The sequence below is a fragment of the Falco peregrinus genome, chromosome 5 (assembly GCF_023634155.1).
Source record: "Falco peregrinus isolate bFalPer1 chromosome 5, bFalPer1.pri, whole genome shotgun sequence".
Classification (NCBI taxonomy): Eukaryota; Metazoa; Chordata; class Aves; order Falconiformes; family Falconidae; genus Falco; species Falco peregrinus.
Genome location: NC_073725.1, coordinates 109,700,486 through 109,842,750, shown reverse-complemented (window position 1 = coordinate 109,842,750; position 142,265 = coordinate 109,700,486). Strand labels below are relative to the sequence as shown.

The window sequence follows — 142,265 nt, the reverse complement described above, 5'->3', positions numbered from 1 at the left end:
TACCCCTTTAAAAGCATTAATGTTAGTTTTCATACATGTTTGCTACTAAAACTGAAAACAGCTTTTTGTGTTGCCTTGAATAAGGCATGAGGACACCTTGAACCCTTAAGAGTAAGCTGATGATATTCTTCACCATAAATGCAGTTCTTCATATTAATGCAGGAACCCTTTAAAATGGTATTACATTTCTAAAGCAAATGCAGATAACCTCAAGCAGCCTCAGTTTTCCACCAAAGTTCAGTCGCAAGAGTGCTTTTATAATGGTAATATATAGGAAAGCTGTCATCTTGTCATCTCAAGAGCTGTGGGTCCATCACTTTATAAGCCATTCTGACATTGGCTGACAAGAAATATCAATTTTTAAAATTATTTTTATTTTTTTTTTTAGAACAGATTAGCTATCTGGTCTCTTGAACCAATACACTTAAAATTTTGTATCCAGCCTGAGAGTTTACAAATAGTAATTTGATGGATTGTCCGTAAGGAATAGAAAAGCTAAATTTATGACAGTGCCATATTGCCTCCCCACGCTGACATTTCCACTTGGCTCCCACTAAGCTCATTCTTGGCCTGGGTCAGTGAAAGACTCCAAGGGTCACCATATCTTGTTCAGATTTCTGGAAAAAAAACTTCAGAGCATCTTACTTTGGAAGACCCATAGCATTTAGTACCTGGGTCAACATCCTGGCTCCCGCTACTGGCCCTAGCACCTGCCGTTATGAGATTCTGGTTTTACCTACCTAAAACTTGTCCAGCTATAGAGTCCAGATGAAGTTTCTCCTCAAGGTGAAAACTAGGTTTAGTTTTCTCAAAGTCTTAACCAAAGTATTGTTCCAATGTTAGGATACAGAAATAATTTTTTTTTTTTTTTTTTACATCCTGTCTTTCATATAAGAATCTTTTTTTTTTTTTTTTTTTTTACAAATTTTACTCTGTGTTGGGGAGGTGTCTGGAAGAGCTAAAGGTGACACATGAGCAACTTGCTGCAATAGCAAGTAAGTTACTCTGATTTCAAAGGAATACCATTCACTTAGTGGAACCTGCTTCATCTCTGGCCAAGTCTGGGCCAAACCATGGCACCAGGGTAACGTTTGTGTAATGAAGTCGCAGTCGTGCAACTCCAAGTCCCTAGGTCAAACAAGTCTTGGGGATATTGATCTGCGTAGCTCAGAAGAGGTTTGACCCCATGTGATACCAGTGACTGCTTTAGAAACTTTCGCAAGATGCGCACTGGGATTGCTTCATCCTTTCAAAGCAGCCACAGGAAGTAATGTGTAAGAAACGTAGTAAAGCATTAGTTTACTGTTCCTAAGTGCTGGCTCCATTACAGACTTACAGTAATGCATTATTATCCTAAGCCTAGTGCTTACTTTGGATATCAGGGAAGATGTGCTAATATGCCACAAATCTTATACAAAAATTATCTCACAGACAAAAAAGTAGTGGCTATTGCAACAATACCGTAGCATCTGGTTGCCTCTGTGCTAATGGAAATTGGGAAAATTCACTGAAGAGGGAGAAAATTAATTAAAGAGATACTTGTGGGCAAGGGCCGGTGGAAATCTGATGAAACTGGGTCTCTGACTGACTCTTTGGGGAGTGGGCATCCTCCTTGCTGAGGGGCAGCTGTGGCTGCCAGCAGCCCCCCCATGCCAAGGAGGATGGGGAGCAGGGGGACGCCTACTCCTGCCCAGCAGGCACCTCCATGTCCAGCTCCCACCTGCCTTCTCCCCTTTGGAGAGCAAGGTACAACTGAAGTGACCCCCCTGCCTCCACCCTATAAAACCCCCATGGGCCACAAGTACATAATTTCTTTGATTATTATTCCCAACTTAAAACTAAAGCTCTCTTTGAGAAGAAAAAGAGAAATTCAGTCATGGTGCTGGCTGATTTTTTTTTTTTTTCCCCCCCTGCTAAGACAAAATTTGCTAAGCCCTACAAGCATATTGCAGTGCTGTTTGACCTCAGCTTGACTTTGGCTCAGTTTGGTCCCAAAAGCTTCCTTTCCAAGGGCTCAGCCAGCTGGTTGAGTGCCATCCTCCTGGGGGTAACCATGTCCCTAATCTTTCATCTGAACTGCTGAAAGACCCTGAAGCTGCCTCAGTTTCTCATTCTGGGAGTCCTCAAACCTAACCTTGAATACCAACTTTTCCTGTCCCAGGTGCCAACTTGAACTAAAATACTTCTTTTCTTGGCAACATTTTTTGCCACCCTCCTGGACTGTGTATGCTGTGAACAGTCCAATTCACACTCACCCCTAGCCACAGCAAGGCAGCTAGCTCAAGCCTTTACCAGCATCTGATGATCTGACAACCAGAACATCATCTCTTTTTTTAACTACATCTTTCTGATCTGAATGCCACAAATACCACGAATCAATCACTAACATTTTGGAGAAAAAAAAAAAGTTTAACGAAGTAATAATTTTTACAAACTTTTTTTATTAGTATCCAGGTACTATTCCTTTCCCCCACAGCTTTACTTAACACACCATTACACTCAACATGAGAAGCAAAGTGCAATAGCCACGATTTCACTGTCCAGGCTATGTGATGCAATCCTCCCTCGCCTTACGATAGTTTGGCAGACTGATGTCAGCTTTAGCAAGACAAAACCAACATCCATGTAGATTAAAAACATGCAAAAGTCTCTCACATCAGCTAGCAATTTCTGTGAGATTATAGAGTTGGTTGTTGGGTTTTTTTTTTTCTTTCAGAAGATTCCCATCTCTGTTTTTTCACACCCTGGCTCAGCCTTCCATCCTCCTGTGGCCATTGGGGGCTGTGGGAGCACCAGCCCACCGTGCCAGCCACCTGAGCGCAGCTCACTTGGACCCCACAGACAGCACTGCTGCCACCACAGAATCTCCCCACAGCTACTTGTGAAGAAAAAAAAAAAAACAAGGACAAATTTTTGAGCCCCAGCTTGAAAGGCTTCAAAAGTGGTAGCTGCATTTGGCGACATGGATGTGGTGGTTTGGCGTTTTTGTTTTTTCTGCAAGCTTGTTGTGGTGGCTGAGAAGATTAACCCAGACATTGCATCCCACCCCCCGACCTTCTTAGTCCATGCCAGGGCTGATCTCAGCTGCAACCTGCCTGCCCACCGCCAAGCCAGCTCACCAGCTCTCCGTGCTTCTGGAAGCCTCAGCACACAGTGCATGGGGCCACCGAGCCAAAGCACGACTACGGCAGCATGTGTTTTAACTGAAACTGGTGAGAACACGACTGTCCACCTCAGAGCTCGTACAGGGTGGGAGAAACTGCTGCTTCAATCCATGCATCCATATTGACTCCAGCACTGATGGGCCCCAGCCGAGGTCCCTGCTCGGGGCTGCTCACCCCAGCTAGAACGGGGTGGAGTTTCACATTTGTTTTTTGCAGGGAAGAAATCTGAAAGTATGGAGTGTCATAGGCTTTGCTGTATGAGGGGAAACAGTATCATGAAACTGAACAACTGCAGAAGTCTCCCGTACACTGAGGGACAGTGGAGACCACGAACGATTTAAATCCCCGATTGCCTAAGGCTTAGCAGGAGGCAGAAAATATCTCGTGCTTAAAGATCAAAGTTATATGGTCAGATCCACAGCTAATTTAACAGAGTTGTAACGATCCATCTGTTTGTACCAGACAAGGAGCTGCCCACTGTCCATTTTTACAAATAAATATTTTTTACATGGTGAATGCTCAGTCTTTTTCACAGTGCTGCATTTCCCCTTGCACAGTTTTAAACTGATTATTGCAATAATTTTATTAAGCCATTTTTATTTTACCCTTCTGCCCTTTTCACTTCATGCAATGGATTTGTCACAGTCTCCAAGTGATGTATTCAAACATAATGCAGATGCTCGGCAACATTATCAATTTGTTCATTTAGCAATGGGCAGCGCTTGAAGGATACACAAGTACAAGTCTAGTATCAACTTCAGAATGGCCTGAAGCTGATGCTGGTTAATACCTTCTATCTTGTCAGAGGGACAGAACAAAGGAAATAATGCCAGCCAGCAGAGTGCTGACGCATCACTATTGATCAAGACAGTCAAAACAGCATGAGATGCTGAAGAGGGAAAATATTCTTTGCCCCAGACACAAGCAGTCTGGGACAGAGACACAAGAATAAAAAGTCACCCAGGCCACCCAGCAGTCAGCTGGCAGGGAACCAGACTGCTGCACCCCTTGGGCTCTCAGGCAGCAGGCTGCTTGCAGCGGTCATGGAGGTGCGAGCATCTCCCCCTCCACCCTCCTGACAAACACAGGTGCCCGCCCTGAATTGTGTAACAGAGGTCAGACTAGAAACGCTGAGAAACCTTGAGGAGGTTACATATATAAACAGAGTACAAGAAATCATCTCGAAAGGAGGGGAAAACAAACCAGAACGAGGTATTATGCCACAGTGGCGAGCCACCTAAAAAACCATGCTGCTGCCCTTGCCCTCGATCCTGCTCCTACTCCACACGGTGCCAAAAAGAGCATTATGGAACTGTGGCAGCTTCAAAGAAAGGAGATCCAAAGAAGGGATGCAAATATGATCAAAGCTTCCCAGCTAGGTGCAAGACTCTTCAGCCTCAAAAAGAAACACCTGGAAAGATCTGAGAGCTCTGTACGACCTCAGGGTCTGGGGGCAGTTAGGGTGGGTGCTGTGCTGCTCCCCAGGCAGGACCTAGAAGCTGCCAGTGCAGCAGCCATAAAAAGTGGAGTTTAGCTATAGGGTTCTTTGACACAGGATATTGTTGATATAAAAAATAATAATAATAATAAAAATTGTACAGTGAACCCCCTCCCATCAGCTAAGTTCTAGGACAAAAATCTTCTAAGGCACTATATCAAAGGCCAAGTACAACTTCTAGCTTGAGATGTCTTTGAGCATCAGGTGGCTGGCAGTCACACTAAGGTGTATCCAGATTAGCCGGTGCCGGTGGTCCCCAGCAGGCACAGCAGACAAACACCATCCATCTTATCATTTCCTTATTTCTATTTAGATTTGTACCTGCCTGAGCCCCACAGGACCCCACACACAAAGTGTCAGATCACGTGGATACCCTCAGGTAATTCAGGGCCAGAGGCATTAAAAGGTCACACATCACTTTGCAAAAACAACTCCTACCCTGACCATTTCTCATTCATCACTTTAAGTGGCTGTTGCAGCACAAACAAACTAGCAGGCCACAACAAGGCTTTTACCTTCAGTCAGATTCCACCGTCCATCCATGCCATTTCTCCCTCCTCCAGAGGTCAGACCACACTACTCCTCCCCCCCATCCTCGGAGCTATTTAACCACTTTGCAGAACGAGCTACAGCTGCACATCGTCCATGTCAATCAACCCACTGCCTTTGAAGCAAGGCCACAGCTGCGTGTTATCAATGCTAACCAACCCACTGCCTCCATTCCTCTACAAGTAGCAACAAGGATTTGGAAAAAAAAACACCTCTTCAGTGCTTTTCTGCAGTCTCGGGCTGATGGTGGGCCTTGCCCAAGCTGCAAAGGTCACAGCGTGGCTATGAAGAGCCGGGTTCTCACTCGCGCAGCGCTCAAAGCCCAAGTGCAGGTAGAGGAGAGAGCTTCCAGTTGCAGGTGGCTCGCTCCCAGCAACCTCTCAGCCGCGGGTGCATGTTGGTGCTCACCCTCATCGCCGTGCTTCCCAGCACCCAGCAAATTAGACACCTGCCAAAGTCCGTCCACGCCTGGGGAAGGGACTGAACACTGGAAGACCGGCCACGGCGCTCGTGCCGCGCGTCCTTCCGCCCCGGCGCTGGCAGCTCCCTTGCTCACGGGTTTGCCTCTGCCAAGTCGTCTTTCTGCCGGCCTAACGCTACGTTTTAGCAGATTAGGAAAATGATTAGAAAAGCATGCAGACTGAAAACCGCACCGGGATGATATTGAGTACATCTAATTGATTTGTTAATGAATGTCTCCTGAAACAAAACCAGTTTTGTTCCAACCCCTTAATCTGTGATTCTCAATTAAAAAAAAAAAAACCAAAAAAAAAAAAAAACCAAAAAAGACCACAATGACAGCCACCGGTTCAGTTGGGTGCAGAGGAGGGATGATGTGCACCTCAGAACGAGCAGCCGGCCCGAGGAGAGCCTGACCTCACTGCTGCCGGGGGCACGCAGCGGGCTGGCACAGACCCAGGCGGCTCAGCTCCCAGGTGCAGCAGTGCTTTGGGATCCTGCAGTGTTTGAGAGGCCAGCACGCCGCAGCTTGGTTTCATTCTGCACGCACCATGCTCAGAAAAGGTATTTTATGGCTCCGAGGCAGGTAGGAAGTGATGGCCTTGGTCTGGCAGCTGGTATCACAAGACCTGATGTATTTTACTTCATGGTTGCAACCAGCAAAGTGGAATCAGTTTGTTGGTGCAGCTCAACAGCCCATGTACCTCATGCGCAGAGGGGGTTGTTGACTTATTGCCTAGTTTTGGCATTATTTCTGAAACACGCTTAGTATCAGGACATCTCAGTTATGGCTATCACACTTCTAATTTCCACTTCATTTAAATTCAGTCCTCTATTTAAATCTGACTGCTGCTGCCACAACTGTGTATTTTTTCTCTAGTCTTATCATGGCCAGCACATAAAATTCAGCTCTGTGCAGAGAGCTAGAAAGGGGCTATTAGCAGCTTAAATCTTATTTATGCAGTAATACGAAAGCATATTAGCATTATGGGACGCTTAATCCCTGTGCTACCCCTCTGCACAGAAGCAAGCTATACTCAGAAGGACGGATTTTAGGACAAAGGGAAGTCTTAGGCTTACAACTTTTGTAACAAATACTGCCAGGGACTCCTATTTCTTCAGCTTTGGAAGCTCCCACTTCCTTCCAAATGACAGAAGATGAAGAAAGAGAATGAAACTAAGGTCCTGACCCGACACCCTTTTATCCGGACAAAATGAGATGCTGCTGTAGGTTTCTGACAAGCCTCCAGAGAGCTGCAGCGATGTCCTCAGAGGAATGCAGCACGGTGCTTGGGGCCCCTTGCGCTGGTCTCTTTGGTACAGGAAACCGATGCAGACCGAGATAGACCCTGCTACAAAACTATTTTGTAGTGCATCCTTTCTTTGAGGATGCTGTGCTATTGCATTTTTGTATGTTTCTTTGTTAATGTGTTCATTTTCATCAAGTATATTTTCCTTGATTTGTTTAGAATGCACCTCCCTGAAGGATTTATAGTAATGAAACTAAATGAGATCCAGTTCTGCTGCTGCATTTCTTGGTGTGTCTTGGTTGCAAGAACAACAACGCTAAGCAAGGAAACCTCATAGGAAATAAGTTTTGCCTACTAGAAAATGACTGGTGTGGTTCATTATAAGACTAAAAGAAAAAAGAAGGAAACCATAAAAAGTTTTTGTAAAGTAGGGTTTGTCATTTGGGTATTTTCAGAGTCAATTGACATGGTTTCCACAGTTCTTCAGTGAGATAAACAGACGACTCCCTGTCTTCTTTCTGTAAACACAGAGCAAAGCTCCTCTCCCACCTTTAAATGGACTGCCAGCACTCTTAGTAGGACATACAGTGTATTACACATCCCCTACATTAGTGACTTAACCTGAATTTACGGCTAGATTTGAATTTATATGCACTAGCACCAAAAGACCCTACCCAAGAGTCTAGACCAGGCATGCTTGGTGCTGTTGAGGCACGTACATAAGGGTAGACAGCCCAGCGACAGAGGCAAACCAGAGGGTCCGTGTTCAAAAACAAAGAGGTGAAAGAGAAGTAAAGACTAGAAGAGTTGTCATAAGTCACCGAGCAGGCTGGAAACATGCAGAGAAACTGGCACTCTCTGGCCTCTTTCTCCAACCTCCTCCACTACACCACGCCAACTCTCCAGTTGAGCAACACCTGCTTAGACCCACCTTAAGGCTTTGTGCTGTTACCAGAGTGATTTGTTTCCAAAGACGTTGCCTAAACCAAAGTTAACTCATAATCAAGTACTTCCCTTTCCAAAATGCTTTGAATACTTATTCCAACTGAAAAATCTACATATTAAAAAAAGCTGTTTCTTCGAGCTTGCAATTATAAAATGAATGGGGTTTCTGCATCAGCAAAGCAGCACAAATGATGCTCTACCTTGGTCAACTCCTGTGAAAACTGGTGAAACTCATCTTCTTTCTTTGGAGTAGTTTTCTGAAAAGATACAACTACCCTCACAAAAATACCTGACAGTGCAGTAGGCTGTAGGAAAGCTTAATGAAAAAGGCACTGCCTGTTCTTCTTAGCTGGAGTCATACTGACATGAGATATATTTGGTGATAGAGTTCAATTTCAGTAGCATGGTTTTGAGATAAGAAGAGACATTATTAACAACGGTGAAGATAATAACATAAGGGAAACCAAATCTCTTGTCTAACAGTTTGCCACAATGTCCTGAATATTTAGTATTTATTTTAAATATGTATGCGTTGCTTCAGTTCAAGTTTACCCCAAAGAAAAGAATTGCTTTAATCCTGTAATTTCAAATGCAGATGTCTTAGAGCCAGCTATAGAAATAAAAGTCATAAAATAAACAAATAAAAATCAGATGCAAAAGTTCTGTAGTTTAGGACTTGGGTTTATATGAAGAAAACCTCAGCAATATTGTTCCTATCACATTTATCCCGCTGTAACTTCTTCACAGTCTTCCACACTGGCACGCAGTGCAAATGGTAGATGGAACTGGGTTTTCCTGCAGGTCTAAATGTAGCAGATGCTGTTAGGAGGAACCGCTCTTTGCTTGATTAGAGGACACAGAAAGATCTTCCTTTTTGCGGTGGTGTTCAGATAAATATTATAAAGAAAGAGAAAGGCATGCAGCGGTGGGGAGGGCTGGACCCGCTGGAGCTCTGCTGTGCCGCAGCCCCCTCCTGCTAGTGCTGCAGCCCCGGCTCTGCTGAGGAGAGGGAATGAGGAGCAGATGCAGTAACACTGCACTTGAGTTGCTACAGCCAGAAGTTTGAGTTCATACATGGGGAGCAGACATGCCGAGAAAGAGGAGGCAATACATCCCCTACCCCCCCCATTAATTTTTCAGAGTACAGCTGCACTGTCAAGGAAAGAAAAATGACATGAAAAAGAACCCAAGTTTCGTTGTGCCCACCACTACAACGTCTGCTCTGCTGCTGAAGGTCTGAGATGAGTGCTGCGTTCACCAACTTGTTCTTCAAGCCCGGGGGGCCACGAACACTGGATGCGGAAGCACCATTCCTATCGCTTGGCTGTGCCCAACAGAGTGGGGGTGAATTCAGGCAGAGATCATGGTGTGGTGCTCTGTAACCCACCACCTGAGCTGGGCCGGGGCACCTCCAAAACACCTCCAGAGGTACCTGAGAATAAGGTTGCTCGGGTTCAACCCAAAGGCACAAGCCAGGGGCAACCTCTGGAGGGCAATTCACCGTCCTTCCTGCACCTCGGTGCTGGGGGGCCGCTGCGGGAGGGGGGCTGCCGGCAGAAGGCTGTCGTGTACGACACGAAGAGGTAGAGTTGACAAGATTTACTCCCCTGCATTTCTCTAGATCCAGCTGACCCAGTTTTCTTCCTGAAAAAAAACTGGCATTATAGAATTGTTGAATCAGAATCATTTGGGTTGGAAAGGACCTTGAAGATCGAGTCCAACCGTTAACCCAGCACTGCCAAGGCCACCACTGAACCACGTCCCTCAGCACCGCATCTACACAGGCTTTAAACACCCCCAGGGATGGTGACCCCGCCGCCTCCCTGGGCAGCCAGTTATCATTCGAACAAACCTGGGCAGCAGATGTCTACTGCAAGTGCTGGTGAGGACGTCACAAAATGCCCATTTCAGTGCTGCAGAGAAGAAACGAAGCTTAAAATCCATAACCCCTCCCCAGCTACAGAAGAACACTGGAGATGAGTTCCTGTTGGTCATTTCATAGAGTTTTAACTCCAGAGTTGCACAGAAGCACCTTTGTAAAACAATGAATTGTATTATTAATTTACCCATCAGCACTTTTTTCCCCTTTTGATCATATGCTTCCCCCTTGGGCTTGTTCAGTCGAACAAACTCCTGTTCCCCATGGGACAAAACCGAACTTTCTTCCTTACTGGGCAAGTCAAAAGCACACTTGGAAGGCTGCGTGCTGAGGAAGGCTGCTGACCCAAGGCCGGGTCGCACAGCCCAGAGCCGTGCCGTGTGAAGGCACGGGAGGACGCACACCGTGTCCGACCCTGCTGCGTGACCACGGGGTCTGCCATCGTGTCGTTCCCACCCCGCGGTGCCAACTGCCTTGCTCCTGTGAACGCACCCTCTTATTTCTAGTGGAGATAAGAGGGAAGGGGACAGCTGGGGGTCTTTTGGAGGGGCTGCTAGATAGCCGCTGGAGAGAGTATCTCTGAGGTTTTGTTTCTATATTTTTGTTTGAACTGGTAATAAATTCAGTCCCAAAGGGTGGTGTAAATCTGTGGGATGTACAACGCTCAGATCAGGGCTTGTGCTTCGTATGTGAAAGAAACATGAAAGGCAAATTGTCCAAGGATCTCAGCTTCAGCCTCACGCTGCATTTCATACATCTCACAGGTTATTACAGGCACATACAGAATATGCAGGATTATTTGGGCTGCTCTTACTGCAACTGTGAATTTTCCAGATTTGCAGGCAACCAGCTGAGTACATGGCTAGCTCTATGTTTCAATTCTGGCTCTGAAAGACCACCTGGGAAAATATCTACAAGTTTTTATTTTATGCTTTTATGTATGAGGAAAAAGCACCAGAACCTGCCAATGAGGAAAGTGAGGTGTTTTTTTATCTTTTCAAAAGGGAAGGGGGGAAAAAAAAATAGTGTTCCCAGCTTACCCCATCAGAACAGAAATCTGGAATTGATGAGGGAAAGCTATATGCGGTTTTCTGCATTTATTTAACCCACACTTCACCCCCCCTGCTTGGCTCTGACCATCCCCAAGCAGACTCTCACCTATCTCCCTGGGGATGGGAAGGTGGTGGGAGCAGCCAGGGGGACTCAGCACCCCACGTCTGCTCTCCCCGTGCCAGCTCACTGGGTTTGCAAGGGAACAAATTAACATGGGATTCACTCTAAAGTTGTATGAGGGATTGAAAAGGGTAGAGAGAGAAGTTTGGGCTGTTCTTAAGGCTTGCTCATGGGCAAAACTGGCACACGGACTACTCCACAGATACTCTGAATTGTATGTTTATTCCTGTGCAGGTTAGTAGTTCTACTGCCTGAGAACATTTACCCTTACAGTTAGGCATCCACTTTGCTGGGCTGCAGAATTTAAAAGGTGCGATGAAAAAAAGAAAAAAAACCCCAAACCCAACTCTATAAAACTAGGGAAGAAAAAAATTGTATTTGACAAAAGAAAAATAGGTCCAAAGGGAGGTCAATGAGAATTTTACCACTAGATTTCTAAGCAGCCAGGGTATGGTTTCAAACTGTGAAAACATAAGTAAGGGAAATACCTCTATTTCCCCCTATTTCAGAAAACAAAGCCATTATTTTAACCTGAACCACAGGGTTCATAGTGACTGCTTCCTCTCCCAGGCCGGTCTGTTATCACTGTGAGCAGCCTGCACAACCCCCTGCATTCTGCATTAACCAAAAGCAGCGTTACATTGATGCATTTCTTAATAATAGGCAATTGGGTCTATTGGAAATGTTATTAAACATACTATTTGCAGCATTCTCCGGAAGAATACCAACTATTTGTGATTAAAGCAGCCTGTATAGATCTTATTCAAACTTTACTGTAGTTGTGACCTAATCCACCCAAGCCCAAATCTCCCTGCAACAACCTTCATGCACAAAAGGAAACTTGAACAGAGACATGGAATACTGAATTCAAGGTCTTACTGTGGACAAGATCAGCATGTTCTTTGCACAAATGCAAAAACACTACAAAACTGGTGAGGCTAAACTACAGACTGAATCCTAGCTCTGTTCATGAAAATATGGTACTCATTTCTTCTAGGCTACTGAAAATAAATTCAACCTAAATTGCATTCTAAATTAGTGTTTCATTATGCACAGTGTATACAGCAAACTCTTCTAGAAAAAGAATGTAATGAAGAGCTTCACGCTTCTCAATTATGGCTATTATCCTTCCATTGCTAGCTCTTTCCTTTCTTTCTTTCTTTTTTTTTTTTTTAAATATATCTGATGCTTGTGCAGAACTCTCTACTAAGTCTGCCATTACAGAAAGTGCTAATGCTGGCAATTAAACCTAAAGATTGTTGACAGTTACTAGAAATCACCGTTTAGATTCTTGGCAATTCCTGTACTGAGATATCATTATTGGTGAGCTCGTAAGACGGCAACATTCAAGAACATAGCCTGGTAGAAAACGAAGAAAATACCAGCACCTGAAACAACTTTATGACTCATAAATAAGTAATACGCTGGATATCTTACACTTGTTCATTTATTATTCACTTCTGTGATGATTCTCCTCTCCCTAGTACAGCACACCAAAGATGAGCACTACAACAAGCTGCGCAGAGGGTGCCCAAGTGCTCGCTGCCCCTCTGGTGACAGAGGTGGTGGCCGAGGGACACGGCAAGGATGGCAGTGCCAGCTCCCCAGCTTGGTCCAGTCCTGTCGGCGGCGCTCCCGGTACGCACCAAGAGCATCATAGCCTGCATCCAAGGCTGGTTTAATTAGTGGACCAAATCGTATACAATTTTAGGACATAAGCCAAGTGAGTGAGCTTATATAAACGGTGTCACCAATCGGGCGTGTGAATTTGCAGGAGCTGCAGGAAATGCTCCAGGCAGACAGAAGGGAGATGCACACACTCACCCCTACACATCCCACTGTCTCCCACACCGCTCCCAGCTGCAGCCAGGATTTCTCATTTTCTCTTTATTCATTGTCCCTTCAGCCCCCACCAGGGTTTAGTAACTGGCTGAACTGCAGCCAGTTGCTTTCAACTTGACTATGTAGAAACGGCACGCGTATGATGTATTTTCATAGGCATTGGTGATTGAAACAACAATAAAAGAGGTTGAGCTTAAACAGCCTGTCACAGTCTGTATGGTGGGTTGGTTGTGATTAATATCCAAACAACGTGTTGTTGGTTCTCACTAGATAAAAGTAGGATAAATCCATAAGTTCGAAAAAATAAATCCACTGTCAAAACACAAACCCAGCAACTACTCATTTTCAAGGATGACACTGCTGAATAATAAATGACTTACAGGCATCCAGTGGGAATTCTTCAGAGTTACTGTAATTATGGGTGTGAATATCACAGCACTGAGATGGGGAGTACCACTTAGCACCAGTTAAAAGCTGCCAGCTTCACAAGCACATCTTGCTTTTGGCCACAGGTACCCAAGTCAAGTACACCGTCAAGGTTCTTCCTTCAGCCAGGTGCTGCCAAGCAGCTCAGTCTTCCAGGGCGAGTTCATTAACAATCTCTTATCAATTTGCAAGCGATTATTTTGTGGGTGTAGACACAAAAGATGTGGGAAGGGAACCAGCATGGCATTTAAGGCTCTGGAGACAGACCTCAGGAAGATGCACGTGGTTGCAGCAGATGAAGTTACGGCCACTGCCCACCCCAGCGGAAGGTTACCATCTCCACAGCCTATTCAAGGTAGCAGAGAAAAAAGCCCCAAAGTACAAAACCCCAAAGCTTTCTGCCCTCCTTTCAGCCTGTGTCTGAAGTGTGCTGGCTCAGCTGTGCCAGGGATGGGCACAGGTTTTATCTAACTGCTGGCTTTTGCATCACTGTGGCTGCAAGGTGGTTAATAGCTCCCTGCTGGCAAGTAAAACTTTCAGATGTTGCGCTACGATCCACAACAGCTCAGCTGCCTATGGCCCATAAAACACTAACACCCTGCAGAGCTCAGCCACATGTTCCTCCTTCCTATGCAGCGTTGCTGGGAGAGCAGGAGTCAATAGAAGAATGCTTGGTGGCAGCATCAGGCGCAAAGTAACACAGGTCAAAAGAGAAAAAAGGTATTTTTCAACGGGAAGAGTTCCCGTTTTACAACACGGTTAAGCATTTGTGTTGGCATGAGGCAGGGAGCAGCATCATGTATTTGTCACCAGGATGTTGATTTGAGACCTCATTAGCAGTGACAGAGCACGTTTAATGAACAGGGGTTCATTTCTTATTTAAGATGCTAAAGCAGCACTTTACCGTTTGAATCTATCACCCTGAGGAGCAGTCACTGCCCCATGGGGGGCAGCTCTGGAAGATCTCTGAGGACATTCACTTGTCAGCAAGTGCAGGAGCGGTAAACGAGCGACTCGCTGATGGGGAGAGGGTAGACAAAAAGAAAGGAGGCTTGGTAAGCAGTTAGCAGCAATGAGGGAAAGAACTGAGACAAAGCAGATGGAAAATAAAAGTGAGGAAAAGCGGGTGGCCGGAAGGGGATAGAAGCATTCTTCTCTTTCTGTGTGCTCCTGCTTATCCTGAAGATGTTTATTGCGTCTTCTCCACTGATTTGTTGCTAGAATGCTGTTTTCTTCTCCACTTGGCAGCCTAGCAAGAATGTGGCATGGTTTAGGGACCTCTTTGTCATCATCTTTGTTTCCTTTTTTGTCTCATCAGCAAGTTTACATTTTTTTATATTTGTTCAGATTGCTGTGACTGACTTATTTTTAAAGGAACCAAGTTTTGCCTAGGGAAGCACCAGTTTTATCAGTCTCTGCACAGACAATCTTGCCCTTCAGAGAGGGCTCCAGCTCTTAGCTCAGCAAGGCGCCATCTTCCTCGTTTGCCTTCACTTTATATTTAGAAAGATCTTCTTAAAAGTCAGTCACCATCACCACATGTGGCCCCTATTTAGGCAACAATAGCAAAGGGCAGCAAAGGATAAACAGGAAAGGGCAGATGGGGAAAGGTGAAGGAGGAGTAAGATCAGAGGCTGCTTTTGAGGAACCCAGTGAACACCAGTCCCTGAAAGCTGGCCCCTGGGCACAGAAATCCAACAGATCCCAGCCCCTGGGCACAGAAATCAAACAGATCCCAGCACCAGCTGCCACACGTGCCTGAGCCGATGGCAGTGTATTTAAGGAGGTGATTAAAATTGTGCTGCTCCACCAGAAGACAGGTTGCATCTCCCTGCACAACGCTGCAGTCACAGAGTCCAGGCACATTCTGATGTGACTTTGTGCACCCACTGCACGTCAAACGCTACTTTGTGAGTGAGTGTTTTAATGTGGGTACACTTCTGAAGGCTTAAATTCAGCCCCAGCTCCGAGTAAATATGTCTTGCTCCCACTTCCAGCCGGTATTTTTCCCTTCAACCCAACAGGCAAATAAGGTGACACAACTTATTTCCTTTAAAATAGAATTTTTAAGGGAGGAAAGGCAATCCAAAGATGTAGGAGAAAGGATGAGCTGGAAAAACACAAAAACTATTAAGTGCATCCAAAGGATGGGACAGGAAAGGTGGCAGGAAAATGGAAATTCTTCAGGAATTGCCATGTTCCTCTAAATGGTTTTGTGTGTCTAATTAACCTTCAACTGCATTACTTGGTGCCTACCACCTTAATGCCCACTCCCCCAATGAAAACAGCTAGTAAAACACACCTTAGGAGATTGCGGTGAGATTTACAATTTGCTCGGGGCCAGACTTGCCCCCCCTTTCCCCAGGGCACCACCGGGCTGAAGCAGCTCTTCCCAACGCCTTTCAACAAAGAGGAAAAGCTTCTTCATGGGCAAATACACTCTTTGTATTTTTCAGTAAGCATCTGTCCTCAGGAGCACTCTCTCTCTTTTTTTTTTTTTCTTTTCCTTCCCCGTTCAACTTAACTCAGTTCTTCTGTAGCTCTTTCTTTCCGTGAGTATTATTTATTGACCCTTCTTTCACATCCCCCGGGACTTGCTGCTTTAAAAGTCACGCGTGGTTCTAGTAATGGCAGATGATCACCAGACTACAGGAAAGGACACAGTCATGGTGTGGTTTCTTACCCTGCATTATATTCTCTAACGTTACGCTCAAACGTGTGCCTGGGGACTCGGGCTGTGCGTTAGCACCAGCTCGCGCACCCTCCCTCCTCTGACTGCCTTGAAGCCCCAACTGTGGGCACAACGGCTCCATGAAGACTCTTTCCTTCTGGTTTATTTAGGCACCGACTACTGCAGCAGCTCCAGACGCAGTGTGACAATTGGCAAAAGTAAGGACAGGGGAAGGACAGCTGCTAGTGCAGAGTTATCGCAGCGAGCCTGCTCCTGCTTGTGCCCTGTGAATTGCAGCCACAGTCCTGCATGGGCATGGATTTGGGAATTCCTCCGCGGGCCGTGTGTTACCAGGTCCCGATCCCTCCTCAGTTCTGGAGTCACGCACAAGTACACAACCAGTAATTCAGCAAAACCACTTGCCTACTCCCCTCTCTCAAATCCCTACCTGCAATTTATTTGATTACATCCTATAACAACTCCATTTATTAGCTTACAGCAGAACTCTTTGCTGCTGAAACTCTTTGGGTAACCAAAGTGGGAGCAAGACAATACTTTTTTTTTTTTTTTTAGTTTTAAAATGAAATTACCTTTTCAAGCCAAAACCATTCAACCTTCTCCCACTCTCCTGAAACTACCTCAAAAAATATTACACTGCAAAACTAAAGACTTAAGAATTGGGCCATGTTCAGAATACCCATTGTCTGTAGATGTTTAATTTGATCTCCTTCCCTGCAAGTGGTGCGATACATATTCAGTGCACAGGATGAAGCCGCTCCAGGGAGGATGAGATCCATGTAACTGATGGAAGTTCCTCCCTACTTTCTCATTTTGTACGACCGTAAGATGATTACAGGTGTGTCCTATCTGCCTTGCACCAGAAACTCTTCCATTAACAGCAACAACACAGACCGGTTGCTTCTGTACAAAACGGACGCACAGGTCCCACCGCCTCACTCGCTCTCAGGCGAGCAGAGCACCATCCACTTACCTTTACGCACAAGAGCAATACGGCAAGTCCCCTTCCTACCGGTACACAACAGCACACGTGGACACAGCACTGCCGTACGCCACGACAAACCTAGGCAGACATGCCTCTTACGGCTGATTAAATCAATCCGATCTCACCCTGTCACTCAACATGAATTCAAGGAGAGCTTTTATCGCCCAACTCCAAGAATCTGATGCATCTTGACACTGGTTAACAGAGGGATTTGGAGCTTAATTACCAAAAGGGATTTCCTCACATGAATTGATGAGCACGTAGTCCGTACTCTCGCTCTGGGCACTCAGATTCTAGAAACAGGACTAGCTCCTCCCAGGTGAATTGGATGTGTGCAGGAACAGTAATTTTTTTAGCAGTGGGCATATCTCTGGCACAGCCTAAGGAACAAGCTTCAGGTTTTCTCTCTTCTGCAGTACACAATTTGACTATCCAAACCAGTACTTATTGCTCCATCTCCCCAGCTGCTGAAACACTACCCACCTAGCTCTGAGTTGTACAACAGATGCAATGAGTTTATTTCCCTTTCATGTTGTTTTCAGTACAAAAGTTTTCCTGTTTTAATTCTGTTGCTGAGTTATTCCCTTTTTCCATGACGTGGTTTCAACAGCATTTATTGTCATTAAAAGAGACTTCTAAAACCTCAATGTACAGTTTTCCTTGGGGAAAAAAATTAAGTGAACAATGCAATGGCACTGGAGTTCCTAAGACACCTTCCTATCTACGGATGCCTGTGGAAACATCCCAATGACTCCAGACTTGCCCAAAGCACCCAGACAACTATAACTTAACACCACAGGCAACTTGAAAGTGTTGAAAAGTAAAACTTCCTGAGATCCCTTTACAGCTCCAGTATAATCTGAGTCAATACTAGGACTTTTATCAAAGCAAAAACGTGCTGCCCAATGTGGAGAGTGACATTAACAATGCATGCACAAGGCCAATACGCAATGTTTAATTACTCTTACCCAATTCAGAAGTCAGTTGGTACTTGCTATCACCAGTTTCACACCAAACACTGCTATCTTCAGCTTGGAATCTGAGAGCACCTTCTCCAATAGAAGTGGGACAACACTGTATTTTCCAATTTAACCTCTTTTTGAAAGTTATAGAGCACTATGGCACAAGACCAATACCTGATAGAGCAAACGGCTAATTCTTGTAACACAGTGTAAATGCCTTGACGGATTCTTGCCCATTCGGAGATGCTGGAATAACTGATTATTCCTTTTCAGACTTAAATACACCAGCTACAGATCGTATGAGATCTTGATCTGACTAGACAACTAAGATACTCCCATGTCTGTAGAGTGTCTGCCTGAAACATAAGGAAGTTACTCGACATTTGCAAGGAAAACAGGTCCACCGGACAAACACATTTTGAGACTTGCAAATTAAAGCTTTCCAAAGCAGCAAGCACAGTCTAGACATAGGAACACGGAGCCTCTTTAAATTGCTGGGATTTCCATTTGCTTCCTCACCAAGCTGAACATAACTCACCACTGATCAGTGCACACTGCATGCACACGCTGCTCTGAAACAAGCTTTTAAATAAGCTTTCTTTGGGGTGGGACACCCTTGCGGTGTAGGGGGGCAAAAATACTGGGAAGAGAGAAGGCTTTTTTGAAATCTACTGTCAGTCAAACCCAAACCAACACTGTAGGCCAGATCTAGGTTCATTTAAATGCATCCGTGAAGTTAATACAATTTATTCCAGGTGAGGATTTGTGGTTTTGAATTTTGAACCACTTTGATAAGACCTGTCTGAGTAACAGTCTTTTACACTGTTGATACTAGCAGCAGTTCTAAGAAGGCTAAGTTTATTTTGCTGCATTTGAGCAAGTCATGCACATAAGCTGGTTACAGCTTCCCAAAACCCTATTTCAGAGACACCAAACAGAATTCTTCCTCTAGTCTAATCTCCTGTGATCACAGATCACGGAGTATCTGCAAGGACAGACAGCAACTGCTTTCTGAAAAGCCTCTTTTATTGCTATTTCATTTTACAGCAAAATGCAATTGCTCTACTCCACCAAGCTCCCCTGGGCCGCAGAGTGCCCAGCCAAGTGAAAACCCAGACAAAAGCACCAGCCCAGCGAAAGCCCTGGCCATGCTGCACATGGATTGAAGAACAGAAAAAGAGAAACGGTAGGTGTGTGAAAAGGGAAGGTGCTTGTTTACAGGATATGCAGTCATTTATATTTAGCAGCTAAACGCTCCATCCTGCTGGTGAAAGACAATGAGGGAAGTAAAGCCACAGCCAGATCGGTTAACCACCAGCTTTAATCTACACTTTCAGTATTGCGGGGCAGCTGTTTCTGGGAAACGATGCTAGGATTCATTTAAATGAAGAAGGCAAGAAACCCCCTCGTCGTTTGTTACCTCATCCCAAAGAACAAGAAACAAATACTGCTGTCTTTCGTCTGAATAAGATCTACTAAAGGAAATAGTTGTGTCTTGGAGCTCACTTTATGCCTTGAAAAGCACCTGCTAAACTGATGACTGGACTTTTTTCAAACAAACCAGATAAATGAAGAGAGATACTCTATTGATTTCAGAGCTGGATCAAAAACAAGATAACACAGTTCTTTCAGAATAAAATAACACTTTCAGCTTTATCATTTGACATTAAATTCTTTCCCATTGACAGCCAAAATGCTGGAAATCTGGTGTCCTGTACAAGAAGCAAGAGATCTTCTCCTTTCCTAAACCATTATAAAAAAAATCCTGACATTTACATTGTCCTCCTCCGAGCTACCCAGTTACATATGATTGAGCCATTCATGTTATTGATTTACTGGAAGGATGACCGGAGCAACAAAACTTTGTAGACATAAGAAACCTTTCTTTATATTTCATGTGGCGCTCTCTCAGAGAGAAATACACCAGATGCACCTCTGAGTTCATGAAAAACATGTTTGTATAGGAAGTTGGTCCAAACTGACATGTTAATTTCAAAACCTATGCAAATTCAACAAAAACCCCATGCGATGATCAGAGAAAGTGCTGGGAGGCTTCTGTACTATATTTGTTCTACGTTAACTCAATAGCTAAGACACAATAGAAGTTTCCCATTTTTTTGCATATGCAATTATTTGTGGGAGTAAGTACACATTAATAGATCTCTAAGATATTACAGACAGAAATGATAGTAGAAAAAGTAAAGGTTAAAGCTATGAAGCTCTTTATAGCCACATGCTTGTAAAGTTTATTTTAATTGTTTCTTATACTAGTCCCCATACTGTGTAGGCTTTCACGCAGGCTTTGCGTTGTTCTATAGGCAGCAATGGAGATACTCCCCTAAGTTAGGTGTATGCATCCAGCTTTGCAAGATCTTTGGCTTTCCATCACTAAAGACTGATCGCCACCTCTGTCATCCCACTGACCAACATAACAAGTTTCTCAGTTGCAACCCTTCATTCAACAGGTCATTTAAGTAAAATATTCTAGTTTCATCAACAGAAACTAAGAATGAGGCTTGACTACAGCTTCATATAACCAGCACCCTGATTCTGGCAGTAATCAAACCCATGTGCTCAGGGAAGAGCATTGCGTGAGAGAAAACATTTACTGATGCTTTCCCCAGAGCACTCCAAAGCCATATCAATTTGCCAGCCAGGGACCAACTGAGGTTTAGAATTTGAGTGCACAGCTATAAAATTAAATAGGGAGAATGCAGATTTTGGAAGCTCGGGGACCCCTGCCTGGCCTAGCTGACTGCAATTTTGGCATGCCTGTTTATCATCATGTGAACTAGGCTGCCACTGTCTCAGGCTTTCTTTTGTGTTTATAAGTTAAAAAAAAAAAAAAAAAAAAAAAGGGTGTGGGGGAAAGCAGCTTATTTCCTTGGTGTGGCAGGACACATGAACTAACCAGGATTGAAGGAGGTCTGAAGTGATTATTTCCCGTATTCTTAAAAGATGTGCATTCAGATACTTTGAAAGATTCATCTCCCAGAATCACGTTCTCAGCCTTCATACCGCTGAATTCATTTATATAAATGACACACATGTCCCAAGAACAGGAAAGAATAACCCAAAGCCTGAACAACGCCTCAACACGGATGAGCAGTAACTCACCCCAACACAATGCAGCTTCAGCTGCGGCCAACAGACTGTCCTTCAGCTCCACCGGGAGCTAAATCAGGCTTTGAAAGTTGGAGAAGTACCACTAACGTTGCCAACCATGACCGAGGGAATGAGATCCCAAGCTCTGACACCATCACCCGTTTCCTTTCAGTCTCTAGGCTGGGCATTTTCATGGTGTATCAAACAAGAGCGGACAGAGCTCTGGAATCTTCTGCAAGGGACTTGTATTAGTTTTCTAGACAAGGTTTAAGTTGCTGGCTTGAAACTATAAAAGCTCTTGATTGTTTGGGGCTTAGTCATAAAGCAGAGATTCCCCAGGCACGTTCCTTGCCACAGCCCCTGAAAGTGGAAAGACAAGCTGGAAACAAGGCTGCTCCGTGAGAACCGTACCGCCAATGCCCACAGGTGCCATCATGTGTTAACACTGCAGGCACACTACAAATTATTTTTTATATTTATTTTTTTTAAAAGAAGGTGAACTGAGGAATATAAAGTCATTACATGTGTATTTTGACATAGTTAAAAAAAAGAATGGAGGAAAATTGCAAAAAATGTATGCTAAAGATTTTTTCTTGGTTAATAAAAATAGAAAATGAAAGATATATTCAGATGCATTAATTTTGTTCTGGTTTACCATTCTCCCTTCCCATTGCTCTCTTGGTAACAAAGAAAAGGAACAAAGCAAGTGGAGTAACAGAGGAAAAACTTCAAAACAAAACAAAAACCCAGCAAACAAACAAAAAACCCCAACCCTGAAAAACAAACAAAACCCAAACACCAACAAAAATCCAAACCAGAAGTATTACAAAATGACTAAATTTTCAAGACAAGCATTCTACATCTTTACACTTTCAGGCAAGCTTGGGGGAGAAAATAACACACACTGAGGTTTTTTTCATAAACTATATGATAAAAATTACTCTGCAAGAAATCTTTCATGCTAACTGATTTGAGAGGGCAGGTAGGGACGAGAGGGAAGATGCAAGTCTCATGAAATTTTACCAGTAGCTAATAAAATACATGGCCTCTGATTTTTAGCATCATGGACTTCAGGCATATGATGTATTTCACCAGCATAAAAAAAACCCCAAACCACCAAAGCCCAAGCAAGGAAGAAAACCAAATTCTTTTCTGTAGGTAAGAACAATACTCACTGATGCAGATCGCTAATTTTCAACAATCCTAACAAACTCTGGCTGTATGAAGCAGTTCTTTCTTTCTACCAATATCAGAAAATGTAGAAGGCTGAAGAGGAAACAAAAGTTAAACCAAACCATTTAAAAATACAGTACTGTGACAGTTTTTATTTAATTTTTATCAGTACTACATGCTTACTATCACTAGGAACAGACATGCCGCTTTTTTTTTTTTCCATGTTTGTTTTTTTTTTTGTTTGCTTTTTTTTGGTAAACCTATATTAAATGTTGACCTAAAGCTTGCTGTGCCTTGGAAATCTGGCTCAGGAGTTACCTGCACGAATGTTTATTTAATTAGATAAGCACTTAAGTCTGAAAATAAGACAAATACAGGTGAACAAAAAAAATTAAATTACAAATTCAGTTCATACAAATATCTCTTATTCTATGCACTAAATCCTGTTAATTAGCCGAGATCTTTTAAAAATTCTTGAAATACTTATGAAACATTATTTACAAATTATATAAATAAATCCTAGGTCACTTTTAAATTAACCAATACAACAAAAAAAGTCGCCTTTTTGTACTGTGTGTACTAAAAATGTTCTTGTTTATTGATCACAACCCAGTTTGCAGTATAAAATGTTTGTTCACTTACATCAAAATGGGTTCAAATAGAAGGAAGGAAGGTATTGGTTTCAAAAGAAAACAAAACAATATTATAAATGCTTAAAATCAATGAGGCTTCTTAATGTTATTTTCTGCACAGTTTGCAGTCATTTTTAGAAGTCCCTTCTACAGTATTTGTCTTGTGAACAGGTCATCTCAAAATAGCAGAGACATAGTTTTAGCAAAGAGAAAATATTCAGTACATTGCTCACATTTCACAAAGACCTTTTACCAGGAGAGAAAGGACAGAGAACGGAATGTCAGTGGCCAGCACAAGCCTTTACAACATTTAACTTAAAGGCAGCATTTATAGAACTAATCACAGACTATACACATCCTGCACTGAACAGCAATCAAAAGGACTGGAAAATATACATTTAGGAAAACAAGAGACTGATGGTTTTCCATTAGCTTTGTTAAAATTAATGCTTTTCTCCTTGTCTTTTGTTTTAAAACCAGCATCGACACCACCAACAACTACAACTACCTTTTCCTTTAACATAACACATGCCAGGTAACTACCGTATGTGAGAAATGTACAATAAAAGGAGAGAAACCACTGAATTTCCTATGCAGACACATGAAAATATAAAGCCATACAGATTCCAAAGTGCCATGAATACCAAATTCAAGTGATGGTTTATAGCGTGTAGCAAAGAAACTAAACAGAACTTGCTCTATGGGTTGCCAAGCCCTTCAGTTACATCTTCAGTTTCCCCTTTGGCTGCTTTGGTGAGAATTTCCATCCATTTCATCTGCAGTTCTTCATCTTCCGCACTGAAATACAGAGTTTGCTGGGACTGGCAAAGCTTAAAAACATGCTTCACTTCAAACTTCTCACCAGAACTTGGTAAACTGACTTCGTATCCCAGCAAAGGAATAGGACGTAGGCTCCGTCCATCCTAAAGAAGAACAAATACAAAAAGTCAGCAACAAGCAGTATTTGAAATGGGAGAAGCAGGGGTATGCTGTGCAGGAAAAAAGATTTCCTCTCCGGGGGATAAAAAAACCACCTGTTTCAAACAGTTTAGAACTACCTTCGAAGTAGTAAGACATGTCTGGAGATGCATTACCCTACACCTGGGACATGGCCAGCAGGCACACACGCTCTGGCTATGCCACAACTCTCACCAAAGTGGGGTGTCTGGGTGCGTGCCCCCGGCTGAGAGCTCCAGCCTGCCACCCTGCCCGCCGGGGGAACACGCGCGCACTTCGATAAGCACATTGATGCAGTTCCAGAGTACGTGTGCATTCAGCTCCTCCTTCAGTACTACAGCACAGAAAACAGAGAAGAGGCAATATTGACTGCTTGACTCAAAACAATAAAAGGCAATGACTTATCGGTGCTTTTTATTCTTCTTATTTAAGAGATTCCCTTTTGCAGTAAGAATACAGATCCAGCAGTGGCATGCATGGATGGGGATTCTCCTATAATTTCACATAACTTATGCATGTTGCCTTTAACAAAAAAAATGTTGCATTAGGTACAGGCAATTCAATCCAGCTGAGAATAGTTCAGTGCAACCCCTCTTGAACCTTGTGGGACATTTGTAAGGTTGATTCAGAGGAGAGAAATAAGCAGAGCTGGACACCGAGAGACACAAAGGCCATGACCAGGGAAGTGACTATGAAATACAGAGTTATTTATGATGCCTTTCAGAGTTGTCAAGGAGGCTGAAGCTCAGATTGTGGAACACACCTCTCTAACAGTCACATCTTGAGCATCAGCCAGCCTCTACTGAGTTCTCGGGGAAGATGTACTTTAGCAAGGCAAGGTGTGCCATCACCAAGCCACTCGTTCCAACTGATGCCAGCAAAGCATTTTCAAAGGCGGGTCTCCAAACTCAAGTTTAAACCACACAGACATCAAGCATCTGTCAGAAGCTGTCGCCTGTCATAGCAGCTACTTGTGTAGCAGCCTCATACCGAAGCTAACGAGGCATCCCACAAAGAGGTGACAAAGTCGCTCTTGTCGCCCCAGACCGAATTCAGATGATTTAGTAATCTGGAAGGGGACCACAGCTCTGAGAACAATGGCAAACCCCTCTACTTTTCTAACACGTCAGCTAAAGTAATTCATGTTTCAGAGCTGCTCACATCAATGCAAACACATACATTAACTAAAGGGGCAAAAAAATACACAGTCAAAAATATGTCTACAACGTTTTATGAAATCAATGCAGGGTTCCTGATTTATTAATCTATTACTTGTTATTATTATGCAAAAAATGCCAGAGTCCATCTGCTTGAAGACCAAGCACTATTCAAGGAGATTTCTGGTGGCTTTAGGTCAAACACTAAAGAATTCAGTTCCTATTTGAGTGTAAGCAGTTGTTTTAAAAGTAGTATACAAGTTCTAGATCCTGCCACCACAGCCGCATCCATATAAACAGGGAGGTCTTGCACATGCAGAAGTTTGAACTGGCATGTACAGAGTGGCTCTAGACCTGCATACATGGCAGTGCTGAAGCAAGCAAATATGGGACTGATGAACGCAAAATGCACAAGAGCACATGCAAGCTCAACCATGCCTGCTTCACCAATCTTCTTTTAGAAAAAGACACTACGACTTGTCACATGTGAAACTGGAGGCTGCCCATGACGATGAAAAATGGTATCATTTGTAGCCAAGAAGTGCAGTGCAAGAGCAAACTGATGTTTGAATTGTACACGTTACACCTACCCAACGTGTGCAGACACAGGCAAATTAAGCAGACTGCCTTTGGTCTTGCTTCCTCCCTTTTCTTAATATGATGCCTTTGCCACTTTCTCTGTACCTGCCTGATCCAAAAGGAAGGCATTTAAATTATTTCTGAAAAGCTCCACTACTGACAAATTCAGGTGAAGAACTCGGCCTCAAGTCATAGCACACACCCAAACCAGGTCACCCTGTGTGACCAGGAGCATCTCTGGACTGCCTCTGCCACCGAGCCCTTCCCCTCCTACTTGGAGTTTAGCAAATCCAGAGGCTATGCCGCACCCACAAGGAACCCAGGCCCTACGTCGAGCACATAAGTAGGATTTACAGGCCTTACGGAGAGGTAAATTTCATGTTCCATTTTCAAGAGCCTACTGGATTTGGCTGGTTGAATTGGTGGATGTTTTTTAAAAATACTTCTGTATGCAACATACTAGGGTTGCATGATGTCAGTATTTCATCAAACCAAACTACCCAGCGCTGAAAAGAGCTCCGCTTTATGGTTGATTTCAATCATTTTCTTGAGACACTGAGCGATACACAAAAGTCTACTAGATATGTGACATTGTCAGTAATCACAAGCATTACCGACTCTAAGCAGTATAATACTAATGGGTTATTTATCTAGGTAATTACAGCAGCATTTGTTTATTGCTCTAGTAGAGCCATTCCAATATCCAGGGCTTAAGATTTGGGAACGGACAGCCCAGGTCCACCATACAGGCGGTTCTATTTCATGCACCCCTCCACACAGACATCCCTCTTGCACTGGGTGTCAATTTGAGGCGTATAAGCTCTCTTAGGCAAATATACAGAACAACAGTTACCCACTGATGGACCACTACTATTTTTCCCTCCTACTTTTGAGTAGGTTTAGAAAATCCCTGGGTTTTCCACCAAACTCCCACTCAACCCACTTACGATCTAATCCCAGCCTTGCTCAAATCATTGAGAGACTCCCATGACGCAACGGTGAGCCAAGATGCAAAGCTCTGCAGGACCACGTAGAAGGACAGGCAGAGCTTCGTGCAGGGCCAGCTAAAGCTTCACCTAAATGTGGCCAACAGAGAAGCCACAAAACTCTAAAACCTGAGCTCAACTTCAAACTACCAGCTACTCCCTTACTTTCTAGGAGTAACTCACCTTTACGTGATGAATGAAATATTTTTCTTCAGAATTTATAAAGCAAAATCTTTTCTTGGATCAAACCTGGTAATCATTGTATACACTAGCTCTTGCTGTACTAGATTTACCCTCCGTATTTCTCCAAAATTCATTACTTCTCTAGCTAGCTGGGACTCCTTAATTGTGCCTTTCTCAATTAGGTGTGAGTTCATATCAGAGCTGTGGAGGTAGCTGAGCATTTTACAAGGCCAATGGGGACAGAAGGTCCAGGTGGAGCCCTTGGAAAGACACATTTCTGTAAAACTGCTGAGCCTTAAGCCTGAGGTAGTCTTTGCTTATATGCAAGCTCTTCTAATTCCACTCAGATACATGTGACAAACAGCTGCACAAATTCTGTCTCAGTTTGAGGACAGATAAAATTGGTATGATTTCCATACCTAAATAAGCTGTGAATTTTATCCTCATGCATAAAGCCTTATGCAAGACTTAAACCGTGAACACTCAGGGGATTAATTCATTCTCCTGGAACAAGGATCTAAAGCAAAAAAGCAGTTTTCTTGCTATTTCAAAGCCTGTGAGTCTTACTTATTTCCATCTGCACCGGCATCCCTTCTTTGGTGTGAGGGTTGGGGGTGCAAAGAACAGAAGCTGTGATGGCTTTTACTGTATCAGAAGCTCCAGCTTCAGCTTGGTTTACTCCTTTTTCCCAAGAGGTGCTATTCTTTCTGTTCTTTTTGAAAATAATCTCCCAACTTTCAAACTCCTACAGTCATGCTTCGCTTGGTCTGTGTTTCAAGACCTTTAATACCATTGTTGCCAGTACTTTTCCCAGAAGGCATGTCTTTTTTTAGGCACCGAAATGCTTCTTTGCAGGCCTAAAGATGTCTGTGAGATAACATCGAGGTGGCTGTACAAAACAGAACACCTGGAAAAGTAACATCCGAGCCAGAGTGGTGCCCAACTGATTCCAGATGCTCAACCACTAGGAAAGCAGCTCTGGAAGAGATTTTTCTTGGAAGCCTAGTGTATACTATGCAAACCAGAACTAACAAGAACGTTGCGTTAGTATCAAAGAATGGGATTTACTTCATATTTTTTTTTCCTTCAGTCAGATGCAAATTGAAGAAAGTATCCGAGGGAGAATGGTAGGCCCTTGAAGAAGGGATTAATTTTTGTTGTTTATAGTGTCAGCCTGCAACTGGTGACTCCCAACAGTAAATCCTGGCTTGATTATTGAATGTAAGAGCTCAGTTACTGAATGTAAGATAGATCAACCTTGCCCTGTATGCTTTCTTGCAGCTTTACTGGAAGATTTCTCTCACACCTGGAGGGCGCTAACCACTAAATTTAAGTGTCATAAAAATCAACAATCAGTGCCCAAGGCACTGCTCTCTCCTAAAAAATAGCATCTTACCAGTAATGTCAACAGAGTCTCAAGATCAAATATGGCAGGACATGGAGCAGAGAATGTAGCATCTGAAGCACAGATGCTCCTCCTGCTTCCAGCCCTAGCTTTGCATGACTGTCAGGACGGGGCCCCGGGGAGTTGAGCATCATTCTGCTATGCTCTAAATACAGCTGATCTACGTCCCATGGGTTATTATTTGTGTTGTCCCGAGACAGTTAGTTGGGCACTAGAGAAAATATCTTTCTAGGTCATACTGTGTAAGAGGCATTGCTTCCTCTCAACTCCTTGTTCTGGTCATCTCTTAGATGACACGTTGCTCCTGGGTGAGGAAGACCAAAGAATCTAGACCTCTCCCCGTTCCCACTTGCCTTCCCCAAGCTTGCCTGTGTGAGAGACTCTGCTTTGTACAGGCTACGGAGCCTGCACTAGTCCTTTCCTAAGGCACAGCTTTCACATCAGTTGAAAAGTTAATGCAGCGAAGCCATTCTCTCTGCTTTGCTTTTTGAAGCTTTTTTTCCTTTCCCCAGACTCTTGACTCCAGAGAGATGTAAAGATTGGGTTTGCTGCACTCAGTTTGTGCTTTGTCTGAGGCTGTTTGCTTTTTCAACTTGTAATTTCAGTCATGCATCTCCTGTTGACTAGGAGGAGAGCCAGGCAGCTCGCTGCCTGCAGGAGGAATTGGAAGCTTACCCGAGTGTGGGGTTGGAGTCCTAGATGAAGCCAAGTGGGCTGTGCCTGGAGCTCCAGATTCAGGCTTTCAGTCTCTTTGAACGCTACGCTTAAATCATTACACACGCTTGTTCAAAACCAGAGGTGTTCTTGCTGACAAGCAGCAAAATGAACACACTTCTAAGGACAACGTGTACTTCTTGTTGAACATTTGCAATGGGGTAAGCTTTACTTTGAATAGCTTTATAAAATCATTGGTAATCTTTAGTTCCCAGACTGCCCCTAGCTACAGCCATACAAACTGAGGTTAATAAAAAGCAAACCCTTCACAGCACTACAATTATAGCAGGGTAATGGTAGGCTGAATTTGGACCCGTTTCTTTTTCTGTCTGACCCAGGAGATAAAGCTGTACACAAATGTGTCAAACACCACATAAAAAATTGGATATGGGGGATCTCATTCCAGCATTGTCATTCTTTACCTTCAGCACTGAGGAAGCATGACTGATACTTCTATTTTGCATATTCTGTCATGGAAATGGGCATTTCTGTACTGGACTTTCACCACACACAAATGCTAGTTAGCTTCAACAGCACACTTTAAAAAAAATGCTTAACGCTAATTATTTCAAATAAAGATAAAAAATCACATGATGCTATGACAAGGAGCTTTAGCAAACACAGTCCATTTTTCAGGCCGAAGAACTTCTACATTCCCACAAATTCCTCCATCCCCTTGGCCCAGAACTAGGTTTAAAAAAGAATAAAATCTTGAACCAGCAATTGTAATATTCAGACTGCTTCACAGCTCTATACATTTTAGAGGAAAGTGCTTTCCCTAACGACAAGGTAATAAAACCTTTGACTATACCTGCCTGAAACCTCAAAATAACCCCAAAACATAAGCAAATTATCCTTGTTTTGTCCTTTGTTGTTGAAAAATGGAAAAGCTAAGCTATGAACTTAAATATTTGCTCACAACCATATCAGCAGTAACTACAGATAACAAGGAAATTTGAAATCTCTGAGGCTTTGTGCTATATTCAGAATACCAAGTTAATTTCTGTTGTTGAAACCAAGCCAAATCCTTTGACCTATTTCTCAGTTTGACATATTTAAACTTAGGCTTTTTATTTTCTCTTTTTCCTGTGTGTTAACCCTCATGAATGCCATTTTACCTGGCTACTTCCTTGCAGATACAGAACAAGAGGTTCAGTCTTGGGGATGGTCACCCACATTCTGTACCAAGTCTTCCCTTTTTCAAGGAACTGGAGGTAGCTGCTGAAGAGGCTATTTTCGGCTGCTAAGATGCTTTGCTTCTGGATGAAGAAAAAAAAAAAAAAAGAGGGAAAAGAAAAAAGAAAAAAGAAAAAAGGGCTGTTTCCACTGATGCTTACATGGGCAAAAATACTTAGAATTAAGTATGAAAAATACTTACAAGTTGTCCAGAGTCAATTAATATTGTAGGGCAAATGCTGGATAGCCCATAGCTGAACAAAAGTGTAGTCATTATTATATACCGTCAAGAAATAGCACAATTCCACATAATACAGGCAGATGCTGAGCTACTGTTCCCAGCGGACTTGAAGTTAAATTCCACCTCCACCAAGAAAATTGAGAATAGTAATTAAGATGATGCAGCTAGTTTCTTGCTTAGCAAAGTAGCCTGGGAGATGATTTCAAATTAATGCAAAAGGTGTATTAATGGATACTCTTGTGCATGGATGCAGAGAGATGTGAGCCAAATCAGAGAGCACTAAGGCAAAAAAAAGATTGAAAGAAATTTTTGTATTCTGATAGAAAGCAAAAGAAAAGTAAAACTCCTTTTCATATCAGACTCTACACGGAAGTCTCCTGGGAATTTCTGGCATCTGCTAATAACATTTGTAAAGTGGCAATCTCCTCAGCTGCTGTTAAGCTTGTTAAGAAAGTTTAATGTAAATAGGAGGGAAAGAAAAAGACCAGCTCTCATCTTTCTTTTTTATACACCTAGTTTCTTGCATTTTACCTGATCCTTTGAAGATTTAGCAGAAGGCTAGAAGCCTGAGTGTATGAGGGAAAGATGACTCTTTTCCTTTGGTTTTTGCAGTTTTCTGCTGTAATCTGCTTTCTAAAGTAAAGCCATAGGTCACGTTTCACTGGTTTGCTTTTTGGCTTTTCAGATTAACTCTGGGCTGGGTAGCTGTAGATTTTCACTTTACTGGCAAGCAGCTCTGCTTAAACAGTGCTAGAAAGTTTATTATGAGATACCACAGACTATACTGATGCATTCTAAGCACTCATCATCTGCAGTCATAGCTGTAGTGTGTATCTGCAGTTTTTGATGGTACCAAGCTCCAGATCCAGAATCTTCTCCGCACTCTGCAGATGTGGTAGCTCAGGGAAGGGCAACGTGCATTTCTAGCTTTACCCTACTTTGTATTTCTGAGATTCTGGATGTGTTTGGGTACAAACCTGACAAAGCACTTGAGCAGCAGAGTTCACTCTGGGACACGATGCTAGTATAATTTTACCTGTGTAGGTACATTTAGTAGCCTGGAAAGAAATATAATGTGCTGGGAAGCAGAGCAGGGCAGGGTCTAAAAAGACTATTTGAGGAAGCATTTATTACAGGAGCTCTGATATGCACTGGCAGGTTTACGTTTCTTGCTCAGTCTAGCTCTTTTCCATGCAGTTTTGTTCTCATGAAGGGTATAACAAGGCTGAAGGCAGTCTGATGGCACCTGAGGGGTAGCTTCCAGAAAGATGTTTTTCAAGGTAAGGTGTTTTTCAGTATAGGCCACAACTGTTCCCTAATTTTCCATGCCATGCTCAAAGCAGAATGGTGGTAGGTCAGCACATCAGGGGGAAGGACGATTTGCAATGAAGTTAAGTTCTCTGTGTCTCAGTGTGTCTTTCCAGAATTTGATGTTCCTGTGGGTCCACTTTCAACAGAGATGAATGTCCTCTTTTACATATCTGTGACTTCTGGCTGTATTTCACAGGTAAAATAAATGAAAACCTTTCTTCAAGGTGGTCCATGAAAAGCATGGCACGCAACGATACTCACAGCTCTGCCAACAGTCTAAAAAAAGCATTGGTAAGAGAAGGTTCAGTTGTGGGTGAGGATAAAACAAATCAGTTTGCCAACACGTTTCTTGTTCTTGTAAAAAATAAGGGTAGGATGTGCTGCTATCATGGTATAAAGCTTGTTGACATCTGTGTCAGTTGTGAAGCAGCAGTTTACACAGCATCATTTCTGGAAGTGAAGTCTTGGAGAAAAGAGTCTGCCTTATAGCAGGTTACAGAAAGTTTCTGTGAATCCTGACAGTCTTTCAGAAGGATGCCATACTTTTGCACAATCAACTAGGAAAAAATTCCCTTCAATAATATTTTGACAGGATGTGAAATAAGGAGTGCAAAAGTATCTTCTAGATGGTGTAAAAGTGAAAAAGCAAATCTTATTTTGTCAAGTTCTGCCAGTGGTTATTGCGCACAACTCAAGATTTGAAATGCCCCACAACAAAAACAAACCAGAAGTTTTTCCTCTTTTTTTGGTTACTTTGAAAGCTGAAACCTAGCTGCAAAATCTGTGTGCATCCCTGTCTGATCAGCATCCCACAATGAACGCTTGCCATTTACAAACAGCATTCAGGATGCATGCACATTCCATACAAATTATAGGCCAGAGGGTCAAATATCATGGTGGGGGGAAAAAGGTAATAAATTTTGTTTTAAATAATTACATTTTAAAAAAAAATAATAGAAGAGAGAGACTCACAAGGGCAGCTAGCACACCAAAAATTCTTAGCTAAATACTGTACCTCTGCAGCTAGTCTTTTCTTTTGTTCTCCGACTGCTTCCACTCCAGGGCTGCATGGGCTTGCTGGTAACTGCAGAAAACACTCTTTACACACTCGATTGTGACGGCTGTTATCTGCAAGTGTTTTAAACTCAGAGCATTTTGCACAGATCACCTGTATCAGAAAGATGGTGCTTTATTAGCCATCATTAAGACATAACGCTTCTCCAAAGAAAATGGCTTGCAGAATGGTTGTTATTAAAGTTAAATCCGGAAAACTAATGTAAGCGTAAGATAGAGTGACCAATATAATATTTACTTTCTTTACCTTCATCAATAATTATTTTTTTGTGAACCCATGCTGCATACCAAAATACCTAATTAAAGAAAACATACGCCTTTTGGGAAATACTTTATGATTAACACCACACAAGTATGAATTTCTTTTCTTATAAGCCTCTGTAAGTCAAAAAGGGCTTAGGATGACAAAGCAATTAGTGCTTTCTAAAGCCAATCAAAAAACGGCCTAGGAAGGGCTGATTTCCAGACTAAAGGTGGCTGACTTCCTCATCAATTAGGCATCAAGTTCAGCCTGACAGAACAGAGGAATCCAAAACTGACCGACCATTTTAAAAGCACAGTCTGATATATTATCCATTTAAAACTCTTTGTCTGATGCCAAATTAACAAGTTTTGATTCCTTTCCTCAGCTGCCAAGATCATACAAGGACACATCAGTCCCACGAAACCAGCGCTCGTGAAGAACAATGGATCTGCAGCTTGGGAACATGTTTTCACACTTAAGCTCTGACGCTACCACTCGCTATCGCACCGCTGCTCCAGGGAGAGAAGCTGTTCCCCTGGCATGCAAGGCAGGGGCAGGCAGCCTGGATCAACATCCATTCCAAATTTACTGCACAAGAATACACCTCAAACAGCCTTCAGGTACAAGTACATATAATCATACGCTTCACTGCAAGACGCTAATTACTGTACGAAGGCAACTGCCTTAGTTCAGCAAGTGTTAAGGGAAGCCGGGTTCTATGAACAGAAGCAAGCTACCATTTTTAGAAACATGACAGTCTTTCCTCGAGAAGAATTCACTTCTTTAATTTGAATGCTATTGCCACATCACAGAACATCGCATAACCAACAAGTGTTTAACAATAAATTATTAATAAAGTAATTTTGTTATCTCACCGTCCATGGCAGGAAAGCTATTATGTAATTCCTTTAATAATACTGAGCTTTGCAATGGAATATTTTAAACCTCCAGAAATATATTTCATTATTTTAGTAGTTATTAATAAAAACAAACCCAGAAGGTTGAATAATCCCAACTCCAGTGCAAAAGTATCTCCTCCACAGTCATTTTATTTCAATTGCTGAGACTGAGGTTTCTTTAAACATCTTAACTACATATATTTGCGCCTCTCTTCAGCTGAAAATTTATCTCCACTTCAAATGAATAATGGTATTTAAATAACATTAGTTACATTAGGAACAGTGAACCATGAAACTCAAGCCGTAGAAGGCAAGTTTCACGTCATCTTACAGAAATCAATCTCATCTTGGCTGTGGTTGTGATTTGCAAAAAAACACCTGAGAATTCAGCTCTCAGCACAGGGCACTGGGGAAGAGCGGCCAAGTGCCTTCAGTAACCTGGCCTTCAATCTCTAGGACTGGGTTCTTTTGCCTTTTCAAGGAGGAGGACATCACTTTGGTGCAAGCAATTCTCAACAACTTTGCTTTAGGGAAAGAACCACCCACCCATCTTTAATATTGCATATTCAGCTGTCCACCCTAGAAAGAGCTGCTGTGTGAATGAGGCTGACAGCAGGCCATTCTGTTTCTGCAAACAAAATACAGGGGACAGCTCCCTCCCCAGATACACACACCTTCCCAGGGAAAGTACCACCTTTCTTTTTATCCACTGAGGCACCGTATTTGCCTTTAAAACAGCCCCAGACTAGGCAAAACCAGAATTTTGCTCTTTCTTCCCCTGATTCCCAGGGAGCAGAGCAAGTGGAAATATCTGCTCTGTCAATGACCTGCCACAAATGAGAACATCTTAGTTCCTGCACTGAAAAAAAAGAAATAAATTCTCTTCAACAGTCTCTGCAGAAGAAACTAGAAAGCTCAGTGCATTCTGATACTTACGGCCCCACACTGCTTACAGTGGTGTCGCCTTTTAGTGATGGAGTTGAAGCTTTCGCTGCAGCTCTTGCAGGTCTGTTTCTCCTTGTCTCGCTTGGATTTGGAAGATTTCCTACAGGAATCACTCTGAAATGAAAAGTAAAACTAGGTGATTTTTTTTTTAAAAAAAAGATTACTCAACTATTCAGAGACCTACTGACGAAGGTGGTCTTTGGGTTTCACACCATTTTAGGAAAGGATTGACATTGGTTCTGCTGGCAACCCACAACTGGCCGGCCGGCCGAGCCACCGGAGGTTTCTGGGCTTGCATTATGTGACTGCAGATTGCTAAAGCTGATGCCTCAAGTCCCTCCCTGCCCACTTGTGCCATGGACCGACCTCCCCTCACTGTCTGTTGGTGAGGAGGAGGAGGAACGGGCAACGTGGGCTTCTTCAGTGCTTTCCTTCTGGCCCTCACCTCTTCCTCCCTGCTGCAGCGCGACTTGCTTAAGGTAAACGTTGACTTTGTAAGCGCGCTGTAAACTGCTGTTTGTGGGGAGAGGGTGCGAAGGTTTGGGGGGAAGCAGCTCGGTCGAGGAAGCAAGTGGTGCTGACAGTGGATTTTTGCACGACCCAACTACAAATGCTTAATTTAGGAGTTTCCTCAGGCTCCCTCCCAGCCTGTGATGATAAAGCTCCTCAGGAAGACAGAGACGCCTACGCCAGGGACCTGCTATCAGCTGCTCTTGGCAGAAGACACTTTCCATCAGCTGTCTAGAAAGCCAAGCAAGTTCAGCCTCTGAAGCTATGCACCTGAGCTGTTACATACAAGTCACTCAGTACAGCTAAACAATTGTACAATTTTCTGATAAACTGAAGACCACTAACATGACAACGTGCAGTTCACAAAAATACAGCTTCCCACAGAACTTCAAGCAGACCCTCTGTTTTGTTTTCTTTTTTTTTAAATACATAAATACTGTTCCTCATTCCTTGTCAGCATGGTATGTGCAGCTCCTGGGGGGTAAGCCCGGGCCACCCCCAGCAAGGCAGCATCTGCCGGGACACCCAGCCTGAAGGATGGGGTTGGAACACGTTCCTCTGGCACAGCTCTTCGAACACAGAGGTTCGATAACTCTTCATTTTTGTTTGCTTGACACAATCGTTCAACAGACTAGCGGGACATTTCCTCTAAACCAAAAGTGCAGAGGTATTTTACATTTTTTTCTGAAAAATCAACCAGGCAAAGATCAGGCCCATTGTAGGTTACACAGATTCTGGGCTCCTCAACACCCCCCATCTCCCTTTAAAGCACCCATGCACACTCAGTCACAGCTTAGGCCCACCTAAGACAGAACAATTGGCTCAAATTTCTCTTTTTAAGGCAGATGCAGGCACGTGAGGGTGGGAGGAAAGGCAGCAGCAATTACAATTAGCAGAGGCTGCCCACAGATCACCATGCAGGTGCCACCAGCGCCAGGGAAATGCTGTCATTTGCCCTCAGGTCTCACCTTAGTGATTCCAACTAACCTGCAGAAGTCACTATTACAGGTTTTCAAGGCCAATTAAAAAAGAAAAAAAACACTATCAAATTTTAAAAGCTGACACCACTCCCATCTTTCCTTGGGTCTCTGCCCTGCCATTCCCAGGTTACAGAGGGAAACAATTAAATTGTCTTTCAGCAGAGCAATTGAAACCACCCGGGCTTGTAATGGCATTACACAACAAAACCAGAACTAATTGCTTCTAATTGGATCGGATCTTTTAGTTTTTATTATCTTTTCTATAGCTGCAATAGCAACGTTTCAAACTTGTATACAAGTACATAGGAACGTTTTGCAATTCAACTTGGTGAAGCACAGTCATACAGATTCGTTCATTCAGGAAAATCACTATTATACCACCATACATGTCCATATTAATTGCTCAGCAAAACAGAATGCTTGCAAATCCAAGTCCTCCCACACACATCAGCGGAGTGCTGTATTTCACTTTTCTTGTGAAGAACCAGATGTAACCAGTACAACACTGAATTACACCAACTGAACAATGCCTCAGATGAATCACTGGTAAAAACATTCCTTTCAGACTTTACTAGACCCCTCCAAGTAAGGCGTATAATTAGGGTGATTTGAAAAGCTGTTACTGATCAACAGCAATTTACAGAGTGACTTTTTTATTTGTATCGCATACACTGGCTAAAGTCATCTGTTTTTCACTCTGATCTTGATGCTAAAGCTATTTAATTTTTTAGAAGACTGATCTTCCTTCCACTGGCCAGGGAGGGTTCCCCTTAAGTTGTTAGATCAGAGCACTTCCTCACCAGCCAAGCTTATTTTTTTCTTAATAGTTAAAATTTGCATATAGCATAACCAGTCTTTTGATTCTTATGTTCACAACAATTTCACTAGTGTTCCTGGAATAGCAAGAGCATAAATGAAGGCCTCCTGAGCTGTGACTGGAAAATAATCTTGACAAATGTTAAACAAAACCAGTTTTTGGCTTTCAGTTGATATCTACACATGCCTGCAAAGGAAACATGCTGAAGTTCCTCTAACATGAACTGAATGGACTGCTTGGTGTAGAAATTGGTAAATTTGATTTGTCCTTCGGCAGGAATATCCATCATCACCCATACGCATGTTGCTGTAACACAGATAAGGCTCAAGTTGAATACTTCCTCTAATGGATCTCGTATTTGGCTCCCTCCTCAATGTGAAACAGTCTGGATACTGTTCACTTTCAGAAATACATGACCCATATTTGACAAAGGAAAGAAAGCAGACTGGGTTTATATTGGGCAAGATTTGTTATGACAGTTTTGCATAAGCCGTTATTTTAGATCATTATATTTTAACTTGTGCTGTAGCACACAACAAGCATTTAATACTAACTTCACTAATCAAAAAAGGCCCTGCATAAAGAGGTCTTTAAGTGTTTGAATACCAGCAACATTTCATAATATTTCTCAACATTATGAGAATACAGTGAGAACACAAGAGTTTGAAGGATTGCTATTGCAGCTGTAGAAAAGACAATAAAATGAAAATGTATTTTCCTTATGATTTGGCAAATTCCAATGAGCGATTACAGAAGAAAGACTTATTCAATATTATGTTATTTAACCACTGACACTGGAAAAGAATTAAGTAGCCTTTTTCTTTCCACCCCTGTGAAAACCATGAGACTTCACTGCATGGGCAGTCCCCCCATCCCACCCAGCGATGGCTCAGGAAGCTGACTTTGCCATGTGCTCTTAACTGTACACCATCCGAACAGAGAGGCTTTTGTAGAAAACAAGGACGTGCATTGTAATCCACAAACCTTGTTCGTCAAAGATAAACTTAACAGTCACTTTGCAACCCTGTCCCTTCTTACACAAGCTGTGTTAAGAGGGAAGCTAATACAAAGCTGCCCCAGTTGAAGCTGGAATATCTTGGTACTAAGGCACTTGAATAATTGTCATATTTCTCATCCGTCTCGGTGTACCCAGCTCTGTTTTGAAGCTGGTTAGTCTGACAGGAAAATACTTGCATAAAATCTGTTCAGAGCCAGGATCTACAGTAAATCCTTTCAGACTGGGCTGTTTTGACCACTAATTTGCTTTTACTCCATAGCTGCATCTAACTAAATCTTGACAGTTTCCTCCAACTTTAACATTTTGGTGGAACAAGAGCCTATGCCCCAGTGAGAGGTACAGCTCACACCTAGAGCTAAGGGCCTGCAAGGCTAAGGCTGCGGCTGGCCTGCTTAGGAAAGCAGGCATCACATCATTAGTGGACCACTGGAGCCCTGGTTTGCTTCTGAAAAGCTGGGAAGAAACACCGAACAGGTGGTAGGAACCAGCACAAAACCCAATGGGCTCAGGAGACTTGTTCTGACATTTATTGCTTGCTACATATTTCATTCTGTCTGGGTCAGTAGGTAGAAATTAAGCCTCAATGCTGTACATGCAATATATACGTGGTCTGATGAGACTCTTACTATGGGCGGATGCAGGAGCCACAAAGGGGTTTCAAATCTTTTTCTTCTCATGCTTATACAGCTGCGTATTTTCCATTTACAAATTACATATTTAGAGACACCCGCAATGGGGCAGAACATCAGCAGGTGTTTCTGGAAACGCTGAATATACATGATAAATTAATTTAAATTAGGTGGTATATTTTGTACTTTGTAATGCAGCAAAATTGTTTAGTTTGTTTCTCTCTATGCCAGTAGAGGTTACAAGCAAGGTTACATGCAAGACAACCTTCCACTAGCTTGCACTTTCCTGGTGCATATAGGTCGAGTATAAAGTGTGCTACCGGTGCAGCGCAGCAAACTGTTCCCACAACGCTGCACAGCAAGTAGGTTATGCTTCCTGCAGGAGGTTTTCACTGTCTGGTTACGCTAACGAGCGAGACTGAAGAAAACCCCAGCAGACTCTTCAGCAGACTCAGCAGAACCACAGGAAGATGTTCGTTTGCTGACCACCACTACCACCAAGTGGTCTGCATGGGGAAGCTGTTAAGCATAGAGTGCACTTGCTCATGCACTCATGGAGATGTTTCTGCAGGGACGTCATCATTAAAAATTGATATTTTCTAAAGCTGCATCCAACAGCTGAATTCACTGCTCACGCTGATGTTATCCATTTGCTACAATACAGCAGAATGAGATCCCAGAATCAATACTACACAATTTTGGATATTTTTAGTTTGTGTTTTTGATCAGCTCCGTATTTTTTTTTTTCTATCTCAGGAACTAGATTTTTTTTTTCAAATACACAACTTAAGGAAAATTACTTCATGTGTTAAGATATACCATGCGAATCACTGACACAACTATTTATAACCAACTAAAAAGATCTAAAATTTATTACAACTAAAATTTACATTTCCCTAAGAAACTTCAGACCAACAGTATGTTTTATGTGTTTGTTTTTAAGTACCATATAAAACATCTTTTTCATTAAGCAGCTAGCTCACTATAGCATCTGTAACTCAAGAAAAGGGGCACTAATCACAAAACTGACTACAAATAAATAAAAAATTGCTTAGGGAAAATACGAAGTGCAAGCAGACAATTAACAGCAAGGAGTACACTAATTACAAACACTGATTTTTAATAAGCTCTGGTTTGTATAGGTTAGGTTGCTGGCTTGTTTAACAGCTTTTCATTGATGCTCTGTAAACTCTGCCAGTAGGTTACAAGCTTGGCCAGAGGTCTGGAAAAGCCTGCAAAGTGGGTCCTTTGTAATTAAAAAGGCCATGTTAATACATAATATCCTATAGTAAGTCTCAGCAGGTAAGGGGGTTTTTTTAGTTGTTGTTTCTTCTTGTTGGAGCTTTTATCAGTGAACTCAGCTGACCCTAAGCCATTTCCTGAAAATCTATTATTCTTAGACAAGATTTTAGAAGGCAGAGAAAAGAATGTGAAAAAATAAACCTTATCAAGGACTCAAAATGAGTTTGCCTCAGCAGCAGTCACAGACGTTGTACAGAGCAAAATGAAAAATACCTTTGAAAGTATATTTTGCTTTTGCAGCGGCCAATCACTTACAGGCCAGAGATGTATGAAAGTACTATCACCTCCTCCTCTGTACTGGCAGAAACATGAAAAGCACGCTATGAAAGAAGTGTTAACCAAAATTTAGTTCCGCAGATGAAATCCCGAGTTACATATTATGACAGTGTTAACCAGCTAGGTTTCCTTGTTTCTCTTTGCCCTCCTCCCTGCAAGCATTCACTGTAGCTATCAGAATTGAAAACAAGCAAAAACCCCACAAAAATCCCCCAGTACTACAAATGTAACAACCAACCCCTCCACGTAGGTTCCCCATAACTAGGCTCACAACATGCCAGCAGCATTTATCTGGAAGGGGAGGATTTAAATTCACTGATGCTGCAAACACTGCAAGTAGTGGTGGGTATCACTGTGCCAAGAAGTTAAGGACAGCACAGCTGCAGCAAGGGACAGCAGAATATAAACTGCTAGACTGAAGTATCTCCGATTTTTTTCCCTGCTACAAAAGAAATATAACCCGCAACCCCCCTAGCCCCACCTTGCTCTACTGAAAGTATTAGCTTCAAATTACTTACCCCTCCAAACACACCACCACCATCTGCTCCTGGCATCGATTCCACCGAGCTGGTGCTTGCTGTCTGAGGGGAACAGAATGACACAGACCTATTTCAACACGGACACTCTTCCTAAACTATATTAAACACTGAAAAAGAAAACGCAGCATCATTTGCTTTTAGCCCCTCAACTCTTTACTTGTGAATACACTTTAATTGCACATGTGCTCAGCTACCCTCAGATACTGGGCTGACTATGAAGTGTGTGACTTTACAGATGGCACTGGGCTGCCAAGCCTGCTTCCCACGGCAGCATGTGCCTATCCCCCACAAGCACTGCAGAAAGCAAACGGCCACATTTGCTGTTACACCGCTCCATTTGAGCCCTGCAAGCCAAACAAGCAAGTGCTTTGTGTAGTCAGCAGATTCAGAGAAGGAAGAACATTTATTCCATTCAAATACTACTCCGTTAAGCTTTTCTTAATTGCAATACATCTCTTAATCTATTAATAAATGCAAACTGGCATCTATATGTATTCACTCTCTGTACGTATTCAACACACACAGAGAGCAAACAACAAGCTTGCCTACAGTAAAATCATAGACTACATCCTAAAATGAAAACAATCTCACCTGTCATTAATTTACTGGGAGATTGCTAGTTTACCAGGGATTCTCAAATATTAGAATCTTTAAGATACATTCTCCTGTTATTCCCATAGGTCATTCTTCCTTTGTAAATTAGACATCTCATACTTCCAGGTCATCCAAATCTCCAGTGCATTTTTGCACTCTAGCTTCATCCCATTTGAAAGTCAGAAGCTGTATTTTCTGTTACTGAAAACAACCCAAACTGCAGCTTTAAGTGGCCAAATTCAAGAGCTATTCATTCTGATACCTAGTTGTATCTATTTATATACTAATACAATCAACCAGCTCTTGAGAACAAGCAAATGAGCAAATGCATCCCCTGGGGCTAGGGCTGTGCCATCCCGGCGCATTTCCTCAGGGAATGCCACTTAATTAAAGGAAAGCATCATGGACTTGACTCTAGCCAACTATTTCTGCTTGTGCAAAAACCCAAGAACCCTAGGGTCTTCACATCAGCTATTCGCCAGTCCTGTGGAAAGGGGTTTCTTTCCAATGAAATCTCAATCAACCCAGGTATTTAGATCCTAGTAAAAGGAGCACCTGTATGCTGTGACATAAGGCTTGGGAAAGAAAATGCAAAATGTGGAGAGAAAATGGGATCTGAAGGAGAGATCGAGAAAAACCCCAGCAGGTTTAGGATAAAGAGTAAATTCTTCTAGTTGCCTGTTCAGATCCCTGTGCCCTTTTAATATTTATTTGGATTAATGTGCTAAAAATCAAGTACCCTCTACTCTTAACCTGGAAAAGATTTCCAAAGGGCTTCTCCCCCTTACGTTACCATTACTGCTCAAAACGTGTAGGATTTGGTTCGGAGGAGGACAGTTAATCACGTTTGTCAGAACCACCCCAAAGCTAGGAGGAGGAACAGAAACAGGGATGGGAAATAATAATGATTTAATGGCATCTAAAAATCATGATCTGACTAACAGAAGCATTCACAAGTCTCAAATCTTAGGGATGCCAGTTCCACAGAACTGAGCTCGCTGTGGCACTTTTTCTTGCTGGTCTTCTAATAACGCACAAACTGCGTCCTTCCCACACACCATGAGCCTCCAGCTCCCCTGAGATCAAGGAGTGGTGAAAGAGGTCCTTTTCTTTGGGAACCTTATCAGGCAGCTTTAAAAACAAAACAAAACAAAACCTTTAAATGGCTTTGAAATGCTGCAGATGAAAACGGAAAACAGGGAAATGAGTGTCCTCTTTCTGAACGAACTAAGCCACAAAGGGACCCTGAAGCTTTCTGAAAAAACTTGAAAGACCACGGCTGCAGTCACTCTGCAGGGGAATGACTGGCAATGACTCCCCAGTCACCTCCTGACAGGTGGGAGTTTATTAACTTCTGTACATTATTACACAGGCATAATCTTAAGAATCGGGTCAAACGTCAGGTCTCTGCACCTCCAAAAAACCACAAGTCTTCTGTAGGCAAATTACAGGCTGAAGATCAACCCCTAATGCTTGTACGAGGTTATGTAAGTCAGCAGGGAAAAGAAAAGCATGGTAAGAACTGCGTGCTAAGGCACGCACTGGTCATGCAACTGCAATCAATCATAAGCACTGTAACATATCAAATGTATGGCCAAGGATGGAAGAAAAGCAATTTGGCTATTTTTCTACAGGCTTATTAGAACCAGAGTCCAATTTCTGGTAGCTGTTACAGATCCAGCCCAGAATCCATGAATGCATATCTATTTCTTGACTCATGAGAGAAAAAATAGGAAGATCATTGTCATTTTTTCCTCTAAAGCATGCTGTCCAATATTCCACACATATGATGAGAGATGCATGGTGGATGCTGCCTACAGCAGCTTATTGCTACTAAGAACGCTCTCAGTATTTGTCCAGTTTTCCTTACAGAACTACCTTCAGGTCTTTTTAACTGGCAGCGATTTCTGCCACATTTAGCTGCGACATTCGTTTTCAAAGCTGATTATCTAGGTAAGCTAATCTCCTAAAAATGCACGTTATCATTATGGAATAAAATAAATTAAGTTGCATACTGCATTTATATCACAGCCAGGAGATAAACCAGATTTCTGCTCTGCCTGACTTTTATGGCTACACCATTAACACAGAAGCAAAATAAAATGGAATTTACAAAGCAAGACAATAATAATAATAATAATAAAGTTGAACAGACACTGTGTCTTAATTGGATAGAAAGAAGTGTGCTTAGCAGTTTACTTATTTGCAAAACATTTTTTTTCCATCAAAGCATCCTGGTTCTGAAGGCATCCATGAGTTAACTTAAAAATATAGGCATTAACTGATAGTTTTCCAATTTTTTCTGAGTAATTGTAGCTGATGAATAGCTCAAGATCAGTAAGCTACACCGTATTCTGAAAATGGCTCATTGCTGGCTGCTATCAACAACAGGATCCTAGACTCTGCAAAGGTTTGCAAAGATCTCTGCTGTCAGCCTGATTAATGTTGGGATGAAAGGAATATCTAGCATCTCTCCTGAGCTCCCTGGGAGTCAGTCAGATAAAAATCCAGCAATACGGAGTCACTGAATCAGATCTGGGAAAGGAGAGGTTTCAAAAATGGTTAGGTACCAAACAAAAAAACAAACCAAACAAAAAGTTTAGGAAAAGTGGGGGAGGAGGAAGATAAAAGGGCGCCAAGTTTAATCTCTACAGATGGACCTTCTCTGCCTGTGCTCCAAGATTTACCACCTTTGACCACATCATCAACACACAGGCAGCTCTGCATGAAATTCCTAAAAATTTCCCCCCTTCAGGCTCTCTCCTCTTTAGCTTGTAGCAAATGACTGTGGCTAAGGTTATCACCATTATTTTCAAGTCAAATGAAGAGATATTATCATCCTTATGTGAACACTTTAAAACCAAAATTCCTATCAAACACAGCACAGAGTAATAAATTACAGTTGCAGAGAAGCAGAATAAACTTACAAAACTATTTTGTGTATTTACTTGAAAAGCATTCTTTCTCAAATGTATTTAATATCTGTAAGATAGTATTTTTGAAAGCATCAATTTTTCCCCCAACTCTTTAAAACTTTTAAAATAATGATAAAATAAAAACCAGGAAATAATCCCAAAACACAGCTCTGAGAAGATGGGGAAAAGTAATGAAGAAAACCTCCCAGGCACACAAACATCATTCCAGACAGCCAACTGCTCGTGACATTGAAGAATTACACCTGTTATGCTAAATGAGCCACTAGTCTGGAAAACATGACTGATAGATCTCTTGCACCGAATTACCCTGGGTAATTTATTCCATACCTGCATGGTTGAGTAACTATGACTGATATGCATTTGAGAGCCAGAGAAATTGAGCCAACTGTACCGTAATGTAATATAAAAATCAAGAACAAGACTACACTATTTTAGTTAGCTGTGTTAAGTCTAGCTTAACTGTTGGTAAAACTGTTATAGCAAAGGAGAACTAAGCACTCATACTTACTGAGGAATCGGGAAGATGCTCCTCCTCTTGAGAAAAAGAGCTATTGAAAGCTCTAAATGTCTCGCTGTTCTGTTTGTGCTTTTCAATTGTTGCTTGAATGACCTGAGACAAAAATTCCAGCAAAGATGAGAAGCATCACAAAGGAGGCTTGGAAAAATTCTCTCATAGGAAGATGGTTAGGATTATAATTTTAGTGAAAAATCCTTATGTAAACGAAATGGAAACTTTAAAAACCTTAATACCTACGAGTGCTGTTGTTAACTCACTACTGTTTAACTTAAAAAACTACGGTTGTTGTCAGTGTCTCTGCAAAGACAGACTGCAAGAATACAGAGGGCCAATCTCTGACATCTCAGTCTCCCCTCTCGCTGGGCTGAGAACTGCAGGGAATGGGAACCTGTTCGAAGCCCCTGTACACCACCTGGGGACAGTGGGTCTGCGGTGGGACCCTGACTGGGGCTCCACATCTCTCCATAAGCGGCTTTGCCAGACTACCCAGCTTCCTCGCACAGACTCGTTCATTCAGAACCCCCCAAAACCAACTTAAAAAACCAGAAGGTGCTGACTGCATGATGATTTCCACCCATATCGTAATGGTTTTGTATTAACCTGAATCCATTCCCTCTTCTCCTCTTCTGTTCTGTTAAAACAAAAGAAAAATACAGAAAACATCATAACTCTCCTTCCAATATTTTCAGTAAATTCAATTCACATCTGCACAGCTTTATATCATCAAGATTTTAGCTTTGCTATCCACTATTTTATAAACATTATTAATAATCATTGGCCTCAATTATTACCAAATACCAAAAATGTTTGAATTATTAATACACTGGAACCTACAAGCACTACTGTAAACACCATAAACATTCAATAAAGCAAATCAATATAACATTAACACACTCTGACTTAGGACCATCATATCCCCTTGCATACGTAAGCTATGCATCTTTGATGCTCTTCTCCTGCTTTAAAGCTATGTCATACTAGCACAGCCATATCCTCTAGATCATAAATTTCTACATAAATATTCAGAAACCTCAAAATACAGAACAAGCACCATACCTAGCTTGTAGTTCCAGTGATCTCTTTTTTCCTGTTATTGAAAATGTATGAGCCACGTTCTGCTTGGCAATTTCTTGGACCTGTAAAAAGAACACGTCAGCTTCTTGCCTAGTCTCTGTCGTCTTTCAATCATTTTTAATGACTTAAAAATACTTGAAAAGTTCACTCAGAATACAGTACAGAGGTAGAAAAACAAAGGATTGTTTACATAGTTACTTGTCTTGCTACAAAACTTCTGAATCTGTATCACCAACCAGTCCCCTACAGCAGTAGGGGAAAAAGGTATCTCCTGTGTCAGCGAAGCGACAAGGGAAGGCTTTCAATCAAAGCATGTACAGCGTCACCATTTTTTTACTTGCCTTTGGATGATGACCTCAAAATTCCAAAAAAGAGATCCAAAGCTGGATTTCAGAATTGCATTATATTCCTCCATACAGATATTGTTATATTTTTGGATTCAGAGGGGGTCTGATGCTGTCGAGTGGGGAAGCATTAAAACAAGGGAAAAGAAGAGGTGCAAACCTGTAGTCCTGCAATGTCCATCTTCTCTCGAACACTGAACTTCTGGCCTATCAGTCTCAGTTTTGGCACACAGTATAGCACCATGCTGTTAAACTGTAACAAGGGAAAGCTTGAAGTTAAGGCATCACACACCGGACAGAGCTTGCATTTTGACGGCTTAGGACTGGGGTGTGTTACTCTAAGATGTACTTCTCAAAAGGAGATTTAAGGAGAGCAAGCTAGGCTCACATATCGTTTGAAAGAAGTGAACAGACAGAAACATGTCAACCAGTCACTTCCCACTTCTCCCCCTCTCTCTGGTACCAATCTGGCTGCCTTGAAAGCAAACAAGGACTATTCCCCCCATGTCAGTGAGAGCTGGCCGTCTTAGGCAGCAAGGTAGCACAGCCGGACCACACTGCCTCAGGCGCTTAGCAAAACACCATCTTTGAGGAGAGCCATGGGAAAGACCCCTTTGGGCCTGACCAGCCATCGGCACAGGGCACAAGCATGGGAAAAGGAAAGAAATCCTCGAGGAAAAAGCATCAAGAGAAAGCCGCTGCTCAGAGGAAGGACTAACTGGGCTCAGTTGGTGAATGCTCTTGTCTTTCAGCTTAGGAAGACAGAAATGTACATTTCAGAGCATATCTCTGAAAATAAGAGGACAACAAAAACACTCACCAGGAACAAATATCTATCCTGCGCAGTGCCATTCTTTGCTGAAAGTTTCTGAATGTGTCCTTCTTTAATGAGCTCATTGGCTGGGTTAACAATATCCTCTTCACCACCGAGTCGTTCATAGACTTCCAAAAGCTTGTGCATCTTTTCCTGCAAGTACAGAAACCCCGGCAATGTAAATGTAAAAAATTATTCCACTTGGTCTATTACCCACAGTATCATTTCTGTGGTATGTGTATGTAAGTAGGAAAGAAAAGTCTTTCACTTCTGCTATAGCTTAGCATTTTCAAAAATTGATCAATACCTGCTCCATACTCTTCAGTACTCTTCCCCTACTCTGTACTAGTCACTCACGAGTCACACTTGGATTGGGCAATTTTAATGATGTTTTGAGGTCAAGCTATTTGATATTTTTAGATATTCCTATTCAACAATAAAGATTTATCTTTGGAAGCAATGGCATCTGGTCCAATAAAATCAATGGCCAAGCTGGTGACTAGTATATTGCCCAATAGTTTCCAAATTTATTAACTCAGCTTCCACGCCACACCTCAGACTAAGATTTCTGCTACAGTATGATCGTTTCTCAGCTTCTGAGATGCTTCCCCTCTTGCATTGTTGCTGACAGAAGGGCAGGTAAGTCTCCATCAGGAAGCACGGTCATATTCTAAGCAAATTCATATTCATGGTCATTTTCTAAGCAAAGTCTAAAACTGTAGCTGTATGGGGAATGCTGCAATCCTACGCAGGGACGTCCACGGCAAAAAGCACCTCTGAAACAGGCCAGGACAAACTGCCTAACATACAGTTTTAATGTCACTCAGACATCCTTACGTCTTGTTCAAAACTCTTTATGAAGGGATTACTTTTTCTTTTTCAGCAAAGCACTCTTTCTACTTAATATTAAGTCATCCAAATATTAAAGTCCCTCTGCACGGTATTCAAATAGATAAAGGTAACTAATTCACCCACCTGCAGCTTCAACTAATTCACCCACACAAAGCACTGCAGCAGCTTCAACAAGTCAAAGTAAGGAAAGTGTGTAAATCTTGCTGCTGAGTTACAGCATTTGGAAAGGTTTGGCTTTCACCCACAGAAGCTGGACTGGGGTGCTTCAAATGGCACTGTCAGCAAATGGTCAGAAAGTGAGGCCAGAGATCTACACCGTGACACCCAAATACATGACCAAACACACCTCTAAATTGTACCTCCACCTATCTATAGATTAAGCCGGAGTTTCAGGTCTTTACACACTTTTTTTACCCCCAATGGACTTCACAATTTTCACCACAAATATACATCACACCAGTTCCTGTCCTAATCAATTCTTCTGACCAGTGATTAAACAAATGAACAGCCAGAAAACCCTACCAAAAAAAGCCAATCAAACCCAAATGGTTAAAAGAAACAAACTGCAAAACAAAATGGGAGGTGGGGGCTGTGGGCTGAAAACAAATAAGCAAATCACCTCAGCCCAAAAAGGCTGTAGATTTTTTCCACCAAATGGAAGATGAGCAAGAGCTCCCACTAATCTAAAAACAAATAAAAACCAGTGAACTTATCAAGTTTTTTTTTTTTAAAGGAGAAGCTGTAACACGAACACCAGATCCAAAACCTGAGGGACATCTGCACCTCTAGGAAAATTTAGCTTTGGAAGCATGATTTACTACTTCTACTACACCATAACAGGAGGAAGCAGCCAACAATTAATTCTAACCTCCACTAACTTTCAGAGATTTTGCTACAGCCCTTGCTTTTCTTTTGGTTTGGCTCTGACCTCCCGCAGCCACTCGTGCCGCCGTGCGGGGCTCTGCAGAGGCACGCGTGTGGGACGGTGCTGCTCTCACACTGCACTGCTCCCCACCAACCCACCAACTGCCCCAGCACATCACGGCACCTTCTGCTGGGATGTGCCAGTTGGGAAACCACACGGTCAAACCTGAAATTCTTACTTGGGTATTTTTCCTTCAAGTCTCTGCTTAGGCAGATTAATAAAAAATTATTCATTACAGAATAACTCAATGCAATCAGAAGCTTGATTAAAGGCTTCAGGTTATTATCAGCAATAAACAGGGTGTGCAAAATTATTATAGCACCCTTTTCTAACAGCTTTTTGTGTACTAACAGAAAAAGTATCCAATGCAGAAAGCAGCTAACTGGTGGCTTCACATTCCTGCCATCACTGGAGATACTGTACACAGTCCCCAGCAACACAGTTGTTCAAGACCCCAAACCAGAAAAATTTCCACTGAAGTGTATCCTTATTGAGAGAACACACTAGACTAAAATAGAAACATACGGTTTCAAAATGGGTTTTCACTGAGACATACTGAAAATACACAGACATCAGCTGGTCACCTCCCCATTGCAGCCTCAGGAAACGTGGTCTCATGGTGTCCCCGTCAGCCAAGGGAAGGAAGTAAGGGTCTGATACAGAAGGGGATGTAAACCTTGTACCCACAAATGGTCAAGAAGCATTAAGCCTGATCTGTAGCATTTCAGATTTATTAGATACAAAAGCTCCTGAGGCACTTGGGTGCACAAAAGGGGTAATATCTGTAACTATGAAGTCCATTTACTTCAATGGTAACACACAACCTGTATATTCTGCATGTAAAGCACATGCTAACATTCAAAATCTCTATGGTCTCAGTCTGCCCAGCTTTAGAAGTACAGCTTATCAAAGCTACTGACACATGCTAAATGCACACTCTGTGCATTTAAGATGAGCCAAAATCAAACAAAAACTAACTCCAGTCTGGTAAAGACTGTAGGACTGAAAAATCAGTGTGAAAATCTGCAAGTACACCTTGCGAATGGACCTCGTTGTAACACTTTCAGTATTTCTCAATGAAAAGCAAATAACGAGTTTTATGAAGGCCTCCTTTTTCAACCCATTGGGTCCTTAAGAACAAGAAAAGTGAAATTTAGGCCCAACAAACCACGGTAACCACAACAGGACTATTTATGATAAAAAGAACTCAAGATATCCAACTGATGTTTTACTTCTGACTCACTGTATTTGAAAATTCTCCCCAGCCTACTTCACTGAGGCTATTGCAATGGGGGACCATTGGCTCAACAAAGTGTTTCAGTCAGATTACAACTCCATTATGCAATTCCTACTCACCATCTTTCGGATCGCTGCATTCGAATGGTTCGCTGCTGTAGATATGAGCTCCAGTGACTCTGCAATAAATTTAGCAACAGTTATGCATTCTCTGGGTGGTATTTGTCTATAGCACCTTGGGGTTTTTTTACACCTCACTGACTTGGTTTTCCTGCAAAATTGCTGTTGCAAAAGCAAGGACTACATTCTTTCCTTTCATAAAGTAAAAGGAATGCTTATAAGCAGTTATATATATACACAATCACTTCTGCATGTTCAACTGGCCCACATGCATTTAAATGCTTAGTCTTTCTCTCCTAAAAGTCTAGGTGAGCCAAAGCACATAGTGACACACACACACACAAAAAAAAAAAAATCACACTCTACCAATCAACCTACTAAAAGTTAGCTTAAGTCTCACTTGAGACTTCATAAGCACATTTTTTAGACTGTTCTCCTAAAACAGGACTTGTGTGCTTATGATAATACCAACGATGTTTTGGTCAAGATCACAAACAGAAGTCCGTTTCTCCTGTTCTTTTGAGTTAGAGTTTAACTTGCCTTCCTGGCAAGCATGTAAGACCATTCTTACTTTCTTCCTCAGGCTATGGGATGTCCTCCTGTGTTTGTCTTTGGCCATACAATGAATTAAATAAAAATGCCAGATGTTCTACCATTACAAACTTCAATACTTTGTCATTGCTTATTTGCCAAAGCTCCCTTCATTCCTAGAGCTGGCATATCAACCCTCTTCTTCTCTGCTCAAGAGCATTCAAAATCTCTTTGTACTATGTTCAGCAATAACTTGATTAATTCAAATCTCCATTTCTACCACAGCTGTAGTTGAAAGTATCTGAACATGCGAAGACAAAACTTTCCAAGATTTTATTGTGTTCATTAGACAGAGAGGAGTTTACATGTACTTTCAGCATCTTTCCTGTCTGGAGACTCTTCTGGAAGTTTCTTTAAATAGTCCTTTAGGAGAAGCTCGTAACGAGGAATCCTTTGCACTGGTTCAAGCATGTGATGCTGTAATGTCAGGTTCCCACACACCTCCTGTTTCTGTAACAGACAGAAACAAGCACAGAAGCATTTGGTTTTGCTCCTGTGTTTGGTCTTAAACAGCGATGAAAAATGACTACTCACACACAGAAACAACTTCTCAAGCTATCATAGAATCATAGACTCATTCAGTTTGGAAAAGACCCTCAAGATCACAGAGTCCAACCATTAACCCAGCACTGCCGAGCCCACCACTGAACCATGTCCTTCAGCAGCTACACGTCTTTTAAGTACCCCCAGGGATGGTGACCCCACCGCTTCCCTGGGCAGCCTGTTCCAGTGCTTGACCACCCTGTCAGTGAAGACATTTTTCCTAATATCCAATATAAACCTTCCCCGGCACAACCTGAGGCTGTTCCCTCTTGTCCTGTTGCTTGTTACCTGGGAGAAGAGACCGACCCCCTCCGCCTACAGCCCCTGTCAGGCAGTTGTAGGCATAAGGTCCCCCGAGCCCCCTCCTCTCTGGGCTGACCCCCCACCCCAGCTCCCTTGGCCGCTCCTTGTGCCCCAGCCCCTTCCCCAGCCCCATTGCCCATCCCTGGACACGCTCCCGCCCCTGTGTCCTTGCCGTGAGGGGCCCAGCACTGAACGGTGTTGGAGGGGCGGCCTCACCAGTGCCGAGGGCAGGGGGACGGTCACCGCCCTGGCCCTGCTGGCCACACAGTTTCTGACACAAGCCAGGAAGCCCTTGGCCACCTGGGCACACCGCTGGCCCATGCCCAGCCGGCCGTCAGCCAGCGCCCCCCGGCCCTCCCCCGCCGGGCAGTTCCCAGCCCCCTGCCCCCAGCCCGCAGCGCTGCTGGGGCTGGTGTGACCCCCGGGCAGGGCCTGGCACTCAGCCCCCTCGAACCCCATGCGGTGGCCTCGGCCCATCGGCCCGGCCTGGCCAGGCCCCTCTGCAGAGCCCACCCATGGCCCTCCGGCAGATACCACAGCTGCCAGGCTTCACGTGAACCTTTGCCCCATGTCTGGAATTTTCTCAGACATGCAACAATCTCCTTTTAGATTTTGCATGTCTTTTCCACAGGCTCAGAAAAACTCTGCCCATCCATGGCCCCATGCACCATTTTTCTCCCAAAAGACGACATAAAATCAGAAACCCCACAGGGGTAGGTAACTTGCTGGAGCTTACTGTATGAGCAGCAGACACACTGTTCACATACCGCTTCTGAAGAAGGAGCTGCCTCAAATTCTTTTTTTTTTTTAACTTGACAAGGAGTGGGGTAGGTTTGAGACTGATTACACTAAATATGACCCCAAAAGGCACTGATTTGCTCTGCCTGCAATGGTGCTGAGTGTTGCAGTGTGCTTATTTTCATAGGATCCCTATGAAGTGAAAGGGTATTTCTAGTTAAAAGAGGGACGGAGAAATGAGAAACACATTAAGCGAAAGTAACGTGTTTTAAAGCACACAGGAAGTTTCTGTTAGCGAGGTAACTTGACTCCTGAATCCCACATCACCCTGCAGACCTCATATATACACACATGTGCTCTTCTCCACAGCATTATTTTCCCATCAGCTCAGCAATGCCTTGTCTTGGTCTGCTCTAGCATAAGCAACCCCTCAACAACCACACTAATTTCAGTATGCTTTTCTTAGAGAAAGGTGCTTGTTTCAAGTATTTGCAATTTTCTTCATAAATATTACAGCCCACAACACACTGCTGACACTCGCCCGATTCTCCAAGCAAAGCCTGGAGATGAAACGAATGTCTGATAGAAAAATACTAACTATCCTTCCAGAAATTCAAAGATGTAAATCTGTTTTTAGAAATAACTTGTCACAGTACAGGAGGATGAAATATATTTCTGTTTATAGGAGATGGAGAGAATTTCTTATCTCACAGTTCTACAGCACCATGTTTCCCAGAAAATACAACTGGGATAGAAAGAATCAGAGATTCCGGGAAGAACTAAAAGGGGCACAGAATTGCACTACTGCATATTAGCACTTGTTTTGTATTCCCAGATCCATTTACTATAACCTTCTCCACTGTCTTTTCATTCCTGCAACAGGATGAACCTTATCACTGAAGAGCAATAGGGAAGCAGAGGAGGAAGTCTCTTCAAGGCTCACGTCAGTTGTAGCCACATGCCAAGTGTTCCTCTCTAAAAAGTGAGCAGTAAAAAATAAACTGTTCCAAATAGGAAAAGTTTAATGCTATGCAATTTTTAAAAGTTTACAGAACTTATACTGTAATTCAAATGACTTTACTAGAGGAAGGATAAATGTTTATTTCTGTGTTTAATTAATGTGACAATCCAAAACCCAGAAATATATATTAAAAAGTACTTAAGTGATGTAAATTTTCTCCTCATTCCAAAAGAAAACCCCTAATAAACTCACCAGCTACCAAGTTTTGGCGCCAGTAGGTAGATGTGAACCGAAAAGAAAGTACGTGTATCTTCAAGGTCAGCTAAAGTAAACTTAGTAAGTCACAGTCCTTCAATTAAAAGTAGTATTTTATTTCTGTTTTCTGTTTTCCCTAGTTTAGCGCAATTAATAATTGTCAATGCCTTAAGCTGTGTAACTTGCATTAGCAGCTTTGGGGGTTACTGCAGGATCACAACAGACTTCAACCAGTATTTTGAAAAGTAACTGTGGCATTTGATGGCAGAGATAGGTCAGATGACCGGACTAAGTTTTCTGGGAGAAATCTTTGCCTCCCACAGCTATGATCATTGACAGAAGTGACAGATGCTGTCATGTTGCCGCTAAAATAACCTACAGTGAAACACTGTCATCAGTAGGCTTCAGAACTGCATCTCCGATATGCACTGTGTTCATGCTGCCTGCCAGAAAGTTTTGCTCAAGCAACAGCAGGAATGCTCACCGTCTTGGACAGCTGCAGAGCCGTTCTGCAGGCTGGCAGCTACCACAAATCATTTGTTGTAGCTCGGCAGCGAGAGGAAACAGATGAATTTTAGGGTGGGTAGATGCCCGTGCTGCAGGGAAAACAGTCGCAAACAGTCGCAAAACACTTCAGAAAGCCACATCTGCGGCTGAGCACAAACCAAAGACAGCAAAACGCCTGTGTGCTTTTTTTTTTTTTATGTTCTTTGCTTGCTACGAAGCAGCTCAGTGAAAGCATGCTGGGTTCAGGCAGAAAAAGGTTAAGAAAAGGCCACGTGGAGTGACAGCCTGGTAGGAGAGGACCTTCCCCAGTTGCTGCTTCTCCAAGCTTCTGCCTGAGTCACCGGCTGGCAGCCCTGACCCTGCAGGCAGGGCCTCTCCTCTCCCAGCTTGCTGGGGGATTACTTGATTCCCGACAGCTGGCCCAGCCACAATCCTCCCATTTAGGGCAGGCAGCTGTGCTCCTTCCCCAGCTTAACCCGCTCCCCGCCAGCCCTCCCCTCCCGAAGGACCTTAGCTGCTTTCCCAGCACCCGTGGAGGGATGCTTGCAAGTGTGCTGGAACCTGCTGCATCCCGTCAGCTGGCCCGGGGCCTGAGAGCAAGAGAGAGGTTTCAGGGACTTGCCAGTACAAGCAGAGCTCTTCCCCACTCCCCACGCAGCTTTCTGTATAATTAAAACACATGAAAATCCAGGCTAAGCATCCTCCTGCAGAGCTGCAAACCATGAGCTGCATGCCACTTTGTGAGCCTCAGAAAAATCAGAGCAACAGCAGATGCTGCCAGTGACATGCCCAAACCCAAACAGACACACCTCGGAATGAAAATGTATTTATTCAAAAGCAATTAAAAGAGGAAGAGAAATACAAAAGTTTATAAAAGGATATGTTCACTGTTAGAACTGCTGGGCCAATGGCGAACTTTCGTTCTGTGACTTTTGATTACTCTTAAATATGTGAGCAGAGAAAAACCTAGCTATGTGAAAAATCCGTGTCATGTAGTAAAAGAAGAAAGGACTGCCACTAAAATAGTATATTTTTAGCATTAAAGGCCTATTATCTTGTAGCTAAATACTGTGTGTCATGCACTGGCAAAACCCCCTCAACTCCCACACAACAAATGAGGATTCTCCAAGCTGTATTATGCCAATTAACAACATACCTGTATGTTCTGAACAACATCTTTGAACGGAGAGGACCTCTGCATACATGTGTTCACCATGTCCATTGCCCTGTCAAAGTTCTTTACATATTCTCCATACATCTTCAGAAAAGGAGCAAGTTTCTGTAGGATATCTCCTAGTCGTGGGTTGATGTTCCTATAGGAAAGAGACAAGTAAGTACTGAAATCTCTGTAACTCAATACTATTTTCTGAGAGAAAACACAACTGTAAGTCTTTCTCGCATGTGCACAAGCACTTACACACACACGCTACTAAGATATTTTAGGATAAGTTCAGTGTGATCTACATGGTACCCCAGACTAAGCCTTAAACATTTAATCTGCATGCACCAAGGCTGATATTTCTACCCCCACTGTCACTCTCTTCTGCGAGGATCAGATTCAAACTGACTATGCACTGTTAAAGAAACTTCTATATCTCTCTGCTGTTCAGCACAAAATCTTGTGGGAAACTTACTTTTACAAAATCATCTTTTCCATCACAGCCAAACATCTGAAGAGGTTTTAACGCAAAGAGATTGCCGAGTTCAGCTGAGCAGCCCCAGAGGCCAGACACACGTACGCCTAGAGGAGCCCCCAGGCTGGGCACAGTGGCAGCCACACATCTTCGTCACCACATTCATGGGCAGGCAGAGCACCAGCCACCGTCCCCCCAGCTTTTCCCTCCTGCTGAACTCGTGACTTGCAGTCTGGCCATTTAGACCCTCTTTAGCCATTTCACAGGCCCTCTTCTGACTTCCAGACTCTCCAGTTTTCCTCCCCTTGTATTACACCTGTCCCTGTCAATGCAAGTCAGGCGCAAAGGTGCTGAGACTCATTTATTCCTGGTCATTGATGAACTACATGAAAACTGGGCTCAGCCCAGAGAGGTGCGACCTCTGGTCTTGTCTTTGTCATTTGGGGTACCTGGAAAGAAGCAGAATCAGCACTATCTGCACCTTCCACCGCAGGACGTTCTTTGCAGCCCCTGTGTCACCTCAAATCAAGTTCCCTAGATCTGCTTTACAATTAACCTTTCTGCCCATTGCTGCATCTCTGCCCTGTCTACAGCTTATTACAGTTGCCAAATTTTAATTGGTATTTGACCTTTATTAGTCATTGGAAACAAAGAAAACCCAACTAAAACCAAAACCTACACCTATGTGCTTAAAGAAAGTACCTATACACTGTAACCAATAATATTAAACAGAAGGCCAACAAATTCTGGAGTAAAAACTTATGCAATGCTGTGGTGCCCAACAGAAGTGATTGCATAACAGACATAAGCAGATTTATAGATATGAAGTCATCTATCTTATCTGTCCAGATTTTCCATTGGATGGCTGCTATGATGCTGATTTTAACATTAAATTAAATTGTATATAACCATAATAAAATTCATTAAATATAAAATAGATGTTTCTCATGATGTCTCCAACATGGCATGCAAAGTCTAGACTGTGACATGATGATGCATTTTCCTTCTTTTAGAAGTAACTGCGTTTTTTTAATACTGCACACTGGGCCAAAATACTTCATCTGTGGGCCAAAATAAGCAATTTCCTTCCTTCCTAGTACTGCAATTTCATAGTTCTGCAATAATAGAGAGAGTGGAAATACAGTCAGGAAAACAGCTCTGGCAACACTTGGGAGTGAAAAAAATTCTCACAACGTACTCTGGAAATTTTGAGTGCTCAGGTCTATTCCAGTAGTCCTAAATGCTTAAGAGACTCCACACTAATGTATTAAATAATAAGTGAACTACTGTACTAAACAATTAAAAATTTGGAATTAGACTAGGCCTTGCAGTTACTGTACTTCCCTGAAAATGTATTTTTTAAAAAATTATAACGACAGTTACCCACCATTCTTGTGTAATTCTTGCTTTGAGCTCAGGAAGAAGAAATTGTCCATGGAAACAATAGATGGAAGAAATATTTGAAAAGATGCCCGTTATCACTTCAGATGAAATACCCGCTTCTGACAACTTAGTGCAAAAAACCTGTGTAAGACAACAAGACAGTACCAAGATATATTTACAAAAAGCAATGCTAGACACGCTGGCTTTAGATTGCAGTATTACAAAGCTGACTGCCTTGGAACAGAGCTACAATTATTGACTTCTGGTAGTCAGTCCTTGGGGTCTTTCAGGAGGTTTACAGAACCTAAGCCCACTGTCAATTAGGGTTAGATTTATAACTATGGGCCACAGTCATAAATTAGAAAACTCTGAGGGGTAAGTCAAAAAAGATCGAAACTACTGAGAAGATCAGACATCTCTTCTTTGGAAGTGCAAGTTGCAAAGAACAACCAGTCCCTGAAGAGCACTTACTCCTATTTATGTGAAGCAAAATAAACCATGTGATTATTTTGTTTCTCTGTGGGAAAAATTACACTGTACTGAACAAAAGGGAAAGACACTCCCTAGATTACTAAGGTCTTGAAACAGCCTCTGCTCATCCAAAGCAAACACTGGAAAGTCTTCCATAGATGTCCCAGTGTCGGAGGGTAGAGGACTCTGCAAGTTACAGCTTCTAACAAGATCTCGAGCAAGGTACAATTTTCTCTTCCCCCCCCCCCCGCCCTTGTTTTTAAAAAGGACTTCATTAGCAATGTGAGACATCCTCATTTTTACTTCTTCCCGGCACGTTCATGTGTTTGTTTTTTTCCTTGGAGATAATTATAGAAATGCCTGAACTGTGTAGACTCACCCTAATGCTTATGAGGAAAAAAGTTCAGGCTCATCACACCAGTTTTACTTTATCCCCACGTGTAAACATGATGGTCAAACAATTATGAAAGACAGTGGGTGAAAAAAAATAAAAAATAATTATTCCCTGTGAGCATGGGGCTCACCCATGTGGCAATCACAGATTTCATAATTTCCCAGTGCCTTCAGGGTCCCTGTGATTTCCTCTCCATGCACACCCAGGCAGGAACCAAATGCTGATGGTGTCTCTACCCTGGGCTGCTGCTTTCCCATTCCTCTTTCTGCCATCCTAATCCTCGGGTTCCAGCTCAGGGAACTCTCTTGCCAGAAGTTCACCTCTGGGACCCACGGCACACAGGCTGGCAAGCAAACTCCATCTCCCACGTACAAACAGCGTTTTCACACTATTGGGCTATAGGTTAGGGGATGAACAGGAACATCACTGCTGCTCATAGAAATGAAAGCTGAGTTTAATCAAAATTGAATTACCTGGTCCAACAGATGGAGTCTTTTAACATATGCTTCTTCGGTATGGAGCAGTTCATTTGCAATGTTGAATAGCTTTTGGGGCTCTGTACACTGAAAAAAAGTAACAAATAACAGAATGCATCTGCATCTACAAACCTAAGTTTCATCAGCTGTTCTCTTTTCCATTTTCTCAGTGGGCCAAATTCCCTGCCCGTAGAGAAGCTTGAAGTGAAGGGGGTTAACGCATTTCAGAATCAGCTCTGCACCACTCAAAAGGATCAGTTTTCTTCAGAGACATTTTTAAAGCTATTTTCTGAAAAGAGCAATTAATAATGCAGTCCATGACTGGTCAGGACACCACTCTAGTTCATTATGGTTTTGTGTAAAGAACCAGAAACAGCCTCCAAATCTGGAAATAAGTCTAGTGCATTTAGTAACTAAGGCACTGGAGTGCAAATCAACAGTTCTACTTTTTGGATTCAGGTCCTCTGACTGAAAAGAGAACTAGTAACCAGACCCGTCTGGCCCCAGGTTTCTCTCCATGGCCAGCACAGCACTGCTCTCTACGGCATATTTCTAAGATTTTTATGCAGCTTTAAACGCTGGCCCATTCCCTGGAAAGAGTTTTTGGCAATCTGACCCATGTTGCTCAGTGAAAGTCTTTCATTAAGCTCATTTAAAAAAAATAAAATGAGAAAGGAATAATTAAAAAACCCAAACGCAATTATGAAGCACCGACTTTATTCACAGTTTAGCCAAAATCTACATAGACTCTTCGCTCTCCGAGTGCTTAGAAGTACTTGAATTATTAGGGTACCAGCTTTAGCTTTCTGACAAACTCTAGATACCTTCTCAAGGCTCTAGACTTCAAATACCAGGCTTACATATAACCTAACCAGTCCAGAACTGAGGGCTGGCTGTTTTGTGTTTGAGAATACAGGTATGCAGAAGAGGCAATAAGGATGATTAAATGCAGGGAAATTTTACTGGGCCAGATTGGCGGGGGGACGGCAGGGGGAAGACAACTGCGATGAAGGTTAGAGGGATGTATAAATGATTAATGGCATACAGAGCACCAGCTGGGTGCAATTACTCACTATTCCTTCCATGGGAACACTAAAGGGCATCAAATAAAATTACCAAGGTGCTGCTTCAAGACCAAGACCTGCTTCCTGAAATGACATGTCACTGTAGAAAGTAAACCTGCAGGCAGGTTCACAAAAGGACCGGACAAACCCATGGGGCACAAGTCCAGCTGGTGTCTATTAAAAAGGCAGGGCTGTTTCCAGCTCAGGAAGCACCTGGGCCCCTCACCAGCAGTAGCGTTTTCCATCCCAAGTGCCTGTCTCTGTGCGCTCACCAGCATTTGTGGCCAGCATTTCTAGACATAACCCTGCAGAAGCCACCATCAGATTGTTAGAAAACGACAAATGCTCTCTTTTAAGATTATTCCACATAATCTTATTTTGTTTCCCAACAAAGTTGTCAAGAAATACTTAAATACCCTCCCGCACATTTAGGCAAATTGCAATACAGCTGAAAGACCTCCAGGACTTTCCAAAGCCAGCCATGTATGTGAACAAATCAGATCCACAGTTATCTGACGAGAATGCATGAAGTTCAAATGCATGAACACACGACATTTAGCTTAGCATGAAGTACCCACAGTTCCGTGATGCAAGTATTAGCTGAAGGAAGGGGAACAGCTTTTCTGGATTTGAAAGAGCGTTAGCCTTTCCTTGAAGCAATCCCTCTCTTCCTAGGCACAAACCGGGAGCCAGGCAACCACACCATGAATAAGGCTTTGACAGGTACTCTGCCGATTCCCCTACTCAAATTACTTCAAACCAACTCAAATACTCTTTTAAGCTATTCTAACATGCTACACAACATCCTGATCCATCCATTCACATGATATATGTATATATATTTGGGGGAGGGGCACGGAATTCACAGCACAACAAAGCTTTGAATTTGTTACAAGAAAACACAACGTATTACAGCTTAGAACGAAATGCACTGCTGGCTGTTCAAACTCCAATGATGAGGATCTCTCACTGAGAAAGAATTCATCCGGCAGTTTTGCTGGGCACAGAAGAGCGCCTGAATGAAAGGCCCTTACGTAACCAGCCGGCTCGCCAGCTGCCAAGAGCATCCTTTCATTTGTTTGAATTCAGAATCTGAAAAATAATTATTTCCAACCAAATACATTTGTTCTCAGAAGTAAATCTTTACACAGTGTAGGCACTTTTTAACCTCCTGACCTTCACCATCTGCAAATCAGTTTATATTTCCAAGAAACTTGCTGACATCTGTTTAAATACCAAACAACGGCTGAACAGAGTCTCAGCTTGGGCTCGGTTTTAAAGAGCAACTCTGTCTTCAATTGCTGTCTGCTAGGGACAGATAGGCATGGGTTTTAGGCTAATTTGCAACATACTTGCCTTTCGATGGACATATTATTTTAAATGAAACAGTAGATTAATTAATTAAATGTGAGGCAGTCCCATTCTTCTAATCTTCTTTTGTGCCATGGCAGGACAGCTTTGACAAAGCCAGAATCATTCAGTTCACTATGAACGAGGTATTTAATGGTCTACCTTTCTAAAGGAAAACAAATTTGCAAACCCAAACGCGGATTACATCCTGCTTCACCCAACGCACTTATTGACCCACTTGCTTGGTGCAACTGTTGCATGTTATGACTGTCCTCTGCTCCCGTGTTACAGCTGCACACCTCCTGCAGAGCCCTGCTGAATCAGCTTGGCTGGCAGGGCCACCAGGAGGAGGAGAAAAGGGAAGCGGTAGGTGTTGGCTTCACGACACAGGAAGCTCACCCCAGCGCTCAAAGCGGCAGTAGCAGGATGCTCTTTCACTTCTTTTCGGAAGGCTCAAAAATTCATTTCCAGATGTAACTGTCCATAAAACGTTTTAAAGCAAAATGAAACACCCAGCCTGAAAACAAACAGAACCAGCGTCTCATACAGGTCAGACTCCCAGCTGTGAGTGTGCGGGGGATGCATTTGCTCTTCAGGTACCCCATCACAGATACCAACTGTGGAATAGCAATGATTTGTGCAATGAAGTGGCCACAAGCCCATCACCGCTGCCTGTGAACCCACTTGCTGAGCTGGCCAGACACCCACCGAGTAAAAACCAAAGGCTTGATGTGAGAAAACTCGGGCAATACCCTTCAGCAACCATTTTTCACACAGTTGGTGGTGCACAACCATATTCAGTCAGCATCTCTATCACAAGGGGCTTTCAGCAAATCTTGTGACAAAGCTGCTGAGATACAGCTCAGGTTAAAATCATATACAGTTACGCTTTAAAACCCCACCAGTCACCCTTACAAAGAACACTGAAAGTCTCAGAAAGATCACAGAAAACTTCATACTCAAAAATGCTGAAAGCAATAATGGAAAGTTGTCCTATGCTTGGTTGTCACCTCTGTTGCACTGATATCTCATTTTCCTTAGGATATTAAAAAAAAAAAAAAAAAAAAAAAAAGATGATGAGAACATATCTGATTTTTCTTAACCAGCATTACGGCTACAACATTGACCTACGCAAATTGTTTTCAGACTATACACGGAGATAATCTTACCCAAATGTCTGATTTACAGGACTGCAGGTCACATTTTCCAACACAAACTGTACAATGAAATCAGAAGTGAAACTCCAGCCACGTACAGGCAGAATGGAAGTGTGTGTTGGTGACTGTACAGGGCCCATGTGGGACTTCATTATTACTATTTTACACAGCAGGAAGCAGGACAGATGGAGAAAGGCATTTTTTGGTGATTACTAGCAAGCACATATTACTCTTAGTGAAAAATACCCAAATAAAAATATATGAAGAAGTGTTAGCCGTCTCAGAAGCATTACTCTGTTGCTGCCAAGCAGCTGGCAGAAGCCTTCGGTATATGACTACAGAGCATGACAGCCCCCCAGTCTCACTTTTATGTCACTTTTTTTTTTTTTTTTGTAACCATCAAGGCTAACATGCTTCAGTTCCTGGAGCTCCTGACATTTTCTGAGACATTATCAAAACGAATAAGCTCCCCTTGTTCATTTTCATTTTGATAAAAGATAGCTGGAAATACCAGTAAGTCACTCCTGAGATTTTAAAACATATTCCAATAATTTTGTGCTAATAGTGAGACCTGTTAGACTGTGCTGCAGACTCCCAAAGGAAGCCACATCACACTGCAGAGCTAAACCTAGACTAAATAAAACAATGCGAGTCATATATCAGGCAACGTTACTCCTCTGGCCATGGGATGTGTGAAAGTTTGAGTAGTAGACAGAGAGATATCTGAAGTAGAAAATTAGAGAAGTAAAAAGCAAATCTGATTTCTCTTTCCTACTTATGTTTATTCATAAGCTTCACTTAACTTGATATCCTAGGAGTTACTGAGCCATCATTAAATCATTCTGCAGCTGTACTTCTTATGCATCCTCCTCCAAATATAACAAAGCTTTCTGGAAACCTGCATATTGAATGAGTGCTGGACACCTCCATCGTGCAGCTGCAAAGCCTGGTACTAGGGGTAGGAAGGGGGAAGCCGGAAAAAGATGGTGGCTCCCGACACAAAGCTTTCTGGAGGAGCTGGGGCCTCCCCAGTTCTCAAGCCAGCAATTGATGGCAACCAAACACTCCTCTCTTCCTTCAGGTAGGGAAGGTACCTTGCTTTCTGGAAAATTTTTGGTGAGGGTGATGTGAACTTCCAGCCTAAGAATAACTACTGAACAAGTCAACTTCAAATGGCACTGGCTCTCCTTGCTGGAGGTTCCAGCCCCTAACCCTAATCCTTAGTCCATAGTGCCCCAAACCTGCAACAGAATCAACGAGGAGAGCAGGAGGATGATGTGGACACCTAACACATAAATTGGCTTCACGTGACACATCCCTAGAAGAGGGCACAGTCCTTCCTTACACTACAGAAGAGGCAGCGCATCTCTAAGCCTTCCCCCTCCACGTGGCTGCAAAAACAAGCTAACCCAGTGCGGCTTGGTCAGTGTCAAAACAGCCTTTTGGATGGTGAAACCAACTCAAAATTCAAGGGAGAACCTGAAAAGCATCACATAAATGCACTTGAGGAAGAAGAGTAACACAACAAAACAAACAAAAAAAACCCCAAAATCTTCCCCTAGAGATATGTCTCTCATAAATTCACCAAGCATACTACAGAGAATTATAACCTCACAACTGTGTTTTGTCAGCATTATTTCTTACTATCTGGATACTTAACCCAAGGAACAAGACTTAACAACAGCCATCAAAACTCGTGATGTTTTAGAAAACATTGGTATTTGTCAGTAAAGCACTTCTTAATCATATGGTAAAGTCTTCTGCTTGGGATTGCCACACTTGTTTTGATACTGCATTCCTAGTCCAAACAGTAAATTTAACTCTCAGATGAAAGATTTTCTTAATTTAATGCATTACTTTCTTGCTGGCATGTTGCAACTAATAAACAATCTTTTAAATAGCACTTCAGTTGCACACATGCACATACATACATACTATGAACATAAAGTAACTGAGGTATGTCACAGTGTGTGTGTGTACGTATAAACACACGCACAAGGGAAAACCAACAGCAGCAGGCAAGAAGCCTTGCACCACGATGGTGGTGCTGCCCATCTGAGAGGTAAACAAGCTTTCGCTGCAGACTACTGGAGACACCAGATGTCAATGGATGCATTAGATGATGTGTTAACACGTGCTAATAGACAGATGTTTGTTCACTGGGTTCTCCATCACTAAGATGTTTCCTGCGGAACCCCACATTAAATTCTTGCACAGGAGATAAAAGACAGAGGTCTCCTTCGGCAGCACAGACCCTCCATTCCTGCTGGATCCCCTGACCCATACTGCCATGGATTTATTCCTGCACAAGCCCAAGGCAGTCGGCACCACAGCCTTCCACGCCCAGGGTGGTCACGTCCGATACATGCAGTGCCTCCCTGCATCTCGTGGAGGTGGGACAGGCCACCGGGTTCCTCCTCTGGAATCCACAGCAGCTGCCAAGTGGGACTGTGGACTCACAGAGAGGTGAACGAGATCACGTCCTCCCTGTCTACAGAAAGCAGCTGGGTTTGGGAAACAGCCCTTACTGCTGCTGGCTCTGCTGGGTCCTTCCCGGTCCCCTCTGCCTGAGCCAGCACCCGGTGGATTTGCCATCCATCACACCTGCAGAAAGAGCAGCACGGCAATGCCGTATGGAAGAGCCACCGGCTACAAAGGCAGCATCTGAACCACAGGAACGGGAGGCCAGTCGCACCAGCCTGAGATAAAGCAGCAGGAGGAATGGCAGCATAAAGCAATGCACCCATCAGAGAAAGTCTGGGGCTTTTTCATGCCTTCCTGTAGGTATGTTTGCCTCAGCAGGCTGCCTCCTGTTCTTGGAGAAAAAGGGGACACTGCGGAGAAGTAACTGTGCTCTGAAACAGCACCCGTTTGCTTGGAGAGACAGAGCTTCTTGTGCACTACATACCCACATGCCACCTCCACCACCCTTCAATGGACCCTGGCTAGTTTGACCCAGAAGCTAGTGAATGAGTTTTAACTGCCGTAGTTCCCAAGGGACAAGCTCTTGCCATATACAAATTGGGATATATTTAGTGATTTCAGCAGAACCACACGATTCGCACAAACCAAGGTGTGAATGCTACAGTTCACTAGTTGCTAGTACTCATCACAGTCTCTAAAAAACAGAAAAATCCAGTATATTAACTTTAGAGTCATGATGGCGGGGGGGCGGGGGGGGGGACGGACGACGGCGACGGGGGACAGGGGACGGGACACAGACATGGAGATGGACGGATGGACCACACAACACCCCCAAACCCACCAACCAAAAAGTGGAATCTTTTGCAGACAGTTTGCTCAAAACATCTTCTGTTTTCTTTTTCTGGAAGAAACTAACCCATTTTATCATCACTATTTCTAAAAATAACTGTCTTGATTAACAGATAATCAGAGGAATCTGTCATTAATTTTATACAGCTGCAGCAAATACACAACAGCCTGGACTACATCACTCTGGATTCAAAGAGAATCTCTTTTAGCTGCAGCTTCCTAAAGAGTAATTTGATATATCTACCCTCCAAAAAACTTCTTTGCACTCAAGAAATAGTCACACCTGTAGAAGCACAGACTTTATGTAAAAAAAAAAAAAAAAAAAAAAAAAAAATGCTGTTAGAAGAGAGTTCCATCCTGCATGTCCTACTAGGATGCAAGGCCCTGACCTTGCGAAAGGCACTGTCAAGCCAGCCCCAGCCCTCTGCACATCATGCAGCCCCACTGAAAACAACGTGACCTAACAACCAGGAGCTGAGCCTATCCAAACCCAAACAGAACCACAAGGTGGGAATTTCTACTTAGAAAAGCGCTCAAAGTTTTAACAACTTGCCTCTGGCTATGATGGACGCTCTTATATGAAACCTTTTAAATTAAGACTGGGAACCTTTCTAAAAGACAGTAGCTAGGTCAGGAACAAGTTGTGTCCTGCATCAAGCAGGAAATTATGACGACTGTCATGATCCTTTGACGTAAGACCAACCAAACAAAAAAACCCAAACAACGTATGACAGCGATGCAAGGGATCTCTGGCCAGAGTCAGGAACTGTTTCAGAGCAATGAAGAGCCACGCACAAGCTACCTTACCTTGTTTACATCCAAATACTCTAACTTTGGTGCTTCTGCCGCCTCTTGCTCCTCGCTGCTTCCCTCGTCAATGTCACTGTCTTCATCCTGCGTAGAGTCTCTCTTCTGTTCGGCAGAGGCAGGTTTGGTGCCTTTTTTGTCAGGTTCCATCTCCCCTGGGTTCCCAGCTACACTGGGCTTCTTCTGCTCGGCACCTTCTTCGCTGGGGAAAGTCTCCCCTGCCACGCTACAAGAAGGACTGTCAATGCCACTGTCTCTGTTGGGAATTTTACCATTACCGTTCAGTTCTGCAGTTGAGTCTTTATTGCCAAGCTCTCCAGAGGGCTCTTTGCTCACAGTCACAGCAGTGCAGTCTTCATGGCTTTTGTTATCGCCTATGCTTAGCTCTTTAATTTTCATTATGTCTGTGTTAGACAGATCCACGCTGCACAGTACGTCTGGCTCATTTTCATCCGGTTCACTTTTTTCGTTTGTGGAAGAGCTGCTGGAAGCCACCGTATCACAGTCACACGAGCTCGGCTGTTTGGATGAGTCTAGGCCAGGTTCCATCTTAAGAGCTAAATTTAGCTGGTTTCTTTGAAGAATATGCACAGGTTGCCTGCGGGTGAAGACAAAGCACCACAGTCACTCCCATTAACATTCAGAGGTTTCAAGAGTGCCCCAAAAGACAGAGGGCCTGATTATCGTTTGATTCAAGTTATATATCTGGCACCCCCCGACAATCCTAGGAGGCAAGCGTGCGCACACTGCTGCAATAATATTCACCCAACAACCTCTGAAAAAACCCAGCACCTCTAGCCGTAAGTTTTACTGAAATGGCCCCACTAGAATCCTGGGCCTTTAACGCTCCCAATGCTGCCCTGAAGAACACTCCGGTTTGAAGGTTTGGGGAGGGAGGAATCATCATCTTTTAAAAGAAGCGTTTTGTGGTGGGTCCGTTTAAACAGGAACTCACGTTCTTCAACAGAACAAAGCCTTTGGGGCACAGTATTTTCTGCTAGAGAGAGGATGTTTTTGAAGCACAAGAAGGCACCGCTTTTGCAGATTGAAAGACACTCCACCAGATTCACCCAGGTGGTAACATGCTCCATGGCACAGCGTGGTGCCTCTGTCTCCACCTCCCTCTTCACAACAACAACAAAAAAAAAAAAAAAAAAAAAAAAAATCACTCCATCAGGCAGATCTGGTCTTCAGAGAGATCTGCCTGATGAGCTAAGTGATTTTTTTTTCATGTGTTTGCAAAATACATATATTTTGTCCTATTTAATGCCTCATATATAAAGTCTCAGAGGAAATGCTGTTCTGTGTGACATTGTTTCACAGTACGTTGCGATTTAACTCTCCTCTGTCCCCAAGAAGCAAGTTAACAGTATGGCTGACACTCGCTGAATCTTAGCAGAAAACTCAATCCCGATAATCAAGTTCATATAATGCAAAAACCTAACCTGACATTAAATCAACTTTCTGAAAGCAGACTCTGGGCCACTTATGTCTGGTAGAACACTTACCGGATTCAGCAGGGCTTAAGCTCCTTAAGAACAACTGTACGTTACAAACTAAAAGTCATTGAAATACATGCTTTTATAAGAAAAGAAATAAAAAAATCATTGTGTAGTCAGTCAAGTTTTGCACTTCCAGTAGAAAACATCCCAAGAGGAGCTTCTACGCGACAATTACAATTAATGTTTTCTATTGTTATATTCTAAGTTAAAGACGCAGAAGATGGAGATTAAAAGCAGATCTCGCAAAGCCATATTTACCTAATACTTTCAAATTTCTCAATGAGTGTGTTGACTCCTGCTGATACTGGTATTTCTTCCTCTCCAGGTGCTAAGCTCCTCGACGACTTGGGATCAGCTGGCAAAGGCCGAGAAGGTGCAGGAGGAATTCTTTCCTGCCCAGGTTTGAGATGGACAGGCTTAGGAGGTACTAGTAAAAGAGAGGGGAAAAAGTAGGAGGATGAATCTCCATCTCCTTTACCCTACTGGGAACAAAATCCAAGCGCTCAATGCAGAACGAGGGGTATCCTTCTTTCACCATCCCTTATAAATGGCACAGGTGCAGTCCCAAAGTATTTTGTACACCAAAGCAAGCTGCTGAAGAAAAACGACCGGGTTCTATTTTGTATTTCTACAGCTGTATCGGATGTGTTAGCAAACCAAGAGGCTCACAGAACTTTACCGCTTCCTTGTTACCAAACAGGATGCGCAGCTCACACTTCATTTTTGCAAATGTGCTCACCATCTCAATCACACCAACAAGTTTCCCCTCCCATGACCTTTCAAAAACTCAGGCACTCTGTTGAATCTCTTACACTGGGAAAAAAAAAAAAAAAGGGGTGGACACACACACATACACAACTCTTAACCCAAAACAAATCCCCCATAAACAATCCCACCATGGATTCCAGTGCCTTGGTCAAAAATGTCACAGGCAGAACATAATAGCTTTTCTTCCTTTCATTCTCCCTCCCCCTTCTCTTCTGTGGTACAGTCTTCACAAATTTCCTTCCTCTTTTGGTTCTACACTGAGTTATACACGATATAAATAAAGCACATTGTAAGAATGTATATGCTCTTCTTAAGGATTCACTAGGAGGTGAAGGCACCAAGTTTAATACAGGACTTAAAAAAAACCCCAGAATTTAAATGTAAAGTAATTTTTAAAAAAAATGATTCAGACCTTATATTGATTGCAGAGTAAATGGGTTTGGAAATACGCAAGCAGTAACCCATGGTAACAGGTTCACGTGTCGCTATAGTTTCATACAGTGAAAGCAACCTCGCACTAGAAGGTAGGAAAAACAACTGCGTGGTTACTCCCAAAGTACAGGCTACTGGCAGGGTGCTGCCAAGTACCCCAGCCAGTCTAGACTATCCAAAGCGTGAACGTATTACATGAGGAAACTCTAAATATGCGTTTTATTAAACAACACGTCAGGAACAATTTATTTCAAGCATTTCCAATTTTTAAATGGTCCATATGGCGCATCAGCATAACGTGATTAGCTTTGTAATAGAACTTTAATTAGTAACTGTTCTGAATGTTAATTTCAGAGTTATTTTCTTTATGGGGCTAAATGGAGGCATATGCACTCAAAAAGCCAATTCCTGTTGTCCCTGCCCTGCAGAAGGCTCTGCATCTGTTGTGAGCTCCACATCAGCCCAGACGTCCTCCCTGCTCCAGCTGATGCTGAGCTGCTACAGACGGTCATTGTCTCAGGTCAGTGATGAAGACTGTTCAAGAGGTTTCGAGCTCTGAGTATAGGTCAGGTTTTAAACTACCCATATTACTGAGTTTATTTCTGCACCAAAGAATAAAATCACATCTTCTAAGGATCTGAGATTTAATGGGACACATCCTATAAAAGGACTGATTCGCCCAGTCCCCAAAAATATCTGGAATTCCTGTCTTAAAATAAAGGCGTTACAGTTCAATTTTGAAACCACCATCACAAAACCTATTTTACACTGGAACAACAAACAAGCAAGCAGGGAAAGAAAATCATCTCTCATATAAACGGGATGGTGGAGCTCTACATTTTGCTCACCAGGTTTTCACTTGTACGCTGTGGGATCAGTGAGTGCCCGGCCACATTTCTCCTTGTAAAAACCAAAAAAAACCCCAACTTAAAAAGAAAAAAGTATCCACACAGCCATTTGGCATGTCTAGTGAGAAAAGGCAAGCTCTAGGCTCTGTACAGAAGGTGCACAAGGCAGGCAAGACCCGCCCCCCCCCCCCCCCCCCCCCATCCCCCGTCAGGGCCCTCATACAGCTTCAGATCAGTCCACAGCCCCCAGCCCACTGCCAGAGCGTGTGCGCTAACGGCAGCATCGCTGCCGACCACGGAAGCGCTTTCATCCCGGGCAGCACACGCTGCGCTGGGCAAAAAGGGAGGAGGAAAAAACACTGCTGTTAGTCACTGGTTTTTTATTTACTGAAATAACTTCGAGAAACTGAGACATCAGCAGGGAGACAAAGCTGCTGACCTGATCAAGCAATACTTACCAAGCAAAATCCTAAGCTGTCTACTCCAGCACTGACACAGAAAGCCTACCTTCAGAACTTACAAGGCAGCAGTTACACAGCACAACACAGACTTGTGAACCCCAAGCCGTTTTAGGCTTCCACAAGAGACTGAATGAAAGATCTGCACAGTAAAACCAAACAATACTAGATGAGATCCTCTTACACGTGCCATTAGCAGCAGCACCGAGTGCACAGTCAGCCCTGGAAAAAAAAAAGAGTAGGTGATGCTTGTAGGTGGGGATTCGGGATCCGAAGTGGAAGCCCAAGCAGAACTCCTGGCTGCCCTCTGAAGCCACCTCCCACCAGTCCCAGCCCACACAGGAACCAGTGCTGCTATTTTCTCGCGCCAGGTCCCAGCCACAAAGCAGCAGGACCTTGGATGCAGCTTCCAGCGCCCGTCCTGCGCACCAACAAGTAAAGTGGTGAAGAAAGCAACCCAGCTGCATGGAAGGGATATTAGTATCGCTGAGCACGTTTCAGGTGGCACCTGAAGGCTGAAGCCACTCACTGGAATGGTGTTTTCCCAGTCCTCCTCCTGCTGAAGGTTTTACACAGCAGCTCACGGCTCTTTGGAAGAAGCAGAAACCAAGATGTGGAATCTTTTGTTGCAGAAGGAACAATTGAAATAACAAGAAGCAGCAGGACAGAATGAGAAAAGAGAAAGGCATGGTTAAATAACCAGGGGGAAGTTACAGCCCAAGCTTGGCCCTGGGTCTGTAAAGCAGCCGGGAGTAAGGACCCTTCCCTCACTGCAAAACAAGCACCTCAGCCACCACATTAATTCAGCCCCCCAGCCCATGAAGTGCTCTCTCAGAACTGCCTCCTCTACAGTAAAGCAAACAGTCAAAACACATTTATTAGCGACTTGATGGAGGCGTCCCCATCAATCATCCCAGTGGTGGCAGGTCTGTCATGACTCACTGGGAAAGCTGGGAGGACCTAATAAAAAGCAATGCAAGCGGTGTGAGTCACACTTGCACATTTACTTATTTCAGTTAATGTCCCTTGACAAGAGACTTAAAAAAATAGACGTGATGAAGCAGGTTATGAAGGGTTATCCCCTGGGAAGTGAATACACTCAAAAAAGAATAAATGACCCAACAGCACAGCCTTGGGTAGGGGTAGAGACCTGCTCCTGGAGTTTCAGGTGGTGATACCAGCACATCCCACCAAACAAACCAAACAGAAACAGGCCTTAAGGAGGGATCACTGTAGCTCTAGGGAGAGAAAGCCCTAGGAAGAAAGGCTGCTGCATAAAAATACTAATCAGAAACTGAGGAAAGATTTATGTCTGCTGCAAGAAAATCACCACACTCTCACAACCACTTTTTCTGAACACGGCCACTAAGAGGAAGCAAAGATGGTTTACAGGAGAAATGTCAACTTCAATAAAAACAACTTATTTTTTTAGTACTATTTTTATGATTTAATTTTCCTGGAGAGGCGTGAACTGTTTTTCTCTCTTTACTGGGTATATAACAGGAGATTAATGAACTATACAAAGGAGAAAAGCCATTTCAAATTTACAAACTCAATAAAAGTGAAGAGAAAACCCCCTGTGACATCTTCCCTTCCTTGCAAAGTGATCGTTACCTATTGTTCTCTACTGTCATAGGTAAGCTAACTGCAGATACTTTTAAAAAGTAATTTTATTATAAAGAAGTGAAATAATAAAATCATCATTTAAAATTTATGACAAAGAAGTATCTTTCAAGAAGATGACTGGCACATCCAAGACTTGTAAGACTGACTTGTAGCTTTGGCTAACCTGGCTTAGTCTAAGACAACACGAGGTGGCCTGATTTTTGACTGTTGGGTACTTCTCAACAGTCTCTCATGGGAATTTTCACTGGGACTCCTGTTCTTCTTGGGCTACTTTTTACAGTGACATCAAGAAGCCCAACAAACCGAGTCCTGCCAAAAAAAAAAAGTATCAGCAAGAGTAACTAGTCAAGAAAGCATTTTACCCTTGGGTGTTTATTTCACCTCCACAATCACCTTAAAAATTTCCCTCCTTTCAGAGCATTAACCAGTAAGATATGCTGGCTTCTTTGGTTCTTTTCAGGGCACTAACCAGTAAGATACACTGGCTTCCTTGGTTCTAAGCTTATGGCTGTAATGGGAGAGAGAGCTTGGATGGGTGTGAACAGCAGAAGGAAGAAGCAGTACCTATCTCGGTGATGGAAAGAGATTACACTAACCTACACGGCTAATTTTAAGCATGATTTGAATCAAGCTAAGTAGGCTCCCTCCAACTTTTCTGAGATACCTATGTATAAAAAGCAAGCTACGTCCTCAGTAACTGGAAATCAGTACAATCAGAACAACAGCAAAGGATCTGCACCAGATGAATTAATTCCATTTCCTACTGAACAGACACTTCTGCCATTCCTTTTTATTGTTAGTATTAACAACACTCATGGAACACCCACCAGTTAAACAACCAAGACCTCAAGGTGAAAGCTCCATAAATACACAGACTTCATGAGACGTTTCAAGAATGAACTCATACACCAATTTAACATTCAAGGACTACTTTCAGAGTCAGAAAATACAAAGTTTTCTTTGTAGTTGTTTAATGAACGTGTATCAGAGAACTACTTTTGTATAGGCATTTGAACGGGAGGGGTGGTGGTGCAGAGGCTCAGTTTGCACAGCACACCCACCCTGACAGTGACCAAAATACCTTCTCTCTTCTTACATGACAATGGCCACCTATCGGACAGGCATGCTTCTTAAAAAATTTTTGGTTTACAAACTTATTCTCTTCTTTGGGGTCACGCTCCTTTGTTCCAAACACCTCTGAAATTATACGCTTTCTGCACCTGCAACTACCTTAAGGCAGGTGCCCATTACATACAGTATTTTAACCAATTCTGCAAAGCAGAGGGTGGTGGCAGTGGAGGCGCTTGACAAACATTACAGAGACCACACGTCATTGCACCGATGGAGAAACATGGAAACAATTTATCCTCCACCAAGAAATTTACTGCAGTCTTTTTCTAGTGTTCAGAAGTTTTAGGGAGAAAAGCCTGGGGAGACCTGAAGACCTGCCTGGAGCCCAGCTGGAAGATGCTTCTTCCTGGCTGCTCTTCCACAACACCTTGGGATTGCCACCTATTTGCTGTGAGTCTGGCAGGTCTGTGGAATTACTGCAGCCCACGTGCTACCCCTGCACGTGACTGGTTTAGCTTCCATTTCTCACTTTTAAAATACATTCACTCCATTTAGGCATTTCCTGTTGCTATGCATAGTTCTTAAAATAAATGGAAAACAGACCAGGTTTAAACAATGAGCTATTCTTAACTAAATACTTTTGAAAAAAAAAAAATTATTAAAGAATGAAAACAATATTGTTAAATTAATCTTAAACTTTGCAGCTGCATGAGGCATATAAACAGTACAGGAAACACAATTTGACAAGTTAAGTAATCTGTTCCTGAATCAATTCCTTCTTGAAGGCTTCCCTAAGAGGTTATGTAATGTTTGAAAAAAAATGAAGATAATAAAACCCTACCAGCTGTAATTGAACCTCAGAACATAAAAATACCTATTTTGCTGTGACCTAAAAATTAAAGCTATTCATTTTAAAATATTACACTCCACGTGCGATAGAAGCTTGCACAATCGCTAGAAGGACAAAGCCACTTGCCTTGGGGTTTCTGCAGAGGATGCATTTTGGCCAGCGGAGTTTTGGTTTTGGGCTTCCTTCCAGTTTGATGGATACATTGCGCTGGGCTGATGTGCTGCAGCTCCCCGCACGCTTCCAACACCGGATTTGAGTCAATGTGACATTTGATTTGAAAAGGAGAGCAAGCGCAACCTGAGGGAGAGTGGGGGGAAAAAAAAGTCAGTATTTATTTCATGCTGTTAATCCCAAAGAAAATTTGTGCTATTTCATCTAAGTTCCCGAGGAAAGGGAGGGAGGGTAGATGAGGGGTGAGCCATTCACTCACAAGTTATTACAAGCAATATATCCAGCCTTAATAATCACGTCAAATTAGCTGACTGACAAGAGAGGTGGAATCTTGGCAATCCTATCTTTAATTAATTACTTGCTTCTTTACCATGGACACTCAAAATAAAAGAGTAAATACAAAAATTAAATTTTTTTCAAAAGGATTCCTCCAAACAGAAATGCAAGTGCCCCAGTATACCACATCATGTTATTTGGCAAAATACACCTAAGTTACTGTGAATTAGAAATGTGTCCCACGTGGCAGGAACGGTACAAGCACCATTCCTTCAGGAGATTTAATCATTCAAGCTGCATTTTACTGCTATTTATTAATCCTCCTTACATAAAATATTAATGTCCCTTGAAAAGGCTCCAGTCTACAAGATGCCATTAAGATATGATCCAGTGGGAAAACAAAGAAAGAAGTGATTAATTTTTTTGTTTGTCTTTTAATTTAGCATTCTTGATTAATTTCTGTGGGGACTGTGGAAATAAAGCCATATATCCACTTGCACACAGTGGATACTGCATTTTTGTATTTAGGGTTTTTTTGGACTTGTGGCAAGCCTACAGCTACATGAAATCCTCATGCCAGCTTTACCTGTGTGTCCTAAGGCAGCAAAAAAGAAAGAGGTAAAAAAACCCTGCGGTTTGAAATTGCTGCGTATGAACACATGAATATATATACTTCTGGCAGTAGTGAGAAGCGGAAAATGTATCAAATGTAGAAATTTGAATGCTAATCCATTAAAAAAAGGCAAAGTAAACGTGAAAAACATTCTTTCCAAATATCCATCTTAAAGTGGACTAACAGAAATTACCAGCATCTTGCTGGAGTGAGAGGTGACCTGCATCATGTAGAAAGGATTCATCTAAATGTGAAAAATCAATATTCGCCTCCCTGTGATAGGCTCAAGAACACGGCCTTAGCTTCACAAAGGCAACCTGCTCTGGGCCAGATTTATATTAAGATCAAAACCCTGAAATGACAAGCACCTCCATCCACATCAACTAAATTATCCTGGGTTTATACTAATGGTATTAAATCAGGATGTGACCTTTTGAATGAAGACTTTGAAATCTGAGCTGTACAGACTGCTAGGGAAGATTAGCTGAGAGCTGGCCTCAAAATGCAGAAGCTTGCACATCAATTCAGATTTATTTATTTTTTTAAATGAGCATAAAATATTAAAGTCAATTTTGCTGACCAAAATAGATTCAGATGGCACAAATCTGATCCCTGCCACCCAAATACACAACCCCCGAATTCCTCCGAATGGCTGCCAGTTGTTGCTGTTGAAGCTTCATTAGCATTTCCACCATAAAATCTGCTTTTCAGCAGATTTGAGACAAACTATTAAAACATCTTTCCAGCTGAAACCAGAAATTTTTAAGTACTAGGTTTTATTCAAACATAATTTCACTTATCAGGAAAATGCAGTGAAAGTAGAGGAGATTATTAGAGCAGATTAATAGATTATTGCAAACACATCATCACAGAAAGAGCTTACACAGCTGCCTGGGCTCTGGGTACCGAGGCTCCCTCTGACAGCGGCAGTGCCGCAGCGTGCCGGCTCTCTAGGGGAAGGCCTAAAACTTCATTATTAGCAGTAGCTTGACACAGCAAGAAATTAAAACAGTCCACAAGGGAGAAGCTCTAATTCCAGAAAATAAAAAGGGCGGCATACAGACGACAGAACTCAGTGTCTCGCCAGTGCCTGCGACTGAAAGGCAACCTGGCCACGTTGTATTTTCCCAAGAATTACTTCCGCGATCCAGTTCTCAGTGGACAAACCTCTGTACCTTTATCAGCTCTAGAAGAGATGAGAAGACACCTCTAACCACGCTGTGCTGTCTGGCCACTGAAGCGTGGCACCAGCCCCAGCCCCGGCGAGTGCCGAAGCCTGTGGGAGCTGTGGGACGCAGCCGGTCCCCGCGTGCAGCGGGAGGAGGAAAGCCACAGCTCCTCCTGCACTCGGGAGCTGCATCCCTGGGCACCCTCAGCCAGGCACCCTGAGCCCACCCAGCTACCCCTGCGTGACTTGGGATGAGGTTACCAGCTGCCCCAAGCGTTCCCTGCTCCGCCCCAGCCACTGCCACGGAAGAGAACTGTCTTGTTGGTATCATTTGTAAAGTTGCAAAAGGAACTAAACCCCAGCTCCTTGCTCTTCCCTACCGAGATTCATCACTGTGAAAGCTGGTCCAACCACCTTTCTTACTGATAAAAATAAGAGCTAGTGCTTACTTGCTGGCTTTCAAGTAAGCACTAGACAACTCTTTCATGTCTAGGCTAAAAGCTCTTGCAAACCTGCTTATGTTACTGAAAAGTAGAGCGCTTTGATCCTTTTTTTATAAATCCACAGACAGGTTTTTCACTTCTACTGCATAATCCTGTCAAACAATCAAGGCAAAAGAACGTCCACTGGTAATTACTGAAAAACCATGTCCACCTTGCCTGAAACAAGCTCTGAGCTTGGCTCCGAATGCTCTAGGACTTGTGCTCAGAGGCATTTGCAGAGTAAATACTTAGTGAAGCCTTAGGCCACTTCCCATTAAACAAGACCCGATACTAAACAAAAACAAAAGAAAAAAAAACAAACCAAAAGAAACCATTGTCTTCTAAAAAGACAGCATTTTATATCATGTTACGTATTGCATATATAGGTTACTGCTGAGAACATATTGCTGTTCACCTACTGCCTGCACTTCACCCATGCATTTATCGATGGCACATCCAAAGAGCAAGTGGGCACAAAGAAGAAAATAAAATCAGTAAGTAGTTGGAAAGAGGAGGAACTTGGAAAGCCACAAGTGCCTTAAATACCAAATGTAGTGCTGGCCCTAAATCAAGAAAAATATGCATGGGTGAAACCACAGAAGTGGCTTTCATTCTTTTTTATTTAATTTAAGCCAAGATGGTTCTTCTCTATTCATCTCTAATGTGGCCCCTAAGGGCAGCTTTTTGCACACAAGACAAAAATCCACTTTCCTTACATATTTTTTCAAGTGCCATAAAATGATCTGTGAAAACAAGATTTCCTGGATTATTTCACAAGGAATTCTCTGAAAGTAAAACCCACTGTCTGCCCAGCATGCTCCAGGGTGCCCCTGGGAATGCAAAAGACGAGGGACAACCATCAGGAAGATCCAGGGGCAGCCCAGGTAGCCACCCCCAAGACGTCCATGGTTCTGCCAGAAGCTTCCAGAGGAGGGAGTGGGTGCCGGCCCCCCCTGCCTGCCCTTCTGCACCCACTGAGCGGGCAGGAGCCAACACAGAACCCACCTCCTCTTCGCCCTCTGGTCCAGCGCCGGACTGTGCAAACCCTCCCTAGACAGATCAGCCGTAACTGCCACGGAAGCACGTGAGCAGAGTACCAGCACGTGCATACTGACAAAAAATGTTTACGCGAACAGCCAAACCTTATAATGGGCTAATAATAAGAATAAACGGTTATTCCCAGAGAGCCTGGCTGACTTGACTTCTCACCTGATCCCTGGTTACCTGCGACGGCTCTGGGCAGAAAGTCACAGCCTGCCTGGACGTGGAGCGTGCCCATGCCTCCCAAGCATGCACAACAGGCAGAGCTCTAAAAACCTGAGCACACACTTCCAAACGTGTAAAACTCTGCTTTCCTATGCACAGTCCTTGTGTCTCTACCCTACTTAAGCTTAAGTACTTCACAGCCTGTTTGTAATTGTACTCACACGAACAATGCTGCTTACAATTTCTCTGTTCAAAACCAATCCAAGCAGAGGACACAGGTGATGCTTTCCAGAGATAATTTTTGCATTATATTAATAAAATAATACGCATTTAAAGCTCCTACTAAGGTAAAACTTAGTGGGAACTTCTGAAAATGTCTAAGACCACGCACAATTTTCATTAAAATGGAAAAATAACTTCAGACTTTCTGATAGAATTCAGCACCACCGGGAAGCTCTTTCATGGCACAGAGAAATTGTTCAAGTATCTCCCCTTACCCTCACGTACCTGTCTGCACCCAGAAGCAAGCCTGTATTTTTGAGGAATTTCTCTTAGACGCCGTCACAGTCTTGAAGGGTGTGATACATTTTTCTATTAGGCTAAGATAAAATATAAGGATTGTGGGTGCTCCACTGAGTGTAGTACTAAAGAGACCAGTTGACCCCAAGAATCCGAACTTCAGTTCTCAAGCTTTTCTCCCAGTGCACCTGCCAGATTCAGACCTTGTGCTTGGCACCTGGTCTCCAGGTAGCAGGTTCAAAAATAATCCCAGTTTAAAATAAAATGTATCCTGGAGGCCTGTGACAGACAGCAGCAAGAACCCGAACTGTTATGACAAGGTACTGATCTGGCGCATCCTGCGTTTGCTGCTCCGATGGAAGGACTCCTCACCCAGCCCTCTTTTAGGGGAGGAGATTTTTGCAGTATTCTGCTGAAACAAAGAAAGCCTACACCTCAACAGACGAGCCCACCTCCTGTACCCCCACACAAGGCACGGAGAGTGTAAAAGGAGTAAAAGGGATGACAAATGCTGGACTAAAAGAAAAACACTCTACAGGCTAGACACACTGGAAAGGCATTGATAAACAACGTCTACTTTGTAAGTTTGCTTTCACCAAGAATTAATACCTTGGGGGATTTCTCCATCCATCCAGAACGACGAACGTGGCTTTGAATGCCTGCTCAAGGGGGGCTTGCTCAGGGGCAGTTCTCAAGCCCTCTGCCATGCCTAAACCTGATACCCCTAGGCAAAGGCAGGCTCTCCCCAGGGCTCCGGCTGTCCTGCAGGCAGCACGACCCCAGCCATGGAGCCCTTGCTGCTTTTCCTTGGGGCAATCTTCCCTGCCATCTCCAGGGAAGAGAAAACAGTCTTAGCAAGCAGTGGAAGGGCATTCCTACTCCCGCCATCACTGCCATCACTCACCCATTCCCGTTGTCCACCAGTTAAACAAGCTCTGGGAGCTTTCATTTTATTAATTCTTTAGTGTTTTAGGCTCTCTGCAACATCAGAGAAGTCAACAGCTCCAAAAGGCTGTGACGTACCATCAGGTAATGTGACCCATCAGGTCCAACTCAAGCGTGGGAAAACATAATTTTCTAATCTTTCTTCAAGCATCTAAATGTGAAACTATTCCAGATGCAAACTGGTTATTGCATCCAGAAATGCACCCAGTAGTGGTGTCTCCATTTCTAATGCTGTCTTGTAATATGCGTCATGAACATCAAATGGAAAAGCAACCATCACCAGTCTGGTTAAAAACCTGTCTGCAGGAAAACACACAAAGGTAAGTGAACTAGAATCTGTGTAATGGTAAAGGACATTTTTGCAGCTAACAGGAGTCTGGACAATTAAGTGTGTGCCCAGAACCAACCAATTTAAAACAACAACAACAAAACCCTCGGGTGTTAACATGTAGAGCTACTTTGAAAGCTATTCCTTGCCCAGGCATCTTAATACAATCCTTAGCAGGAATATGGCTCTTCCCAACATCTGGCTGCGAACTGGGCACATGCCATGCACCTCTAACCTCTGCTAACAGGTTTCATTATGCCCAGTGCGAGCATCACTGTATTTCCAACTGGAACAGCCACTTGGGCATTCCCTAATGCTGTCACCGACAGTGAAATTCTCTCTCTCTCTTCACCCCTTCCACCCTTAGAAAAAGCCTTTCCAGGAGAAGGGGTTGCTCTTAAGGCAGAAACCTACTGCTCGAAAGCAAAGAGCTTCAAGGGCAGAGCTAATGTATGTATGTGAATTTAAAACCCACAACCTGCTAAGAGGAACTCTAACATGAGTTAAAAGGTGCTGATTATGTCTCTCTTGTGTCAGCAGGAATCTGGCAAGTAGTGTAACCCTCTGTCCTTCATGCTCAGGCTGTGTTACAGACACAGCTGGGTGAGGGTGTCTTTAAAGAAGCTACAGCACCCACTACGCTGCAGGAAAACCCAGCGTGACAGCTTTACCTGCCACACACTGCAATGGAATTTATCTCCTTTTGTCAGCTCCAGTAATGGCATGTTATCCTGCTTGTTAGTCAGGTACAAACACCCAACACCATCCTTAGAGTGGTCCACAACCAACGGCTCCAGTGCCTGTTTCTCCTCACGTCTCCAGTTTCACACGTTGCCCTGCACCAGACTGCCTCCCAACCCTCTCCTGCTAGGCAGGAGGGAGCAAAGCCTTTCCCATCCTGCCACCAGACATACCCTTCTTTTCCCTCTTACACTGCTTCACTAACTCCAGCATCTTCCTCAAATCCACCTAAAACCTCTCCTCTCCCTCCTGCCCACAGCCCACCAGGCTCCCCAGCAGGGATGTAAAGCAGTGTGCGCCGGGGCTCGATGCACGCCCTTCCATAAACCCCAGCTCAATGACACTGACAACAGTTATTTCACACCACGTCTATTTTTCTGATATTCCCAAACATCAACTTCAGTAAAAGCAGTGACACCAAAAATTATCACCATAAGCTTTCAGAAACAGATTAAATCAAGAAAACATTATGTTAGAAAGCAAGCGAGAATCTGGCATGGACTGCAGTTCTGTATCGGAAGAGATGTGTATCACTTACTTGTGTTCGAGCAGAGACCCCCACATTTTTTCTTATTTTCTCAAGCTATAAGAAAACCAAAAATAAGGGAGACCAGCTCCTGCTGCAGCTCTTATTTCATGGCTTAAAATGCCATGCTCACAGGAACTGACCATCCCCCTTCCCACTTCCTACCATCAGTGCGGTTAGGTGACTCAAAGAATATAAACGTGGCAAATGTGAGCAGAGGAGCTTTACTAAGCAGAAGTTACAGGAGATTGCTGCGAGTCTGCAGAAAAACTCTTTGGTTTTAAGTTTCATATGCGTCTGAAACACTATACATAGGATGCAGATGGTTTATAAGCCTGAATCTTTCTGAAGCAGAAAAGAAGGGAAAGCCAGTTCTCTTTTAAAAGCTTTCTGCGTTTCAATATTATTATTAAAGTTCAATATTAATGCAAGACCAGTCAGTAACAGCAGTGACATGCCATGGAAACCAACCAAGTCCCAGTTCCCAGCACTCAAACTCTCACGCTGCTTCACAGCTCCTCTGGGAAATGAAGGGCCTCAGTGGTCTCACCAAAAGTGTTGAACTGGGGTGTCTGAAGAGCTTTCTGAAGATAAAGGTGCCAAGTTTGGCACAAAACAGCCTCTAGAAGTGAAAATAAATGCAATTCAGCAGGCACGGGATGGAGCTGGTTAGATCTCAATCAAAAATCCTGAAAATTTTCAGTGCTCCTTCTCCCTCTCCTCCTCTCTTCCAGCAGAATCCTACCACAGGAAACGATAAAGGAAGAAACATAACGTCAAGTTTTTGAATGAAACGCTTCATTTCAGTGCAAACGCCATCCCTGGGGAGCCGCAGAAGGGCTGCTGGTTTGTTTCCTTACGAGAAAAACACAAAGCCTGCAAACCACGCCAAACCGTTTAGTCTGAGGATCGAGAGAAATTTGGTATATGCAGTTTAACGCACTTACACCACCACAGAAACACATCCAGGGGGAAGGGGAAGGAAAAAAAAAAAAAAAAAAAAAAAAAGGATTTTTCAGAGAAAGAACCAAATAGCTAAAATAAACACACTTGTGCATATAAAGCACAAGGACCACTAGTTTCCCCAGACCTGCAGTGCTAGGATTTGGGATTCTGGGGATGTGGTATACTTCTATCCTGTTCTGACTACTATTCAGTGCCTTAAGTGAGGATGCTTCCTTCAACAGACACTGCTACAGCATCCCGAGGGTCACTGATGAACATCACTGTCAGTGTTTTCCATAAACTTGCATCAAGATTTCCCACCTTTGACCTCATCAGACCCTTTTAAAGCAAGCTCCTGCCCTCATCCGAGTGATTCAAGGCTGCGCTTCACTGGCCCTGGCACACACCTTACAGCCCTCATCATCAGAATCACAACAGGCATATTATTGAGAAAAGTTTTCAGCTTTCACTGTCTCTGTTCTTCTCAAAACAGGTCCCAAAAGCCTGTTGCTCTGCTGAGTATCGCTCCCAGCACTGAGCTCCCCAAGAACAGCCACCCCGTGCGCTCACGCTGAGAGCCGCCAGCGTAGCTCCACGCAGCTTCCATTGAAACGAAGGGTACTTGTCTGATCACTGACTATTTCACTACTGTCTTCAGAGGGGGCTGAGGTTTCCCTCGTGATTTGTAACTCCTTTTAGTGCTTCTCCATTTTTACATGCCCGTTTTGGTGCAGTCTCTGTATCTCTCATTACAATCTTGTTTTTATTGCCCCAGCCAGAACAGCATCTAATCCAGATGCCTGTGCAAGGCCACTCAAACCCTCCTCTGCCTCTGGGATATTTCACCCTTGATCATGCAGCCAGAGATTACTCCACAACTGCTTTAAAGAAATCATTACAGAATTCTAATGATTCTTTCAATCTTACTTAATTTGACTCAGAGAATTAGCTTTTCAACAGACCTACATCAGCCCTTTCGCCGCAACACTAAAGCACGCTGCCTGTCCCACTCGGTGCCGCCCAGGCAGGGCACTGCAGCACAGTCCCTGCTTTCTCTCCTGCACATCAATTAAAAAACCTCACATCCCAGATCCGCACCTGTCCAGCAAGAAACGCTGCTGGCATGGCCAGTTCAGCACAGAAAGCAGGACTGCAGGTGCCAGCACACCTCTTATGGTTTTTTTATATATATATATATATATAATATATATATATATAACACACAGGCGATCTTACCTCCCAGGCCCGCTGGGTGCAGCTGGGTCACTAGGGCTTCTCCCTTAGATATGGGTTAGCTGGCAAACCGCTATTAAAAACTGGCTATAAAAATGAGTCTCAAGTGTTTGCTCTACACTTATATGCATGTATATAATGTATATACATTTATATAATGTATAACAGTCAGGAGAAGATCTCTGAGCGACAGCGACGAGCCTCACACCTAATTCTGTATTACAGCACTACTCAACGTAGGTGTGTAAACCAAACCCCTACTGAGATCTTTATACTTACTACGTGGCAAGGTAAAGAAAAGGCAGAAACAAGCATCTCTCAGAACTTCTGCTGCTAGAAAGTCATTACACACAACCTCACGCTGGGGCAAGGGGGAAAAAAAAATACCAAAACAAAAACCCAAGCAGGCACGCACTTCTAGTTTTAGGCTTGTTATGTTGCTCCAAATACAACTGGCCACCACATCACCCCCAGGCAACACAAAGCAAGGACGCTTAAAAGGCTGCTCAGATATTCCACATTCCCACCAAAGCGGGAATGACAGGATCTGCTGAGGTGTAACACAGGATCAACTCAACTTGCTGCCAACAGAGAACATTTAAACTACTTTACAGGAGAAAAAGACAGAATCTAGCACTAACTGTACAGAAGGTAATTTTTTCCTAACAAAAACCTGATATTTCTTATTTTATAGCAGGCCGCCAAGCCAATTCTTGCTGAAAATGAGGCAAAGGGATAAAACCCAGCTGAAAGGGAGCAAGGACTAGCTCCCGACACTGGTATCGTGGTTTAACCCCGGCTAGTAACTAAGTGCCACGCAGCCGCCCGCTCGCTCACTCCTCCTCACCCAGAGGGATGGGGAGGAGAATTGGAAAGGAATGTAAACCTCGAGGGCTGAGATAAGAACAATTTAATAGTTGAGATAAAACAAAACCACCACCACCAATAATAATAACAACAGTCATAACGAAAAGGACAGAGAAGGGGAGAGGAACGCAATCCAAAGGGAAAGGAGAGAAGAGAGCAAGTGATGCAGAACACAACCGCTCGCCTCCCACCGACCCATGCCTGGCCAGTCCCCCAGCAGCCATCAGTAGCCCTGGCCAACCTCCCCAGGGTTAGACACCGAGCGTGACGTCCCATGGCACGGAACATCCCTTTGGCTAGTTCGAGTCAGCTGTCCTGGCTGTGTCCCCCTCCCAATTTCCCATGCCCCTCCAGCCTTCTCGCTGACAGAGCCTGAGAAACGGAGAAGTCCTTGATTTGGTATAAACGTTACCTAGATAGAACCAAACCCATCAGAGTGCTGTCGACATTGCTCTCACACCAAAGCCAACACCCTGCACTGCACCAGCTACTGCGGAGCAAATGAACTGTGTCCCAGCCGAGACCAGGACGCTTGGCGACTCCAAGGGAGCTGCAGGGGTGGAAGGAGTGACCAGAAAAACCATACTGAGAACAGAATAAAAATATGCTCACTTAAAAGGAAAATGCGAAAGAAACCAAAGTAAAGCCCCACAGAATACATTCTCTGTCAGAACCAACAATGAGCGCATTAAAGCCGCAAAACAAAAATATTTTCTTTTCCTGTACAAAACAGGATGCGGTACCACAGACGGCAAGCGCTTACCTTCGCCTCCTGAGGTTATTAGTGACACGAAAAAAAGAAACAAAAGCCTTGTTGTCTTTTTAAACCAAACTGAGCCCTACGCTAGCATCCGCAGGGATGCCGAGGACCCGGCTGCCACGCCGCGTGGCCCCAGCCTCCGTTTCTTCCGTCACAAGAGTCGGCCCCACATATCAGGGTGGCACCAGAAGCTCCCACAGGAGGCACGCAGCTCTCCCAGTCTGGCACCCCAGGGACACCCTCCAGCCTCACCACACCTTGCTCGGAGGATGGGGGACTGTAGGGAAGCAGCTCCTGACCATGCACCGCCGTCACCCAAGCACTGGATGGATGCAAGTCTCCAGAGTGGAAAAATCCACAGGTAATCATCTCTTGGCTAATAAACTTTTAAGTGAATTTAATTTAAACCCTGCTGGAGTTGAGGTGGGGGTTGATGAATTTTTGGGGGTTTCTGGGGCTTTTTTTTAAGTCGTCATGTGTGTTCTCTCTTGTAATTTAATTCTGGTATTTCAGTTTCTAGCTCTGATTTCTGTTCCTGTGTCGATAACACTGCTGGCTATGACAATGACCTGACCAATGCCAACGGTAAAATGTGTGATCCTTCACATTCTCTAAATGGCAACCCTCGAGCTTTTTTCTTCCCATTTTGTGAGAAACCTGTACCGAAGTAATTCTTTCTTATTTTGCTTACATTTTGTACCCCTCTGGGAAGTACCAGTCTGCGTCCTATCATCTCTGCAGCTGACTCCGACACAAGCACCCGCCAGCAACCTGTGCAGTGCAATAGCATTGCTATCGCATCTCGGCATCCGGACGCATCTTCCCAGATATGGTCCCAAACTTTGGCAATATAATTTCAAGCCTGCAGTGACATTCACACAGAAAATAGTTTTTCAATTTAAAAAAAATATTTTTAATCTCACATTCTAGTGTGGGACAGTATTCACAGGTAAGTCAATTCTTGACTTTAGCTACAGTTTTCTCAAAATTTTCACTCAGCCTGCTTTCCACATAGGTATATGGAAAGTAAACACTGGGGGATACTGAACATCAAATCTCCACAACTGGAAGGCAAAGTTATGAACTTTTATGATTTAACAAAGTAAACCAGACAGGCTATGAAAAACTCATTCTTCTGGGAGAAGCCCTTAGCTGACTTTTCCCCCTGGATGACACAATAGAATTACTGTAGGCTAAAATAATAAGCACAGTAACTTCCAGTGACACCAAGGCCAAAGGTAGAAGAAAAAAAACCAACCCTGAGATTCTTCAGTCTAGCAAGGAAAGCAGGTTAAATGACATAGAAAGATTGTGGCATAAAGAGCAACAAAGTAAAGGAGAAGTAGCTTGGGGCAGACCTCAGTCATGATGCTGCAGGTAACGAAAGCCCTGCCAGTAACAGGGCTCAGAGTGCACCTCAGGAGATCGGCCACCAAGCAGGGACGCCAAACAACATTCCTCTGCACCAGGCAGGTTGGCAAGGAGAGAAGACTCGCCAGACTCATCAATGTGCTGCAACCAAGTCTTACTTTTGTGTTCTGAAGAGCAACTTACTTAACTTCAGTGCTAGATTTCAGACTTAATTCCTACACAGGCAAGATCCAGATACCAAAAGTCCAGCTTGAGTTGTTGCAGGTGCCTAATTTAGAAGACGGCGGGAGACTGGAGTTTCATTCATATATTTCATTACAACTATAATTAAACCCAGAATTCATAAAACTTTGTTTTGCTTTGTTTTTCTCTTTTGCAAAAAGATTAATTGAAGATGGCAGGTAATGCTCCCTTCTCTCTAATTTGTTCCTGTTTTCCTATTACAAAAAAATTTAGTGGTATTATATAGTATTGGGCAGACAACATGACTGGAGAGAAAAAAAAAAAAAAAGCACTTGACATAGACTAGAACGCTCTATAAGGAAGTCTTACTGATAGACAAGCATTTCTCATCAGAATTTTACCATCATACTCCTCATTCTAGCAAGCTGACAAGGAGAAAGGGCATTTCTCTTTCTCTTGGGCCGAGTCCTGCACACCACCACCGCGGTGTCCTGCAGCACAGCAGCTGTGTTTCAACTGACCTTTCCCTCCCTCTCCCTCTCTACAGTTCAGACTGGCTTCTCATCCCATCTTTTTCTGGTTAACTCTGTTTAGCTCTGGTCTCCAGATTCAGCCTGGCCGTTCCTCGCACAACACAAGATGCTCACCCAGGGACTGCCCCGGCCACCCAGAAAGGCACACCCCATAAAGAACTGTATTTTTTTATAGAGAGAGTCTGTGATTCCTATACGCAGTGTCCTCAGAGAACAGCTGAAAGGCCACCAAGGGCAAAGTGCAGCATGTAGCTGCAACTATTGCGCTTTCTCTACAGATTTCCTAAGTTAAAGCGATCACTTTGTCTATCTGGCAACCTCAGGGCCATCACTGATGCCAGATGTCTGCAACCCAGCGCATCGGCCCCGGCTGAGCCCCGCAGCACCCTCACGGTGCTGTGCTTGTACTGTAGCCAGAAAGGTGGTGATAGCACACCAGTGCTTCCGCTCCTGCCGAGCAGCGCTCCCACAGCATCAGGGCTGCATCCCAACCTTCCCCCCAGCCTCACCGGCAGGCTGGGGGTGGGCACGGTCCTGGGAGGGGACACAGCCAGGACAGCAGACCCAAACCCACCAAAGGGATGTTCCATACTGTGTGACATCTGCTCAGATATAAAAGCTAAGGGAAAGGAGAAGGAAGAGGGGGGTCATTCGTTATTTACGACGTTTCCCTTCCAGAGCAACTACGATGCGCACTGCAGCCCTGCTTCCCAGGAAGGGGCCGAGCATCACCTGCTGATGGGAAGCAGAGTGTATCGTCTTTTCTTTTCCTTTGCTTCCACGCGTGTGTGACTTTTGCTTCATTAAACTGCCTTTATCTTGACCCACAAGTTTGGTTTTTATTTTTTTCCCCATCCTCTTTTCTCCCATCCTGTTCTGATGAGGAGCGGAGTGACAGAGCGGCTTGGTGGGCACCTGCTGTCCAGCCCAGGTCAACCCACCACACACAGCCTCTTGGAGAAGATGCACACGTTGGGCCTCTGATGAAGGGATGCAGGCAGAACCATTACTCAGTGTTCCTGAGACTCTCCTCTTAGATGAGCAGACATTATTATTATTTTTTCTTTTCCCCTTGACAGGTAACATGTTTTTCATTATGATGAAAGAGACTTGATTTATAATTACACTGATTATGCAAATCAAAGAACATATTTCAAGCAAATAACACTCTTGGGACTTCACATCTCTACTGCTTTAACACAGGAATCGTAACATCAGAGCAATCCATTACTGTAAAAACCTAAAGAGATTTCATACTGCTAAGACACAAACAAATTACCCCAGCCAAAGCCATTTCAATTTGTTCCTTTCAGATTACCTGTATCTGGGTGATTTACGGTCTTGGGGATTCTCTCCCAAGAACAAAAGAGGAAGATGGCAGACCTGCAATTCCCAGAATTGTTCGTATGGTGTGAAGTGGGGTGGAGGGAGGGGGAAGCATTACATTGCTCACCTTCCAATGATTTAAAAGACTATTCTACACAAAGTCAAGAAACATCCAGATGCTAGTGCCTATAAGCGAGATTCCAGCCTTCGTTTGAAACTGACATAAAAGAAAAGCTTCATGTGCTTCATTTCTCCTTTTACTAGAAGCATATTACATTTTTTTGCTAATGACAACAGCACCGTGCGAGAGACTGCCACACAATTCAGTTGCTGTGCTTGTGAATCTTCTTAATGGCACACATCACAATGAGTGAGCTCTCATTTAACCAACAGGGAGAGTAAATTTTGAATTGTTTTATTAGTTTTACTAAAACAAATAATTAGCCCCTGCTCATTTAAGGGCCTGTTTAGGTACTAAATACATGTAGGTAAAACTGAGCTCAACTTTTTTGCTAAAAATTTTTTTTGCTAAAAAAGCTTTGCAGGAGAGGACTACTTTTTCTGTGTTACCGCAAGGCGCTGTCACTCCATACCACAGAAGTCAAGAAAATTCAACTTCATCATGGAAAATCATAGTAACTTTACACCGATAGACTATTTTGGTAGCAGAGCTGCACATCTGCAAAATACAGAACAGTTTCACAACAGTGTGTTTCCAGTAGTTCACGATAATCATTAAAGGAGAACATACTTCAGCTCTGAGTGCCACTTGGCAACTCTCTGCTTGAAGTTTAATGCCTTTACAGAAAATGACCAAGCCACAGTCTCTGAGGCTGGAAGCAGCTTCTGGAGATTGTCCAGTCCAACCCCTCTGCTCAAAGCAGGATCACACAGAGCAGGTTGTTCAGGAGCTGGTTTGACAGTCTCCAAGGATGGACACACATATAATGGTACGTCATCTATAATAATAAAATATTTTTTTTTCCTATTTAATACAAACATGATGAAAGATAAACATTTTATTGAGAAAATGAGTCAAGAGAAAGCAGTGTCTTTCTGTCTGATGAGGTTGAACATGGGCAGGAACTGGAGAGGAGCGAGCAGGTCACTGTGGTAGCCTCTGCTGCGCATCGCAAGACTGAGAGCCACGCAAGGCCACAACGGTAATCGCAGTTTCAAGAAGCCTTTATAAAAGCCTGTCCAGCACTGAGAGGCTAAAAGCAAAAGCATCCTTAGTTCTGCGTCACTAACGAAGCGATCTAACACGGTTACTGCAAAGCCATCACAGTGGAAGCCTTGGAGTTGTCCAGCCACCAAGAGCCTAGATGCCCCTTTTGGGAGACTCTGGGCAGCCTACAATGACGCCCAAAGGTCCATGCTACGCTGCACTCGTTTCTCAGCTAACTAGAAAATGCAGTCCTTGCCACGACCTTTGTAGCCCCAGGCTCTGCACGCTGCTTCCCTAAGAGACTCGCGCAGCAGATACAACCCTGCCAGGTTATGCCACAGCTGCTTTACAATGGGTGCTCCTGGTGTGCAACTCCACCTGGCTTCCACCTCCAAGGGGATACACAACCATGTTCTGTACTTTGCAGACGAAGGAAATGAGAGCAAAGCCTTACTAACATCTCTGGAGCCCAGATCAATGCTGTTTCAACCTGAGATCCACAGTCTCTACGGAATAAAACAAGAAAAAGAACCTGGAAAGGTTAAAGGTGTTCTTCAGAAACAACTTGTGGATAAATAAATTGGATGAGACTGAAACCACTGAACCCGCTCCAGTATTTTGGATGCCAGAACAAACACGGGATAGTATAAAGCATCCTTTACGTTTATTTCAGCCTGGCAAGCTCCAAAGAAAGTAACACCAGCTCTAAGGCCTGTGACACAGACTATAGAAAAAAGCTGCACTAAAAGGAACTATTATGAGTTTTCCCAACAACACTCCACTTAATTTACTGTATCTGTAGCAACCATTTCACCTCTCCTGTTATCTATAATTGCGCTTTCATCAAATCAGTAGCTAGAAGACATGAAAATTAGGACATTTTGTAAGCACCTAGGTGATTATTTGGGACAACAGTTATAAATCAGAAATAACAAAACCTTTTGACTGACTGCTAAATCTTCATTCTAAAAAAAAAATAATAAAAATCATACCTCATCTCAACACTGCATTACAACTCTGCCAGTAATAATTTTCAAGAAACTTTGAAGTAAATTGAAGCTCAAGACGAACGTAAATCAGGTAGAAATTTCAGAATCAGGTCCTTAACCCAAAACGTATGTTCAAATTAATACCTTGAAAATAGTATACATTTTCTCTTGCTTAGGTGATAGCTTTCAATCCTGAAATAAACTAAGAAAGAGATCGGTCTATCATTATATAAAATGTAACCAGCAACTAGCATCTTCAAATCTGAATGCATAGCTAATGAGGAGGATTATTAACCATGTTACTTGCACAGGACACATCTGAATTTTAGTGTTTAAAATTATATTTAATAAAATAGCATTTCCTGTATGGCAGTCACTGTTTCAATAATTACTGGTTTTAATGAAATTTATGCATCATTATTCCATATTGTCCTTTTATTGATGAAGAATACTCAACGCACACAATGTATGCTTGCTGGCATAGCTGCATTATTAAGGAGAAAGGATGACTGCAAATAATGGAGGGATTTAAAAATAGAAGTGATCGCAGAAATTTAGAAGTTATTAAGAAAAATGCAAAGAATTTTCATTGTAGAAGAAAAACAGTAAAAAAAGATCATTACAAGATTATGTCAGATAATGACTCTTGCAATGAATTTATAAATTTGAGCTCTTACAACAATTAACAGCATAAGTATAATTTATTGATATCATCACAATTGCATTGGTTCCTTTAGAATGGGTTATGGATAAATAATTTTTGTTTGGTTTGAGTTTTTTCAGATCTATTATTGCATATTGGCTTCAGCTAGCCTTAACTGCTGTGAACGTCACATCACAAGGAGATGAATGAGACACCTTTTAGAGCAGCATCTTTACACTTGAAGCGAGGACCTGAGTCAGCATCAACCAATAAACAATAAATAGTAATACAAGAACATCTCCAAATTCCCTAGCACACTTTCTGCTTCCTTGGCAGCACACTGCTCAGTGTCAGCAAACACTGCCAGCCCTCCAAAGCCCTGCCAAAAAAATCAAGCCAAAACAAACAAAAAAGAACCACTAAAAAAAAAAAAAAACCCAACACCAAAACAAAAAGACAAAAAACCAAATACACACCAAAAAACACCCCAAAAGGCAAAGCACATGCATACATGAATTGCAATAAATTCTGATTATACCCGTATGCTTGCTCCAGCCCCTCTTGCTCCACTTCGCAACTGACTGACATCACCTTGCCACACGGCCGCTTACCCACCTCTGACCTGCGGCACTACAGGTCTGCTTTTGCAGGCGATGAGCAACCCCCCCCCAGAATACATGATAATTGTCACCAAACAAAGTTAGTGCTCAGAAGGCGCCTTATGCCATGTTATCCTGCTCATAAAAGAACTGGGGGTAATTAGGAAGTGTTCACAGCTGAGGTGTCACACCCCCATATGCACCGCAGAAACAAACCCAGAGCGAGCGACCCTGATACCCAGGTTCCCTTAGCTGAAGCCGTGCTCTCAAAATCGCAAAACTCTGGTTAGGTTTTATTATGGACTGTGGTAAAAGAAAACCCGTAACTGCCAAGCAAAATAATTGCTTGGAGGTGGTTTCCAGTTCAGAATATCATTTGCACTAACGATCAGGAACGATCCCATATTTTGTTCAACTGCAAGATGTATGGTTGCTGACAAAACAACCAGAATAAAACTAGAGACAACTGGAAAAAAATCTAGTCAATCTCTCCCATTTTCTGGTCCCAGATCAGAGTGGAGGATGTCTTCTTTCTCACTGAGGTGCACCTTCTCCGCCTGGCTAGGTATGGGAATGTAACTTCTGCAGCCTTATTTTCCTAACCAGGTACCCAGGAAAACTGTTCTTTGACTGAACAGATACTTTTTCCCCCCGACAAAGCAGCCGGTTTTGGATTCTCAGATGCACAAAAAGGCAACGTGCCTTGCAACAGGTTTATGTTAACAGAAAGGCATAGAGGGCAAGATGTACAGCTGAGGAATACTACCGCACTCTTCCATTTCCTGAAATAAGGAGATGCATTTGATAAAAGAAAAGCATGACTGGCTTAAGTGTAGCAAACATCGTGTTTGTGATCACTTCTTTTTGCATCGACATGTTTAATTTAGTGGACACCCAATACATGTTTAAGTCAATACACGTTTAATTCTTTTTAAGTCAATTTAGAATTCTGTACATGTCATTTAAAAACATTAAGTAATATTTGAATGCCAGAGTGCAGAGCATACACAATATGTCCAGTTTTCAAAATAAGTGACCCAACCAGAGATGTTCCCCAAATATTTCAGTTCACTGATCTCATTTGATGATGGAATTACAAGGGTTAAATTACAGTTAAATCAAATAATTCATTCTAGACATGAAAACTATATAAAGTTTTCATATCAACTTAAATTCAATTTATCACATATTCTACACCATATTATATCCTGGGATTCCTCATTCTTCTATAGAGCAAGGTATATTTTATTTCAAAACATTTTCAGAATTACAAATCTAAAAGCTAGAGCCATAAAAATTACAATAGTTTCTTTGAACGTAGAACTTAAATTGTAATTACATTTAACAGCATAACATTCCAATCCACTCAGTGATTGGTTGGAAATACAGACGATAACGTTAAACTAAAATTACTGAGCTTTGGCATTTGGAGAGGGGAAAAAAAAAAAGTCATGCTTAAACATAATAATAATTAAAAAAAATCGCCTGAAAGGCAGATTGCAGGATTCATAAAGACTGCATACAAAGTGGCAAAGGCTGCCACATCAACTAGTCTTGGTGTTCGAAGGGGATGCAAACAAGTCTATTAAGAGTCAGCACCATCAGGGCTGGCAACGGTGGGGCAGGAGTCGCTGCCGTCCCCAGGGAAACATACCACAGCGCTAGAGCATCATTCGCGTTATTATGTACGCCACACCATACAAGTTCACTGACATTTTACAGACAGATAAAAGACTAGAAAGCCCTGCCCTTGGGAATCAAAATCTACTAGGACAGAGCAAAGCTGTATGAGCAGAACTTGCATAAGCCGTTTTGAGGAAGCACAGACACACCACACACACACTGCAATCCATCCTTTTGGCACACCTGCAGCAGCAAGCACAGAGGACACTGTCAGGACGCTTATTCCTACCTTGTTTGACTCACTGTGCAATGCAAAATGCTTGGGCTGTGTTGGGAAGATGAACAGAGAAAGTACTTGGCTGCATGGTCCTCCCTGTGATCTGGGGTCAGCAGTGATGGCAGGGAGAATTTGGAATGAAGAGGTCCAGAAATTTATTCTAGATTGAACTGAAGGTCATTTTTTTCCCCCCACGTCTAATTTTTCCTTGTTTGATAAAGGAAGGAGACCACAAAGCTGAGACCCCTCTGGAATAAGCAGATGATGCATTGGACACACTCAGGTACTACCATGACAGCCACAATGTCAAACAATAATCACAAGTTACAACAGGGTATCAAATGGGGGAGGAGGAAGTCACTCTGTGACTAACAAGAGGAGCACGAGTAGGTAAGAACCACCACCAACATGAAATACTCTGCTCCTGTTTAATGGCCTTTATTTTCACTTGCACGATGGCTGTAGAAATGAGTATTTTCATTTGCCCATGGGTGGCACTTCACATCATTTCACAGAGACCCAGTCACCCCAGCATGGCACCACCTACTGAGCAGTCATTTTTTTCATTCCGTTTTCATGAGGTACAAATCCATATGCCACCTAATACTGCATCATAAAAAGGCTATCAGCGATAAGCGCTCCAGAAGCGGGCAAGCAATGGGAAGAAATGCCTGTAAACGTGTAACACCACGACACAACTGCCTGCCTTCCCCTCGGGTGCTGACTCCAGGTGGGAGGGATGCAGCACCCGCCTCACCCAGACTAACCTGGCACCCCCCGACACTGCAGCTTAGCAAATTCCTGCCTCCTCCAAAGAGCTGCCATCACTGCCTGTGTGACCACAGAGAACATGAAACCTCAAACTGACACATTTTATCTCAAAATTGGGGCAAGCTAAAAGCTCGCATGTTGCCCACTAAGGATCTGAGCTAATGGATGGTAACTTACTGTTCTGACATAATTTGATCGCAAACAGTTGTATTCCTGGATTCTTACAAGGTTAAAATTCTTATTTTGGTTTATCCCATTCCTTTATTTAGGGCAAAAGAAAAAGAACAGAAAAAACCCCCAAAATAACAACCCGAACCTTCAACAGACGCATACCAAAGGCCAGTACTGATCCCTTAACTGCTTCAAATCAATTAACATTTTCAGGCTACCTGAGAACAGATCCAAGGTCTAACAGCACAAAAGGATTCTGTATCTTGCACTGCAGAAATTGCATTTAATCCTCTTTTCTCACTTGACTCAAGAGGTTGAACTGGGAGGGTGGGGTGAAAATAACGCCTGGAGATTTTTCAGATGTTAAGTTCTCCAAGAAAAAAAAAGATAATTTCTTTTAAAAACTTAACAGAGGAAAGTCTCATTAAGCCAAAATAAAACTCCCATCAGCAGCCCTCAGCCACAATCAAATGACAATCAATACCTCGTAATTTCTAAATCTATTTTACTTTGTAGGTACTTGGATGAGGGAGCAGATCAGATTAAGCAAGACAACATGGACAGCAAGACGGCTTGGTAAAAACGTATTCCTAAATAATTCAGCTCCAAATGTTTGGCTAGTAAACCATAAAGGGTAATAGTCAAAATGGCTTAAGGATCTTGCACGTATCACACAACCAATCCCACGCATTTCTTAGATGGACAAACTTTTGAAATTGTGTTAGAAAACGTCTCAGGCAAGAATGCAGTCATTAGCTGTGAAGCAACACAAGGCATTGTTAAGGTCAAAACCCTATTTTATATGTGCCTTCACTTCCTTTCTCACGATCGGAATAAATCTGTGTGCTTGTGCATTGCTGTTGTTACCATAGCTTAAATATTGTGTGCACACACATATACACAACTGTTCCCCCAACCCTACATAAATCAACTCCCAAACTTGTTCCAACACCCAGTTCTGAGCACCGACTTCCCGCCTCGCCAACACTTCTTGTACAGCACAAAATCATGAACGCAGATACTGAAATCAGTGACACTTTTGAGGAGGACCGCAAGATTCAGGCCAAGTTTTAATTAGCTTGTTTTTGTTTGTTTGTTTTTACAGAAGCACATGACGAATTTTGCTTTTGTCTTTTAATATCAAGGAAGAAATAGGCTAGTATCCAGATGTACTACGGGTCATTATCTCAAAAAGCTCAGCTCATCTTTCCGCACAGTGCTTTCAAAGCTAGACAGACAAATTATAGCAGATAGTATCAGTACTATTCACGATGCCATATTTTGCAGGAGCTATTTATTCTTCGCTTTGTCCTTAACAATGCTTTAAACCAATTGCTGATTTGTCTGGATAATTAACATCCAAAATCCAGTTCTTCACAGATGAATTGGAGCGAGTTTGAGTACCACGGAATGCAGCTATTAATCAGCAGACAGTCCTCAACGGGTGGACAATGGCTTAAATTTCACCGCCCATTGTAGACAATGTAAATCCCAAGCTTGGAAGCAACGTAATCTATACCACCAAAGGAAGTATTAATAGTGGTATGATCAGTGAAGGACAAACAAGAAAGCAATATTTTGTCATTGAATGAAAAAATACTATTGATTCACAAAACCCAACTGCCTACATTATGTATAGCTGTGTTGAGAAACAGTACTTGGGTGAAAACCTCATTATGAGGGGACCTGGATCGTCCAGGGCTTAATAAAACCACATGAAATCTGGTATCCTTCAGCAGCTATCATTAGTCCACTCAATCCTATCACTCTAATTCTCATTACGATTGTTATTACAAGCAAACCTGTAGCAAAGGTATTTTTATCCAAAAGATACATCTGAATTCTTCCTCGGTTTCGACTTCCCTCATCAAAATTTTAACTCAAACTCAGCAGATCTGGCAGCACGGAACCCACTCTGGGCTAACACAATCCTGCAATTCGCAGCCAGTGGCCCTGTAACAACCACTAGCTAGCCCTGCTGGTGGAAAAATGTTTTAACTACTGCAGGTTCTATCTAAGATCGTCCTTTTGTTGATGGCAAACTTCTCTACTCAATGAGAATTGATGGTCACGCCTGCCACATTTCACATATTGAATATGCTTCTATTTTTTCCCCTAATTATGATTTACAGTATTATTAGGAGCAACTTTACATGTAGCAATGGGTCTGTCCATATCCATCAGAGGAATTATTCTCCCACCAGTAGATGTCTTCTTTTGGCATCACCGCTGATGCCATTTTGATAAGCTGTTGATGACATGTTAAACTTGTGTTCTTGGTCCTTACTTTCCTTTTCTCTGCTTTCCCCAGCTGAACTCCAGGCACACCATATGGGCACATGCCACAGATCATGGGAACGGGGGCAGGAGGGCAGGTGCCACTGCTTTCAGGAGGACAGCTCTTTTTGTCCATGGAACTGTGCTTTCGATCCATAAACACAACAACAATTATGCAAGGATGGAAAACACCCACTTTAAACGGAGGCTCTGCATCAGTTATTCTGAAGAATTCCTTAAAACCACAAGCAACACCATGGAAACAACATGATGTAGTGATTATTTTTTTTGTTTAAATGATGCTGAAGTCAGCAAAGAGGGCACATTATACTGTTTTTCCTCTGTTCGCTCCATTCAGTAACTGAGCCAACAGGTAAACTAATGTTGGACACCACTGTTTTAAGCGGAGAATGTGTCTGTGGAAGGCTCCCAGTATACATAACTTCATTTCTTAAACACTTCTGACATTTTTCAGTATCTTTTTCTTTAAAGTCAAGACAACTTTCTCCCCACAGGTATCCTACCCAAAGCACCCCACACGGCTGCCTGACCCCGCAGGGCTCGCCCCTCCTCTCTGGGCATCCAAGCTGGCAGCAAAAGCGTAGCCTGAAAGACTTGCACGTCGCTCTAGATTTAATTAAGTGGCTTAGAAAAAAACACATTTCACATTAATTTAATAAATAGATTCGCATACTATTTGAGAGAGCTCTTTAGTCGGTTTCCGAGTACACAAGGATGAAGAAAAACCCAAGGATTTTCCTGTTTCCCTCACCCTGCCTTAGCACAAAACCAAACATTTATCTGAACTGCTGTACTTTGGGCACACAACATAGGACAAGTGCAGGAATAAATGAGGATGTATCAGTTAGATAATTTAGCCGTCAACTCAATACTTTAGGACACCAGACTATCCGATTCTATTTCTTTTTTAAAATAATAATAGAAAAAAAGTAAATTAAATGTTGCCATCAGAATAACTTGCTCAGAACAGGCACAAGGGACTACTGCTCAGAAAATGCATCTAGTAGAAATTACTTATTTTCATGTGAAAGACAGAACAATCTTTCAAATCAAGGTTACAGATACTCTCTCAAAGCTCTTTGTTTCAAGAGCGCTAGATAGAACTACATTTAAATTTTGTGAGCACCCTGTCTCTCTCAATCGCAAAGATGTCACTATTTAATCTAACCACCAATGCCCCTGCCTTGATCTACTACGCTAAAAATCATTGCCAAACAAAATTATTATGAAAGTAGGAAGACATGAAAGTTCCATTGTACGTAGCAAGGCATATGCTATCCATTCTTACCTCAAAGTTTAAAAAGACATGTAATTCCACCTCTGTGGAAATATAAGAAACCATGAAAAAATACCATATTAATGGGAACGTTTGTCTGTCTTCCCCTGACATTTTAAAGTTATGTTTCTAATGAATGCAGGGGGTGTGGGGCTACTCAGGGTTTGTACCTATACTACATTTTGCTTTCATTTCCTATGAGCATTGATGATAATAGCATAGTTTGAGCAATTCTCAACAACGCCAAGCAAAGAACCCAACTGATTCCAAGATACAGACAATCCTCGCCTTGAAGCAGACAAGAAACTAACAAGATACACCAAGTCCAGTGATAAGAAAAAAAAATTAATTACTGAGAGTTATTTTCACTGAATGACAATTTACAAATCACAGCATCATGAGCAAAGGCATGAAAGAAACCTATTTCCAGAACCAAATCTTACCCTTTCGGACACGTGGCTGATTTTTTGCTACAGCAGCAAGTGTTCCAGCATCCCTTACTCATTCCCACACTGCTTTTCCCATGTAAATACAGACACTAGCCATAAAAGAACTCCTACTAACACAGCATTTTCAGTGAGCTTTATTCAGTGGATTCCTCTCCAAACCAGAGACCCAGCCCTCTCACCACACACACAATTAATACAATTTGATGCTAATCCAACTTCCTTTCTTTTCCAGCCATATTAGCATGGCTGTGCCTGGATGAACGTGTCACCGAGAAGAACCGCTTCACCCATGTACAGCAGCCGGCAAGCACCATTCGACCCGGCTTCCACGCTGCGTCTGGCTCAGAGGCAGAGAGAGGACAGACCAGACCAGACCGAACTCTTGCAGACCTTACCCGGGATGCTAAATTAAAGTTTTTCAATCCTGAACGTGGACATGGCTGGAGGCATGAGCAATCCCATGGATTTCAGGGGGGCTGCTCACAGCCACAACACATACCATGCAAACACTCACCCGGCGGTTTGCAGGACAGAGCCCTGCAGAAAGTCAGGAAGACACTGAATTTTGTAAGCATTGCTTCAGAAAAGGCAACAAATTACCCATGTTTAATCTTCAAAACATCTACAATTACTAGGAAGACAACTCCAGCTAGGGCTGTTTGACATGACGAAAGACACAAGTAATGGATCTAGAAAGCCCATGTAGACACACACTGCACACCTAACCTCTTGCAAAGCAACAGAAACGCAGCTAAGCACACAAACACAACAGAAAGCACAACTAGAAACTCTGAATCTAGCGTTAATATTAGAGAAGAGATTTTCCAGTCTCTCTGTTAGCAACATAAACCCCACCAGCTGCCAGTAATGTTCAGTCTTTCTCCAGTGCCTCAGTCTTCTACAACCTAACTACTCACCGATTAGTACTTCTGTGCATTTGACTCTTTACAGGCTCAGTCCTGAAGCCTCTGTGTATTTCTCTGTCCAGGATGCTCAGAGGGAACACAAGAGCCCTGGGCAGCTCCTTTGGAAGGGTTACGCAGCACCTCACAGCATCAGCCCAGGAGCTCCATTAGCCCTCTGTGTGTCCTATTCATTTCCATGCTGGCATACCAAGTTAAAGGCATTTTGCTTCTCTCAGCGATGTTTCCAGAAAAGGCCATTCTAGCAAACCAGCTCAAGCATCCAACAGCAGAAGAAATGGTATATCCCGTGCTACAGGACACGAGTTAACACAGGTGCAAGACACAGACGGTGGGACTAACGGTGCAGTTTTACACCACACTTCTGCCGAAGGCGTCCTCCTGCCCTGCTCCCTCAGGCACTGCCCTGGTCTTGGTTAGAAGGTTTTTGTCCGGTCAATAAACTGACTCAACGATGAACTGATTCAGCAACTCAGCTGGCCAGTAAGCAGAAGCACTGCATCTCAATTATTTTTGTCTAATGGCATGGAAAAAAAAAAAAAAAAATAGAAACCTCTTGTTCTGCAACAAAATACTTTCACTGGGAATGAGCAGTATTGAAAGTATCATCCAACATCGCTACTTTTATTTCTTCTTAAAAACCAACTCACCTTTACAAGCGAAATAAACAGTTTCATCTTCCCACCTTCTCAGACCACAGTATTTTGGCCAGTCATTCAATTAATTTAACCCAAGTTAAAACCAGTTCATCTTTAATAACTAAAGAGGTTGAGACCTTTAGCTTTTTCGGGGAAGTGTTTTTTCAAGACCTCTATCATTTTTGTGGCAAGGTTTTTTTAATGCCACATCTGCATTTATAGGGGAAATGAAACTTCAACTGATCCCATGCTTAAGTGAAAATGTTCAATTTTGGTTTCCTGTTGGAACTTGTAAATACAGAAAGCTGGTGGGGTTTTGGTTGGGTTTGTTTCTTTTTTTGGAGGGGGGGCAGGCAAAGAACAACAACTCTATAAAAACAAGCTTTAACAATGAATTGTGCATGTAGCAACTATGGTGATTCTTCACTTTTTTGGAGGGGCTGGGGGAAGAGGCCTACCCTAGAAGCTGGAAAGGGTTTTTGGACCTTGGATGCAGTTCTTCATGGCAGTCTGTATGACAGCACTCCCCATGTGCTGCAAAAGAGCAAGAAGAAGGATTATACTGCAGGCTAGCACCAGCCTCTGACACAGCGCAACCCCAGGCTGTTTCTAATAAAATACTGCAAATTAATAGGATCCTATTCTGTAGGACTGAAATTAAGTCTCTCCTTTCCCCGTTTAGAAATGGAAAAAATTATTAGAAAAAAAACCAGACACAAATGCCTTGATTTCAGGTGAGTGTCAGTGAGCTCTTAAAGCACCACTGTTAACACCAATCAGATGGAGTAAAAAGCGTAATTTCAATCTCCAGGACCCTTAAGCATCAAGAATGTTACAATGCCACCTTCATTCTCGGTATGTTCTATCCCCATTGGGTCTTCATACATCTACAGGGATTTCCTTTGGTTTGGATTTCCTTACAGAAGACCTTGGGAATAAGAGAGATTTTGTTTTGTTGTGGTTGGGTGTTTGTGTTTGTTTTTTGTTTTTTTTTTCTTGGGGGGTGGGGATGGGGTTGGTTTAGGTTTGTTTTGTGGGTGTTTTTTTTTTTTTTTAACTACTCCAGAATCCATGACTTTCCAGTTTTTGCCTCTAGCATTTACGGTATGTTTCCTACCTTTAAGGATCTTGAAAGCAAAGTACGTAACCACAAAAATCTATATAACCTAACTCCATCCGACTCTTGCTCTTACTTGCTGTTCTCATCACTGATGTATCTCATTGTTTTGAATCTCTGGCTCAAATGAAGTTGTTTTTTTCAGGTAGCCAAGATGAATTTCCAAAAGGACTGCATTTTCTGCACAGTTCCTACACTCAAAATGATAGCATCAGGTAATGGAGAAGGGGAAACAGGCTGTGTTACGCAGACATGCAGTTCTTCAAAGGACATGATCCTATCCAGCAGCAGGTAATTCCTGTTAAACACTGCTTGGAACCTCAGCCCCCAGCACGTGACAGAACCCAACACTTTTCCAAATTAAAGAAAGTAATTATATTATTCACGTGGCAGCAAGTAAAACATCAGGTTGATGGGAGTGGACAGGAAAACATCCAGATCTTCACTTTCTCATGCCAAGCATGCAGGGTATTAAGACAAAGACAAAAGTCACCGTCATGCTGTATTTACTTTCCAATTGCCTCTATATTGAAATCTGCTTACAACCCTGCCACAAGGGCAAGTAAATCCGTATGTTCTCTGAAAATGTCACAGAACTACACTTCTCCAGGTTTACATAGGCACAGGTGACAACTGCAATGATTTTCACTTCCATTTACCCAAATTACAGTGGTTTTTTTCCATCAAGAAGTATGATGATAACTTGTAAGTATATAATTACCCTTCTCTGCTGACACTGAAATGTCACCTCCACAGAACACCTACTACTACTCATTTTTCCTCTAGATTCACTATAAATTACACAGGTTGCTGCTACAAGTGTGAAATAAACACCTTCCCTCCTCCCATCCTATAAACTCTGCCAAGAGGAGGTGCAAGATGACACTAGGGAGAGATCTCCAGGTAAGACACCTGCTTCCCGAAGTAAATGCTCACCTAGAAGATTCCTGAGTTGGGTTGCCCCAAAGCACGAACCACAAAGTAAGCACCCAAGTGTAACTCCACGCACCTGCCTGCAGCTGTGGGAGTGGAGACTAGCAGCCCGATGCTCTCCCACCACCACTCCCCAACAAAGCCTCCTAACCTCTGTGCTGCAGCCGCTGCCTTTCTTGCACGCCCTCTCTAACCTGGTCTGTCAATCCCTTCTGACCAGTGCCAACACTTCATAAGAGCTTGAAGCACCTTGTACAGTCTAACCCTTGGCAGGCTGGTAAAATCTGTGAGTGGTGAAACTTGAGTGCCTCAGACCAAGAGGGGAACTGAAGACAAATCTTGCTCCACCCTGGGCAGCACATCTTTAGTGAGTCCCAACAAGTGGGAAGGAACAGCTAGCACATCTTGCAAAAGCCTCTACCCTCTTTCCACCTGGGAGGTACATTCAGCATCCCTTAGCAAAGAAGGGTGTTTGTTTCTTGACCGCAATCAAGACTTTTTTTCTTGCCATCTCCGAGCTGGTCCCAAACTCCAGCCATGCCTGAACGAAGATGCTCTTACACCTCAGCTTGTGCATAACTTCCAAAAGTCCCCAGGCTCCACATCCCACAGGGCAATTCCACGAGAACGTGGGAGGCCCCAGGACCAAGCAAGAGCTCAGCAGAAGTTTTCAGGGCTGCAACCCCAGAATCGCAGGAACGGCAGACCCTCAACTCCGGCTGGAGGTGCTCGTGTCCTTGTTTAGATCCCACTTTAGCTGAACAGCAAATTATATACGTGGGACTATGCTTAATCAAGACAACCCTGCAAACATAATTTACTTTAAGAGCTAGATATCATTAAAAGTCCTGTACCAACAGAAGCCCGAAGCCCTAAGGTACTCCCTCAAAAATCTCAGAGAAGGCATAAATAAATATTTAGAAAACAACAAAACAGAGAAGGGGTGGAGAGAAAATCTGACCCAGGTCCCCCTGTTGTCATGGTGACTTCCAGCCATTATGTACTCAGGCACATTTAGAAGAAAGCTACATTTTCACCCCTCCCCAGCCAAATAATGCCATGAAGGAAACCCAAAAATCCTGACAGCTTGTCACAAGCCAAGCAAACGGCAATCCGACCCTTTGATCAGGCAGCACTCCTGAAATATTTTAATCGATACTATTGCTGCACTGTGATTCACGTACTCAAGACAACACGGAAACAGACATAAGCAGAAAATTCAAAATAATAATCTGCCCAATTAATTGATGATAGAAGATGAGGATACCGTTTGAAATATTTCTGACCATGCTTACATCAGACAGGTTTCTGCTTTCAGAATAATTGAAAAAATAATTACTTACATCATTTCATTCTTCCCCGTTTGCAGATACTGTCTGCATGCAGTTGGTTTTCTTTCACCAAGTACTACCAGTTCCACATGTTACTCTTATCACACATAGCAATCAAATAGCCTTAGCCTGCTCAAATATAATAAAATCCTCTCAACATCTACACGCAAATGCTGCATAAATAGGGATTTTAGAAAGCATGCACCACAGAGATCATAAAATCAATCCAGCTCATTACAGCAAGAAACACAGCAAACGCTTTACTACCAGCTTTTAAATTGCTCACACAGAGCACACACTGCGGACTGCTAAACATCCCCACTTCTGCACCAATAAAAGGCAAACGCATAACACAGTCAAAGAGGAGGCATCTGCTAAGACACCATTTCCTAAACGATACCTGAAAAGACATTAAAGACTCCATGAGAAAGCAAGATTTGCAACAGATCACAGCATGCAAGCTTACCAGTGCCTCGCCAGCACAGCCTGGCCAGCCATCTGCCCCGTTCCCCCCCGCCACAAAGCCGTTGCAGGAAATTGCCGCATTCGCTTCACAGAAGGGTAATTCTGATAACCCCCACCCTCCAAGTTAATCAATTAATGAAGCAAGACTGGTTTTTTCCTTACTAAGCAATGTACGGACACTAGGTCACTTCAAGGTTGCCTGTTCTTTCCTGCTGTAGGGCCTCCCAAATAACAACTGCCCATCCAAATTCAGCCTTTTTTTTTTTTTTTATATATTCATTCAAAGCTGTAGGAATACACTCAGCCCTTGACAATGCCAGCTTGCATGATGAAAGAGCAAAAGTAGTTTTGAGGCTGCAGAATGCCTTCCTCAGGTTACCATGGAAATAAATGTGGGAAGAGGAGGGGGCTTCGCTGATGGTAATGCTGCTACTCAGCGGAGATGCTTTAAAGCCAGGCTGCACAGGACTGTACGCCCAGAGAAGAAAACGGGATTTACTACTACCACTGTTGTTTTACCTGCACTTACTTTCATTTTCACCAAATTTTGTATAGTTGAAAAGCATGAAACTTCTCTGGGACGCTGGGGGAACGCTGAAACAAGTGAGGTATAAGAGCCCTCCAAAGAGGAGCTGGAGAGCTGGAACTTTATTTACATATTTGAATTTGCACAGATGGGAATTAATGCTCGATTGCAATTAACAGTAGGTTGACAAGGATGAACCTGTTGCAGAGCTGAGGCTGTAGCAAGGATGACTAGTTTCAGGAAGGCTTGATAAGGTGCATCAGCCTATCATTAAAACGCAGGGTAGCATTGCTGTTACAGACAATTATCACGCACAGTATGAAACAGATCCCCTCAATGACTTTGCTGCCATTTGTAGAACTGAAGAAAGCCCATCAGCAGAAGCAGCGTGGGCACTGACACACACTGCTCCACGGCTGCTCCTCTGGCGAGACCCTGACTTCACACCAGTGCTGTCCTCCCCCTCCCTGGGTCTTGCCAGAGTTCCCATTAAAAGTCAACAAAAATAATCCATGGTAGGTTGAAGCCGGCAAAAGAATCCCATTGAGGATGGCCAACAACATTTCATCAAACCAATCCAATTAAATTTCATACAAATTTAATTTTTATCAATACAAGGGCTGCTAGGTACAGCAACATTAATGTGATGTTCCTGACCAAAGGACAATACTCTGTCCAGTATTTGCCACAAAGCCACAGCAACGTCCACCGACATCAGTTTACCATTAACTTTACTGATGTATTGACATTTTGCATGTGATGAAAGTCCCCACACACTCTCTCTGAACACACTGGAATTGCTAAAGGTGTTTTAACAATAGTTATTAAGTAGAGAGCTCCACCTTGGCACATAGCACTCCTCAGCTGCCCTGCAGAGGACACCAAGAAGCCAACAGACCGCGCTGGGTTTGCAGGCACAGCACTACAGGCAATCCACTCGGAATTCCGTATGCTCACCTAGCATTTCCAGCAGGCTCGTTTTAAAAGTTAAGGAGAGAGAAGGGAACTGAGCTGTGGGCCGTACAGAAGGACACACGCGGAATAAAGCCGAGGTGAAGACACTGTGAGAGCAGTTACAAGCCAGCTGGGCACAGGCTGGAAGGACCCGTCAGGCTGCAGCCTCTGCAGAGACAGTGGTGGCTGCTCCAGCAGCAGCTGCCTTCACCCTGCAGCACCCGCCTCACCCCCCCGGTCCCATGTGGCGGAAAAGGAGACACCACTGGGGTCCCAGTGCTCCTAAAGAGGTGGCTGACATCTCCCACCCACGCAGGGCCAGGGTAGAACTGGTGGGAGAAACAGTGTAAACCAGGTTCCTTTCTGACCTCTCTCACTGCAGCAATTTCTGCCTTAGTTTGGAGCTGACAACACGCAGCTTGTGCAAGAGCATCTTTTCTTTGAGAAAAGGGGGAATGGGGGTAGGGGTGGGAAGAGTATGAAAAAATGTTTTCCTCAACAACATCTCACAGCACGAAGATGAAGTAATACTGTATTTATACATATACCGTCCCTAGAAGACATACTGCTGGAGTGGAGAAACCCCAGAGAGAAGGCAGACCATCTTTCCGCGAAGCGGAGAGCAAACAGCCTAATCCACATATTTCTACCCATTTTTCCAAAAAGGATTTCAACACTTCTTTACTAGGCCACAAATGAAAAAGCCTAATACAAATAAAATGCAAATCTTACTTATTTCGTGACAGCACAATGAAAATCAGTTTTGCTGATTGCACGGGACCCACAGCACACAGCGCGTGATTCTCCATGCTTTCCTGCGCCCCCACCAACAGTCTTTATAACCACTAATAGCAAAGTTTCACTCAAAGCAAAATCCCAGTTCCTACACAAACTCAAGGAAGAGCAGAATGAAATCTGCCAACGCATACACAGCAAAAAAGCACCATAAAACACCAGCTGCTGCAAACAAGCAATGGGGCAGGGCTAAGAAGGTTTAAAAATCCAAACAGCCAGAAACCAGAGCGGCCCACCTGGAGCCAAAAGCCAGGCAGCAGCCCTGCAGGGCTCAGCTAGCCCAGCCCGGCACAGTGCTGGCCGTATGCCCTTACACCAGCGCCAGCTTTCCACTGTGCCCCTCACAGCCCCAGCAGGCACCGACCAGTGCAGCATGGGGCTGGGCTGGAACAACTCCCGTGCCCACTGCCCAGCTGGCTGCTGTCAACCTGATGGTCTTGCCCACTTGTCTCCTCCTCTCTCGGGACCTGTCTATCTGGCTGAGGAATTGTAGAAAAAAGAAAAAAAAAAATATTCCAGAGCTCTTTACCCCTTTTATCAACCTGCTCTGAAGTGAGCCCGTAGTCTCAAGAGCAATGAGGGACACGGCAGCACAATGCATAAACCTCACTTCCTCAGGAAACCAGATTAAAAAGCCACTGTTGACTACCAAGGAAGCTCAGCAAGATCAGGGGAATTCACATGGGAGCAGCTCAGACGTATCACCCTCTTCTTTAAAAGGCAGCCCACCAGGGAGAGACTAAGGTAATAAATGAGGCACAGTAGAAGGCCAAGAAATCGCAGGAATAGCATATATTGATTCTCAAAAGTCAAAGAATATACATATTTCTATATGGCTATAAAAATCACACATATCCAGGTATGTCTGGAAAGGATAGCCAGGAGGTTTCTTCAAAGGCTCCCTGAACAAATAAAAAATCATCACTGTTCTTGGCTTCCAAACACTGAAACAGCAACAGACTCTTACCAGCCATTCCTGTGATGGAGTGGCTAATACCACTGTGCTCGAGGAAAGTAACATACATATCATACCATGTCTCCTAGTAACAAGGCAAGATATCAGATGTGCAAAGCCGATGCGAAAAAAGAACAACTTTAATCTTTTATCGAGAAAGAATAAATGGAACAAAAGTGACAAGTGAATGGCTATTTATTACTATGTGATCCTCCTGTAATCTTCTTAAGCTTTTTACTAGGATTGTTCACAAGCAAAGAAGAAAAGAATTAATCTCTTATTTGCTGGTAGCTTTTAGATTATCAATAACCTCTTGCTGGAAGAAAAAAATAGAGATATAATTTAAAAAAAAAAAAAAACAAATGCCATTATTAAGGATAAACTAACGCTTCAAATCATGTACACAGCAAAACAGGGAACAAGGAGATACCTGTTATGTGTTTATCCTTTATTTAATACTCTGACAACTACATTCACCTGTGAATGAAACAAAGGAAGACACTGTCAGCTTGCTGAACTCCAACACTACATATCTGGCTGATATAAACACCTGATATATACTTGAATTGCTGTGTATTAATAGTATCAGTAGTTGCATGCAGCAAAAATCACAAAAAAACCCAGAAGATGCAACTAATCACTCAAGCCATTATGCAAAAGAACTATTTTTTTTAATGTCGTCGTAAATTTAAATACCTAACAAAAAATTTACAATTATTAATTTGGCAGAGAGCTACACAAGAACACTTTGTGAATATATTACAGCTTCCTGATAAAACAACTAGGAGCAAACCAGTACACCAGCTCAGGAAAATGAAGATTTATAGAAGTATCTGTTATATATGAGGATGGCCTGTGGTTTGCAATATGTATTTTTATAATTTTCTCCCGCACAGTGCTGACTGTGTGGGTAGACAGACAACCCAGGATGCTTCTTGTGAGTTATACAGGTTTTCTACATATTCTAACCTCATCCAAGCCACTAGAAAGGAAGCTGAAGTGATTTTTTAAAAAAAGGTGCCTTTTCACAAGGCTCCTTAAGTTTTCAACATTTTAAAACCCATCTCTGCTGATAGCCAGCATTTCCTTCTCATACAACAGCAGAAAAATTCCTCATATGCACTTACAGATGCTTCCCTAAGAACAAAGGCTGGTTTAAAATGTCAATAAAAAAATTATGGAACAGTGTTTATCAATTTAAGTTTTGTTTTCCCCTGAATCTGCAATTACTGCAGAGGCACTGCAACTTGAAGGCATGATTGTTCCAATCCACTTGGAGTTTCCTTGGACGCATTAAGCCATCAATGGGGTTTTAGCACTGTTTAGGTGCAAGGTAGATTTTTGAAAACCAAATAAATTTTAAGAAAATGGAACTAGCCTCTCTGTCAGTCACCTCTGCTGTCAAAACACATTCCTTTGAGGACTGAACATCTTTGCTTTATTATGCTTAAACAAACTAAACAGAAAATTTTGCCTTCTTCAGATGAATTTCTGGAACTCGTTTAGACACTGCCCCCTAAGATACTGCAGGAAAAAGAAAGAGAGAGGTTTAAATCACTTGCAGGGTGCAACTGGTGTCAAAAGAATGTTAAACACCCAAATAACTTCAGCCACTTAAGTCTGCTAATTCTTCTAAAATGAAAAAATCATTTAGCAACAAAACTAGAAAAATGGGTCTTTATATAAGAGATTTTTGATACCGTTTCATACCACGCATTCAATAAGGGTATTAAATTTCATTGTACTAGTAAAGACATTATTATCATCATCATCAACAACAGGCAGTGTTGATAAGCAACCTAAGCAGCAAACACTTGGCCTGCAAGTCTCTGGAGCATCCAGAGCACCCTAGTCTGGAAACACGTCAGGGGAATGTCTGAAGAAAACCAAGAACTGAGCCTGCGAGAAGTGGGGAAAGGAGGTTAGTCCTGGAAGCACAATTCAATGAAATCTGTCAGAAACAAATAGGAAAGGTGTGAAGTGCCTTTTTCCATTCTCATTTTATTTCCACGGTCAGTATATGCTTTGAAAGCAAGTAGAAATTACTTTGATGGAGTCACTGATGTGAACTTTACAATTTCTTCCAAAACATTTACAAAAGAGGAACAAAACTGGAAAGCAGAAACAATAAAATGACATGCATATTTATTCACAGTTGACTCTGCAATTTCCAGTTTGGTTTTTATCAGGACAAACCCCCATGGTCTCATTTCCTCCAGTTTCCAGTGAAACTCATTATTAAAACACAGAGTTTTAAATAGACCATGACTTCACACAAAAAACAAAGATAGCCTTTGTACAAGGGGAACCGCAGTTGTGTACTTTGAACGGTGCGTAACATTGAACAGCCTTAGCAAGAGCACAAGCCAGGCCAACTCTTTTTAAATTTTTTATATACATAATTTTTGATTTTATATATACATACACATGCTCTCACATATTTTTTATATATATATACATATATACACACCTTGACAATCATTCCCTGTAATAACCACAAACTCACAAAGAGGTAGTTTGCTGCTGTTACAGTAATTTTTCATGATTAATTTTATGCATCATCCCTTTAAGAGCAATAGAAATAAAAACTTATTCACAACACATCAACGAACAATTTTCTTTCAAAAACTCCAATCTCTGCAGCCAATGTGTGAGAGCAGCACATGGTTAGTGCTCAGGTCTGTCAAGCTCTGGTATCACCCTCGTACTAGAAAAAAGTCCAGAAGTAAAGACAGGCTGAAAAATGGTCACATTCGCTTATTTTGCCAAGTAAGGAGAGAGGCACTTAATCCATGGACCCTTCCCAAAACAGCTCATGGGGCAAACTGCAAGCAGACACCTTCAGTAGAGGCTGCATTTTCTACATCTGCTTTTATTCATCCTCCTCCCAAATCCCAGACAGTCAGTCTTGCCGGATCTCATGGGCATATCATCCTCTCTACACACAAAAAAGAACAGCCCATGACCACCAAAACACAGAGGGGGTCTCCACAGGGGTACACTAGTGGTTATGGTCTCCTCCACTCAGCACTAATTTGAGTGCAGAAGGATGTGGGGATGGGGGGGAAGGGAAGGGGCAGTGAAGAGAATGAACCTCTGCAATTAGCTGAACGTGTGTATATGCATGATGCAGGTAACCCATCGTCTGCATTTCTGTGGATTCCACACATTTTTTGGAATACCTGAGGTGTGGAACGCCAGCCTTTGCTCTTGGTGATAGCGCCCTGAGTGCAGCTTGTTTGACCAGTGCCTAGTTTTAATTTTATTATGACTGCAAAAGTACCTAAAAATCCCAAAGGAAAGCAGAGCCCAGCCAGATAGGCATTGTACAAATACTTACTAAAATCAGTCTTTGTTCACAGTCTAAACAAAGAATGCTTGAAAATGAAAGAAAAGGAAAGGGAAAAAAAGGAAAGTGTTGCCAAGGTTTCACAGCAGGAACCGAACTGGAGCATGGACTCCTGGTCAGTGGTTGTCCTACCCAGCTCCCATGACAAGAGCTGCCTCCCCCTCTGGCACCAGCTATTAAACTAGCAGCATCATTTCAGGAAAAAAAAAAAAAGAAGAAAAAAAGTAAATGGGAGCCTTTATTTTCCCACTCCCCGAAGTAAATAAATAAAGTACATGTATTCTTGATGCACACAACTCCTCACTGGCACATGGGAAAAGCAGGCAAATTCTTATGGGAATCCCCTGCTCAAACACTGGCAGAACATCACCGGTGCTACAGAAAGCAAATTTGTACATTAGTCACAGTCCAATGCAAAAAGCATATGCAACTGTGCAGAAAAAAAAACCCCAAACCATAAAGGAACATGCAGGGAATAGACACCATGCAAAGAAGTTAGCACCGTAACAGCATTTCATGCAAGAAGTGGCAAAAAGAACACTATTCTACCATATGGATTCATTTGCACTAAGCAGTAAGTGTATTTGCAAATAAATAATTTCCTGAAAAGATTTAAATCAGTGCTTCCAAGCAAAACTTCACGTCTTTCAAAGAACGTGCTTCCTCTTCATGACGCACTGAAGCAGAGTCATTGGCAGCCACCATTACAAGGTTTAATGTTTGAAAGGTCTTGTCCTCCACTAGTGGAAGAGCACTGGATTTACTTTCACAACTCTATTAAATATTGCTTTTAAAGGTATCCATTGGCAGATGGAAACAGGCAGGTGGACTCATACATAGATTTATATCAAAGTAATATCATACAGAACAGAAACCTTATTTTTATAAGGATCTATATGTAAATACGTGATGGTCTAAGGAGAGGCCAATTCTCACCCACATGCTAAAACACAGCAAGCTTAACCAAAGAAATTGAAAGGCTTAATTCAATGAATTTCATTGAATTCACAGCTATTTTCCCATGAGTAAAGGTGACAGAACCCCGCAATATGAGAGTCTTCTCCCCTGCGCTGGTTTCAGGCTCAGTGCAAGTATCCCCCACTGGCACAGGCAGATCATGACACTGCTTTCCTCTAAATACCCAACTGGACCCAGAGGTCTTCTGCTTTCTCTTACTCCGTTTTCAAATGGATTCAGAAACACCAAAAATGGTGTTAGACAAATTACTCCGTGGAAATTTGCACAGTAACAAAGAGACCATGATTATATTAGCAATTTTAGTATGGACTATTACTCCTGATTTATGAAAAAGGCTTTTGCATTCAAAGCTTTATTCTGCAGCTTTTGCAATTATCTGCACATGTGTATGCTTTCATGTAAAACAAAGCAAAGGTCTTTTTTTAATTTTCCCCTTCATTTTATCCTTTGCTGTAAAGAGAAAGGTTACAATTCACTCAATTGCTCATTTCTCTACCATGCTTAAGAGCCACAAATGACCTAGTTTCCCTGCCAGGAACCAGCAGCAGCACACTTGCCTGGCATGGCAAATCAGTGCATCTTGCTACACCAAGGGAAAAGTTGAAACTGTATCGATACAAATTAAAAAAAGCCAACAAAACAACAACAGACAACTGGGCATTCCTACTAATTTCTGTATTGCACCCATCAAAAACCAGTGGCTATACAAGGATCTGTAAAATTACAACCAACTCAAGCCTGTTGTTTCTAGAGCCTTCATCTTGGATTCTGGAATGTGTTCAATCATAATTAATCAGGCTTAATGATAATCTTATTACACAAAAGACTTTTAAAAAAATTATAATCCCAAAGCACTTTATGAAGTAACATTTCTATTGACATGGAATAATATATCAATTACAGAAATTCAATTACCTCCCAGCTGAGATTTAGCAGGTTTTTCTTAAGGGAACCAGATAAAGAAAAACAAATCAATGGATTTGTTTCTTTGATTTTTGCCAGCTGCTGTTTTGCAGTATCCTTATGGGGCACGAAGCACAGCTATCTGGAGGAGTGCTGCTCCGTAACCAGAGCCCAGCCAAACCAGAAATGCTCTGGACCCATAACAAGCCCAGTATTTTGCAGGAGAAGGATCTGCTTTTGTTCGTGGGTATTTCAAATAGCCATGGAAGTACACACTGGCTTGAGGAACAAAGTTACCAGGCCCTCTTGTCTTGCACTAACTTGCCCACTTTATGGCACCCAGGGCTTCTATTTTGAATGTTGTTCTTTTAAGCACAGTTTTTTGCATGCGTTTAAATGGCTGGCACAAGACAGTCAAAAGAGTTCTTTGTTCTAGTTTGCTGCCAAGAGGTTTGGATTTGGGCTGGTTATCGTTTGTTTCATCCACGCTAATGACATGCTTTAGACAAACATTTGGCAATGTATTCTTGGCTCGAGAAACCCATTTTCTGGAGGAAATATCTTTCCATATTGCTAAATGAATACGAAAAAAAGAGGATCCCTGTATGGAAAAGGTGGAAAACTGCTGTACCAGTTACAAAAAAAATCACAATTTGGAGCTGTTGGACTACAGGGGAAAAAAAAGTAGGGCACAAGTGAAGCAAGGAAAGGCAAAACACCATATTCAAGAAGTACCCAGGTTTCCCACAGCGAGAAAATGTGTGTGCTGTGGAGTCAAACAAATTACCCTTGCCCCTGGATTATTTCCAACAGCACGAAACTGGAGCCTCACTGAACCACCTCTTGACTATTGTCCTGCTATACTCTCCTCCAACCTGTAAAACATGATTTTCTGCACAAGCAAGCTCAAACTTCTATTAAGCTAAATAACTTTATTGCCTTTGGAACTTGACAGTCTTCTGCCTGCCTTCAGGATCTGTTCAAATCCTTTAAGAAAATTTGTATGTGCTATCTTTTGTCCCCTTCAGTAGTACACCTTGAGAAGATTTTAGATTTTTTTTTTCTTTTTTTTTTAAAGGAAACAAGTTGCTTTAAGAAGGACAAGAGACTTCCTTAACCCTTGCAGCAAGCCTCACACAGCAGACAGAAGCCCAAGATTGCTCTTACTGGTCCTACAAAATGTATTGAGATGCAGCTCCTCCAGTGCCCCACAAACACCCCATAACTGCATCTCAGGCAGCAATAATCTGCTGTAATTTATTAAGTGGGGCTTCAACAGATGTTTAATCAAGGCTGAGGTTTATAATCAATAAATTCGTCATGCTCACTTAGCTTTGCTTCTAATTAGGGATGCATAAACTCCCATTGCCTAATTTGAAAAGTCCTTTCAACACTCAGTTTAAAAGTTCAGCTTGTTTGCGAATTACTGCTTTATGTTTTCAGTGTAACTCCTTCACAGGGTTTTGAGACAAAACTGAAGAAAAAGAGTAACAAAGGAGTTGACCATAAGCATTACAAGAAAAGGAAAAAAAGGAAAAAAGTGAAAATGAAAACCAAAGGATTTGGGTAACAGAGGGAAAGAGAAGAGGGATGGCAGCAGGGACCATGACAAGTGCATACCATGGCCTGTAAACTATTTCATCCCAGCTTAGTTTTTGTGCAATCAGACATGGAATTCCTCTATTTTAACATACTGCACAGGTGTAAGGGCTGGAGGTAGACAGAAGGGGAAGAGAGATGAGGACGTGGTTTTAGTCTGTGCATATGATAAAAGACAAAGAAAAACTCAGATTCAAATCACAAAGGGTACCAACTATTGAATTCAATTTTGCCAGCCCTCCAAACACAAACTTTAATGTTCCCCCTGACATTTAAGAACTTTCCAAGCTGTGTTTAGGGTTGTCCACTTCTCATCTAAATGGAGATACCCTGACAGTCAGGTCTTGTAAAGTTCAGTCTGTCTGGGTGAGATGCTACAAGCGACTCATTCTTAACCATCCTTCCAAACTGATCCCAGACTGACCCTTTGACTGAATCAGACAACATTTCAACTTCTGCCTGGGCTAAAGACAATGTATATCACCCCAAAAATGTAGAACCGCAGACTTGCAAAAGTCAGCTTAAATCCTGCATCCATAAATAAAATACTGTTCATTTATGTTGAACACTGCAGACCTGGACCTTAACTACAGAACTACCCATGCACGCCTGCCTTCAGCTCCAGCAGCTCTTAATCTACCCCTGAGAAGCAGCTCTCCAGAAGTCACCCATCCTGCCACTCTGGTCTGCTCTCAGGAGATGCCTGCAGCTCCACACTCCACTCTTTCCACCTCCTTCCCCACCCCCACCCCCCACCCCCCCCAATCATTTAGAAAGAAACCTATCACTAGGCCAGGTCATGAGCAACTCTCCAAGCCTTCTCTGTATTCTCTTCAACTTAAGGAAAGAGAGGAAAAAAAAGAAAAGAAAAAAAAAGAAAAAGACAGTGGAAACCTACAGGGTGGGCCACGTAGCATAAATCTGCAGCTCCTTAAAATTAGCAGTCGTGAACAGACAAGCAACCCAACCTTTCCAGCTGTGCAGACTGAAACTAAATTCCTGAGCAAGGGTCCACTAATGAAAATGACCGATCCTCAATTTTCCCAAGATGAATGTCAGGAGAGGTTTGAAACTTGGCAACAAGTGAACGTGCCAACACATAAACTGCAACGTCACTAGCTGATCATGGATTTTATCAGGGGAACTCAGTCTTTCTATCAAGAATGTGCATATATCCATAAGCTACACACACACACACACACATCTATAAGCGGAATAGTTGCAAGACTTATTTTAAACATCTGCTAAGCAGATGATTTCCACATCTTCAAGAAATATCATTCCTCTTCACTTCTCCTGTTCTGCATTTTTGCCGTTTACCAGTTGTGCCGAGAAACAGTAACAGGTTACATTGCATTAAAATAGAGAAGGTAGACTAGGTTTATCAGCTGGGGTGGGTGAAATGGTGGTGATTCATTTTTACTAAAATAGTAAAAAATACTGGCACTGAATTTGTGATTTCAAAATTCCATGATAAAACACTAAGCCCTTCACACTTTGTACTGCTCATCAGAAAAGGTAATTTCAAAGAGCAAAATCCAGCACTGAGCACTCAGGACTGCGAGGACATCTCACTGTGTGCAACCTCTCAGGTCCAGCAGCGAAGCCAGCAGCCAGGGCACACCTCAACTCTGGTCCCCCTGCCTGGCAGGTCTGCAGAGACTTCCAGGGGTGCTGCCACCAGCCCCTTGCCTGCATCTTGGATGCTGAGCACGTTTAAATGCAAAGTGTTCCAGAGGAATTATATCAGGTGCCATGATTTGGTATTTTCCAACCAGGAAAAAAGAAAAAAAAAAAAAAAAAAATCACTGGGGAAATGACCAATCTTCACTTCAGTCAATCCAGGACAATTCCCAAATCCTGGCACCATACCCCAGTGCATCAGATTGAAAATGCCTGTGTTAAACACTGCTCCTTTAATCAACACGAATAGCATCAAGGACAGAGAAACAAGAACGTCAAGTGTCTCAGAGAAAGTCACTTGAACCACTAATGCCAGGTCACAGCCACATAAAGCAAAAGTGCTTTCCGGGACCGAGGGCCTCAGAGCAGACACTCTGCTGAGCTGTGCAAACCAGCTGCTTAATAAAATAAAAAGGAAATACAAGTAAGTTACCCTGGAAAACAAGGAAGGCACAGCCATGGATTTATGTTTTCCATCGGTAGAAGAAACATAGTTCATGTGCTAGCTACTTATGCTGTATTATTTCAAAGGTAATATCAATAAAATGTTACATTAATCTTAAAGCTTTTGATTAAAAACCACCAGTGAGGCACGTTACTTCAAAAATTGCAGTTTAATTGATCACATTACTTAGGCACAGTACCTTAGCAGAGTTCAGCAGAGGGTAAAGAAAAAGACATGAAGAGAGCAAAAGCTGCAACAAAAGTTATTTGACAGGAGGGGCATTACTTCATATAAAATTATGCATTTTTCTTACCAATCAGCCACTGAGCCTTTTCACACATCTATAAGCCTCCTAAAATACCACACAGTTTGACCTGGAACAGCTAAATACAACCTGTCTTGTACTTCCCTCCCTCTAATTACAAACTGCTTCTTAGGACGAACAGAAGTGAGAAACTGTGACAGAGGTACAAAAGTATTGCTGAGATAAATACGGTACAAGCACGAAGCTGCAGGTGTACATGGCTCCAGCATCTCTCACAAAGGGACTGCGCCCCACTTCTTCCATCACTGCGTTCCTCCTGGTGCTCACCCCAAGGTCGGTATCTCCCAAGTTCAGTATCTGATGGCATGAGTCCAGGCTGATAAAAAACATCACCCAGAACTCTTTACAACATAATATTTGATATACTTAAGAAAAAAAAAATATCGCTACAGCAAAGTGTTCTGGCTCATTGGTCTACTCTGTTTTCTAAAATTTTACAAGGACCATATGAAAACATTTTGGAAATAAGTTGTGAATTTTACTCTTTTTCTGAATCAACAAAGGAATACAGAATTTTTAATGCAAGTCCACTCATCTTTCCATCTTTAAGCATCAAGTGTCATCTGGTGGATTGACACAGAACTGCACTGAAAGTAACCTTTCCTTAGGGCAAATTTTACTAGGGAAGTAAAAATAAACAAACTGAGCAAAGATAATATTTACCTATTACCTTAGAGATGCAAATAATAGTAGTACAAACTTCTATCAGGTGCAGGTGTTTAGAAGAGGATCAGCCTAAGACTCCCATGACACATCTAAGGATTTGAGGTACCTACTGAAATTCAGGAAACTTGACTTATTTACGACTTACTGTCCAAAAGCTATCAAAAAGCATTCAGAAATCTACTAAAAACCCATATGTCTCCAGCAAAGACATCAAAAGAACCTTAGGCAAATTACTTTTTTTTAATGTAATCTGAGATCCATATGTAACTACTGAATCCGGAACTGAGGCTTTAAAGGAAAAAAGTCACCTTTGGTGATCCATCAAACTGTTTTCCCTCATGGGGAAAAAAGAAAAAGAATAAAAAAAATCAGACAACTTAATCAAGGCCAACAGTTAAGCTGCAATGCTTTAAATAAAAGAGCAAACACTTAACTAGAAAACAAATTTCCTATTTCTTTCTGTGCCTTTTCAACACGTATTCTGGTCTCCTCCCTCTAAACCAAGATTAACTACCTCTGACATCATAATGTTAAAAAAATATTTCTTTTTTTTTATCTCTTTCTTATCAATGAAGGGAAGAAACCGAGCCAAGAAGAGAAGACAGACTGTAACAGACTTCTAATGAAGCTAGAAAGAGAAAAGAAAAAAAAAAAAGAAAAAAAAAAGCCTTTGCCAGGATCACGACCAAAAGATTAACTTCTATCACTTTTAATGCTTCAACTCTAAAAGTAACCCAACACACACACACACCCCACTCCCCAAACGCATCACATTAAAGGCATTGATTTTAAAATACGTTATTTAGCAAACCTGGTAAGTAAACCACAGGGCAGCCACCTTTGGAGAACACTCAAGTTTTCAGAAAGGCGATGACTGTTTAGAAAGAAGATGACTGCTAATCAAGGTTGAAAAATCAGCAGCATCTTCCTGGCCTTTCAAACAATTTCACCTCTGCTGTGGAAGACCATGGCTATTGATGGCACTAAAGCGACTTGTAACTGCTTGAAACCACGGCAAAATCTGACTGCTGGAGAAAGCAGCCCAGCCTCCGCAACGTGGCTGTGTTTGTGAAGGTCTACAGAAGAAAGACCACATCAAGTTCAAGCATTACTCCGAAGTTAATTTGATGAGCAAAATACACCTTTTGGATACAGCATCAGTTCACTCTTTGATGCTCCTTTCCTGCGTGGGATCAGAGGTTTGGGCAGAGGACACTGGCCAAGGCCACGTTTGAGCTCGGGAGCACGGCCCCACCAAGCTGGCTGTTCCAGCCCCTGCACAGGGCTGGTGGGTCACCGTCCCCATCTCAGCTCTGACCAGAGGCTCCTCTGAAGCCAGACTCACCCGACCGTATTCTGGTTTGTAGCTCAGCCCAGCCTCGGAGCATATGACCTTCAGAGGGACTGGAACGAGAAGAGGCGCTGAGCGCGCACGCCCAGCACACCCCAGCAGCCAAAAGGCACTCGGGCTGCCGGGCCCACCTGGAGCTCATCTGATGTAAAAGCCCTTCAAACACACACCGGGCAGACGTACAGTCCTCAGCGCCAGCTCCCTTCCATAGATCCATTTCTATAGGCTGCATTTATTGCTGATGTAGACATAGGCGACATCAGCTATTTTTCTTTTCTTTGATGGTTTTAACCTAAAAGTCAATGTTTTACCCAAGCACAACTTACTGCTAAACATCAAAACCTAAGAATACATCCTAACAGTGAAAACACCAACTGGAACTGTTTCTCACTTCTGAAGCCATAATAAAAATTCTTCCAGAATTGCTTATGTGCCTCCTCGACTAGCCAAACCCAGTCTTCCCCCAAACCCGACACAAGAGAGAAGCCAACTACTGCAGCATTTTTATTATTATTATTATTATTATTTTTAACAATGTCTGGGCTACTCAGGAGGAGGTGAGAGCAAGATTCTCTGCAGGGATTTCTAACAAGCAGCACCCACTGGAAAAACATTTCTTAGGGACTGCTCACCTCTGCATCCCAAGTGACAGCTGCTGTTGACAGATGCCAATGCCACAGACAGAGCGCTGATCCATCTGTCTGCAAGGGAGACTATGTGTTTACACACTTTACACCAAGCTGAAACCTTAAAGGTTATCCAAAACACCAACGGATGCAGTTCTTCGTGCAAAGAGCTGCCTTGCTGGTAACAAGCCGCCTAGATCCAACCCAAGCTTTTGGGCATCCTTAAAGCCGAAACTCCCCAGTCCAGCAGGGTTTTCCAATTCAAATAACCTAACCCTCTTTTTTTTCAGACTCCAAATAAAGTCCTCAACTGCACCAGCTGAAGTAAGGAAGAAACAAAAAGTTTCAACAGATCAGAGGAAATGAAGCCAATCCTCTTCCCGACTTTCTCAATAGCTGTCAGAAGTCCAAATGAGCTGACAAAGACCGAAAAGCATTACCTCGAGGCTCAGTACAAAGATAGCTGATTCACAGTCGGGCTGAAGTGCAATACTGCATACTAACATCTAAAGGGTCCGTTGTTTAAAGTGTAGACTGTAACTCAGTACCTGAAATGGGACAAGTTTCTGGTTTCTCCTGATTAAAAACTGTCAAGTGACTTCGTGCAAAACATGGTCTGCCCAACCGCAGGAAAAGCTGAAACAGTTGTCACTCGAGCAGCACCTTACCTCCCAGTACCTCCTAATTCCACATCCAGTTGTTTTGGGTGAAATCTAAAAATACTTAAGGTAGCTAAGGAGGAGAAAATATTTATTTTTTAAAAAGTAATAATGATCAGTACACTGCCCCATGCATATACCTCTGGTGCTTCACGGTGAAGACACAGTCTTGCTATTAGTCCTAGAGGAATAAAAAGCTCCTCGCTCTGCACATATGATAAGAAGAGCCCTCCTCTATGAACTGCAGTGCAGCGATGGTGCCAGAATCAAGCTGTGTTACGGCTCAAGGCACCAGAAAGTCTTAGCACAGTGCCAAGTAAAGCCACTTCAATGCGGTGTCTTCATACCCCATTAGGGATTGCAAACCCTATGTTTAGGGGCATGGAAAGAAGCTGAGAGATTTACGAGAATTAGCATGGCTATATCTAGAGTTCCTACAACACCCATTTTTTCCAGTAGAGAACTGTGGTCTTCCGAGGACTCAATTAAATTCCTGTTTATTCAATACAAACAGATGTAACTCCATTATGGCACCAGCTTCCAGCTAAAGAACTCTTCTCCTGACATACATCTTAGAGATTCCTTAAATACACATCTTTCTAGCACTGCCTTTATTGTTGGTGCCAAGTATGCCGCCTGCCAGCACAGTAGTAACTCAGGCTTGCAACGTGAGGGGGGGTGGGGAGGGGGCAGTGAAGCATTCCTAACAATATTAGGAACTAGGAGTTTCCTGCAGCACCAGTGGAGCACTGGCAAACAGCTGCAGAAATGCAGAAAATGCTTTTCTTCTCTTAGACTTGGTTAGCCATTACAAGATGCCAAGGCGATCTCCGCTCCCACTGTGACACCCAGTTATTCCAGAGCCTCAACAGTTTAGAGTGTTCCCCATTAAATAAGATCATTGCAAAGCTCCTTCCTTTAACAGACCCCCCCACACCTTTTCAGCATCCAGCATTTTACTTTTCCCACTGCCCCAAGTATATATGTAACACCCTAAGCCACCAATCATAAAATATCCTATATCCACCATGAGAACGACAGATACCTTTGACTGCTGCAACGTTTCCTCATCTCCCAGGTTCAAAGAAATCTAGTCTTTCTAGACATCCCCAAGTTCTTCATAAGCAGAATCCCATGTGGAGCCTCTTCAACTAATTTCCCTTGTAATGAGCTCGCACCCATCCAACAAAGAGGAACATGAAGGGAAAAAAATAAAATAGTTTTGTTCCTACTTTTATTTTCCTATTGGAACAGAGGGGTGTAGCAGACAGTAAACATTTGTCCCTGTCATTTCCTACTCTTACTGACCAAAGTCCGTCATGCTGCCTAAATGATAAAATCCATATCAAGCCTGCAATTAGAGAGTGGAAAAGAGAGTAGAAAAACAACTTATAATAGCCTGTTTTTTTCCTAATGACACTGGTATGTTGAGGAAAATCATTAACTGTTAAGCATCCTAGATCTTAAGACACTGACATTACTTTACAATCTGTATCTTCAAAACACTCTTTAAAATAATCTAAGGATTACCCAACGTTTGAACACTAAGGAGAGAAAACTCATGCCATGACTTGCAGGGAACTCTCAAGCTTGGTTCAGATCTCTGAGTATAATTATGGCCTAAACCTGAGCAAAATAAATACCGATTTTCTTACAAAGCTGGAAGCAATTGCAAGGGAATATATTGAATCCCTATAAACTCAGAAGAATCTGGTTTCCCTGACAAGACACTGGTAACTGTTTTATCTTCTGCTGTACTGGGTCTGCTTAGCATCGTAGGGTGCCTACCACACGAAAAGTCAAGGATCAGTGCTTGGTTTTGAAGTCTCATCCCCAAACCCATGAAACTAAACGTGACTGTGCAGACAGAGCAAAGCATTTCACTGTTTATAATAATCCTGGCTATATGATATAAGACTATGACATGGCCTAGCTTACAAACATTGCGAGACCACTTTTAGTAGAGGGTTAGCCAACCGAATTCAAAAGATAACGTTCCTTTTCTACTGGGAAATTCATCCCCGGATCTGGCAACTCGCAACGCAACCTAAAGCTGAGCTCACATTACCAAGGATCAGCTGTTTGCCTCAACTGGGACAGAGGTATTGTGTCATGTGTACAGCACGCCATGTAATTTTTGAAGATCTTAAGAAAAACACACACACACACACAAAAACTGAACCAAACAACCCCCCACCCCCCAAACACCAACTGCAACAAATATTTTGCTGCCTTCCCAGCCAGCAGACCCTCAGCTGCCCTGGTTGTACCTCAGCCTAGCGTACGGGTTCAGCCCCGACAAGCCAGGTCCTGACACCTCCAAGCTGGCTTAGCAGAAGATAGCTTAAGGAGCACGCCTAATTCGGAGACTAGCAAAAGGAAACAATTCAAATTTAAACACAAATAGTTATTTTTACATGGTCAGTATGACAGAAGGTGAGGGAAGGAAGAAACTGTAAGTGTTTGTGTTCCTTCTGGAAAAGTTACTGCGCCAGGAATGATTCGGAAGCAGGTCTCTCTGATGGAGCATGAATCTGCCAGTTTGGACCAAATATTTAGAAGACAATTCTCAGTGCTGAAAAACAGCCTGGAAGGAAGGAAGTCATAATCCTGACTGCTCTCAAGAAGTGAGTGCACTGCAATTAATATTAAAAAAAAACCAAACACACACCACCCTACAAAACCAAACCCAAACCAAAACCCACGTGAGATTTAATTTCAATAGTCCACAAAAGAAACCCTGAAAATGCATTTATCTTGATTTTAGCCCTTATAGTCCAACTACATGGAGAACAGACTTAATGGGTGGGCCCGAAGAGAGAGCAGCAACACTGACCCACATAGTCCAGCTCCACAAAAGAGACCATGTATGTTGGTATCTTGACTTTACAAGCCACATATTTCAGCCAGGGCGCAGCACCAAATATTGTCATTGTCTAACTTCTACAAACACTTAAAGCTCTCTACAATTCTGCTTGTAGAAAACCACAGCTGAGTCTATGCTACAAACCCTACATAAATCAGACTTTATCATGACTGCCATTAAATAAATGTAAAAACAACAATGCAGAAAAAATGCAGACTTCCAGTTTTTGTTGGGGTTTTTTTGTTTAAACAAACTAACTCGAATCCTGCAATTGTGACATCCAGCATGGAGCTCTTAAAAATACATAGAACATATTTTAAAATGAGAAAGAAGAAAAAAAAAAATCTACAGTTTAATCAATACCAGCAAGTCTAATCGAAGACTCTACACACCATTTTGAATAGACCAGCAGGGTGCAGGGAGCGGGGACAAATCCAGAGTCAGTTGAAGAGTCAGCTAAAGACACGGTAACACTTTTTCATCACTAAAACCCAAAAGCAGTAAGAGTCAAAGCCAAAACATGAAAGTGAAACAATCCAACAATCCACATCCAGTTTCTACACGTTCGCAACGTAGGAAAATCAAGCCTATTTGCTAAATGCAGTCCTTATGAAGAACAATCTTGAGAACTACAGTTCTTTTATTCCCAACATACTATACAGCATTAATTACACAGCCATTCAACAGACGCATTTCCATGAGTCTATTACCCAGCTGTTACACCATCTAAAAATACATATAATAAAGCAGCATCATTTTAAGCAGAACCTCTGCATATAAATCTAACAGTAACTTGTACATCACCACCAATATTTCCAGCCCAGGCTCTATTTTGGATAAGCATTTTTCAGATTCCTTTTCTCTAGGAGTCCCTAGGTATGCAATATGGCTGATCGACTGTTTAACCACTGACATTGTAAGACGTCCAAGCAGAATCAATACCCATGCAAAGCACTGCTTGCTCAGGCTGTTCAGACAAGGTTTTATCTTGTTCCATCCTCTGTTAATCCTTTTAAGTGTGACCTCCCCTCAATACCTGGTAGCAGAAGTGTCAGGCGTAAAAATGTAAAATTCCTTCAGGTCATGTCTTTTAACACCAAAGTGGTTGAAAAACTAAAAAATGGAGCACAGTGCATACTCTCCTTCAGCGAACTAAATGACAGCCTTCTCTTTTGCACCAGAAATCTTGATTTTCAGGTCTGCCATAAGCCTTTTCAGCAAGAGGACACCACTGCAGTCACAATCATCAATTAAAAAAACCCTTAAACTACCACCAGATTTTCAAGTCTTAAAAAAATAAAACCAAAATGGAAGTTACAGATTCAAGTTACATTTGAACTGCTCCCCTTTTATAACTGTGCTCCCTTTGAAAATCCTAACCAACATTTTAAAAATAAAAACTTAAAATATATTCCAAAAAGAGTATATTAAGGCCTTCAGTACAAATGATGATTTTGCAGTATTTTTAGAAACTAAAGTAGATGGCATTTAGACATCTCTAATGCATTTCAAAAGACAGATCAATATGACATACTAATTTACTAATCAAACGGGTATTACATGAAGCCTCATCTTTTTTTCGCCCTCTACATGGTGAAATAAAAAAAACAGTTTTTAGTGCAAAGTGCCTCCTCTGTAGGGCGCTGAGGGAGTCCCTGTAGGATGCACATTTCTAGGGGATGACAACAATGATCAATTTTGTTATTTATTGTATCACCACACCCAGAATTCTGCAAGTTACACCCAGAGTCTACATGCTGAAAAGTCTGATTTAATACATAAGATTGTTTTTTCCATTGCAAGATAGAGGAACACAAATTCTGAAGGAAAAAAAAACAACCAAAACAAACAAACAAACAATAAAACCCCCAAACCCCAAAACAGCAACACAACAGCACAATTATGCAGTTCTCAAAACTGCATGCACACGATCAAACCTCAACGTTTTGAATTTAAAACCAAAAGTTTCAGAAGGCTGAAAGTACAAACATGCATTTTAGCAATCTGGCCACCAGAAGGACGTGAAGATCAATGCTGTTAGCTTGTAACTGTAGCAACTTGGGTTTTTTTAATTTTTATTACAGACCGTCAGCCAAGCAGATGCCACAACAGAAACGTATCTTGGAAAGAGATGTCGTTCAGGAATATCCTGAAGGTACCACAGAACTACAAGATGTCAGGAGAGGTGAGAGACCAAGAACAGAGAAATGGAAAAAGCAAGTGAGAAGCTGGCATTTGGCAGCACATGAGGGTTCCTCGGTTATCCTGGAGTGGGACAAACAGGTGCCCAGGGCTCAACAGGAGTTTGAGGTTCATCTGGTGAAGCTGATGGAATCAATCATGAAACAGGACAATCTAATGTGTTTGGGAGGTTTGGAATACACTCTTAGCAGTTGATATGTGTGTGCCTGGGACAGCCAAGCAATGTAGGTACAAAAGCACGTGTAGTGGAAATCAAAAAGCCAAGTTTAAAACCTACGCTCTCAACCTTTAACACCTGTAACAGCATTTCACCAAGGCTTTCCCAAATTCCAGGCACCACCTGTAGGCTGCTGGGTTTCCAACCATAACCTAAAACAAAACATCACCCTATGGCTCTGCTGCCATAGATAATCATTAAGTAAGATCCTGCTCAATTTTCAACAGCGGTTTTGTTTGAAGCCTTATTCAACAGCTGAGAGAAAAGGGAGCATCAGAGCGGCGCGCACTGTGCTCCAGCTGGGGGCACCTTACCAGCACCTTATCCCTGCTTTGGGAGCATCAGCTTAAATTCAAAATGCAACATTCTGCTGGACAAGCGGCTGTGCACAAGCTGAACGTCCCCCACCTCCCCAAGTTTATTGTTAAAATACTTTTTGAACATACAAGTAGAACAAAACAAGTAAAACATACCAAAAGAAGTAAAAAAGACACCACTCCTACGTATTTTCTCAACAACTAGAAATGAACATTTGTTCATTATGTACCAACAATAATACATACCAACAACCCTAAATCTGTTACCAGCCGTAAGAAAATTTCTATTTCAGTGGAGGCCATGAGTTCTCTGAGTTTATGAATCCTCCTGCTTTAAGACACAATCCAATTTTTAAATGATTGGGCATAGAGGGGGGAAGAAAAAAAAAACAAAAGCACCTCTTAGTGCCAGCTGTTCCGTAACCATTTGCTACAAAGTTTTTCCACAGCTGAAGTAGTGGCTGTGGCCAGGGGCAGAGCTTGAACCCAGGACTAGATGGACAACTAACACAACAGTTCTCTTACCCTCAGAATTAGCTTTCCACAGTTTCTTTGTCCTAACAAGGATTAGCAAATTTTAAAATAACTTCTGGGACTTGCATGGTCTGGGAAATAAAAAAGAAAAGAAAAAAAAAAAAAAAAAATCAGACTACCCTTTCAAGTGAATAAGAAAAGCATCTGTTCTGCATTCCGAGTGAAGCAACTTCTTTTTTGACTGCACAACCATCAAAATCAAGCAGCCGTAACTCAGAGCAATGACCCAATTCCAACAGCTCCAGAGAGTATGGATGAGACAGACTTTTTCTATTATTATTTTTTTATTTTACTATTTTGAGGAAATCTTCGTCTCCCCCAGCTGTGAACACTTGGCACTTCCATTAGTAAACTAGGAATGGTAAGGCAAGGCATGTATTTGCTTTAAGTTGAATTTTTTTTTTTAAGAAATTCATTTCTCAGCTGCACCATAATTGAGGAGGGACTGTTCCCCTCAACTTGGATATTCGGATCTGCATTTTTACAACTGAGAAACAGGTTGTAAGGGTTTCAATAGCAATCAGTAAAACAGATCCAGGAGGGCTCAGCAGGCAGCACCGTTTGCTCCTCCATGGGAAACTCAACTACCAGTGACTGACTCCCGCAGCCAGTGGGAGCGACGCACGGAGGTGGCACACCTGGCCCCAACAGGAAATTGGAACGGCTCAGATGTTCCTCCAGGAAAAATTCATCCACCCCCAACCTGGGGCTTTGCAGATATTCAACAAACAGAAAAAAAAAAAGGGGGGGGGGGGGGGGGGGGGAGAGGGAAATCAAATAGAAAAACCACACATGCTACTTCAATGCAAACCTTAAGAGTTCCAACATGTAGCTATACGCTGTTGCAGCCTGGGGGCTAGACCTTTGATCAGCGTAAGTTTGTGCGGATTCAGCCACGGCTCCAGTAGAACCATGTCAACCAACACTATAAATTTAGCTGCAGGGGCACGATTCCTTTTTCTGTCAAATTTAAGATGGACTACAACACGCAGTTTGTACTGGCTTGCGAGTTCAGCCTTCCTATGCGAGTGCATGTGCTCCTGCGCTGCCGGCAGCTTGCCCACACCAACCCTGCAGCTGGGCTTTGTAGCCCAAGGGCCAGAGCGCTCCTGTAGGGCTCCCAGTTCGTAGCCCAAGGGCCAGAGCACTCCTGTAGGGCTCCCAGTTTGTAGCCCAAGGGCCAGAGCGCTCCTGTAGGGCTCCCAGTTCGTAGCCCAAGGGCCAGAGCGCTCCTGTAGGGCTCCCAGTTCGTAGCCCAAGGGCCAGAGCGCTCCTGTAGGGCTCCCAGTTCGTAGCCCAAGGGCCAGAGCGCTCCTGTAGGGCTCCCAACATCACCCTGAGCAGCACCCCAGAGAAGGGCTCAGGAGAGGAAGCTACATCCATGTTCAGCCTCTGCTGGGAGCGGCCACAAGCAGCCTGCCTATTTCTCCCAGAAAAGGTGGGAAACCGAGTTCACTGCCATCCTCTTTCTTTCACAGAAAGGGTGCGGCCAGCGGCAAAATCTAGGAAAAAAAATAAACGCAGGAGGCTGAGATCTGGTGATATTTTCATCCACTGGTTTTGGGGGGAGATCTCTCCCTTATTTATTCAGTTCTCCGTTGTTCTGTACCCTGGAGAACCTTTTCTTTATTTCTGCACAGTCCACAGGTTGATTTTGTACATGTTTGCTCTTTTACAAATTTCAGATTTCTTAACTAATTTTAACTTCAAAAACTGCTTTCTCCAGAATCTCTTCCTACATCCCTTTCAATGTTTTTTGCATTATACTCACCGATATTACCTTCTTTTCCATCTCAGTCTTCCCTTCTACTACTCCAATCACTACAGTTCTTACACAAACATTATTTATTTGAAGATGCATGTGAAATTCAAACCACAAGCACCCACCAGATGCATAGGGCCAGTGGTAGGAAACGCAGTGTCTGCACATCTCAGTCTGGAGTTCGGCAATGTTTGTGTGGAGTGACAACCAAGATACACCAAACAGGTGATTCCCACCAAACATGGTAAAAGTGTATTTGGAGGCTTCTTCAGGCTTCCTTTCCCTGCTCCCTCCCCAGCCCCAGTGTTTGGTACAGTAACTTTCACCCTGTTCCAACCTCAAGGCCCAAAATGATTGCTGAAGTAGCAAGAATCTCATGAATGTAAATATTTGCTCAGGGTTAAGTTACCAAGAGAGAATTTCTGCTCAGAGCCTGCAAGCTCAAAGTGAAAGAATAAAAAGAGGCCAAGAGTTTAAGAAAACTAAACCCAGTGTTAAATTCCTTCATTATAGTCAGACACCTGCCTGCTTTTCAGAAGTCTAAAATAAACAGGAGAAACCTCGGACACTCAAGTGATATTTAAATGTCTCTCTGCCTTCCAAAAAATACCAGTACTACTGGGCTCTTTGGACTTTCAGAAATCAGATTCTTCAACACGAAGGTTGGTAGCCTCCAAAAACCTGCATCCACATTGCTGCGATGATGTGTACAGACATGCCTGCTGCACACGTACATGGTACCCAAATGCTCCATCCATAGAGGTTGGGCTTCCAGAAACAGGCTGACATCTAACCAGAGTCCAAAGTATCAGTGTTTCAGCCTTTCACGTTAATTAACCGGTTCAATGAGTACCATAAATTAACAGTAGAGGTACTTACACTTAAAGCAGTGCCTCTATATACTTCAGCAACAGAATATTCAAAATGCTTGAAGATAGAAAAATGGCAGATACGCAAAATTGATTCATTCAGCAATTCAGCATAAAAATATGCTCTCCTTGAATCTCCATCGGGCCAAAGAATTTCTAAGAAGCAGCATCAAATCAATCTTTGAAAAAATTCAAGAACTAGAATCACCTTTCAAAAAGCAACGCTTCAGCATTTTAAAATATAACAGTAATATAATTACAGCCATATTCACAAGGATCTACAAAGTTTAGCAGTTCCTCGCCTCTCACAGCAGTTGCCAGCGGTCTGCTCCATCCCTCTCTGTTGATGCCTTGAAGATTCTATCATCCCAAGAGATACTTTTGCTATTACTGCTACTACCAACAGGTTTGAAGATCATGAATTGCACATTACTCCATCCTCTGCCTGATGACAGCTTCTTAGCAACGTCAGGAGCTTGGTCCAGAACAGCAATCCATACTTCCAACACATTTCGATGTTGTGCCTGTGCAATTTAAAACCTTAGAAATGGTTATTCTTGCTCTTAATAACATTGACCTCTCTAGCTCACCAGCATTCAAGCCAGACACAAAAGTTGGTAGCGCTTGATACATTTCTTCAAGACAAAAAAGCTCCTTCTCCAGGCTGTTACAGCCTGACATGAGGACAGAGTAGGACTCGCCAACGTTCACCTGACCAGCCCCTCAGGGATGCCATGAGAAAGTAAGCCCGGACCTCCCAGCCCCACCACCAACGCACGCTGCATCATTCAGGCGGTATCAAGCGTCTTAACACAGGAGAAAAATCCCATCTTAGCATTTCTGCAACTTTTTTTCTGCTGACAGTTGACTGTCAAAGAGTCACGGGGTTTTAGAGTTCATAGCCGCAACACTGATCATGCTAAGAGGGAGAGAAGAAAGACAGAGGGAGGAAAGTATTCTGATGATATCTGAAGGTTATCCAGACAGCCCAGCTCTGAGGTAGGAACCTCAGCCCCGTGTTAATGGAGCTTCTGGAGGTGATGAGTTGATGAGATCACCTCTCTGAGCCCCCTACGAGCCCTGCAGGGAATCCTGCGTGACAGGACCCAGGTTATACTACACCACCAGCCTCCTCTCCCCAACCTCCCCGTCCAGCTCCCCGCCCAGTCCTCCCACAGTAACTGAATCAGGGGCTTTCGCTCCCACACCAGGGTCCTAAGCCTGGATAAACTGTAAGAAAAGTGCAACCTGGAAAACAAGGAAGCAGGTAATACCAGTAACCTCTGAAATACAACTGCATTTCACAGAAAGACGAAAACAGCACCAGAAGTCAGCGACACCGCCAGAAAACGCAGGCAGAAGAGCGATTTGAGAGGCAGCGGTCAGGGACCGCAGAGGCAACGCGCTTTCAGTAATGCCACTTAAACTCAGTAACTGAACTCTAAGTAGCCAGGTCACAACTGCACGCCCTGGGTATTTCTCATAGAAGTACACTGTGAGTGCCACCAGAAAAAGCCGTGGCCTTACCAACGAAGGAAGGGAGGCGAACGTGGGGCCGTCGCTCCACTCAGCACTGCAGGAGCACGCGCTGCGCACCGGCGCTTCTTGCCTGCACGGGTAGTGCAGCATTCGCCCAGTACCCAGGTAAAGTGACCGCGCAGTAGTACTTTGGTACCAGAAACTCCTAATGATAGCCAGTACAGATAAAGTGAAAAGACACAAACTGAAATAAAATTAAAATACATAAAATTTTAAGACATTGCAAAGTGTAAAATGCAAATACAGTTATACTAAACCTGGCTTTTAGGAGATAGCTGGGGAATGGGAGAGGGGAGAGTGGAGGGAGGGGCAAACAGCATTACTGGAAGACTTTCCAGCCTACCTCCACTATTGTTCCACCAACAAAGGCCTTCTCAAATTTCACGACTCATAACCTCCAAACCAGCCGGAATTCTGTGCCGTGACCGCCTGCTTCCAACTACCCTGTGCTCCTGAGAACACAGCACTCATCTGCAAACATCTATCCCCAATTTCACATGGATTTTCACGGTGGAGGTCCAGGGTGCTGTGCTCGGGGAAAGTGGGCTCAGTGCTCAGCAGGGTGTTCGAAGGGGTTGGCAGAGGACAAGAAAACAGAGACCGAGGGCTGGCGGCAGGTACGCAGCGTGGCCTGGGAGCTGCCACATCATGGAAAGAGCTAGCAGAGTTCAACGATGCTCCCTTGAATTTTCTCTCTCCTCTCTCCCACTTGTACCTTAGTCCACCTTACCTCAAGCTATCTCAAATTCTGGTTCCATATCTGAAACATATGTGAAGTTGTTTTTTACTTAAAAGGAACTTTCAACTAGTTCAGAGAATTTGGAACCAGAGACATATTTTGCAAAAGGTTATCAATATTGATTATTATGCAAGAACCGTAAACCAAGGCCTCTCAAGTGAAACATTCATTTTCACATTAAAATTTGGTAATGCCAACTCAAATGAATACCAAAGCAGTTGCTGCTAATTTTAATCTGCCACACCATTTCCTCCATTCAGACACATTAACATCCACATAATCAACAACTCAAACCTAACATATCTGCATCCAGTCCTGCAAAGCAGAAGCACTTATTACCTTTTACCAGCCACCTTTAAACAGTTTCAAATTCTTCAAGCTCTGAGTATTTACTAAATGAAAAATATTTTAAATGTTTACAAAACTGCTTGAAGAAAATGAATCTTACTCAAAAGGATTTTACAAGTTTATAGCTTTAGCAGAAACCGGTGTACAGTCAAAGAAGAAACCAAGCATTAAGCAAATCATTGCTGTGTTTATACTCTCTGCCCTTTCAATTCTCATACAGACCACTCAGTCACACTCAGTAACCAAAGCAGGATCATTTAGACCAATAATGCTCACATCTGATAATCTTAACAAGATCCCTAAAACAAAAAAAGGTAATAATTCGAATACAAATAATTAGAAAAATACATTCATTATTATTGATCTGTGTCAGTAGTAAAAGAGAAGCTTCAGTCAGTGTCCATTGAGCCGGATACTTTACAGACACACAGGAAGACAAAGCTGTTTCCAAAGACCTCCTACAGAAGTTAGCTCATTTTTCTTTTAAAAACAGTGGAAAACACCTGGATTTTAGATAGCATTTCAGAGAGCAGCAGTCTCCAAATCACCCCATCACACACGGTCGGTTTGAGAAGGCGGCTTCCCCAAACACATAGCAATAGCAACCTGGTCAGGGAGCTCTGGGTACAAACCCCTTGAGATGCTTTGAAAAATCCCAGCCAGAAAGCCTGTCTTGAAAACACTGCCATGCCAACAACGCACAAATAAAAAGTCATCGCCTTGGACTCTGACTTCCCAAGTCTTTCCCTCCCACTGTCCCAGGGTTTCGACAAACTGCTTCCACTGCTACTGACCTAAGACAGTCTCCCTTGTTCCGGACCATGCTATGGAACCTCACCTCACACAAAAAGCCACGAGGACCATCACCACTCTATTTTGATTCCACCATTTTTATTTGTTTGAACGTAACATCCTCTCTTGCATCTCTGAGGCACTTCAAGACCAAACGAGCTCTGAAGTCCCAACCTCCTTGCACAGTATCACCTCAGTCGATGTCTGGAGTCTGGGAGCCATCCACAAGAACTCTCTGGGTCAGTATGGCATTACTACACTGGGTTTCCTTTAGGAAAGAGCAACCCAGTATCAGCCCCATCTCTCTTCCCCACCTCTGCAAAAAACAGCCGACAGGGCTTGCATCTGCATCTTTGGAAAGAGGCTGAGCTCCTCTAGCAAGAAAGAGTCCCGGCTTCATTTTCATCAAGAGTTTTAGACATACATTTAAATGCAAGGAACTGCACCAACAGGGACTGGACAACGGCAATTCCAGCTCCATTCAGGAATGATTCAAGCCAGGACTATGCAAGCAGGGCGCATATGATCAAAGAAGAGCAAGCCAGCTTAGCCTCTACAGACTTCCATTAGATCACCATACTCCAGGTGCCACAGCTCTGAGAACAGATATAATCTCTCACTCAAGACAGCCACAGCCAAGAACACCACACACTCACACATACAGTGGGATATGCACAGCACCTGTCTACAAGCATCTAACTTGAGAATCTGTCTCCTTCCATGACTAATGGCAGGAGAGGCTGCTAACAGAGGTATTCCAGCTCCTGCAGGCTCCAATCCTCATGGGAGGACCCATCTCCAATCTTAACATACCGAAGACTGCTACCCACGCAGTTTAGAGATGTCAGAAGTCAAACTGTCTGAATATCCCTGAATCCGGGGCAGACTGGGAACCTTGGCAGATCTGCAACTCGCCACCATAATCCTTCTTGGGTTGAGGCAGCCTTTATCTACCTGAGAAGCAGGGTGGATAACTTCTGTTTTTTTAAAAAGGATTTATTTCTTCAAAGGAAGGCATTCCTTTAAGGTCCATTTAATTTTTATCATTTTTGTCTAGCTTCATTAAAGTAAGGAGACACGACACACAATATGGTCACAAACAATCTAAATCAGGAACAGAACCAGCTTGCTTATTTCAGGGTATGATTTTATACACACAGCTCTGCTAGTCTGAATATGAGCTCTGTAACTAAAACATCCTAATAACAATGCGAAACTAGCTTTCTATCAAAAATAAACTTCCTACAAAGAACGCAAGAATACATTTATCAATGTATTTCTTGCCACATGTATCCCATTTACATTCTGTATACTTCTCCACTTGGACAACAGAACCAATTCTGGTCAGTAACAATCGCCAACAGTCCTTTCCACCCTCCGGTGCTGCTGTGTATCAGGCGCTGCAAGAAGTGGTTAGTTCCAGACTCGTTTAAACTGTAAAGCCATTTTCCTTTGTGTTACAGTTCCCTAACGCTTGCAGGGGAACCAAGGTAGAGTATATCCCTTTAACATAGTTTAACCACTCTCAATATTTGGAATGGAAAATGTGAGTTAGGTACTGAGGTTTAAAAAACAGCTACGACGTATGCAGCCAATTTTCTAAACGTGAATCTCATAAGGTTTTCGTTCTAGGTGGTTCCCCCCCCCCCCCCCTTTTTTTTTTTCATGAGAATGTACAGCTTACAAGAGGCAGCCAGCTAAATGCAACAGACCATTATGGCTCAGAGGTTTCCAATTTGCAACAAGAAATGGTTTACATTATAAGCACTAACAGCTCCAAAAGGTATTTAAAAAGGAGAGCGGAGAAAAACTTTGCACTTCATAAGTGCCTAAATATGGATTGGCAGGAAATAAATTTAATCCATGCAGTTAATAATAGCCTTACGAAAATAAGTGTTTCACAGAACCGGTTTTATGTGGTTTAGGAGAACTAAAGATGTATTTACACAGCTCAGTGCTACATTTACCCCAACGCGCACCCCCGGCGCGCGGGCAGGGCAGGCCCCGGTGCCCGCGGGGGGCCCGGCGCGGCGGGGCGCGGCGGGGGGCGGCGGGGGGCGGCAGCGGGCAGCGGCGCCTTGGCTGCAGCCCCCGGGCCCAGCGAGCGCCGCCCTGCCCCCGCCGGCAGCGCCCCAGCCGCAGGGACCGGCCAGCGCGCCCGTGAGGCGAGGGGAAAAAAATGAACAAAAAAGTTACGCGGTTACGCGTCGCCCCGGCTGCTCCGCTCCAGGCCGGGCCCCCGCCCCCGCGGCTCGGGCCGTGCCCGGTGCCCGGCGCCCCGCGCAGGGGCGGGCGGAGGAGGGCCCTGACCCGGCAGCGCCGCAGGGACGGCGCGGAGCAGCGCCCGCCGGCCGGCGAGGGATGGGGCGGGCGGGGAGGGCGCCGCGCTGCCCCCCGCACACCTGGAGCGGGGCCGGCCCGGGCTCCGCGCTCCCCCCGCGCCCGCCGGGGAGACCCGCCGCCCCCACCCCGCCCAGGCGCCCCCGGCCCCCGCCGAGCCGAGAGGAGGCGACGCGGGGGCAGCGGCTGGGGCGGGCAGCGGGGCCCGGCGCGGCGCGGGGGGCTCAGCCTTACCCTCCGGCTCCATCTGCTCCCGCCGCCGCGCTCCGGCGCTCCCCGAGCTGCTGCGCGTTGGGCCGGGCGGCGCGCCGGGCTGAGCGGTTACAAAGGCGGCCGCCGAGCGAGGGGGGTGGGTTTCCTCTCCCTCCCACTGCAGCTGCATCGCGCCATGAGGCGCCGCGAGCGGGACGAGGCGCCCCCAAAGGCGGCGGAGGCGTGACGGGCTCCGCCGCCCCTCGGCCCCGCGCCGCCCGCCCCGGCCCGGCCCCGGCGGCCAGTGGGACCGCGCCGGCTGCCGCGGGACCAGGTGCGGCCGCGGCCCTGGGGAGGAACGCGCCCGGCCGGCCCGTCGCTCCTGGCGGCCGGGAGGCGGGGGCCCCGCTGCAGGCCGCGGCGGCGGGGAGGGGAAGACACCGCCGCCTCCTTCCCGCCCGGCCGCTCCTAGGAAAGCGGCTCCCCGCCTGCGCGGCCCCGGGGGCTTGCGAGGGGCTCCCGCCGGGCAGGACGGGGCCCGCGCCCCCTCACGGCAGCCGGGTGGGCTCCGCCGGCGGCCGGGCCCGCTGCAGGCAGGGCCCTGGGGCCGCCCGCGCCGCAGAGGGGCTCTCCCCGCTCCCGGTTCAGGGCACAGGGGTCAGGGAACCGCGTCCCCGGGGCGAAGCCCGAAGTCACGCCAGAAGCCGCGGGCAGGGCGGGGCCTGCGGGGCGGGCTCCGCGCCAGCTGCTGCCCGCGGCCGGGGCTGGGGCCGTGGGGGGCCCCCGGCCCCGTCCTTCCCGCGGGGGGAGCGCAGCCACGGCCGCGGAGCGGCTGGGCGACGCGCACCTTGGCGGGTGGCGGGTGGCGATGTCGGCGCTGGGGTGCACCCCTGGCGCTGGGGGTGCGGCGGGCGAGGCAGAGCCCGGCCCGTGCAGCGAGGTGCGATGGGCTCCCTGGGAGAACAGGCCGCTGCAGCCCTGAGCAACACGCGCGTGTTAGGCCCAAAACGTGCATCAAGCAATCTGTCTCTGAAAGAATGAAACCACGTAAAACTGCCTTGAATAAAGCATTTACCTTCAGGAAAAAATCCAAACCAGTACATTCAGAAGTGAACTACTTTAAAGTTGAGCTTTAGTCCATTTTTTATTACCCAGTAACTGGCCGTTGCTCCTTATCCCTGAAACGTCTGGCTTTGATGTAGGCCGCATTACGGAAATACACTTTTGCGTAACTTCAATAGTGCAGTGGAATGGAAACGTATTTTTGTAATGAAATTCATATAATGGATTTCCTCGGACTAGCTATTCCAGAATAAAAGGAGTTGCTGTTCTAGAGTAACTCTGTGAGTAGGGTCTAGTTAAACCAGCGTAAGAGAACAGATTTATCAGTAATGAACCAACCCAGATTTCTTGATGTTCCTTTTGAAATCATATCTGTTACTTTCAAAATCCTACCTGTTACTTTCAAAATCCTACCTCAAAGCATTAATATGCAGACACAGATTCAACACACAACTACCCATTTCAGAGGTTAGGCTCCTCGCAGTCGTAGCCATGTGCGATGGTTATGGCTCCCTGACGTCAGTCCTGTGCTTCAGGCCAACGAGGCGGCTCATCGCTGAAGTACTTTCACCAGAGCAGACCTGAGCTTACCGACTATTGCTGCATGGTGGCTACATAGGACAGGCGCTCAGCAGCAGAAACCAACTCAAACATTGTGAAAAATTACCCAGGTTCTTTGCTCTCAAGAAAGCAAGGTCCATGCTATGAAGTATAAAGCTGAGACAAAAACCTGTTTATTTTAAGCATTTAAGCCTACTCGATATGGTACCAGAACATCACATAACCAGCATTCTTTAAAAAAATCATTTTATTTCCTGTCCGGTTCTTTCCCCACCCTAGCCAGCATTTTGCTTTGCTTTGTGTTTCTTCTAGAGAATTAGAGCATTTTTCATTGAAGGTGCTCTCAACTCTTACAGTCTGGGCAATCACAGTATATAATTTGTATTTCTGACCAGAATCAGTTGATTAATTCTGGAGGGAGTTTACAATTTAAGCAAACATCAAATTGCAGCCGTTGCTGTTAGCCAGCTAAGGTTGTAACAAAGGGCCAATACAAGTTTCTTCACATCTAAGACATTTCTTCAACCAAGGTAAGTAACTTGGACTCAGACAGTGATTCCAGTAGATAAGGAACAAATAAAAGAAGGTCTCTTTTTGAAGCTTTGCTAGGGATTTGAAGGAATAAAGGCTACTGGGAAGGTAGGCAGATGCTACCAGCAAAAAAGCAAAACAGTACAGATTTGGTGTTAGAACAGGGAGGTGTTTGCTGGAACACTTCCTCTGAATATTTTAAATCCCCCCCACCGCCACTGAAAGGCATCCAATCCTTTAAAACTGTGAGGAGCAAAACCTGGCATTGTGCTTTTCAGCACAGTTTATGACTCCTGAGTAAAAATACAGGACTCGACCTTTTATTGAGTTGCAGGTATCCAGCTCTGTTAAGCCCCTTCCGCCTAAACCTATCTCAGGCACCCAAGCTGTTCGCCTTCACTGTGTCACGAAGGAAGTCGTAATAGGAACAAGTCTGCCTTGTCAACATTTCTGTCTCTTCTGCTTTTCTGAGGCTTAATCTCAGAGTCAAAGCTTCTATTAAATAGAGCAGAAACTGGTTGGCAATCTTCTGCACTGAACTGGATCTTGCTGAGCACCTTAAGGTCTTAGCTTTATTAAATCTTATTTGCAAATGCAAATTGCACTTTGTACACAGTACAATATACTTCTTTAAGCTTTGAAGCATTGGGCAACGTCTACTGCATGTGGTCTTTACTGTGGGATTGTTTTTATTGTTTTCAAAACCTTGATGTCTAATGCACGTGTATGCAAGGGTAAGAGAGAAGGGTCAATAAATGCAAAGTCAAAGTGTAAGCAGTTAGCAAAGTTCACACAAATACTTGCTCTTTCTACCCCCAAAAGAAAAAAAGTTGCCTGTCATATGGCATTAATGTTCTTTTACAAGAAAAGTGCTCTCAACACGAATTAATTCTCCCTCATGGTAGGCTTTGCAGTTAAATAAGGATTACCACTGCATGCCCAGGAAAGATAAATCTAAAGAGGGTAAAAATAACCTCTTACAAATTTAATGAGACAATGAAGACCAAGAAGCTATGGCTTTGCAAATACATGGGTTTTGTCTGACATGCTCTTCATGTAAGAGATGCATGTTGTGTTCTCTTCCGGATGATGTAATCCTCAGGGTGACCCTCATGTGCTTTTGCCATCATATGACACTCTGCTGAATATACAAAGTTCCTTTGTGTACAGAGTCCTTATTTGTAAGTCTCTGAATTTTGATCAGAGCTTTTTTTTTTTTCCTTTCTGAAGAGACTACTTTTCATTTGAAGATCACTGCAACATGTCTTTTGAGTATTTATGCAATCTCATTTTCGTGAATTTGAAACTGAGCCTTTTTAATTGCAGAGAAAGATGTACTGCTTTATTTCCCATTCACAAGTAGATGAAACCAGCAATTGCAATAAAAAAATTAAAATTTATGGTAGCACTGAAATCTATTCTGTCACTTTAAATTCACAAAAAAGTGGGAAAAGATGATGCATCAAAGGTAGCTTTCAAGGGGAAATATTTCTAAACTGAAACCCTACTGAGGTAAGGTTGGTTGTTTTTTTTAATGATACCTTGGGCAAAAGCAAGTTTATTCCACATTCACCAACACCAGTTACCAGAGCAGCCAGGAATCCAGAGGAAAAAAAAAAAAAGAAACTAACCACAGAACAGAGAGACACAAATAAGGAACTGCAGATAAAAGTAAAGCAGTTCTCCAGTCAAGACACAAATCCTGTAGCAGCTTTTATGCTATAGCGTAAGATTTTTATAGCAGAGTGGAATAGTCTGTATTTTATCCCCACTTCATAAAGGAGCTGAACTTAAAATAACTACTAAGGCTTATATTTTGAATCAAGTTAATTCTCCTCAGCATCGAGGCATTTCAAACCCTGGTCTTTCTCATTTCACAGGTATAATTTATACGCTGATTTAACTTTTTTTTTTTTTCTCATATAAATTGATTCAGATCTTCTTAAGGTAATATACAGCAGAATTTTTATCTGGACTCTCTGAAAGCAGCAGTAGATTCATATCACAGATAAATGATCAGAGCTTGTCACCTCTTTCCTGAGCCTGATCTTCACAACTGAAAATGTTCTTTGTGGAGTCCCTAAGGAAGGCAACAGGGCCATTCTTAATCTTTTAAATGCTGGGCTGGGGAAAACAATAATCGCATTGCCCTTACTGGACAAATAATGAGCTATATATATATAAATACATATATTACTGGACAAATAACTAATGAGCAAAAGGGTGGTGGATCCGCTCGCTTTCTTTGTGTCTCTGGTGTAAAATGAGGGTAGGACCCTATTAGAGGACTCCTAATATCCTGACCAGAAAAGCTACACTTAACGTGTGACTATCCACACGCACAGGAGAGTGTGACAAGCATGAGGAGGTGTTACTGACCGGTTTAGCTAAAAGCCAACATGTGTGGCAGCCACCAGACTCTCGAGTTCTTAGTGGGTGTCTCCATTTGCTAGCTGCAACCAGAACGCCAAGGCTAAACTTACAACAGAACACAGCAGTGTTACAGAAACCTCTGTGCACGTACCGGATTCTGTTTACTGTGGGTTTGCATTTATATTTTTAGATTACTGAAAGCTGTCAGAGATGTACATTCATCTGCAGAACTGGGGGATGAACTCAGCGACCCAGAAAGTTTTTTCAACTCTCATGTTTGTAACTTGTTTTCTATCACATTATAAAGTAGATGAGGAGTTACAGCTTGTCACCATTCGATTAAACATTTCCAATTTTGCACTGCCCTCAAAAACAAGATATGCTTTACGAATTGAGTCATCTGACATGGCACACATGCATCAAGGGTGGTATTTTTCAAAAGCAACACCTTTCAGGAATATAAACTAGTACTTGAAAGGAGGAGAGGTACCTAAACACTCTTGATGTTGAGAAGGAATTAGGTTAAGTCTTTTCTGAAATTATTAGTTAGATATTAAAACAATCTAAAGGGCATCATAGATTTTACCCTCAACTTTTCAGTAACCTAAAATCAGCCACACTGAGATTCTGTCAGTTTGTTGCTTTGATTGGAGCGGTACTAAAACTAGAATCTCTTGTCATACAATAGAGTGAAATACTGTTTTTCTGGGCACCATTAGATTAGAAATTTACTCCAGCTTTGGCCTGAAAGAGGCCAGAAATGGCAAGACACGCCAGTGATCCGGCAGACGGTAAGGCTTAGCTTTTAAGCAGGAAGAGAGAATTACAGCACTTGATTTTTGTCATCCTGGTCACAGTTAATTTGGGCTTAGAAACAAACACTGACTTCTTTTGAATTTTGATTCGAAAAATTTATCATCCTCATCTCTTTTTTATGTTACTCAAAATATATCCCATCGATTAAGTAATTATTCTGTGACATGGGTGACCCCGCAAATCAGCTGAAACCAAAATATTTAGTAGAATTTCTTTACTCTGAAAAAAGATCACCAAAATGGTGATTAGTTAGTACAATATTTATGTAATCTATAATCTATTACTAAAACATCCAGAATACAAACGTACATCCTTTGAAAACAGATTGTATTTGACCCTTCATGAAACTGCTAGAAGGTTCTCATACAGTAACATTCTGAAACGATCATTTATAAAAGTTTCAAACCAGCCATCATCAATTGCTTTTCTCACAGACCTGGTCTATGTGTTACCAGGATCTTGATGAACGCAATAGTATCAAGAATTACCCACAGCTTACTCCTGCAGCCCTCAAAGCTGCCCTTACAACTACAATTTAACATGGTGATAATTACAGTCCTGCCCAGTCCGTGATTTGGCTGAGCTAAGTCACAAAGCAGAGGGAAAGAAAGGTCTCCGTAGAGCTCCTGCCCTGCAACCATGTGCCTGCTCGCTGTCACACAGGGGATCTGGTGCCACATCTGCCCCCAGGAAAGCAGGAAAATAAACCCGATTTATTAAAGTGCAGGCAATTTGCATCTTCTGTCTTCAAGGAGTCAAGAGGGCCAGCCCCCTCATAGAATTTATTGGGTAGGCTGAATCTGCGTAAGCATCTTACGCGACTTCTTCAAAAATCTAATGCAATTTATGTACTTGTATAAAGCTTGAACTTCCTTGGAAGTCAGAACCTGTGAGTGGCATTTTAGCTAAAGGGCTTTTATTTCTAGATCTTTATCTACTGAATTATATAGCAGATGTAATTTTTACCTTGTGCATACATTTTGGATACACTTAATAGACAACAGATGTTAGATTCTAGTTTTCTTTATACTTGTATTTTCTTAGATGTCGCTCTAATGAATAAAGGCAGGCTTTAAGTAGCATGGTCTTAACTACGGATCTGTTTGTGAGGCTTACACGCACCAGCTACTCTACCACATGACTTCACTTGTGAGGGAAAAAACACAACTGAAGATTAATTAACATAGCCAGGATGGAGTTTCTTTAAATCTCAAGAGAAAACTAAAGTCTTTCCTGGAATGCTATCAGCCTTTAATTGTCAATTAACTATAGAAATATTTACTACTTTTGATGTAGCAGGTCCATCTCCTATTGAGAAAGGACACCAGCTGTAGCAGGCAGCCACTGGAATTCATTCCTGTAGTTTCTACATCGGCACTAGGCAGCAGAACTTTATAAACAAATCAAACCAGGCTTTTCATTTTGACAATTAGAATTCGGTCACCTGCAGCTCAGTTTGCTCAACTTGGTTTTTTTTCCCCCCATTATTATTAATAACTGAATAACCTGTCTCAGACTTTTCTCCACCAGTGTCCAGAATGGAACAAAACATGTCTGTGTGTAAATACTTTCTGCAAAAAGAGAGGAAGACTCTTACCTCTGTGAAGAATGCGACATTAAAAAAGGGAAAGGTGGCAGTGGTAGTGCAAGCCATTACATCCAGGCCCTTTCTGTGTACTTATCAAATTTGCTTGAAACACTCTTGGGCCAATTTTTGCCCACATCTCTATGGATATCAACACCTTACCATGATTCACATCTCTATGGATATCCACATCTTACCATGATTCAGTAGCAAAGTTCCATCCTCTTTTTTTTGCCTTCATACCTTGATGCTCCCCACTAAAGTCTATGTTTTTATTCAGTCTTATCACAGACACAGGCTGTTTGGCACTGGGGGTTGGTTTTTTACCAGGTGGTAAAAGCATCGATGGCATTATTTCTCTTTTGTGAAGAGTGATCGTAACCAAAAAGGTACACCATGAGTTCAGGTCCAGTGCAGAAGGGAGCCATCAGCTAGACACATCTTCGTAACTTTTCAGACTAGTTGATCGTGTTGTGACTAGACACTGGATTTTCCTGCAGTCATTGAAAAGGGGGAAAAAGATCTGTAAGTAAGGAAATTGCCATTGAAGGCATAATGAGTAGGACACACCACCAAAGCCAAAGCACAAAGCATTCCATAAGCAAAGCTATCCTGACTCTGAATGATTCAGTACATGGCAGAGTCCTGAGCGGGCAGGTACATCTACCCAAAATGTGTGCTGAAGCAAGCCAGAACAGAAACAGCAAGAAACGACGAATGAAGAGACGAGAGATGCAGAATTCACCATTGCTCCTTAATGGAAAGTAGCTTGGCGGTGGCAGGAAGCACAGCGTACACTCATCAGCATTAAATCTTTTCCCGATCAGTTGCAAAGCAAGAGCAGATTTCTAGTTCTCTGACTTCTAAAAATAGGGTGAGATCCCAAACACTGAAGGCATGACGGGGAAGAGAGCCGAAGCGCAACACCTTCTATAAAAGTCCGTGTTTGAGTTTCCTCTACCTGCCATGCACGTGTGGCCACGCGATCCATTAGGTAACGAGATTTATGTCTCTCGATAGCTTTGGCTTTGTTCCTCTCTGTACAACGGGCCTGGATGTCTGGTGCAAGCCCCCCTGCAGCGCTTGCCTAGCTTTTTACCTTTCGCAAAGCCCCCGTGCAAACTGGTAGTGCTGGAAAGTGGTGAGCTGGAAATCCGTACAAGTACTCACTGGCCGGCAGCCGCCTGCCCCAGGACCGGCCACCGCCTGCCCCAGGACCGGGCACCGCCTGCTGTACTGACCCGGGGTGAAGCCTGGGCCATGCTGTTCTGAGACGGTGCTCTCAGCCGCGCGGTGAGGGGTGGGCGAAGCGGAGGGTGCAGGCTGAAGCCTTGCTGGCTGGCAGCTGCTCTGGCAGGCCTGCTGACCTAACGCGCTGCTTTCGCTGGCTCACAA

General features: G+C 43.2%; 1 protein-coding gene across 7 annotated transcripts; it reads right to left on the bottom strand.

Annotated features, from left to right (window-relative positions):
• Positions 1 to 22,674: 22,674 nt before the first annotated feature.
• FGD3 (FYVE, RhoGEF and PH domain containing 3) lies at positions 22,675 to 134,368 on the bottom strand. Of its 7 annotated transcripts, none has more exons than XM_055806156.1 (19): positions 133,985 to 134,361; positions 73,674 to 73,844; positions 67,753 to 67,921; positions 65,993 to 66,590; positions 58,339 to 58,428; positions 57,005 to 57,141; positions 55,140 to 55,296; positions 50,988 to 51,126; positions 50,086 to 50,144; positions 46,959 to 47,105; positions 46,299 to 46,391; positions 45,777 to 45,856; positions 45,321 to 45,351; positions 44,712 to 44,813; positions 40,653 to 40,715; positions 34,594 to 34,716; positions 32,456 to 32,608; positions 29,831 to 29,971; positions 22,675 to 23,654 (listed from the first exon to the last, which is right to left on the bottom strand). In XM_055806156.1, exons 1-19 carry the CDS (start codon positions 134,130 to 134,132, stop codon positions 23,430 to 23,432), a joined length of 2,826 nt encoding a protein of 941 aa, XP_055662131.1. In that variant the 5' UTR covers positions 134,133 to 134,361; the 3' UTR covers positions 22,675 to 23,429. The 7 variants fall into 7 exon arrangements, with proteins under 7 accessions (XP_055662131.1, XP_027638441.2, XP_027638440.2 ...); XM_027782640.2 differs by lacking the exon at positions 133,985 to 134,361 and adding an exon at positions 103,413 to 103,430; XM_027782639.2 differs by lacking the exon at positions 133,985 to 134,361 and adding an exon at positions 102,959 to 102,977.
• Between the last annotated feature and the right edge of the window lie 7,897 nt (positions 134,369 to 142,265).

What these genes read in the sequence shown, in the direction of transcription:
- FGD3 (XM_055806156.1), bottom strand. Translation starts at nt 134,132, where the DNA reads ATGCAGCTGCAGTGGGAGGGAGAGGAAACCCACCCCCCTCGCTCGGCG. An exon ending in GAGAAATTTGAAAGTATTAG is followed by an intron (nt 66,591 to 67,752) that starts GTAAATATGGCT and finishes CTTCACCCGCAG; the next exon opens with GCAACCTGTGCATATTCTTC. An exon ending in AGCATCTTCCCGATTCCTCA is followed by an intron (nt 40,716 to 44,711) that starts GTAAGTATGAGT and finishes TGTTCCCCTCAG; the next exon opens with ACAGCAAGCACCAGCTCGGT.